A 109,619-nucleotide genomic window follows, 5' to 3' on the forward strand; every position below is an offset into this window, starting at 1 on the left:
AGAAATCAGTACTAAAACAGATCCGTGGCTGCTCGGTTTTCAAGAACGCTCTTTTCTGTTGTCCTAGCAAAACATGGATTCAGACATAGCAAAAGTAATTAGCTTCTACCCTGTTCTAAACAAACTCCTTGAAGAGTGCACTTACCTCTACTTCCTTTCCTTCCCTTCTCTTCTCTCTTCAACCAACTTTTCACCTTTCATCCCATGAAACTATTCCAGCAAACCCTCAGTGACCTCCTACTCGCCAAATCCAGTTAAGTCTCTTTAGTTAGAAAGATCATAAACCAGGGGCGTCTGGTGGCTCAGTTGTTAAGTGTCTGCCTCAGCTCGGGGCCTGATCCCAGGATCCTGGGATCGAGCCCCACATCGGGCTCCCTGCTCCACTGGGAGCCTGCTTCTTCCTCTCCCCCTCCCCCTGCCTATGTTCTCTCTCTTGCCGGCCGGCTCTCTCTCCATCAAATAAATAAATAAAATCTTTAAAAAAAAATCATAAACCAGCACTTGCTAACCTACACTTAAGAAGAAATTATTGGGAGGGTGCGTGCGACTCTTGATTTCGGCGTTGTAGGTTTGAGCCCCATGTTGGGTGTGGAGAACACTTAAAAATCTTTAACACCATTTACTGGAAGGCTATCACAGCCTCTAAAATTAAAAGAAGAAGTGTAGAAAGCAAGAGCTAATCAACAGTCTCATCAGGGATTGATGCTGATATGAAATGTATACCATCCCTTGTCACTTGGCTCTTGTTTCCAAGCCCCAGGTGGGAGAGCCCAGTTGGCTGAGTTTGGGTGACGTGCCTACCCCACCAGCAGAAGGCCCTGACAGCCTCGCCTGAGCTGCACATAGTGGGAGAGGGGTCATGAGTAAGAGGAGATTGGGGTACTATTACCAAAGGAGGGAGAAAGAGGCAGGGTGGCCCACCACCGTTTCCATTCTCCTTGATTTTTTTATGGCTTCGACATCAGGTATAGCTCCTGTCTCAAGGAAAGGCTCTCCTGCTCAATCCTACTTTCCTTCCCACCTCACCATTTTTTCTCAGTCGTTTTTTTTTTTTTTTTTTCCTTCTTCAATATTAGCCTGGCCTCTGTTCTTGGCTTTCTTTTCTTGTCATTTCAGAGAGTTTTCCACCTACTCATCACTTGAAGGACCACCTGCATGCTTCTGACTCCATAATCTGTATCTTTACAGACACAATATAGTCAACAGCCAGTACCCCTTGGACATCCCACCGTCATCTCATGGGTCCCCTTCACCATCTTCTGCCTTCTTCTATTTTCATGAATGGCATCATAGTCCACTCACTCAGGCATCTAAGCCAGAGACTGTGCTGCCGCTCTCACGCTCCCCAAATCCATGCAGTCACCAAATTCCGCAAGCTGGGCTTCCTAATGTCACTCAAATGCCTCCTCTCCTTTACACCCCCCTGCTGCTGCCGTGGCTGAGGCTCGCTCCATCTTATCTAAATGACAGTCTCCTACCTGGAGTCCCTGCTTTCCATCTTACACCATCACAACCCATCTCCCACATGGCTATTGGAGAGATGTTTCTGAAAAAACAAATACAACTGAGTTTATCTCCCTTCAATACCTTCTGCTGTCTACCAGATAAAGTCCCAAACTCTCTTGTATGGGACAAAAGCCCTTCCTAATCTGGCTCCTCCCTACTTTTCCAGATTTATCTCTACTCAGTCCATCCCAGACCATAAACACTAGTTTAGCTATTTCCATGAACTTTGTTCACGTTGTACCCTCTCCCTGGAATAGCCTTCCTTAGTGGTTCTTATAATAAATACTTTTAAGACTTAGCTCGGCTCAAAGTTGCCTCCTATATAAAGCCCTTCCCTAGTCACACCTCTGTCTCCTGGCAAGTAGAACTGGCCACCCCTTCCTTAGGCTCACACTTTGGCCTACCACTTATTTACCTACCAGTCTCTCCCATCGACGCCGTAGCTCCTGAACTACAAAGACTGGACTTGATACGCACCTGCCACAGTATCCATAACTTAAAATGCTCAGGAAAGGACTATGAACAGTCCCTGACTTACAATGGTGTGACTCGACAGTTTTTGACTTTCTGACGGTGCAGAAGTGATAGGCATTCAATAAGAAACCGTACTTTGAATGTTGAATCTGGATCTTTCTGGGGCTAGCAATGCGTGGTGCGATCCTCTCCCATGATGCAGTGCAGCAGCCGCTCCTGGCCAGCCCCGTGATCAGAAGGGTGAACCACCAACACACTGACAACCAACCACTCTGTCCCATATAGCCATTCTGTTTCACTTTCAGTACGGTGTTCAATCAATTACATGAGATCTTCCACACTTTATTATCAAGTAGGTTTCATGCTAGATGATTTTGCCCAACTGTGGGGTAATTCTGAGCACGTTTAAGGTAGGCTAGGCTGAGTACAATGTTCTGTAGATTATATGTCTTAAATGTCTTTTCCCCACTTATGCTGGGTTTCTTGGGACCTAACCCCATTGTAAGTTGAGGATGATGGGTATGGAAATGAACTTCTAGCTAGAGGCGGTGAAGAAAACCTACATACTCACTTGAGGAACCCAGGGAGAACAGAATCACCAACACATTTTAGTTAGAATCAGCTAGGCCAATCTAGAGATGCCGTGTGTGTCAGTGACTCTTTCAAGTGTAGTTGCACAGAATTGCCTTGGAGTTTTTAGAAAACATGGATGGCTAGACCCTAATCAAGACCCATTATATTAGAATCTTTAGGGGTGGGACCCAGACATGGGTGGTTTTTAAAGGCTCCTCAGAGATTATAGTGTGCAGCCGATCTGAGACACACTGGTGCACAGTACTCCTGAAATGACTACAGCCAGACTACAGGAGAAAGAGGAGTAGAATGCCCAGGTGACCAAGGGCTACCCACCAAGGAAAGCATGTCATCACTGGTCTCTGACCTGGGCACCGGTTTGTAATCAACGAGGAGAAATGCTTTCAAGAGCAACATCATATGGTACCACTTGAATATTTTATGACCCAGCTCTAAGGAAGTTTGTTGAAAGTGAACACATGTAAAAAGCTATAAACAGTGATGAACTTTCCTTCTCCTCATGGAAAATGTTGCAGGAGAGAACTTGTAAGCTATTTAGTTCACTGACAAGGACAAAAAAGGAAATGTGAAGCCCACCCTGTTTTAGGATTCTTTTGGTTGTGAGTAACAGACGCAAAGGAAAAAGGGACTTACTAGCTCGAGCAACTCTAAAATTCAAGATGGTTTCAGACATCACTGGATCCAAGAGAGAAACAGGTCACAAGAGCATTTCTTTGTTTCTCCATCTCTCAGTTCCACCTTTCTCTATGTTGGTTTCACTTTCAGGCAAAGTCATTCATGTGACATCAAAAATGGCCCCTGGCAGCTACAGGGTCATACCATCCTTGCATGCGGCTGGCAGTCTAGTGAACCACCGGGTACCTCCTTTCGGATGGCAAATCCCAGAGAGGACTCCATCCCTGAACCTGTGGCTAGGGGATACTCTCATGTGTAGGGCCAGAGGGCCATGGTCAGTCTCATCAGAACCATAGATTAAGAATGGGAGGAGGCACAGTTCTCCAGTGAAATGCTGAATAGTGAAAAATGAGTCTATTTTGTTTGGCTCAACCGGTACAGAATTTTGTATTATCCTGCGATGGTTATTGTTTTTGGGTTATATACTTTTGGCTAAGAAGGAAAAAGAAGCATTACAAGAATAATGGGTGACTCACACAAGCAAAGGGAAAGGTGAGTAGGACTCTAAAGTGATCAGGAACCAGGGATAATCTAAGGATCCAGTAAAGAAGCTCACAGTCTGTTTCGACTGATGGGTATCCAACCACCTGCAGCTGCCCCTGAAGATTCAAGTTCTACTGAGACAGAAACGCAATTGGCCCAGCTGTGGGGAGGAGAGGGTAGGTTGGTAGAATGGTGCTTGATAGTCCCATTCCAACAAGAATCGAAAGAATGGGGGTGGGACAGTTTTCCAAATCATAAGCAGGATGCTGCTGCTCAGAGGGGAAAAGGATGCTTGGTAGTAAAAACCCAAAGCTAATGGATATAAAGTTTGTTATGCAAGATGCATAGTTCGAGAGATCCACTGTTCAGTATGGTACCTACAGTTACCGATACTGTACTGTACACTTAAAAATCTGTGAAGAGAATAGATCTCACGTCGAGTGTTCTTGCCACACACACCCAGATACCAGCTGTCCTCCCAAACCTCAGAGGCCAGAGTAAGGATCAGATAAAGATAAAGCCACCTTTCTGCAATCTTGTTACTTGTATCAACCAAAAATATCAAATGTGTTTAAAGCAAAATTTTCTAGTCTGGATCCGAAATCCAAAACATTTCATAACAACTACAGAAGAAGAAATGAAACGGCCCCCTTGACACTTGATGTACACAACTCTACCCCGGCAGCTACTGCAGACTCTACTGAGTTTCCAAATGCACGTTCTGGACAGGGAAAGGTATAGTCTTTTCCAGTATCAATCACCTAGGGATTGTACACTGCCGGCAAACTTGAGTGTCCTTCAGAATCAACTGGAAGTCTTATTAAAATACAGATTGGTAGACCCTCAGGTCCAGAGTCTTTGATTCAGAAGGTCTAATGTGCAACCGAAGTATTTGCATTTCTAGCACATTCCCAGATGCCGCTGCTATTTCTGGTCCAGGAGCCAGACTTTGTAAACCACTGCAATAGGTTGACTCAGCTTCCACTGTTCCATGGTACTGTTCTCTCAAAGTCAGCAACGTCCCCTTCACAATTCTGTGCTCTTTTCTCCATCTCTGTTTTCCCAGCCTTTTTTTGCTACATTTTAAACATTTTCTTTTTTAACCTTCTACTCCTATTTGAGTCTGTAAAGTCCTTTCCCACTATTGTTGTCTTCTTTCACTGACTCTCCTGTCCCTTAACTGATGTGCACACAACTTTTATTAGCACATGACTTTTCACCCATAGAAAGCGTGCACCTCCTCCAGACTCGGAATACAGAATGTGAACTCTGAAGCCATTTTTTAAATTCTAACAGCAGAGCTTGCATTGCTAACACAGAAGCCAGATCCTGGGAACATGATTTGAACCCTCTATTCAACAGTGAAGTCGGCTGCCACCTTCTTTTTTTATCTTTCTCGTCCATCTTTCCTTCCTTCCTTGCCATCAGAATAAAAGATACAGTTGTTTCTGTTTTTTTTTTTTTTAATCAAACAGTAGAAAGAAAATGGCAATACTCTGCCCCCCCTTTCCCCACTCTGGGCACCCTGTCCTGCTCCCCGGAAGCAAGCTCACTGGAGTGCAAGGTGTGCACTGCATAACTCTAGCAGGTGTATTCACAACACAGATATTGTTTATTTTCTTGCTGGTGGCAGTTTTTTTTGTTTTTGCTTTTACAAAATCAGAATATTCCATTCACTTCCTAACAGGCTTATGTGTCTTGAAAAGGGGAGCTTTCATTTAATTTCCCTGAAGGTGACCCTGAGTACTTTCAATTCTTTCTGCTGTTTCATCTGACGTTGGCTTCCATATTTCTAAATAATATGTTTACTTCAATTTCTTTTATCTCAGCTTTAGAGGTCATGTCATTTAGGTGTCTGTTGACTCTTTTATATAGGAGATGAGTGCTTAGCGATCTTATAACTTCCCCTACCTCCTCTATTTCCCATCCTTTCAAAGTAATATGTCACGATTTTGGCTAAAACGATAGTATTGATATTATTATGACTCTTGTAAATATTATTCAATGATGAGCCAAGTTGCAATTATGACTATGTTTCCTTCCTTTCTTGTTTTTTTTTTCTTTTCTTTCCCCTGGTATTTTTTTTAACTGTTCATTTTCCATCACCCTTATTTCTATTTCCTGCTTAAAAGTCTGTTGAAGAACAGCCTGAGACTACTCAGTGGTCATTCCTACCCATCTGGTAGTGTGGGCAGTGGGAGCCGCAGACCAGTCTTGCCCGGCAGCCTGACCGCTCCAGGTTTCGGCAGGGAACAGCTAGGTAGGCACAGAGGGCCCCGGCTCAGCTGCACACCGGCCTCTGACCTCAGGCAGAGTGGCGGTAAACTTGGGACCTGCAGCAGTCCACTTACGTGCACTTCCTCCCTGGCCGCAGTCTTTTCGGCAGCAATGTGATTTTCAAGCTCTTCTCAATCTCTTCAGGATCTCTGTAGCAGCAGGGACCGGGCGTGATGTATGCACAGAACTTCCAGGGCCAGCATCCACCACATCAGACTCGCTGAGGGAGCCCCTTGTAGGTGCAACGGATGGCCACATCCACACAGCGCAGAGGAGAGTCTGTGTTTCATGGAGCAATGGAGACAAGTTATCAGAAGACGTTTCTCTGAGAGGCTGGTGGTCAGCCCTGGGATCACTGTCCACCAGAAGGAGTGATTCCCAGGAAGGGACCCGGATCTAGCTGGGGAGGGTCCCAGGAGGGAAGCGGCCAGCAACAGGAGTGGCTCCCATGGCAGCAGCACACTTCAGCCCAGCTGGCCGGCCAGGATTCCAAGAGGATGCGTACATGACATCAGCCAGGTTTTCAATGGAAACAATGACCAGAGCTGCCAGCAGAAGCTTCTCCCAGGTCCTCTTCAGATGTATGATGTAGCTATCACTTTTCCCTCCATAGATGAACCGTTCCATTTGGGAGTCAAGGTCGGTGTTACGTAAGCTGTACTGCCACAAGGGATTTGAGGACATCTCCTTCTTTTGCAGGACAGCAAGACCGCCAGACATCGTAAGAGTTTCTCTTTAAGTTATGACAGCAACTCAGACCACCACCAGATGGACCTCTTTCTGTAGCAAGGAAAGGCTTGTTTTTCCTGGTATTAAAGATGGTCTTTCTTTTTAAAATGTTTGGTTTTATATCTATCCAGCTGGATTTTTTTGCATCGTCAAATGTTCATCAATATTATTCTCCACAACTCTAACATATTAATAGATTTCACTTTTGTTTTTGGAAAGCTCTTTCCCTAAACTTCTACTCTTATTTTTATCTACTGGTAGGTTTCAGGGTAAAGTGATAAGCTGGCAAACCAAACTTTTTGTTCTTGGACCCGTGAATGGCAACAGAGAGGCTTTCTCTGGGACCATTTAATTTCTCAAAAGAAGAATACTCCAACCTCTAGCGTGGGTGGCATGGGTTTAGCTGATGGGAATTTCAAGAAGTGGGCTGGGGGGGAAATTGGGGGTGAGGAGTCACTGTAAAGACTTTTATTTCATCGTCCTCCTGTCAGCGCTGCGCTTCACCTCCAGTTTGCGAAGTACCTTAGCCCTCCAGTTCCAAGCCTCTCCTCCTTAAGTCAGTGACCTTCTATCCGCACAACCACATCCACCTTGTAGGTTTATAACTGTATTCCTTTGTTTCATTTCAAGAGGTGTTCTGGAAAAGAGATGAGTACATGGGGTCAGCTCACTGCGCTTAAGACGATTTTTCTCAATCTCATTTAACTCGGCAATTAGACCTGTGCAAGGATCTAATTTTCTTAAAGCCATTTCTTCTTCACACTGCCCTCCTTGTTCCTGAGTTACATTTCCTTCTTGCTGAAGTATACCCTTCGGAGTTTAAGGTGTAAATGAAAAAAATTCCATTTCTGTCAATTTCTTTAACCATGTGACAGTTTATTAGAAGGGGAACATCCTTGTAATCACTTCCCAAATCAAGAAACAGCATTTTGTCAGCCACACCAGAAGCCTGTTGCGCCCCATCCCAATCACGAGCCACTCCCTCTCCCAAAAGTAATCACTACCTTGACTTTAATAACTTTTTGGTATTTAAGTGTATCCCCCTAGATATTATAATTTAGTCTTGCTCTTTCTTTAGTTGGGTGCCTTTTAAGTCTCCTTTAATCTAATGGTTCTCCCCATTTCTTTCTTTTTCCTACAATGTATCTATTAAAGAACTCAGGGGTCTGACTTGTACAGGTCTTCTGTCTGGATTTTGCAGATTGCACACCAAGGTGTATTTCAACATGCTTTTTTGTCTTTTGTTTCCTACAAACTGGCAGTTAGATCCAGACACTTGATCAGACTCCAGTTTAATCCCTTTGGTAAGACTATACGTTATTATGAATTTACGTATTTAAACATATTTAATGTGTTATAGTTCATTCTAGTTATTACCCTTACTGAAACTCAAATTATCCCATCTTTGGCCAAAGGGAGCCACCTGAGGTTGGCTTCTGGGTCCACTGAACATGACCCTAGAAGGCTTTGATGGTTCCTCTGCTGTCTAGTATGACAAGATATATCATGTTCATTCTATGCAGTTCCCGCCCTAGATCTAGAATCATCCATCCCTCCAAGAAGCCCTTGTTTCTTTTAGTGAGACATGGTATTTCAAGACCACAGTCCAGGCGATAAGAACAATGACTGTTACTGAACAGAACCAGAAAACCAGACAATAGATAGATGAGTTCAGGCTAATGGTAATCACTCATTTTATGCAACATTACACATACATCCTCAAAATACGAAAATTATCACCATTATACTGAAAAGTTTAAAATTTTTTGCCTATGTTCTCCTCATGCTCCCCAAAATATAGTAATTTTGTATCAGTATTTCGGAGTAGAAATCCATCTCAGATGATACTCTCTTTTAACCCTGTATTAGATGTCTGTTTATGGACTCTCAGCTCCGAATCTTCACTTGCTCCGCAATAATGCTCTGTAAATACTTCACGCCAGCTGGTCAGATGTTAGGTTCGGTTAGTAGAAGGCACTGGAGGGCCATGGGGGGAGGAAGAGGCTTCCCTTTCTGGTTTTCATGTGCTTACCTCCCTGGGCTCCTGCAGAGGCCACGGTTCCTTTTAGTACCGCCCGGTGGCCAACAAGCACGCAGCGGCTTCCCAGGCCGCTTTCCCCACCACACCGTTTCTCGGGTGGCTTCAGAGTGGCGAGCTGCTGGCAAAGCACCTTCCTGTGAGCGGTTTCTGTGGATATTTTGCAGTGAATTCTGAGATTGGGCACCTGAGATAAGCCCCCTGTGGATAGCTTCCTCACACACTCCACAGCGAGGATTTCTAACAAGTCCCACTGAGGCCACACTTCAGTGGGCTTCTACGTCCAACAGTGAGCCACAGTCATGTCCTCTCCAACAAGGTCCAGACCTCAGCCCCGGGGTGGGTGTGGGGGTGAGGCGGGGTGAGGAGCTCCTCCTTGGCCACTCCATTGCAGTGCTGGGAGCAGTGGCTGTTCCCCAGCTCTATGTTCCTATGTGGTAGGAGTTCTCTTTGCCTCTTACTCGCCAACTTCACTTCACTCCAATTCCACCGACAATACTCTATAGCAAACGTTCTCCATTCAAATTATTCTGTGGCTTCTCTCACGTGCCTATACCCTGACTGAAACACGCCCTCATTTAGTCTTAGTGCTACACGTAAAGATTTAATGCTCACCACTGTCCTTCTGTCATTGTCTGTTTGTACTTGAAAGTCGGTTTTGTTGGATACAATGTCCTTGGTTCTCATCTTCTTTCTTTGAATAAAATGCTTCACCATTTTCTTCTTGTGTGAGGTGTTAATGTTGAAGTCCTATGATAATCCAGTTTTCTGTCTCTCATAAATGTTGGCCTAGGGGCGCCTGGGTGGCTCAGTCGGTTCAGCGTCTGCTTTCGGCTCAGGTCATGATCTCAGGGTCCTGGGATTGAACGTTGCATCAGGCTCCTTGCTCAGCGGGGAACCTACTTCTCCCTCTCCCTCTGCATGCTGCTCCCCCTGCTTGTTCTGTCAAATAAATAAATAAAACCTTTAAAAAAAAATGTTGGCCTAAATGACCAAAATGTGAAGTTCAGTAATTTTTACTAGAATACACCTTGTTATTCACTGTTTTCAGAGTATGCTCTTTCAATATGAGGTTTTAAAAATATACGTGAATATACATATGAATATATATTATGGTACATATGTGAATATATACAAATACAAAAATATGTTTGTATTTCAGGAAAAGTTCCCTTAAATGATGTGTTGTATTTGTTCTGTTAACTGCCTTCCATGTTCTTTATCAGGGCTTCTTTATCCATACATCAGATCTTCTTTGCCAATCTTCAATGTCCATCATTTCTGTAAAATCATTTCTTTCTCTAAATTTCTTTTGGACTTAAAAAAATCTCAATTTCAAAGTCTAGTTCTCTTTGGACACTATCTGTTGTGTTTGTTTACACCTGTGTTCCTCCTAGTTTTCTTTTCAGATATCTTTTTTTTTTTAATTTCTAATTCTTCCCCAAGTTCTATTACTTCATTTCTGAGTTCTTCTTACTCTGATTTATTTTGCTCTTTCACTTATCATTTTAACGTCTTTACAATTTTTTTAAATGATTTTTATTATGTTAGTCACCATACAGTACATCCCCGGTTTCCAATATAAATATCGATGATTCATTAGTTGCATATAATACCCAGTGTAACGTCTTTACAATTTTGATCCAATTTTTTTGGCACTGACACTGCATGTTTTGCATTTGTGGTTTGACTTCCTCCTCTTATATTTTGGGGTTTGTGGTGTTATACGTCAGTTAGTTCTGCTGTAAATGTTTCATGCATTTTTGGTTTCACTATCTAGTCAGTTTCTTTGTAGGGATCCATGCAGATTCAAAATTCACGTGCTATCATCTTTCCAGAATCCATTTATATTTTTGAGTCATAAATACTTCTCTTTCTACATCCCTGAGACTTCGGTCCTTAGCTGAATGTGATGGAAAGGGGCTGGGGTTATCAGTATGTTATGTGGATTGGCATAGTGCATTACATCACATCTTCATTCTTGAGTGATTGTTTACTTGGTTATAACGTTCTAGGTTGTAATTTCTCCTCAGTAATATATATATTCATTCTACTCTCTTCAGCACCTATTTTTACTTTTGAAAACTTGGCTTCCAAGCTAAATATTTCTTTGTCAGTAGTTTATGTTTTGATTACTATTAAGATTGTTTAACTTTTCTCTTTGCTTAAATTCACCATGATGTATATGTTATTTTTCAAGACTTGGTGTTCTTTCAATCTAAAGAGTAACCTTTATACGCTTTAGACTTAGAATAATAAAACCATTATTGCTTTGAATTTTGCCTCTCTTCTCTCTTTTGGGATGCCTATTCGATGTCCTGTTGAATGTTCTCATATTATGTAGAACCCCTGAATTTGATTTACATAGGCAAAATTTTTTTTTGTTCAAGCCAGTCAGAATTGTTTTTTTTATATCACTGAAACAGAAACATTCTTACTCTCCTCAAAAGGCAGAAAAGAAACCAAAAAAGAGGTGATTCCTGAAGTAATCACCTGTAACCAGATATCCTTGAAACCTAAACTACTCCTGAACTTTTTTAGTTATGCAAGTCAATAAATTCACTTACTTTTTTCTGTCTTAAATCAGTTACAAGCCAAATGCAACCAGGAGTCCTGATTACTATAAATGTCTACTATGTGGGTGGCACTGTGCCAGGTGCTACATAATTCATAATATTCAACACAAAGCCCATGCCTGTAATAACTGCAATATTTCACGCTCATTCCATCTCATCTTCATTTCTTCCTGCTTCTCCTGCCACCTCACTCCCAGAAACCTCCAAACTTGGAATGCTTATTTGTTTAAATGTTACAACTTCCTTGCAATTTTTAAAACCAGATTTGTTAAAGGAAACCTTGCTAGCTACCTCGTTCCCTTATTTGGATTCTTATTATACTCATATCGTCTTAAATAGGTCTTCAAGTGTTTCACGAGATGTCCTTCCCTTTAATCATATGAGCTACTGAACTTCTTAAGGGCAAAAGTCACACCTTTTACTATTCTGTTTCCCAGAGCAAAGTCCAGAATGATTCTGGGCATCACTATTAACAAGTGTAACCACAGTATTTAGCCCCTGAAGGTCTTCAGTATAGAACCGCCATACAAAAACATACTCCTATCGTTTCATCAACTCTATGACATACGGAAGTATATTAAAATATAAGTATATAAGGCACTATATATAGTTCAGAAGAAGGGGAAATCATGTCGGAGCATTCAGAGAAGGTTCCAAAGCCCTGGGATAGGAACAGGTCTTGCCTTAACAGAAAATAAAGGAGCGGACACCATAGGCTGAGACGATGACATGAGGAAAGGCAGTTTTGCTAGAATCTACAGCAGTGTAAAGTAAGATTTTAGCGACACAGGTTAGCTCCGGGATAAGGACAGAGTCTTGATCTTAAATCAACGTAATCCCCATAACCCCTCTTCCCTTCTCTTACACTGAAAATCCCTGCAGCTGAGCCATGCTATCTTGATGTATGGCTCAGTGTAGTTTGGTTATTAATTTCTTACCCCCTTAAGGGGATAGGTCTTGTGTCACTCTCTTGCGTATATATGGCCAAGGACTAATTAACTGGAATGAATGCAGGCGAAAATAAACCACAAGCCCTGTGCCTGGAGACCCAAACAGTCGCGGCTCGGTAACAGAAACCTGGGACCCGGGACCTCTCCCGGAAATCCTTCCTCCATCCGCAATTTCTCCCAGGGGATGGTGTGGGGAAGCCACGGGCCTCAGACTTCATTAAGGCCGTGAGAAGCGGCGGGGGAGGGGGCAGCTTGGGCCCAACACACGATAAGCCAGAGACTCCCAGCATCCGAGAACTCGGACGCCGGCCGCCCGCGCCGCAGCACGCAACCCCTTTTCCACGCCCTCCCTCCCCCGCTCCGCCCCGCCCCGCGGCCGGCGACGCCGGGGAGAGGCGGGGTTTCCGCTTCCGGTGGCGGATTGTTGACGCCTGCGGCTGCTGCGGTGGCCACCGGGCCGTTGGGGAGGGGCTAGTGGGGGAGGGAGACGGCGCAGTGACAGGACCGCCGAGGGTGCTGCTGAGGCGACGATGGCAGAGGGGCCGGAGGAAGCCCGAGGCCGCCCTCCTGGGCAGGACGACGGCGGAGGGGACCCCGAGCCCGTCCCTTCCCTGAGAGGCCCTCCTGCCGCTGCTGCCCCACGCCCCCGGGACGGGCCGCAGGCCGAACCCCAGGCCCCGGGCCGGCCCCCAGCCCCGGGCCTCGCGCCCGCCGCGGCCACGGCCGAGGAGTCGGAGCCGCCGCGCGAGCCCGGGAAGCGCGGGCAGGCGGTCCCCGGCTCCAGTGCGGGGCTGCAGGAGCCGGCAGGCCGCGAGGCCCCCGAGGCTGCCGCGCCGCGAGAGAGGCCAGTGCGGCTGAGCGCCCGCGAGTATTCCCGGCAGGTGCACGAGTGGCTGTGGCAGTCCTACTGCGGCTACCTCACCTGGCACAGCGGCCTGGCCGCCTTCCCCGCCTACTGCAGCCCCCAGCCGCCCCCGCCGAGCTACCCGTCGGGCGGGGGTGCCACCGCCCCCCAGGCCGCGGCGCCGCCGCCCCTCCAGCTGGGCTATTACAACCCCTTCTACTTCCTGAGCGCCGCGGCCGCCGGGCCTGACCCTGGAGCGGCTACCGGCGTCACCCCCGCTGCTCCGGTCGCGGGCCTGGGAGCCCGGACTCCGCACGGGCAAGGATCCGTCCGGGCAACCCCAGTGACCAGGGTGGGATCCGGCGCCCCTTCGCGAACCCCGAGCGAGACCGGGCGGCAGGCAGGTGAGAAGGGCCACGGAGGTGAGGTGGGGCGGAGCGAAAGGGTCTTGGGGAGCTCGCGGGCGGGTAGAGCAGACACGCTTTCTACTTCTGTAACCGCTGCTGCTGCTCAGATTGGTATTTCTCTGCGTTCTTCAGCTATCGTTTGCCTAGGCCTTAAATTCCCAAAGTGTGCAGCGAGGCTGTACGCTTTCTTTTTCTTTTAGACCTGGCCCTCCGAACTGATTCCCTTACTCCTGGGACTAGTCGTCTCCGCGTGTAAGGAAATCTTTGCTCATCAGACTGTCCTCTTGATCTCCATGCTGTGGAGAGATCCAGAGCATCATTCTCAGACGGCAAACCCACTTAGACGGCTGGGGGGGGGGGGGGCGTGCCGGTAGTGCTGGGAATAACCCAGACGTGGATTTATTGTGTATGATAGGATATATGATGATATATAATAGTATCTATAATATGTAATTGATACGATAATTATACATTACCTATATATTAAGAACAATGAAACCGACGGATATAAAAGATTTACATGAATGCAGAAGGAGTTATGAACCTTTGGGCCCTATCTGAATGTTCTTTGTATATTGTCTGTTTACTTCTGTATGGTAATTAGAATATTTTGTACTAGTTAAACTTTTTAGTTTATTAGTTGGACTTTCTGTTTACTTTGTTCAGCCACATATGAGACAAGAACTAGTTTTCCTGAATTTGATCCCATTCAGAACTTAAGATGTCAGATTGATAATCATTGGATTTATTACATAGAAAAGCAAGACAAACTAAGTGAAGAGGGGGTAAAATGAGGAACACAGGTATTTACTTTGTGCTAGTAATTGTCTCTACCTAACTTTGGTTTTTACTGAAAAATGTTTAATTTTGTGTCATAGGCTTGTGATTGCCAGGATACGCTTTTGAGTCCCTAGGGAAATGTATTGGGTGCCTTAAATAATTTAATATCTGTGAAATCATTTTTTAAACCGTAAGGGGCTGAAAGCAAACTTTAAAGTGTTCAGTAGAGTGGAGTAGTGTTGTGTTTAAATAGCATGTACTATCGATGGAGTCAATACCAGTAATTGTTGCAAGGTTTTAACTTCTCTTTTTATTAGCAAGTTATACCTTGACTTTGTGTTCTCCATTTATTACCTAGCTTGGGTTCCAACGCCTATGGGAAATGAGTAGTTTTCCTAACTTTTTCTTTTTTTTTTTAATTTACAGGCAGAGAGTATGTTATTCCATCCTTGGCCCACAGATTTATGGCAGAGATGGTGGATTTCTTTATTCTCTTCTTTATAAAAGCAACCATTGTCTTAAGCATTATGCACCTCAGTGGAATAAAGTAAGTTAGCGCTATTTGCAGAAAGGTTTTAATGTCTACTGTATAGAGATCTTGTTTTCTGAAGTTCTGTTCCTGCCTGCAAATGACTGTATGGACAGTCAGTGTGCCAGTGTTATGATTTCTCCTATAGGGAGTTCCTATAAGAAGCTTTGTCGTATTTTTTTTCTTGGTTTTAAGAAATAACTACAAAAAAGAGAAAAACAATAAGTTCTGAAAGGTCTGTGGGAATCTCGCCTATCAAAAGAGATAAATGTTTGACTTTTTTTGATTCATCCATTTTATTAGGCTAGGCATTCATTTCCCTCTTACTGTCCTGTTCAGAGTAAAAACAAAAACAAAGAGCTTTGGGTGGGTGAACTGTTGGTAATCAGTTAGACATCATTTCCAAATGGGATTGCTTATTACTATGAGGCAAGTCCCAAGTGAACTGCAAAGTGAGCCATTTACTTGAATAATCCTCCTTTCATATTAATAATTATATAGCAGTTGTCACTTGCTAAGCCCTTTCTATATGCTAAGCACTGAGCTCACTTCATATGGATTCTTTAATCTTACCACCAGTCTGAGATATAGAGGTTAATACCTCCTTTTTATAGATTGAAGTTTGGGTTTGCAAGAGGTTAAGCCCAGAATTTATAATTACAAAGGTAGTAAAGTGTCAGTGTCAAGATACAAACACTGGTGAAATTTCCATTTCACCAGGAACGCAAATGTTCCTGTGATTCCTCCCTGTCTCTCTTTCTCTCCCACCCCCTGCACAGCCAACCGGGTACTAGCTCCTTTCTTTTCAGGCTCCTGAATAGCCTTCAACTCAGACCAGTGCCCCTTTTACTGTTTCATCATCACTGCTTCTCCCTAGTCCAGTGATTGTTATCTCTCGTCTGGATCATAGCCAAAGTCTTCTAACTGGTGTCTCAGTCTCCCATCTCCTGTTCTATCTCAATCCAGTCTCTTATGTAAAACCAAAAAAATCATAAATTCTGATTCTGCCCCTTTCCCACCTTTAAACTCTTCACTGATTTCTTACTGCCATCAGGATAAAATCTTGTCTTCATATCATTTAACAGATGCTCTTATTTCTTAATTGCTGTGACCCTCCATACTTAGTATTTGAGCCATTCCATACTGCTTACAGCCTCCATCACAGCCTCATTCCAAGGCTTTCTCTCTTGCCAGTCTCTCCCTCCTGAAACCCCCTTCTTAGTCTGGCTAACTTCTCTTCATCCACCAGATCTCAGCTCAAATGTCATTTCTGGGAAGCTTTCACTCCCTACATTAAATGTACCTGGTATGCGTTTCCCTGTGGTTCTCTGTCATCACCCTCATCCCACGTTATTATTACTTATTTGTTGTTATGCTTTGTCTAGTAGTTAAGAGTCTCCAGCAGAGATCAGGTTGAATCCCTGGGGCTAATACAGTGCCTGCTCACAATATTCTTATTTGTTGAACAAGCTAATGAATGTTTTGTGAAACGAAATGGGCGGAAACCTAAAGATTAGTTTAGAATTTCAGTTAATGTTTGTGACTTACATTAATGGAAAAAATATCAATGCAATTGCTCTGGTAACTAATACTTTATAACCCGAAACTATTGTTTTGTGTAGGGATATCTCTAAGTTTGCTATGCATTATATAATAGAAGAAATAGATGAAGATACATCAATGGAAGACTTGCAGAAAATGATGATTGTGGCTCTTATATACAGATTGTTAGTTTGTTTCTATGAGGTAAGCTACTGACTCAGCAAATATTCACATTTAACAATCTGATTTTAGATGATCAGCCCAACACAAAAAGTAATGGAAATTTATAATAATTCATGTTTTTCTCAAATGTCTGTTTTTAAATTTTTTCCAAATATTCTTTAACATAGTATTCTTCAAGTTAAGAAATAGAACTTTCTGAGTAGAGGCATTTTACAATTCCTTTGTAACATATTTCAGTCTTGTGGTCCAAAAATATACTTGTAAGTTGGTTGTGGAACTTGGAATATATTTTCCGTAGAAACAACTTGCTAAAAGAAAAAAGTGGGTCACAGAGAAGTATCACAACAGATGACTTGTGGTATTCAGGGTCTAAGAGAACTGCAGAGAAGCCTTACGGCATTAATCTCCGAGTATTCTGTGAGATTCTTTCAACTTGAAAATTTTAAAATATGAATAACATGGCAAAAAAACTTACCTTTAAAATTGGTAGAGTTGAGCTAGTACATTAATTTTAAACTCTCCTCCTTTTCTTAGATAATTTGCATTTGGGGAGCAGGTGGAGCGACCCCGGGGAAGTTCCTGCTCGGCCTTCGAGTGGTGACGTGCGACACATCAGTGCTCATTGCTCCAAGTCGGGTTTTAGTGATTCCTTCCTCAAATGTTAGCATTACCACGTAAGTTCTTTTCTTGGCTTAATTTACTGCGTACTTTTGAAAATAATAAATTTTACGTGTAGAATTCAATATTATTCATAAGTTATACCATTTGATATAGTATTTTTAGGATGTTGGTATTTTTTTCTTCATGGCATGTAATGGACTTACCTTTGTTAAGTTTAAAACTGAAGAGTCTGAGTATTTCAATTGTATAATTGCAGACCTCTCTTCAGTATACAGTTTCATGGAATAAAAGTCACGGTGAGAGGGTTTGGGTGGTGGTGCTGTCTGTGTCCGTGCTCTATACCCAGTTCGATTATTCTCTAAATCGGTGGTTATCGGGCCAGTTACTAATCTGCCTTGAGCCTCAAGCTTCCATTTGGTAATAATACGTGTCGTCATCCCACGCCGAATGGGCTGTGAGAGTTCGGACAGCCACGCATGCACCCAGCTCCGGCTCTTAAACGATCTGCTAGAGCTTGTAACGCTGGTGGGACTCAGGGCTAGCTGTTGGTGTCTGGCTCTGTGGGGAGGTACAAATAGTGATAATGCGAGTTGTAGAGACTTCAGTAGGTGGCAGTCAGTTGAGCAAAACAAGATACTGGCTGGAATTGCTGCCAGAAATGATACAGAGCGGGATTGTTATATAAAGAAATATGAGAGATTCTGGAAACCTGGAATTTGCGGATATCCTCAGATTTCCTTACAGTTTTGTAATTATAATCCTGGTTGCTATTTTTAATGAGAGTCAATAATGGCTGTTTATTGAGGACCTCTTCTATAACAGGCCTTGTTTAAAAGAATACTTATTAACTAATAAGATAGGTACCATCGGTACCATTATCCCCTTTTTACAGATTTGGAGCATGAGTGAGTGGTTGAAACTGGATCAGAAACCAACTAGTCTGCATTCAGGGCTACGCTCAGGCACAGTGCTTTTTCTAGAGCCCTTCCGTGTACGGAGAGGCAGAAATCTAACACTGGTAGGATAATTTTCCGGTCTGAGCTGTGGTTGGGAGCTTTTTAAAGCTTTCTTTAATCACAGCATCCCACAAAGAAAGAATACACACTAATTTAAACTGTTAGAGCCTCACAGAAAGTAGAAAAGGGGACTGCAGTAAGCATATTAGTGTAGAAGGTACAAAACACACCAGCGACTACACATTTGTATAGTATACTATTTGTACACTTACATTATATTTATGCTATAGTATACTTACATTTGAAAGTATACTTTACTTACAAAAGGTAAGAAAAAGGAACAGTTATTCTTCTAGCAAAATATCCAAGAAAATACTGTAAACCTTTAGTTCACATTCTAAGAAATACTCATTAGTGCTTTTCATGTGGAAGTTCTGAGGTCTTACTCTTATGTTGATGATGTCTTTAGAGCAAGCCCCGGTAGTTTGATCAGAATATAATGCTACTTGAAAGTAACTCAGATACCGAAGGTAAAAACTTTCAATACTTTGTATGTTTTAAATATATATTTTGAACTTGGTGGGTGGTAGGATAGTATTAATCTCTAAGTGGTTGGTATATAATTTATCTGGTATTTTTTGCCTTAATTTTTTAGGTCTACTATACGAGCTTTGATCAAGAATTTTTCTATTGCTTCTTTTTTCCCTGCTTTCATCACACTGCTGTTTTTTCAGCATAATCGAACAGCCTATGACATTGTAGCAGGAACCATTGTGGTAAAGAGAAATGGGGTCAGATGATGCCCCCAAAAGCCCTGAATTCCATACTCTCTGGAATAACGACAAGACTAAATTATGTATCAAGGCCATCAGTGTCCCTGGGTTACACTAATTGATGATTTAGAAATTAAAGCAGTCGCTCCAGTGTGATGCAGGTGACTATTCTGAAAGTATTGATTTTACTTGAATGCCAAAGAACTTTTCCAGAAGAAAAACCTGTTAAATTCAAGTGTTAAAAATTTTTAGATTGAAAAGAAGGAAAGTGGTTTTATAATCAACAACGGACAAGATATACTTTCGTAAGATCTAAGGCTTTAGAATTTGCTGAAAGCATTTTCAGCTGTGAAATCTCCAGATGACACTTTAAAAATTTTTATTTTGGTTTATCCCAAAATGATGGAAAAAGTCCAGTTGTGTTTTGTAAACACATTAACTCATCTTTTAGTTAACACTTCTTGGGGAAATTGTTTTTGGGGAGAGGGAGTGGGGACACAAATTTGGGAATCCACTTGTCTCCCATGCTAGGAGGAAGTGAGTTAGCTGCAAGAGAAAGGGGCAGACGGGGCAGGCCTAGCAGTTCCCTCACCTGAAGTTTCCAAATCCAGTACTGCAGTGTATCGTGGGAATGATGTCACTTTACAAGTATTGTTACCGTTTGAACATGTATTTGGGGGCAAGTTTTGCATGATGATGAAAAAGTATTAAGTCCTATTGTTATATTATCACTGATCATTTTTAAAGAAAAGGTAAGTTAGCGATTGCTGTTTAACGGGGGGGCGGGGGGAGGGACCTAAATTTTCACCGTAAATTTAAGTTGAAATTCATGTGCAAGTGTTTTTAGTGCCCTAAATCAAACTCTATGTGGGGGAAAGGACTTCATTGAACTGTTGCATATTTACTGTAAAACAAGATTCCCAGTATGTGTGCGGCATGAAGACAGTGTCTGGAGTGCACCTTGTTTTTGACCGGGTAGTCACATACTAGCTAGTGTCCTTTTACATTTTATATACGTCCATGACTTTTGAAACATCAGGGGGTTAAACAATCTTAGTATTTCATGATAAAATACTAGTAGCCTGTGAAATATTAGCAGTTTTCCCATTATGAACTGTTCTCTCTAAAACAAGGACAAGTACCATTTCCAGACATTTTTCTAAGTTTTTTGGGCCTGCCAGGGATGATGTTTTGCGGGAATTGTTAAGTAAAATAACACATTATGTATCGCCATTTTAATTTATTCTTCTACTGAAGCACAGCTTAATGTTTGCTTTTGTTCAGTGGCCCAGCTAGCAGCGCTGAGATCTACCTGAAGAGCTTTATTTCTTAGGCAGTTTTTCCCACATTGTTTTCCCCAAAACACTAAACTGTCTTGGACACTTCATAATTAGATTGCTTAAGAGATCAATCTGGACTTGATTTTTGGTCGTAAATAGCAAATGCAAGACATGTCTATTATCACTATCAGTTTTTAAAGTGGGTTTTTCTTTGACTTTAAAACTGAAAATATTCACATTTGATGTCTATAGAAACCTTAACAGTGTCTTTATTAATACCTTTTTATTGTAAAATTTCATAAACCATGTTCTTCAAAATAATTTTATATTAAATCCAACATCACAGAAAGCCTATTAAGTGTGTCACGGTACTCACCAGATCATTCACCTGAAGCCCCGGGAAGATACTCGGCCCTTCACAGTAGACAGACCCATCAGGAAATGTTGCACGAACTTACCACTCAGTGCTGGCACGTGAGCATCAGTGGACACGCTGTTTTTGCCACCGATGGGGAATTCAAGTTGCCGTGTCCAGCCGCGTAGCTCTGGAGTGTATCTTTAATGTAGAATTTCCTCTCAGATAATTGGAAGGTTCACCATCGAGGCTATTTTTATTTAGATAGCCAAACAAAAGCAAATAAGTAGCCCAGTTTAATTTCTTAAACTCTCAGACATTTGCTGTATGGGAGTTACTCAGAATCGTATCTGTATGTAGGTTCATTTTGATCCATCTTAGGGTCCAAGTTATAGAGCCCTATAAAATAAATAGAAGTATTATTACTACTTTGCCTTTACAACAAAATGCAAGTGTGTTTGTATTTTGAATTCGGCACTTAGGAAAAGAGATTTTGATTCCCAAATCACTGAGGAGAAAATGACAAAACAATGGGGAAGAATGAAGAGTCATGTTTTTTTCTCTTAGGGTTGTAAGGGGTGGAGCCTCCATCTTTTCAAGAACACTTTTCTATTTAGTATATTTCATTTATAGAAATGCTGATTTTCTGTGTCAAAGTATAATTTGCATGCTGAAGCTCTAGCCTAAAAAGGCAAAAAGAAAGTTGTTTTCATAGTACAAACATTATTCATCACTTTTACAAGATAAGTAATAAGGAAACAAAAATTAGAAGTCAAGCCGAGTAAGAACACTGTTGCCGTGAATGTACCACAGAACAGGCAGTTAGCGTGGGCATCGAGAAAATCTCGGTACCCAGGACTGCAAGCGGCTGGCTCGAGCGGCCGCTGCACCTGGAGAAAAGCCTGATGTTCTACCGTCCGTGCCGGGCTTAGGGAAGTAGACGGGAGGAAGGCAAGCCTTGATTTTTAGACTAAACTGTGACTATAAAACTAAAGCCGACACGTTTCTGGATAGTAACCCTTTTACAGTATTGCCCAACGGCTGCTTGTGTCGCACTGGTTCAGAAGTCACTCGTTCCCACCTAAATACTTACCTTCCAGTTTTACCCAGATATTTAGGATTGGAAAAAGATACATTATATTTGAGGGCCCTTTATCTAAATTATAACAGTCTTTAGTGTTTATTGCTTCAAATGAGAAATGTTTTAACTCGGCTTTAAAAGGACTTGTTCCCTTAAGTGACTTATGTGGGTGTCTTACTTATGCATCAGTATTTCCAGCGAAAGGAAAGGAGAAAGGAGTTGAAACCACGTGCTACTTGGGAGTGGTGGGCTTTTTCAGAGAGATATGGGGTCCTATAAATATTTTCATTCCACACTTAGCCCTACTAAAACAGGCTATTGTTTCTTTTGGAGAATATGCCCAAATAACAGCAGTATTCCTAAAAATCTGACAAGTACCATTTCAGTTACTTGCCATTCCCTATCCCCTATACCAAAGGCCAAAATCTTGACAGTATGTGCTTGCCTGGGTGAAGTTCCTCATTCCAAACTATGTATGTATATATCCTCGCAGTTCAGTAGGGCTTGACCCACAAACAGTATCTGATGGCCTGCCTATAAATAAAATTCAGCATTCTATTTTTAATAATTTGTATGCCACCAATTTGTATTCTTTGTCTCAATAAATACTTGATCACCAATGCTTTTGTTTTTTGACTGTTAATTTGAAATTTGCTCTAGAATCTCCTGCTTAAGGGAACCCTTGCTTCCAAATACAGTTTTCTAGCCTTCCCTACCTTGAGGAGAATGGCAGTCAACCAAAGTGCTTTCGGAAATAGAGGTCTACCCCCCCCCAAAAAAAGTCTACCTTTTGGGGTATATTCTTTAAGCAAGTCACTCAGAAGTTACCCGTAGATGACTATGCTTAATGTTAAACTAAGCCTGTCCTTAAAGTGGTTAACCATCCCAACTATTATGCAAGATACTAAGGACCCATGTTACACATGGGAAACCAGAAGTTCAAAGTCTCATAACTGGTAAGTGACTGAGCTGGCAATTTAAACCTAGTTCTGATCTTACAAGCATTTCCTGTTCTAACACATCTAGAGGAGGAGGACAGGATACAAAACAGGTTCCTCAAGAAGAATACAGATAGTAAACTTAAAAGAAGCTAAACAGTGGCCTAGTCTGAGTTCTACAATGTGCCGTTCTGAGCCCAGGCGCAAACTACACGTTTCTTGAACTATGAACTACAGTGGACTTTTAAGGTAAGCTTGTAAGAGTTGCCCCATGGTATTAGTAAATTCAGTTGGCGTGTGTCGCTAGACCCAATACACTCATTTTCTCAATTTTACTAACCTGACATACCAAATGTCAGTTTCCATTAAACACACAGGCTAACCTTTATAAAATGTTCATTGAGTTTCAAACTTTAAATTAGGCCCAGGAAACCAATGAAGTCATGGAGAGGAAAAGGACGGCATAGGAAGTAGTCAGTAATTCTGTGACCACACTTAGGGTGGTGAGCACTGAGTAATGTACAGAATTGTTGAATCACACTGTACACCTGAAACTATTATAACATGGTAGGTCATCAATACTTGAATAAAGAGACTTCTAAAATTAGGATTTTATTATTTGAAATTAAAGTGTTAAACTAATTTACAGCCTGGTTACAAACTGTTAAAATTAGTCCAGCACTTTAATTTCAAATAATAAAATTCTAATTACATGAACAATTTCAGGAGAGAATTTCTAGCAAGTATTAATAAGCAGCTAGCTTGAGGACATTTTTCAGTTGTCCGTACTTTTTAATACCCAAGTCATAAATTACTCAAAACAGCCTAGCACCTAAAGTGGCATCCTCATGCCTGGGCCTCAGGCATTCAGTCTTACAGCGTGAGAAGTGGGCTTTTTTTCTGTGATACTTCCCCTTCTTCCACAAACTGCCCTCAATTTTCACTTGTATAGGGAATGCATAAGCTAGGCGTGCCCGAGACAGCTATTACAGCCACAGAGAGTGGCTGAGAAGTATGTCTGCGGCCAGAGCCAGTCCGGGAAGGAGATCCCTCTGCCGGGCCCGAGCAGGGAGGGGCAGGGTTATGCTTGGAGCTGTGCTCATCAGTGTCGCTCATCAATGTCGTCTGGAGCCACCATGCGCAGCCTGGGAATGACAGCAGTGGAGATGGAAAATGCAAGTCCCAAGTCCTGAATACAGCTCTGTAACTACAGCTTTGGTGCCAGATTTCATTTTTAAGCCACCTTAAGTATGATTTTCAGGCACTTGTTTTAAAGAATACTAAATAAATATTTCTAGCACATTTCTTATGAAAATCTTTCCCAGAGTAGAAAGCCTAATATTCCGATTCATGTGGGCCCAGGGAATGGCTAATAATGAAGGAACCTGCCATTTAGTTAGGCATTAACATCTCAGCATCAAAACCAGGTTTCCAGTATTCTTAATCATTTGCCCCCAAACAGGCCTGTGTCAGATGTGTATTATTAATAAAATGAGAATTATAAAACGTGTCTCCCCAAACCACCATCTGATAATGGCCTAAGATGTTTTCAATGCGCAAAATATCTGTTCAAAATTGGAAACACATAGAAAAGAGCTCATAAACATTTAAAGTTCTGAATTTGGACATCAACCAGAAGTTCAGCAAAATAAAGTCCGCACAAAATAACTGTGTGCTCAAATTAAGTATAAAATTAGCAAATGCTGTCCCAACAGGTCTTTTATGGATCACAGAAGAGATCTAATTAGAAGAAAAAAAAATTGGTAAAATAATCCAAAAGAATCGCATACAAAAGGAACTGCAGGCTGCTTCGGGAATGTGCCTCCGAGACTCCACCAATAAACACTGTCTAGTCGCCTCTCAAGGAAGATACAGATACAAGCAGACACGGTTACGTGTGTTTATTTTCAACTTTTAAAAAGGTATGTCAATTTATACGCAAAGTAGGCGTGATTCCTAGCACCAGACAAAAAGCAGGGTACCTTCTATATGTTTTACGTTCAGACACTTCCCCCTTCACTTAGGAGTTTGTCCAAATCACTTAAATGTATTCTTTGGAATTTCTCTGACCATGGCGAACCTTTACAAAAAAGGTTCCCTTCCATTAACACTGGTACCTTCATTATAAGTTAACACTAGAACAAAAAATATTTCATAATTTTTTATTGATGGCATTTATCCCATGGTTTAACATGTTAATTATACTGTAATAAACATGGCTTTAATATTAAACTTTTCCTTATTATCCAAAGTCACCACAGTCCATTTCAGTAAATATAAAAATATATGCTTAATACTTTGTACAATACTGGTTTTTGGTCCAAACAAAACTGGATCAGAAAAGCCAATAAATTCACTTTAAGAATCCCCAATTTTTTTTTAAAGATTTCCAAATGGATTTAGGCAACTTTGAATAATGGGATTTACATAATAAAATCTGAGACAAGACTAAACAAAGAACAAATTTTCTAACACAAAATTAAAATTTCAAGTTCACAGATTTATGTTATGCCAAAAAAGTACAGAAACAAAATTGTATTTACACAAGTTTCATAATAAAATAATGAAAAAGGCAAGACAGGTGATAGGAGAATGAAAATATAGAAATAGCATATAATTATTAAATGGAGAACGCACTAGACCTAATAAGTCCTTAGCATGGACCATTCTTTAATCAGGCTTCCTCTATCAGAAAATTTTAGTGCACAATACACCCAACTCACTCACTTCACACATACACCAGCACAAACTCAGCATAGAAATCATTCACTTCCACATTCTCTAATCTATACAGAATTCCTCCGATATAATTACAATTTCAACGCGTTCCATAAACGCATTTCAGCGCACAGAGCGGTGCAGACACAGAGGTTCTTCTATACAAAGCCGTCCGCTGAGCGGGCTCTGTCCCTGGGTTCAGCCAGCCTACGCCAAATCAGGGAATAATGTGCTGGATCCTATTTTTGCTGAAGAATCAGTCACCAATCTAGCTATTATTTTTTTTTCTTTTTTAAAGGGAGTGGGAGAGGTGAGGGCAGGGCTTCTGTAAAGAAAAAGGAGGAAAGTCCCCAACTTAAGGAAGTCCTTAGGCAGATCTGACTTCAGGAACCCCACGCACAGTACGGTCCAGAATGTGAGAAGCAGGGCGCCCGCCGTCGCGCACGTGTGGGGTGTGACGCACCGCACCTTTATTTCCTGCGCCGAACAGCAGTCTTGATCTTGCGACCAGACACTGAAGTTCCAGAAGAGGAGAACATATTTTTCCCGTTTGACCTGTGAAAGATAAAGACTGCATCATGTGACAAGAGGCTCAGGGGCAGTTTCAGAACCATCACCATCCTACACGCGACCAGACCCGAGGCGGAGGCACTCTTGAACACACTTTCCGTCCTCCCGCGCACACACTCGCACACACACTCATGCACACGCACACCTGCGGCGGCACCAGGGCTGCGATCCCGCAGAACTGCCACGCGGTCGGCCGATGCTGGAACACACGCGCGACCTTCCCCGGCTCCACCGCACACCTGGACGCTCTTACACACTCGGGCACGCGCACGCCCCCACCCCGTGCGAGGCTCGTCTCAACAAGCTGCCTTACCCCACTGTAAACGCCGCTGAAGGCTGGTTGAACGGGAAGCCCCCGGAGCCGGAAGGCTGGGCTGAGGCCGCAGGGGTGCTAGGATTCGCACCGAACGTGAACACGCCTGACGGATTGTTGTTCGTGAAGTTGAAATTGGTGGTGCTGCTGCTGCCGAACTGGAAAACTGAACCTGTGACAGAGCAGAACTTCGGTTAAGGTCAAAATGATCGTTTTTCTAGTAATGACTCTGGCCTTTATGTACAAAAACACGGGGAGGATTAAGCTCTCTTACAATCACTTAATATAAAGGAAGTTAAAATGAAGTATTTTCTCCACTGACACACACAACATACTTACAACACCCTTGGACAAGTGACCCAACTTACCCATGACCAAGGAGAAAAGGGTAGAAGAGACTTCTGGTTAAAGATAGTAGAATCAACACACACATTTAGCACTAACTTCTTAAAAAATTATGTTAAAATAATAGTAAAGGGATTTTTACAAAGATGGGGGGAGAGGAGACAACAGCAACAAAATGGAGACGCTGGAGGCTGACTGGAACCAGGTACTAAGCTAGCAGCAGGGAGAGCACAGACGCAGTTTCATTTACACTAAACATACCCAAAGGCTTGGGTGCCAGGGGCCTCTGGAAGGGAGAGTGAAGGTGTGACTATAAAAAAAAAAAAAGAAGAAGGATGGGAGAATATCTGTGTAAGAAGCAGGCAGCCAGATCACTCCCTCCCCAATACCAAACAAGATGATAATTCTACTCTACCCCAACAGAACAGAACTTCAGTCTCTGGAGGGGTCCCTGGACACAAAGGCAAGGACATCCTATCAAAACTAGAAGGATTAAAAGTAAGTTGATGTAATGAGTACGGAGAGCTGCAGCCTTCCTCCCAGATTCAGCTCCCAGAGCACGGGCAGTCTGGAGCATGCGAACCCTCCAGGCAGGAGACTGGGAATAACCTCTGGGGAATCGGACTGTCTAGAAGGAAAGACCTACTGACACTAACATCCAGGTCTTCCCATGTAAGCAGGCTCGTCAGATAAACCTACAGTGAGGTTCAAGATCTACGAGCCTGTCGACGCACAAAGAGTTGCCAAGTGGTACTTAGGGGTCCCACACTCATGAAATTATGAGTTGAACAGGAAAAGATATTTGCAAACCATATATCTGATAAAGAGTGGATATCCAAAATATATAAATAACTTCTACAACTTGATAGTCAAAAAAATAATAATAACCTGATTTAAAAATGGATGAAGGACTTGAAGAGACATTCCCCAAAGATGACACAAACAGCCAACAGACACATGAAAAGATGCTCAACATCACTCATCATCAGGGACATGCAAATCAGAACCACAGTGAGGTTCCGCCCACACCTGTTAGAAGGTCTAAAATCAAAAAGACGAGGTGGCAGGTGTTCGCGAGCATGTGACGAAAAGGAACCCTGTTGGTGGGAATGCAAACTGGTGCAACCACTGTGGAGAACAGGATGGAGGTGCCTCAAAAATATTAAAAACAGAAACCACCCTCTGATCCAGCAATCCCATTCTGCGTATTTCTCCAAAAGATTTGAAATCAGGATCTCGAAGAGATATCTGAACTCTCGAGTTCACTGCAGCATTATTTACAACAGCCAAGATGTGGACACGACCTAAATGCCCACTGATGGACGAACAAATGAAATAATGTATATTACACACACTGGAATACTACTCTACCTTTAAAAAAATATGCAAAAACACGAATGAATCTGGGGGACATTGTGCTAAATGCAATAAGCCAGTCACAGAAGGACAAGTACTACATGATTTCTCTTAAATGAGGAATCTACACAAGTACTACATGATTTCTCTTAAATGAGGAATCTACAATAGCCAAACCACAGCAGACAGAGGAGGTGTGAAGTGTAGTTACGCAAGATGAGGGAGTGCTAGCAGTCAGCAGCACAACAGCGCACTTGTTAACTTGTAGTTAACGAGACTGTATTATACACTTACAATCTGCTAAAAGGATGGATCTCATGTTAATTATTCTTACTACAATTCAAAAAAACAATTGTGAGTAGATAGCCAAGAAGCACCAGACATTGAGGAAAGTATTTCGTAAGAAACACCAAGACCCAAACAATAATAGAGAAAAGCAATTTGTAGAAAACGGACTGAACAATAGCTTAAAGGGAAAACAAAACAACCCACACCTCACCATTAATATCCTCAAGAGATCAACAGGTAACAATTCTGAAACAAGAACAGAAGGATATGAAAAGGACACATCCACAGAACAAAAAAGAACACTTGAAATTAGCAAAAGTAAAATCTTGACCAAAGGGGAAGTAAAAGATAAATGGAAGAAATCTTCCCAGAAAAGGACAGAGAGGACAAAAAGGAAAAAAGAACAGAAGTTAAAGAGAGAGGCACAAAAATCTTCAAAGAAGTTAATTCCAGAAAGTTCCTAAGAATGGTCGTTCACGAAAGGACACACTAAATTCCTCACACTGCCAATGAGTAAGAATGGATCCAGATCAAGGAACACCCTCCTGGTAAGTCAGAACACTGGAGGCAAAAGAAAAGATCCAGTGAGATTCCAGAAAGAAGAAACGGGTCCAAAAGAAAAGATCAAGAGCTCCCTTCAGCAGCACATATATAAAAGAAAGATCAAGAAAGACTTCCAGAGCAACTCTGAGAGAGCCAGAGACTAGAGCATGGAGAAATGCTTTTCAAAAATACGAAAATTATTTCCAATCTAAATCTATATTCAACTGAAATCTTACCAAACACAGGCACAGAATGAAGATAACTTTCAGAAATGTAAGGTCTCAAAATTTTTTTCCCTGAGGACTTAAGAAATCACTGGAAGATCTGCTCCATCAAAACAAAGGAATAAGAAAGAACGAGACACTGACATCATCCAGGAAAGAGAAGCAGCGAAGGGCAATCTCCAAGAGAATGATAAAAAGAGATACCAAGACCACAGTTAAACAGCAGGCCTAGAAAGCCTGGTGGAAGAAACAGGTTAGAAGATTCTGTGAAAAATTTCCTTCAGATCCTAAATAACAGCAGCCAATGTATTTGAAAATATTGAGAAGCAATCTATATGAATGGGAGAGGAGCTGAAATTATAACTAATGACAAGTACAGAGAAATTATTAACACAGAGAGGGATCATTGGTGTTGGAGAAAACAAAATTCTGTACAGAAAAGAAAAGCACAGGACACCACAGAGCACCTGCGTACTCGAAACACTGAACTAAATAAGCACCCAGCAGCCACTCGCGGGGGAGGAAACGGTCCTGTGTGGAAGAGAGCTACGCCGCAATTCCACCTGCTGAGAAGAATCAATAAATCCTGATTAAAATGGTTAACATATGTCCCAGCAGAAATTCTCCTACCTGTACTAATTGACAAAGTACTAATATCCAGAATACGTAAAAAAATTCCTGCAAATCAGTAAGCAAAAGTGAAATCACCAAACCAACAAAATGGCCAAAAAAAAATCCTTTCAGAAACAATTCACAGAAAATGAAATCCAGGAGAATGCAAATACGAGAATCCTCACACAATGTAGCAGGATGCGAATGGGCACAATCCGTCAAGACAAGCTTGCATTATTTTCTGAAGTATAAGACACGCACGCACACCTTTTCATCTGGTACACCCCCTCCCAGGTACACGCCCTAGAAGAACCCCCACGTGTGCCCCAAGGCACATATACAAGAATGAGCAGAGGTGCGTCTCCTGATTGGTAAAAATAACTCAAACACATTCCTCAACAGTATACGGACGAAGTGTAGTATGTTCACAAACTGATTTACGCTACAGCAGCGAAAACGAACAAACCACATGTGATCACAGCATGGATGAACTTCACAAGGAAGAGTGAAAGACGCAAGAATCAAGAGACTGAATACAGTCAGATTCTATTTATATAGAGTTAAAAAATAAAGCAAAATGGTATTTTGTAGAGATTCACATATCGTCAGTTAACTTTAAATAAAACCCAGGCAAGGCGTCACCATAAGAGCCAGGACACGTTAGAACAAGGAAAGAGAGGTTTGTGAACAAACAAGGAGACAGGAGGGGCTGCTGGTGGTGGGCGAGCCCAGCATCTGCTTCAACACACACACACACACACACACACACACACACACACGGGAACGTTCGTTTAAAATATCCAAGTCAAGTATCATCAAACAAAGTGTCGCGGCGCCTGGGCGGGTCTGTCCCACCAGAGACCTGGAGCGGGGGCAGAGTAACCGCCGGAAGTAAACCCAGTCACAAGGAGGATTAGAAAATGCGGCTGGAACCTAGGCCAGAGTGCTCCAAAATTCAGATGGGGAGAAACGGGACTAACTGATGCCGCAGCTCAATCCAAGAGTGAGTAAAAACCACCTTCTAATCGCACACTTTCCATGCCTTACAGAGCTGCACTGGATGAAAGTTGGCAATGTTGTTTCTAGGCAAGTCCGAACATACACTTTTCTATGGTGCCAAGTACAAGAGACATTTAAAGAAATAAGACAGGGACTCCTGGGTGGCTCAGTTAAGCATCTGCCTTCGGCTCAGGTCATGATCTCGGGGTCCTGGGCTCGAGCCCCGCATAGGGCTCCCTGCTCAGTGGGGAGCCTGCTTCTCCCTCTCCCTCTGCTGCTCCCCTGGTTGTGCGCGCTCTCTCTCTCTCAAATAAATAAAATATTTCTTTAAAATAACGAAATAAAATACAAAATAAAGAAATAGGACAGAGGCATGGTTTCAAAACTCAGACACCATTCTATTTGAAGACATGCAGACCCTAAGTATAGACACAAGCCGCACTCACCGGAACTAGGAGCTGCTGCAGAGCCGAACGCAGACTGACTGGGCTGCTGTCCAAACACAGGAGGCTGGCTGCTGCTCGACACGGTCCCAAAAGTAGGTGGTGCGGGCTGAGTACCAGCAGAAAACAATGCTGCTGACGAGGACAGAGCTCCAAAGCCTGGGGGATTCGGCTGGCTGGCACCCTGACTCTGTCCAAACGTCGGGGTTTGGTTAACACCAAATGCTGGACTGGCAGAGGGTGCGGAAGGCCCTGTGCCAAATACGAAGGAGGATCCTGGAGGCCCAGAGAAACACGGATGTCACCTAACCGCCACCGTAAGATAACCCTCAAGAAACATTCATAAACCCAGGAGCAAACTCCAAGCTTGCTGAACTAATCTTGCTGAACAAATCCCATCACGACAAGTTCTGAATAATAATTAAGAATACAATTCCCTCCATTATTTAGTGAAACCACACAGAATCCACATCAACAAAACGGTCTATTAGCAAGAGTCCCCACCTTCGCAGCCACATTTTTTCAGGTAGAGGGACCGATCTAAGACGACAAGCGATCTCTCGGCAGATTATCTGACACACAGCAGAGACCAGCTAATGTTGTCATCCCGCATATGCTTTGTCCTGGGGACGCCTGTCTAATGAAATAGGCCCCAGTTTCTGGTTACTTCACAACCGAACACTTCAAAAAGGACACTTGGAAAAACTGAAGATGACATTGAGACTAGAAAAATTCCTCCCAAGAGTTAATTATATTAAAGTGAACACAAAATAGACGTGGTTCCAGGCCGTGAACGGTTACGACAGCCTGGGTGAAGCCGGCCTAGCGGATAACCCGCTCCGCTCACAGCCGAGAGAGGACAGCCCCTCAGCCCATCCGCTGCAGCATGGCCAGTGCTCTCCCGTCACTGTACCTGCAGAGCTGGCCGTGGTCGTGGCTCCAAAGCTGAAAGCGGAAGTCGCGGTGCTGCTGCTGCTGGCTCCCGGCCCAAAGACGAACGGGGTGACAGCCGCGCCCGCACTCGACGTGGTCGCTGGCTTGCTCTCTTGCGAGAACAGCAACGGCTGGGAGGCGCCCGATTCGGTGGAGGTCCCGAAGGCAGAGCTGCTCACAGGGATGGTGGCCTGTCCAAACACAAAGGCGGTCACGGGCGCGCTGGCGGCGGGAGCGGAGCTGCCGAAAACGGCCCCCGCGGCGGCCGGGGCGCTGGCCGTGGGAGCGCTGCTCTTCAGGAAGCTGAACACCGGCTTGGCCGCCGCGGCATCTGCAGACGGGAAGGGCGGGACACACACAAGCTGAGAACAGGGCGCCACAGAGCACGGTCTCCTACCCCGCAGGCCAGCCGTTCCCTACAACCAGCCTCATCAAGGTTCTTGATAGAAATTCACCAAATGGATGCGTTCTATTAAATTCTGATGTAAGCAAATAGGTCCGTCTTTCCTTTTAGGGCTTTTGGACTGCGCCTCAATCCGACAAACTTCCAGCATTCAGATTAGTAAGAATAAAAAATATCCCTCAATCTCCCACGTTGACCTGGAGGCTGTGTCTGCATAACTGTTCAGACAGTGGGGGACAGCCGCACTCTCGATTCTGCAGATGTTAGCAAGACCCTAATTTACCCGACTGCATCCTCCGCTGGCCAGCGCGTCCTTCACTCACTCGTTCATAGTAAATCTCCAAACACGTGTGCATCTGTTCCCTACGGTTGCTGCTCCCGCACTGTTCTTACTGTGGCCTCACAGTGCGGTCTGATTATTAGTACGGCGAACCTGTGTACCCGCCCTTCTCTCCAAAATTTCTTGTCCACTTCCCCTTCCAGGTGAATTTTAAAATGAGCTTAGCTTATCACACTCCACAAAAACTCCTCTCAAAACGGAAACGAAGGCTTCCAGCTCTGAGGGTCAGTCACAGGAGAGAAGGTCCGGGACTGGAGTACAGTCTGCGGTACCGTCCTGGCACCGTGTGGGGACAGAAGGAGCGACCCGGGCCGCACACAGCTGTGCGACTGCTGTGATGCACCCCCGAAACTCCTGTGACGGGTGTGTCAGCCACACAAAAAACTGAGACAACGCTGCAGGCTCTGGGAGGGAGAATGCTCTCACCCAAGAACAGGTATGAAACCGGTCATTTGTCCAGCTACTTACTGCTGATTTAGAGAAAACCACTGGTGTTTATACAGTGAGCCGGAAACCGCCCACCTTCCTGAAGACATTTGTGTTTTTTAAGTGTCCCAATGATGTCTCCGTTCCAATGCTGTCTCTAGACAAGGCTGCTCACAACATGGTACGGGCGTTAGTGTGATTTACAGAAAGTGGAGCACATTGGCTCACTTTCAAGTTGGTTAATGGGAGGTTAAGAGTGTCTGTTTCCACAGAAAAGAGCGTAATGATACCATGATTACATCTGACTAGACCCAATCTTATTTTTATTCCTTTCCAAATCGTATATAATTTAGTATTTACTTTCTTCTTGGAGGGTGTTTTGAATGTCCCAGACGGACAACGGACCAAAAAACGTCCATTGAATTCCATTCTTTTTTTTTTTTTTTTCAGGTTAATTTTTCACTTCGTATTTCCAATGTATTATTCAGAAGTGTTCATGGGTGTTCTGTTTTTTGCCTGTCTAAAAACATCTCTATTTTGCCCTTCCGTTTGACCAAATCCGGCTGGATATAAAATTGTAGGATTGAGACCATTTCCACTTCGAGGACACCGCTCTACTGTTTCCAGCACATGATGTTACAAATTCAAAGTCAGATGGCAAACAGTTTTCCTCTCTCCGAAAGCATTCAGGATTTTGGCTTTGGTGTCCTAAAATCTCACTGATCTTTGCCATTGAGTGGGCCACATTTTCATTTTTAAGGCCAGGGTCTTTCTCTGCACGCAGGAAATGTTCTTCTGTCACGCTTTGAGATTTCACCCGTCCTGTTCTCATCTGCTAAGTGCTCCTGCAATGGCACTTCTGAGCCAGCTGGACTCAGTCTCTCTGCAATTCTGCACTGGGCTCTGGGAAATCCCAGTTCACGAATCTATCATCTATGTTTTTTCTGCTGCTCAGCCCACAGAATGATTTTATTTCACCAACCACGTTTTTAAGTTTTAAAAATGCTCTTTCATTTTTCCTTCAGGGTATTAGTTGTCATAATCGCCTCTCTGTTTCAGGGACTAATTATATTTGTTCTCTATGCTCCTTAAATGCCTCATGACTGATTAGTTCTATTTGTGAATGAAGGCCATAAAGACTGAGTTAGAAAGTATTTCACGAGCTTACGAAGGCAGGCCTGTTTTCCTGAATAGTACGCCAACTCCGAATGTAAAAGCTGAAAGAGAAAGGGAGAAGCACGGGCAGATGTGCAACCCTGTGGGCTGGCCATCAGAGCGGCAGTTCCCAAAATCACATCTGTAGATAACTCATCACCTCATGGGCGTTTGGAGCAGTGAAAACTGAAAACTGAAAAACCTATGGTCCCTTTCCAGAGAGTTGTTACTGGTCTCTCTCAACTATGTTCAGTGTGAACCATTCCCTGACTTGCTGCATTTGTCCAGAGATCAGAGACGCCTTGAAAAAATAAATAAATAAATAAATAAATAAATAAATAAATAAATAACAACAACAACAACAACAACAACAGAAGTTTCCTACTTACCTGCCGTAGTACTGGTTGGAGTTCCAAACGTGAACGTGGCCTTTGTCGGCTGTTCCGCTTCCTTCTCGGCCGGTTTTGCCATACTGAAACTGAAGGTGGACTTCGAAGAACTCTCATCTTTGGTTTGCTCTGAATTTCCAAAGGAAAACACTGATTGACACTTTGGCTCTTCACTGTCAGCTTTCTTCCCAAACACCAGAGAAGTAGAAGTCACCGGCTCCTGCTGCTTCTCTTCTGTCCTTCCCAACACAAACAATGAGGCAGATGGCAGGGGGGCGGGTTCTATCCCGCCAAAAGTGAACCCTCCTTTGGCGGCAGGCATTTCTTCCTTTTTTGCTTCTGTCGTCTTACATGTAAAAGGAGCCACTGAAACACTCTTGGTTTCTACGGCTCCAAAGCTGAAGCTGCTCTTGTTCCCGGAGGTCACTGCGGTGTTAGCAGCAGCTGGCGTGGGGTTGAGGACGCCTGTACCAAAGCTGAAGCCCGCAGATGAAGATTTAGGCAGTTCCTCTTTCTTTTCTGGCTGCCCAAGATTAGACACCCCAAACTGAAATGGAGCTAAGGAAGCTGTATTACTTAAACCCGAAGGAAGTCCAAACTTAAAATCGTTACCATTCTTACTGTCTTTTTTAGCTTCTTCAGGTCTAGACTCAGACGAAACCCCAAATTTAAAATCTCCTATTGGTTTAGGAAACTTAAAGCCTTCACTCATGGAGTTTGGAGACTCAGACTCTGAAGACACTCCTATTTTGAAGCCTCCCTGATCTCCAAACTTAAAATTTCCAGTGCTTGTTAAAGTCTGAGAAGGCCCAGAAGAGGATGATGGGATACCAAATTTGAAGGATGAGGCTGCTGGGTTCGAAGACGAGGAAGATGTGCTAAAGCCTTCAAAATAGAAAAGACACCACACAAAGACACTGAATTAATGTTATCTTCTCAAACAAAATGCACCCCTGAAAAACAAAGAGACGAAGGAATAACTCGGGAGGGGCGGTGTCTGGGTGGCTCAGTTGGTTAGGCATCGCCTTCGGCTCAGGGCATGTTCTCAAGAGTTCTGGGATTGAGTCCCGCATCAGGCTCTCTGCTCAGGGGGGAGCCTGCTGCTCCCTCTCCCTCTGCTCCTCCCCCTGCTTGTGCTCTCTCACTCTCTATCAAATAAATAAATAAAATCCTTAAAAAAAAAAAAAAGGAATAACTCTGGAAAGGCCTACTGTGAAGAGTATTAGCAACGGCAGTGACACGAGGCAGCACCCAATGTTCGCCATGAGAACTCCATCTCATCCTCCCAACTACACTTGACATGCCATTTCTCGTCTGTGACACTGGCAGAGATCAAACCAACCTGATAAAGCAGTGTTGGTGAGGAGTCTAGAAGTAACGGACACTTTATACATGACAGGTAGACATGTAAATTAGCACACAATTTGTGGAAGGCAACTGTCAGTATTTACTAAAAGTTATAAATGCAGTGTCCTTTGACCCAGCAATTCTACAGCTAAGTCTTTATTTTTTTAATTTTTCTTTAAAGAAAGGCAGACAGCCACCTGCAGCGCCTCATCTGGATGGGTCCCCTACGTTCTCCCACAAACGGCCTTGAGAGCTTATTTGGAGGTTCTAGCCCGGAAGCACAGCTACTACTCCACCCTTGACTGGAGAAGGGTCCTCCTCTATCTGGGAAGGTTGTTCTCTTTGACCAGAGTACACAGCTTTAGGAGGGACATACATGGAGCTGTGAGGGAGGAAGGGGACACCCGCCTGGCCAGCCAGATCAGGGGAATCCACCCTGGTGATCAATGGGGTGAGAGATGTCGCAGCCAGATCGCCCTCACATCCTAAGTCTTTATATTAGTTTTTTTCCCTAAGTCTTTATCTTAAAGATAAACTCACAGACATGAAAAATGCCATATGCAACCCCAGGCAGCTGTGAATGAAGAACAGAGATGTGTCCAAGCTAATCCACGGTAAAATCAAGCAGGCAGAAAGGCAGTATGATACACAACACTTCCTAACAAAATAGAGGGAAACAAGAATACAGAGAATAAGAGTATAATTGCATATCATGTGCATAAAGAACTCTGGAAGAGTTCTAAGAAAGACTAACCACAGTTATTACCTTTGCTGGGGGAGGAAGGATGAAAAATGAACCAATGGGGACAAGAAAAAGACTTTTCACTATGAATCCTGTCATAATTAGAGTTTGAAATCTTGTGAATAAACTCGTTATCAATCCAACATTAAAAAAACAACAACTTTAGCATCAAAGAACCAGAAGAACTGCATGAGCAGAAGCAGTACTTAGAAAGACAAACAGTACAATGTTGACAAGATCAAAGTCTTGGTTTCCTAATGCTCTTCCGTGGCTGAGTACACTAGAAAGAACAGGAATCACCGGTGCGCTGCGACACCTACCCGTTGTGTCGCCTACCCCCATACAGAGGCAAATGACAGCCACGCTTTAAAAGCCCTCTTCTCTTCAAATTTCCCCCCTTTAATGATGACCCATTCCTTTCTCTCCCTAAGAAACTTAACTGAAAAACTATCCGAATCTCAGGAGCAAGCTGTATCCCACATGGCCCGTAAATACCTTAAGTGGTACTGGACCGAAAGCTAAGACTGGGGGGCTAAACACGATACCTGTCATCACCTCTGCCTCAAAGGCACAGATGTGAAGGTACGGTGACCACAGCACAACGGGGAGAGAGCACGGGGAGAGGACCACAAGGTGAACAGCTACACAACAACCCCAAGTGCGCCGGAAAGTAGTGATCTTCCCAAACACCCAAATGCAGTGTCTGGGGTTTTATTTATTTGTTTATCTATTTGACACAGAGAGAGAGAGAGCACGAGCGAGTGGGGGGGAGGGGAAGAAAGAGAGAGAATCTCATGCAGACTGCACACTGAGCGTGGGGCCCAACACAGCGCTTGATCTCACAACCCTGAGCGAAGCCAAGAGTCAGCCGCTCAACAGACTGAGCCTCCCAGGCGCCCCCCAAATGCAGTGTTTTTCAATCCAGCTGTGTCCCTTTAGCCATGTAATTCAGTGGGTCGCAACAGCATTTTTCTTCTAAAATGAAAAAGAACGGAAATAGGGTAACTTAAACATACTGGAGAGTGAGTACTGGCTCGTGACGCCTCTCACTCACTCACACAGACACATACCCTGTGCGTGCGATGGGTCACCGTGTAAAGTTCACTGATGGGTTTCCAGCCAAAAAAGTCTGAAAGCCACTAGTCCCAGACATGGTTACAAGCTGATAAAGCTTGGCATTCTTTCTTTAAATACCCTCACGGTCTCACCTTTGAGGCCTCCTCCCTTACCGATTAAAATCTTTCTCACCTCTCCATTTCTTCAGATCTAAAATTTCTGCTCTTTCCCAGCTTTAGCGACCTTCTGACTGAACTGCACCTCATATGAAATACCAAGTCAAGTCATAAAGGGCTACGAAGACTTGAAAAATTTGGCCTCTAGTGACAGTTTAGCATAAACTGCTTTTAAAGGTTCTTCCTTTGGATTTACGAAACAAAATTATTAAGAGGGTTCTTTTTCTGGGACATTCTCTGGGAAACCAAAGCCCGCGTCTAGATTACGTACAATAAGAGTCTCAGGGCATAAACTCCCAGTCACATAAGAGTCAGGAAATTCATCTAAATGCCAAAGGTTTGTTAAGAGAAACAAGTATCTGCAACTCTCTCAGACTCCACACAACTTTACCAGCTGCAGAAAAAACACCTCACTGCTGATGCGGAAATCACCCATCTTTACAGCAACTCAGATGGGAGCTGAAAGTGTCCAGAACGGTATCTCATTTTATATGCATTTTCAATAGAGAATGAACAATTTTAAAACTGAAGCTGTTTGCAAATATTTCACCTTAAAAAGGCAGTACAAGGAGGCGCAGCACCAATGCCTTACCTTTAAACTCAGATTTTGTGCCTGGCTTTGCACTTTCGCACGCCACACATTTGGTAGCATCTGCTTTATTCTGTACCAGGCACACCTCACAGTCCCAGCTGCCCTCGGGTTTCTTGAACTTGTCTAACCCCAGGCAGCTTCCAGAAGACAGAGAGGTGGGGACACTGCTGCTACTTGAAGCAGGTACCGAACTTCCTAAAAAACAGTGAGGAAACACAAATTCTAATTCACATGTCAGTATCTTAAGGCACCACTAAGTCTAAACGTTCAATTAGTATTTCCTATTAAGACAGATAAAGTGCCAGAAATATAAGTTTTACACTGTTAAAAACAGTATAGACATCTCAGATTTCTTTTAATCTTACAAACAAGCAGCTCACACTCACCTTGCCTAGTGATGAGCTCTCTCTTAACCCGAAGTTTGAATAATCATGGTTTAAAAAAAAAAAAAACACATGCTCAGAAGTCAGAGACTAAAAGACTAAAATGTCCTTAAGAATCTTTATCAAATCTCTTCAAACAGCACAGCATTTTAAAGTCTAAGGTATAAACTGTAGGCAATATCCTAACACATCAAATACACAGCCACAGACTACATTCCCTGCAAGGTTTCAAAGCCTAGGTCTCTACCTTTGAAACGATCATTTTTGCACAGACGTTCATGGCGTGGGTTAGAACCTAGCTATTTAACAGACATTTATTAAGTACCATAATATATACCACGGTTCTAAGGACGTAAAGAGGAATGAAATACTGCTTAACTTCTCAAAGTGCTAACGGTCTAAAAAGGGGCACAGTAGCACCATCGTCAAGATGGAAAGTGATAAATGAAAAAAGAAGGAAGAGCTGACGAAGGGGCAGGAGCAGAACGGATTCACAGAGGTGCCATTTCAACGTTCAGGCAGAACTGGCAAGTCTGGGGGGAGCGGAGGGGGCACGGGAAGGATGGCTCCGCAAAGCCATCAAGAAGCAAGTGTGTGACCAGTGGAGCCATTCGTTCCAGCCTCTCCACCTGCTGTCCACCCAGTGTCTGTTCTACTGTTAGGTTCTCCTCCATCTTGCCAAGAAAACCGCTCCCCGAGGTTCCATCTTCAGTCCAGCGTCCTTCTCACAAGTCTCATCACCAACAGAACAGCTTCCTGAGCTGTACCTGCAGCCCGCAGCTCCGTCGTCTCCTTCTCAGCTCTAGTGCCTCAGCTCTGGTGCCCCAGCTGTTCAGCGTGGCTACATGGGTCCTCCTCTCCGTTTCTCCTATAGGTTTCGTTCCCTTTTTCTGAACCGACTACTGCGACCCTATTTCAGGTGGCCCTCAGCTCTTGCTTCAGTAACAGTCTTCTTACTGAGACCTCCACTCTTGTTCCCCGAAGTCCAATCTTCTAAGAAGCAACCAGTGCCACGTAGTTTGGGCTGTCCTCTCTGGTTTCTCCTTTAAAAGATTAACTGTTCCAAAGTTTCATTCCTGCCACTCCCTGAAGTTAACAGAGCTCAGTTTTAGGCCATCATCTCTATTCCCACCAACTCCCTCACTTTACATCACCTCTACTCCCAATGCCTTATTTGAAAACTATTGCCTGATGACTACCAAATCGGTATTTCCAGCCCAGAGTGCCCATTAGAGGATACCCAAAGGCCTCGCATAAATATGTCAACTTCCCAGCTTCAAACCCACAGGGCTTCAACTGTACATTATTCTACGTCCTGATTTGACTCCGTTAGTATCCATCGCCATTACCTTTGCCCAGACGTACTACTGATACGACTTCCTCATCTGTCCTCTGGTCTCCCTCCAACTTTCGTTGTCTTCAAATCTACCCTCCAAAAAGCCACCAAGAAAATTGTCAAACATACAAATTGAACTGTGCAACTAACTCCTCTGCTTAAAATGATGGTTCATCATTTACAGGATGAAGTCAGGTTTCTTTAATAAACCTACGAGCTTCCTTTATTTGTGGCTAACAATTTACTTCCTACCTCAGAATTAATTTTGGTTTCTTATATGATCAAAGACTTGTTTTTTCTTTTTTTTTTTTAAGGGGAGGAGGATGCTAGATGGAAAAAGAAAGTTATTTCAGAATGAAGATTCTAAAATCTTATCCTTGTGGAGATGTCCAGTAAGAATTAGAAATATGGCTCAAGCCTTGTGTTCAGACACAGGGTACAGGCTAACAAATCAAGAACCTTCCGCTGCAGACCTAAAACCTACATGTCCACGAATAATGCAATAAAAATGGAAGTATAATTCCCAGGGTATTCCCAAAAGGTTTTATTTAGTACCCATGTTATCATATATCTATACCAAATAATTCTACAATATTATTACAAGAACAGCAGAGTCATTTCAGTTGCGAATCTCAGTTAACTTTTTCAAATTTGAACAGAGAAAGGAAAAACTCAAACCAATGACTCCATTTTTCTGCCAGGTTAGAATTTTGTCATTAATGACCCCGTAACTTATTATCATTGCGGCATCTCTGGCAGAGAGCGTACAGGGGCAGGCATCGCCATTCATACTCAGCCACAGCCTTTTCAGGAAGCAACCTGTCTACCCCTCACTGAAACCGTCTCTGCAAATGACCACTTGCCATCCTCCCTTGTAAGAGGAAGAGATGAAGTGGTATTTAACAGTTTGGGACAGACTGTCCCTTCTAAGAGCCTTCAGCATCTGTAGTAGTCAGTTTGGAAAATGATCGTGAAGAGCAAGAAGTTTCTGATAAAGATCTGCGTAAAGAAAGAAGTACAAGTATATACTGGGCTGGCTAACGCGCTGCCTCAGGTAACAGGCAGATCCAGCCCCAGTCAAGTCACTTCACCTCAAGACAGCTTAGAAAAACTAAGATGTACGAGGAAGCGCTCATCCTGCCACATTACATTGAGGTGGTTCTTAGCAGACAATAAATTTAAACATCCTACTAAAATAATGAACAAAATTTTCCCAAAGAGCCATACACATACCTGGTTTCTCAGACACACAGGACACACATTTACTGTCTTCTCCATTATTAAAAACACAGCATACGGGACACTCCCAAGATCCCACGGGCCTTTTAAATTGATCTGCAAACCCTAAGGCGGCGGTGGTCACAGTGCAGGTGGCAGAGGAAGCAGCCGTGGTCACAGCACTCTCTGAAGCCGTGGGCAACGTAAGGACTCGCTTAACCCCAGTCCCAGGCTTCGGTGTTTCACAGGCCACGCATTTTATCGCCTCGGGTTTATTCTGCACTAAGCAGGTATCACAATCCCAAGTGCCCACTGCTGGCTTAAATTTGTCTCCGAAACCTGTCCCTGATGCAGGAAGAGTTGATTTGTCACTTTTACTTGGTGTTCCAATTCCAGTTTGTTTAGCAGTCTCTTTTGGCGGCAATTTTGTTGCTTGACAGGCTATGCACTTGCTGTCTGTAATTTTGTTCTGGAGTAGACAAGTATCACACTGCCACGATGGTCCGGCTTTTAAACTTTCACCAAACCCGATGCCACTAGAAGAAAAGCTACTTATTGCTGGTCTTGTATAAACGACTGGGCTTGTGGTAGTAGGCTGAGCAGCAAGAGAATCCGCCTTTGGTGATGTGAAACCTATATTGAGGGAAAGAGGAGAGGGGAGTGTGAGGAGAAAAAAAAAGGCAAGGGAAGCTTTCTAATCAGAACATGAACTGAAATGCTATTACTGGGAGAACACATATTTATATACATTTATGCAGTTACTAAAATCCAATGTGGACTACTTAAAAATAGAATTGTTTTTTACCTAAGCAATATTTACCAATCACAAATTAAGTGACACTTTGGTCCTCATTAAAATTCTACAAAAGATGTTTTGTTTATAGTATTATCACCTTCCTCTAAGAATTTCTATTTACTATAATTCAACCAACATCTAATGTGAGGCCTTAATTTGTAGTGTTTACCGACATACACCGTCATCCATGTTTTGCTACACTCCGCCTCATCGCAACACCAATGTACAGTATATTCATAGCCTTCTTCCCTCAACTGTTTTTACTTCCAGGTGTTCCCTTGGCTAATGTCTTCAACATCTATAATCTTTGAATCTTGTCCAGTTATAATCCACTACTGTGGTATCCTCTACTTTCAGTAAAAACCAGCAGAGCCGTGTAGCTATGCATATTGGACAGATGTCCCTCCAAAGTACAGTGGAGTTGTAAGGACTGGTTTTAATTATACTAAGCTCATACAGAACTTTAAAATGGTAATGGCTCAAAGAGAAATAGGATGACAAATTCCAACAGAGATGAACCAAACCATCTGGTAAGGCCTAGAAATACAAAAAGGAAGACCCAGTCTACCCTAGCAGAACCTCAGCTCATGCTACTCAAAGACATGCCCATAGAACATTACCAAACCCTAATTCAAACAAATTGCTTCAAATAGTTCTCCAATATAATCACAGAACCTTCCACATTGTAAGTACACCTTTTCTGTAACCACTAAAGACGTACTTAGACAATCAAGGTATTCACACAGAACCATGGAGTAACAGGAGTTGAAAAAAGTCTTCGTACTACCAAAACTGCTGTTACTGAATTCAATCGATTCACTCCAACTTTATTCATGGGAATGGCCTTCCAATCCTTTACTCTGGACCAATTAACCTTTGTTTGACATATACTAACAAACTCAGTGACCTGTTTTTCCAGCTTTTAAAACACCAAAGGAAAAGAAAATTGGAGGGTGAGAAGATACAGAAGACTGTTATTTAGAGATTTTCTAGTGCTACAATTAATACAACCTCGAACTAGTTTTAGCAAAAAGGCAAAAGCCACATACTTCAGTTACTTCCAGTGGTCTAAAATGTACTGTCTTGTTAATGATTAATTTGTGTCACTAGGTTTGGTGCAATTTTAACAGTAACCATCTTAAGGTGTTATAGAGTTCTTTTCCTTCCGCTTTCTCAGGTTTTCCTAATTTCCCTCAAAAGAACATAGGACTCCTCCAAATTCTTGCTACTTAAAGCAAACTGAAAGGAAGGAGGGCTGGGCATCATGAATGCAGAGTATTACTTATATGAAGATCGACTGTAGGAATGCGATGCCCCTCTACTACTCAGTTACTTCTAGCCCAGGCCCGCTGGAGCTCTGCCCCAACTGTGCCAAATCATCTAAGTTACTGGGACTCCTGGAGACAGTATACTCATCTCTAAAATGAGAAAGCCAGACCAAAGAAACCTAATCCTCCTAAATCTTGTTGTAGAAGCCAACGTTATCTGGAAATTCTTATTCAATTAGACATGAACATGTCTACCTGCTCGATAAATCTAAATTTTCTCTGAGTAACCACATCACCTTATAAACACTTTTACATTCCTACAGCAGGCATCACAATCGGAGCTGTAGCTGTCCTCGGATTTTCAAACTGAAAACTTAAACTCCTATCTGAGGACTTCTAGTCACTGCCTTCAAGTTATTTCTATGAACTCTCAAATCTTGTTTCAAGTGAGCACTGTCCCTTATATATACCTATGTTAGAATCAGCAAATGCTTTCTTTCTTTCTTTGCCCAGAAAGAACTGGGCAATGATCTGAGAACAAGGCAGTTCAACATTTTCACCAGAGAAAGTATGTCCAAGTATATCATCAGATTTACTTTTTTCCCCCCCATATTGGCCTACCTCTTCTAAAAGGCAATTCATTTCCTCCTTCTACACTTCCCTTTTTCTCCCGCTATACTTGCCTCTTAAGAGATTTCATATTAGGACAGTCCTTGAATTCTAAAGAAGGAAGAGTTTCTAAGATATTTACTCCAAAAGAATTACATCTGACTACGTTACTTTCAAATCAATCTCCTATCAAACTAGCCATAATTTTTTAAAAAACGAAAGTATACCAGTATACAGGTGACATAAAAACAGGACCACAAATTCGTAATTAAGATTTTAGAGTATTTTCAAAGGCAGCTATTATCTTACCGGGGCTTTTGAGAACATCTAGGACACTTCCTTCTTTCAGGGTTTTTGCAGGTCTAAAAGGGCCCTCACAATCTTCATCTGGCTTCTTCTTACAGCTTGTACTATTCACTGCAGTGATATCTTGAGCTGAAATTTTTTTAATTATAAAAGATATTATGCCAAGAAAAAGCACTGGATCGAGTTAAATGTATTAAAAAGATCTTTCAACGCCAATTTGGACCAACTTCTAAAATATCATGAAAACGTCACTGTAATTCAAAGATAATGAACAAATTTACTTAAAAGTACAGGGTTAACCATTATAAGACAGTAGAAATACTATGTACTATACACTACACATTTTTCTTCTCCAAAAGGACAAAAAATATAAACTATAATTGTTACCCAGTGAATTAACTGGTAATCAAATCCAATCAAACATTGGAGAGGAGATGGCAACGGGAGCAAGCTCATAAACTGCGTGAAATAGGTTTCTGATTACATAACAATTTACAATACTGATCAAAAAAAACCTTAACAATAAATTCCCAACTGAGCCAGTTATTTCATTTCTAGAAATTCATCCTATGATTGAAAGTATCCTTCAGTTTTCAGGGCACCTGGGCGGCTCAGTTGGTTAAGCATCTGCCTTTGGCCCAGGTCATGATCCTGGGGTCTTGGGATCAAGCCCTGCATCGGGCTCCCTGCTCAGCGAGGAGCCTGCTTCTCCCTCTGCCTCTTCCCTCTGCTCATGCTTGCTCGCTTGCTCTCTCAAATAAATAAATAAAATCTTAAAAAAAAAAAGCAAGCAAGCATCGCTCAGATTTCACACTGGAAAGCTGGGTGACAGGTGCCCACTAAGGGACCAACAACATCAGTCACCGAATGCCGGCAGGGTGCCACGCTGTGCGGACACAAAAATCACCTTAAATGCACACTTACAGGGGAAGACTGTAAAGTCCAGAAGATTCTGAGTGATACATCAAAAGAATAGTGGTGGCTGCTAGTGAGGAGTGACTTTTATTTATTGCTTCTTTTTGTTTCCTAAACTTTCCAAAATAAACATACCCTTATACTTAAAATAAGAAATCTTTATTTTCAGTGATAATGGTTTTGTGGTTCTATTTCTAAGGGAGAAAGTTTTACAGATGAAGTATGTGTGGGATTGTTTCAATACAACCTAATAGGTGTGTTTCTGTGCATGAGAGGGGAAGGAGGGATGAAAAAAAGAGAAACGAGATTGGTCATCAAATGCTAAGCGCTAAAGCTGGGTAAAAGAGTACGTGGGAATTCAGTCTACTACTTCTGAAAATGTTTGAAATTTTCCATAATAAAATATAAATAACCAGGTTTTTCTTAAGTGTTTGCCAATTTAAAAGGAGTGGGTCAAATGGTTTCAAAAAGTCCTACCTATGCCCAGCTCATGTCATAAACAAGAATTAACCCAAAATGGATCAATGATCTAAACGTGAGAACTAAAACCATAAAACTCGTAAAAGAAACCGAGGAGGTATATTTTCATGACCATGGATTTGGAAATGAATTCTTAGATATGACATCAAAAGCATAAGCAAAAAAAAAAAAAAAAAAACCTGAACACTACCACATTAAAAACCTTTGTGAATCTAAGGACATTATCAAAAAAGCAAAAAGACAATCTACTGAATGGGAGAAATTATTTGCAAATCATATATCTGATAAGGATCTAGTATCCAGACTATATAAAAATGCTTTTATCTCAGCAACAGAAAGATAAACCAACTTAAAAATGGGCCAAGGACTTGAATAGGCATTTCTCCCAAGAAGATAAAGGACCAAGAAGCACATGAAAATATGCTTGACACCATTAGTCATTAGAGAAATGCAAATCAAAAACCACAATGGTAACATCACTTCATACCCACTAGGATGGCTATAAACAAAAAATGAGAAATAAGCACGGTGAGAATGTGGAGAAATTAGAATCTTCATACACTGCTAGTGGGAGTGTAAAAGGAGTCAGGCTGAGAACAACAGTTTTGTGGTTCCTCAAAAAATTACACATAGAACTACTATTTAGTTCTAGGTATTCATTTCTAGGTATATATCCCAGAGCACTGAAACTAGTATTCAAACAAATACATGTATATGAATATTCATACCAGCACTATGCACAAAGCCAAAAGCTGCAAACAGCCCAAATGTCCGTCAATGGATGAACAGAAAAACTATGGTATATCCATACAACGGAATCTCACTCAGCCATCAAAGGAGTGGAGTACTGGGACACCTAGCTGGCTCACTCAGTAGAGCATAGTGACTCTTAAACTCAAGGTCAAGAGTTGAAGCCCCACGTTGGGCATGGAGCCTCCTTAAAATAAAAAGCAGGGGCGCCTGGGTGGCGCAGTCGTTAAGCGTCTGCCTTCGGCTCAGGGCGTGATCCCGGCGTTCTGGGATCGAGCCCCACATCAGGCTCCTCTGCTAGGAGCCTGCTTCTTCCTCTCCCACGCCCCCTGCTTGTGTTCCCTCTCTCGCTGGCTGTCTCTGTCAAATAAATAAATAAATAAATAAATAAATAAATAAATAAATAAATAAATAAATAAAAGCAAATAAATAAATAGTAAATTTTTAAAAATAAATAAAGAAAAAAAGGGAGTAAAGTACTGATACATACTGTAACATGCATGAACCTTGAAAACAGTAAGTAAAAGAAGCTAGACACAAAAAGTCATACTGTAGGATTCCAGAATAGGTATACGCACAGAAACAAAACACCGACTGGTGGTTGCCAGGACGGGGGGGGGGGGGGGGGGGTGCGGAAGGACTGTTTAGCAGGTACACGTCTCCTCTGCAGGAGGGGGGATAAAACTGTTTCGGAACTAGACAGACTGCAGTGGCTACACTGCACATGAGAGTACTAAACACCATTGAATTTGTTCCCTTTAAAAGGATTCATTTTGCCTTACATCAATTTCATCTCAGTAACAAAAATATACAAGAAACAAAACACTGTGCCTATCTTATAATAACTGTGTCAAAACAAAACAAAACATACGCAGGCGCCTAGGGGGCTCAGTCAGTTAAGCATCTGCCTTCAGCTCAGGCATGATCTCAGGGTCCTGGGATCAAGGCTCCCATCAGGCTCCCTGCTCAGTGGGGAACCTGCTTCTCCCTCTCCTCCCTGCTTGTGCTCTCTATCTCTGTCTCTCTCTCTCTCCCCCTCAAATAAATAAACAAAACCTTAAAAAAAAAAAAAGGCAAAATAAAACATATGCTTGTAGCACTTCGTCATAGCCTATTCTCCTTTAGAATCGAAACTGACAAGCTTTTAGTAACTTGAGGTAAATTTTAAAGATACCCTGCAGTGTACTCAAGTTGACAGAATAAGAAGATAATGGAAAAAATAGCTCCTGCCACAAAGTAATTAATCATAACTTACACATTTTCCATCAGCTTCTTAATGACAGAAGTCATGAGGATGATTCTCAAAATTCTATGTATGCCACTCCTTAAAAATGCCTTAAAAATCTGGATAAGTTCCCCAGATGTGATGAAACACAAAAGTTGTTTTAACAAATTAGTGCTCATCCAGTTACCCTTAGTAATGCATTAGTAAAAACTGGGAAGGATTTTCATGCCTTTCCTCATAACCAGGCATGAAAATGGTAATTTGCAGTAGTTTATTCCTCTATGAATTCATAGTAACATTAAAGAAAAAAATCTTGTGGTAAAAAGTACACCTGAAATGTGCTTGTTACTTCTTTCTCTTACACAAGCCTGTTTTAATCAATAAAAAACAGAACTGCAAACATACGAAATTCCTATTTTGTGCCATTCTCATAATCTACACTCTTATCTTTGGGATCAACCATAGCGTTCAGCTTCTATGTCCTAGCTCTTTGGTTTTTGTTGTTGTTTTTTACTCTATCCTTTGAGGGAGGATCTACATTGTTTGTTTGTTTTTAATTCCAAAACTGTGAGATTAAAAAAAAAAAAACTGAGAAAATCAAATAAACACTTCTGGATAGGGCAAAAGAACTGATATCTCAGTCTATAAAACCCCACTCCCACCCACACCCTCCCCCACTTAATGGACACTGCTGTCAATCCATGACACCCAGCTCACCCCATTTAAAATCAGTGTCTTCCTACTACATTCAGATTAAAATCCAATTCTTTAGTGTAACATTCTGGAATTTTTAGAATTTTAAGCTACTTTTTAACTTCATGATAAATTACCTACAGATTTCAAAGAATATCATGCTTTTTTTCTCTAGTTCCTGCACCCTTGCATTTGTTGTTTATCGCTTGGATAAACAAGAGCCCTTGCTCCTGTTCAAAAATTTTTGACCTGAGTAACTTAGCCCAGATGATTCTCCACTTCCTAAACAGCAAACACATGAAAGAAAACCACCACTATCACAACAAAATGCTAGGATTTAATTATCTGATGACTCATTTCCTTTGCTCAACACCCATTCCTTGAGTTCAGAAATTATGTATCACTATAGGCAGCGGCCAGCATAACTTCACCTCAATAACAATGTAGACAACCCTTCAACTTATGAGATTTCATTTATATTAAAATGTCACTTTTAATTAAACGAAGACAACGGATCTATGTGCTGCCATGACTATCACTGTCACAATCAAACTGTAACATATCCATTTAGTGAGCTAAGTACTTCTGAGAACAGAGACTAAAAATATTGTCAAGGGTTGCTATTAGCTCCTGTTTGCTTTTTAGAGCTAATTTCCTTCTAATAAAAGCATTTATAAGATTTCCTACAGATTAAAAGAATCTGAAATACTAATCTAATGTAATGCAACTATTTTTATATAAAAACTTGTAAGAAATTTTTACTTACCTGAACTACTACTTGTAATTGGTTCTGAAATACTACTAGAGCCAGAAAGTTCTGCTGTTTTTGCAACAGGCACACTGAATGTAAATCCAATCTGTAAAGAAAAAAACGTATCCTTTAAGAGTCTATTTAAATGAGTATCAAATAGCTTTTTCTTATTCCAAGTCAAAAAAAAAAAAAACACACTGAATTTCATGTATTCCAGGTTTTCGTATTTTACAATCTCTAAAACTGAGATGCTTCTTAGAATGAATGGTATGTTCTATCGAACAGCATTTTACATTTCTTAGGCATTTTTTTTTTCATTCAAAGCACTATATAAAATAATTACTTGCTCCTAAAGCTCATTTCTGGATTTCTAAATACCATTTTCTAATAAATAAAAAGTATGAGACTTTATGGACAATGGACAGGTTTCAGGCATGCAGCAGACAAATTATAAAATTATCTGGAACATCCAGCTGTGACAGAAAACAAGAGCACAGTGAAGAAGAGAAGCAACATGTAAAAACGATGTGCATGCCAAAGATGCATGGGGCAACTTGAACATTAAACTTATTATTCTCCCCAAAATATTTATGAAAAAGAAACAAATATATATTCTGAGGCACAAAAACCCAAAACTTCTCCAGATTAAAGGCAATTCAAGAAACATGTTAACCAAATGCAATGCAATTTAGTTGGTCAGGTCTTGATCTTAATTGGATATAGGTCCAAGAGAAACAAAATTGTTATTAAAGGACAGCCTAGGGGAATGGGGAAATCTGAATATGGCCTATGTTATTATTATATCATGTTAAATTTCATGGATATGATAACATACTGCAGGTATGCAGAGGAATGTCCTTTTCTTAGGGGACATATGGAAAAGCTGTAAGGGTATCAAGAGGTTTGTATCTTAACTTTCAAATGGTCATGAGAAAATATATATGCTTATATGTATATATAGGTAGTGGAAAATAAACAGGTGCTCACGCATTCAAGTTTTCTGTACACTGAAATTCTTTTAAGTTGAAAGAAAAACAATGGTACTTCTTACCACCAACGGCATCTTGGTTTTGATAAAAAAATAAATACGAACTATCCCTTGCTAGCTACTTACAGATGATGGAGGTAGTACATCTGCCTCAGTAGATTTTACAATTGGAGATGAAAATCGAAACATGGGGCTGCCAGTGCTGTTCGGAGAGGTCATTTGTACCTGGTTTTCCAAATTATTAAAATACAAAAGCATTTTAGAGAAAGCAACTGATAATAAAATAGACTTAACTTAAGCAAATTAATTATTTCAAAGAAGTCAAACACAATTTCCTTTTAGATTTAAAAATCAATTATTTAACCAATTTAAAAATTGTTAAGGGGTGCCTGGATGGCTCAGTCAGTAGAGCATGCGTCTCTTGATCTTGAGGTTGTGAGTTCCATCCCCATGTTGGGCGTAGAGACTACTTAAAAATAAGATCTTTAAAAAATAAAATAAAATAAAATAAAAATAAAAATAAATTGTTAAAATTTCTGAAAAATAAATTAACTGCTATAAAATCTGGCTTCTCCTTGGGAGGGGAGTATACTCTATCTCAGAGGTGAGTATCTGTCTAAAGGAGAAAAATACCATCCATCTACAAGAATATGCTATAAAAACAAACAAACAAAAAAGAATATGTTCAGAAAAAGTAAAAGCCAAGGCGAAAAGCGTAAATCATTTCGGGAGCAGTTAATCCTACCTGAGAAATAAAAACAATAACCCCATTCTTACCCAAAAAAAGCATCGTAATTGGAAACAGTGTTCGGAAACAAGCTTACAATCATCAGTCTCTAAGGCACAGCATCAGAATTAAAGAGCGCTCCATTATAATGTATCCCTTTATAATGGACATTTAAAAAGCAAAACACCGTCTCCATTTTTCTCTTCTTATTCTGAGTTATTAATTTCCATAATGGGAACTTATCATTGCAACAGAATATTAGATTTTTTAAAATAAAGAACAAAAATCACCTCTATTTGTACAATGGTTCTGTACCTTGTTTGTTAATGATTGCGAAGGACTAATGGGTGATGGAGAGGATGTTGTGATCACAGAGGAACTAAAATTGAAGGTAGGTAGTGAAGAACTGGTGATGGGTAGAGAGATTTTCGGCAATACTGGTACTTCCATTTCCTAAAACACAACATGTTTCATAATGAGAGATTACATCTTTCATATCCTTATTCTATCCCTACTTATTTTCAGGAAGAACTGCTACAGCTACAGGCAAACTGAGAATAGGGCAAAGGTAGCACCATACTATGATAACAGTGTGGGCTCCTGAATCAAAAGAATTGAAAAGATCTGAATCCCAGCTGTGCCACAAACACATGGTGGCTTTGTGAACCTAACTGCCCTCAGTACCAATTTCCTGATGGCTGAAAATGAGAAACAAACAAACAAAAAACCAAAAAAAACAAACCATAGATGTAGTATTATTAATAGAACACAAAGTTATATATGGGCTGGGCATATAAAACAAGCACTTAATAAACATCAGTCCTGGTGAGTTTGGTGAAATGCCTTCGTTTTTTTACTCCGATATAGCAAAGATCAGCGCAAGTCTCAAACAACCCAGGTCAAGGGCAAACAAAGAGTTCTGCTTCTGCTTATGGTGGAATAGCTCATTATCTGACCAATGACCTGACTGATAACAATTGTAAACTCCGAACAGAATAGAAAGAAACAACCATCTGAAAACACTGGAGGGCAAGCAGAAGCAAGCAGAAACTGCAGAGATAAAAAAAGCCTGGAAGAAGAGAGGGGCACTGAGTTTCCTGTACTCTGAGAATTGGTGCCACTGCACAGATGAAATTCTGAGAGAAAACAGCAATTCTGTTCATAGAGGAATCACAGGACAGACTAAGTGACCATAGCAGCTAGAAAACGAGGGGAAATGCAGAAATGAGGGGCATATAAATCTGCATGTAAGCTGTCCAAATCTCTAGCAGATGTGTAGGCTGCTTGTGTACAAGGCAGACACCAAGCAGCCAATTTAGACTGCAGAGTTCCAGCTGCCACCCACCACAGGTGGGAGAGAGTGTGGCTTGAGGTGAGCTCCCTGCCGGCTAAAACGGAGTATTTCAAATGGATGTCGTTTATGGTACATCAATCACACCTCTGTAAAGTCAAGCCTTCTCCCCAAAGGAAAAATAAAGATGCTTTCAGATAAAAGAAAACTAAGACAATCTGTTGCCGTAAAACCTGCTCTACAAGTTCTTCAGGGTGAAGAGACCTGATACCAAATGGAACTCATGTTTCTGGAAGAAATGAACAATATGTGAGCGAACACAAAAAACTTTAATACTCTTTAATTTCTTAAAAATACACACAACTGTATAAAGCGAAAATAATACGCTGTGAGTTTATAGCCTAATTGTAATACAAATGACAAGTATAATCTAAAATACCAAGGAAGAGGGGAGGTGAATCAAACTATAAAGCTGAAGATTCTTAAATTTTATAGGAAGAGGTACAAGATGAACACAAAGTAGAATGTGAAAGTTAAGGACACGTATCATAATCCCAAGAGGAACCGCTAAGTAACATGAAGAGTAAAGAGCAAAGTAATTAAAATGTAATTCTAACAAATAACCAAAAGAAGACAGCTTTCAAAAGGAACAAAAGAAATAAAAAACAAATGGGAAAACTAGAAAAATGGGAGACCTAATCCAAACATATAAATAATTAATTATAAATATTCCAATTAAAAAGCAAAAAATAGATAAAATGCAAGACTCACCCATATATCGTCTATAAGAAACTCATTTAAAAAATACAGGTTAAAAGCGAATGGATGGGAAAGGATACAACCTGCAATTCGTAAGCCTAAGAAGGCTTATTCTACTGACAGAGTGGCTGACTACAGTAATACTAGATACAGCAGATTCTCAAGACAAAGAGTATTTCCAAAGATTTTTTTTTTAAAGAACATTTAGTAAACTAAGGAGCCATAATGTGTAAGGCATATCCTTTAATGAGGGCTTCAAAATATGTAAAGCAAAAACTGACATAAGGGGAAAAGACAAGTTTACAAAATGAAAGTGGACAATTTTAACTCCTATCTCTCAATAATTTAATAGACTAAACAGACACACTCCACACTCTAAAAAAACATTCAGCAAGGACAAAGAAGATCTAAGAAATACTACTGTCATCTGACACCATATATGTAAAAAACACTCTACCCGAAAACCGTAAAATACAGGCTTCAAGATCAGGCAGACCATATGCTGGGCTATAAAACAAGTCTCAATACATTTCAAAACATTAATATCACAACTAAACACAGTTATAAATAATCCACGGATCATATAAGAAATCAAAAAGGAAATCAGAAAGATACATAAAAACACTACTATAAATCTTCTAGAAGAAAACATAGAATTACTTTGCAGCCTGTGGATGGACAAAGGTTTCTTAGGGAAGAAAGAACAGTAAAAATAATTGAAAACAAATGGGGCACCTGGCTGGCTCAGTGGGAAGAGCATGGGACTCTTGATCTCAGGGTTGTGAGTCTGAACCCCGCATTGGAGGCAGTGATTACTTAAAAATAAAATCTTTAAAAAATAAAATAATTTTTTAAAAAAGATAAATTCAGACTTCATAAAATTTAGAACATCTGATCAAAAGATACAGTTAAAAATGAATATGCAAGCCAGACTGAGAGAAAATACTTATTAGACCTTAGTATCTGACAAAGTACTTGGATCCAAAATTTATAAAGAACTCCTACAACTCAGTAAGAAAACCCAATTTTTAAAAGGGCAAAAGACCTGAAGATACCTCAAAAAAGGAGGAAATAAGCACACAGCCCAGAAGCACATAAATAAGAACACAACATTATCGTGTCAGGGAAATGCAAATTAAAATTACAATGAAACAGCACCACAGACAAAGCAGAATGGATAAAATTAAAAAGATGACAACTATTAATAAGGATGAAGAGTGAAAAAAGTGCTCACACACTTGATGAGAGTGTGAAATATTATATTCATTTTGGAAAATAGTTTGGCAGTTTCCTTTAAAGTTAAACACATATGGGGGGGCGCTGGCTGGCTCAGTCAAAAAAGCATGCAACTCCTAATCTTGGGGTTGTGAGTTCGAGCTCCACGATGGGCACAGAGATTAAATAAATAAATAAATAAATAAATAAATAAATAAATAAATAAATAAATAAATCTTTAAAAAAGAAAAAGTTAAACACATATCATACAACCTAGCTCCTCCACTTTTACGCTATTTACCCCAAGAGAAATAAACACATGTCTACAAAGTGCTACAAAAGAATGTTCATAGCAGCTTTATTCATAGTAGCCAGGCACAAAAGAACACAACATACTGGACAACTGGATTGATACAAAGTTCCAGAACAAGCAACAACAATATAGGACAAAAAAAATGAGAATAGTGATTGCCTCTGGAGTAGTAGCTGATGAGTAATGACTGGGAAGGAGCACGAGTCAACTTTCTGGAGCAAGAGAAAAATATCTGACACTTTGAAAAGGGTCTGGGTTACACAGGTGTAACCATTTTTAAAATTCATTAAATGGTACACCTAAGAATTTTACATTTTACTACATGGAAATTTTCACTGAATTAAAAAACAACAAATATTTGACTGTAGTTTGTGCTATGTATGCTGAAGTATTTGGGGGTGAAGTATATTGATGTCTTCAACTTACTTTGAAATGCACCCAAAAGGGAAGGTGTACACTTGATAAAGCAAATATAACAAAGTATTAGAATCTAAGTGCTAGATACATGTGTGTTCACTGCACAATTCTTTCAGTATTTCAATACAGGTTTGAAACTTACCCTAATCAAAACTGGGGGAGGGGAGAGAAAGCAAACAAAGATGCATTTGGCTCTTTCCATAGGGAAGTTTCATTTGATCTCAATCCTTAGTCTCACCTTCTTCCCTTTAAACCCTTACAACACCTCGGCACATCAACTGAATAACCTGTATCTTACTTATGCCAACTCATTAAACCACAGACTTGGCCATACCGGTTCTTTATATCACTGACCTTGAAGCAATTCTAAATTTGATTCCTATTCACCAAAATTTTGACTTAGTTGATTAGAAGTGGGTCCCAAAAATCTACGAGACAGTTAAAAATTATAAATGGATGCTTCCAGGTACTTCAAGTTGAACACAACAATCACTAAATATGTGACTTACTATATATTACCTTTGTAATAACTTTACATGGGTTACCTCACATGAGGAAGATACTACTGTTACAGGTAAGGAAGCTAAGGCAGGAAGATATATGGTCTAAGATCATACAGCCATTAAATGGCAAACATCCCACAGACACAAGCTCCGTCTATTTATTCTTCTTATCCCCACTTTACAGATAAGCTGATGTACAAGGAATTAATTTGACCAACATCACTCACAGCTAGTAAGTAGCAGGCCTGTACCTGACATGACAATATCAAGCAATTAAATCTCCTCAACTCAGTCGTATTTTATACACACAGACACACAAACACTCATCTGTTCTGGTATCAATAAGCTTTTTCATTATAAACTGGTATCACAGTAGAGGCAAAATGCCAAATGTTTAGTGACTAACACACAATCCTTAAATATTTTGAGATCTAAGAAATGAGAGCTAAACTTTCATAATGCAAATTGGGTTATTTACAATATGAAGTTGTTAACCTGAATGTTTTAAGTGAATCAAAATATACCAATCCCTGCTACATACCAACAGTACCTCAAATTAGCATAATTTGTTTACACTCCAATAAAAATAAAATTTCTTCCATTTGGCCTATCCCAAAAGTCCATTAAAATACCCACAAAAATGAATATTCCATCCTTTATCAAAAGTTCCTATTAACTATAACTGAATTAAGAACCAGTGGTCTAAACATATTTGTTATGTGAAACAAAAACAGCAATGAATACAAAATAAGTAAGAAAAAGCATCTACCCAAAACCTCTTTTACCTAGATTAAAAAAACACAGGGTAGGCAGAAATTTGGGGCAGCCACCCATTGCTACCTCTTTCCTCAGAAACCTGGCGACTCTTAACTCCAGTGTGGATTAGAACTAGGGACAGGAGTTGGGTGAGGCATCCTGGGATGCAAAATTGGCAGTTGGCAGTTGGCCGGAATGAAGAGGGGGTCCAGAGAAGGGAGGAGGTGATAAAGAGGGTTAGACCTTCATAAAGCTCCTCACAGTATACCAAGTAACAAGAACAAAAGTAAGTCAATAAATTTTCACCTCCCTCCCAATGTCTTGATACAGCAAAGTCCCATAAACACGTATCTGTAAGACAGCCAAAACCGAGCTACAGATAGCAAGCTGAACTTCAGCTAAAGAGCTCAGGAATATATTCTTTAAAGTTGAAACTGAAGGGAAATAAGCAAAATTCACAAATCTGTTATCTGGCAAACACCAAAACCAAGATGTTCTCCTCATGCAGGGATAAACTTTAAAAAGCCAGAGACACAAATTTTACTGAGAAATGTAACAGCTCATCTAGAGAACAGGCTATATAATGAGCTATATTACTCAGATACTAATTTCCTTATGTATACAAAGCAAGACAACCCATTTCTTAAACGTCATTTAATCAAGTCTACATGAAGAGATTCAATAAAAGAAAATCGGTTTGCTAAGAAAACTACAAATATTTTTATCCTGTGTCATTAGTGGCATTCAAGACTTTTTCTTTGAAGATAGTAGAATACATGAATACATTCCTTCCCTTCACAACACTCCAGCAGGAGAGCAACACGTAGAACCTCAAGACCAGTCCCGGAGCCGAGACCCCAGCACAATGCCACGTACCACCAGACAGGGGAGGGGACAGAAAGTCCAAGCTGCCAAGGAAGTCACGGTTCTGGTGCCTTCAGAGAGGCACAACTACAAAACTGCTCAACAGGAAAACGGGAGATGAAGGAAATGAAAACGAAAGACTGCCTACTCTAAATAAACCTGGAAAGCATACCAATAGACAGAAAGGAAGCAATACTAACTCGTACAATAATTTCAACCAAAACATGGCTTTAGAGTCAACAGAAACCTATAGAAGATCTCCTATTTAAAAATCTAAAAATTCCTGGGGCGCCTGGGTGGCACAGCGGTTAAGCGCCTGCCTTCGGCTCAGGGCGTGATCCCGGCGTTATGGGATCGAGCCCCACATCAGGCTCCTCCGCTATGAGCCTGCTTCTTCCTCTCCCACTCCCCCTGCTTGTGTTCCCTCTCTCGCTGGCTGTCTCTATCTCTGTCGAATAAATAAATAAAATCTTTAAAAAAAAAAAAAAAATCTAAAAATTCCTAAAAAAAAACTCACGAGTCAATGAAGAAGTTACAAATGAAATATTAATTAGAAAAAAACAAAAATGAAAGCATTATGTATCAGAACTTAAATGACCCAGTTAGGCTGAAATTCACTTGTAAAAAGATTGAAAGAAGGCCTGCATTCAACTCAAAGTAGTTAGAAAATAAATAAAAAGTTAATTTAACCAATCTTCAATTAGTCCTTATCTTATTCAAACTTTCATTTTCAGAATATATACAAAAATCTTTCAAAAAAAAAAATCTTCCCAATGAAAGAAATAATCCAATAAGAAATGGATAAAGGAAGAGAAACCCCAAATGACCAAGAAATTCACAAGAACAGGGCTCCCTCCCTTGTAAATAGGAAATGCAAAATAAAACTCTAATGGCATAACACTTCACACACATCACCTTGGCAAAAACTTAAAAAAAAAAATCCAAAAAATCAAATACCCATAAGGAAAAAGAAAAAGCACACCCACCAACTGTGACGTGGAAGGAAGTATTTAAACTACCTCAGGAGCAACAGGGCAACATCTAATACGTTTGGAGATGTGTATGATCCCCTAGAACCCAGCAAGGCCATCATCCTAGAGAGAAAGCCTAGAGAACACACTGTCTGTGTGCCGAAGCAGAAGTGCATGAACAGTCACTGCAGCACGTACTAGAAATCAACCCACATGCACCCTGCAGAACAGGGCGATAAAGTTTCAGACTGGACAAATCTGTAACAGGGAAATTATACAACTTGAATTATCTTTCACAACATTGATAAATTTCACAAATAATAGGACAAAAATGGCAAGTGAAAAGAGCGCAGTGTTAATCCATTTATGAAACAGGCAAAGCCTAATGATACAATAATATTCCAAAGGTCAAATAATTTCAATTTTAATTCTCTTATTTGAAAAAAAAAAAAGGCTTTTTAGTGGCACCCATGGAATTTAGGGTCCTAGGTTAGGTTTTCTGTGTCATCACAGTGAAGGGAGTATTGAACACACGTACGTGCACGCGCACTCACACTGGGAAGGGACTGCTCTAATGGCAGACTAGTCATTCTTGTGCTGGGTCTCCCCCAAGCCCCATCCCTCGGCCCTCAGGGTCTCCCCTCACCACCACCACACCACAGTTTTCCATGAACTTCAAGAATATAAAGGATAGAACCCTACCTCCTCCTCTGGAGGTTTAGATGCAACAAAGCGCGTTCTCTCTCGTCTCATCTTGCCGCCTCCACTACCTACTCCAGAAGATAAACCATTGGCTGCAGACATACTGAAATTTGGGTAAGAAAAGCCACTAGGCAAAGAAAAAGAAAATTAAAACAAATGATATATTACTCTGGTCCATAACTTGTTAACTAACTGAACACCTAAAAATTAGAACTGCTAACAAGAAAAGAAATATACAGCTGAATGTGATTTTAAAAGCTGACAGATTTGTGTGCATTTTGTTTAACCTTCTTAATCTTCAAAAAAAATACATAAATAAAACACAGACCTTACAAATGAAATATAAAGAAGCTTTAGCTATAAAGACGACATTACCTTTCTCGTTGTTCTCTAGTTTGTCCTGGTGTCACAGGTTTTTCATATCCAGTCTAGAACAAAACGAGCACACCAAATTTACATGCCTGCTTCTTCGTTTTAACTTTCTTAATACCTCCCTTCTGTCCGTCCATTTTAATATTTGAAATCAGGAATTTGATGGGTTTTTAGTTAGTGAATCCTAAAATTTAAGACCCGTACCCTGCTTTCTGAATGGCAACTGAATTACAGCATGATTATACATGTAAAAGATCACTGAGCACACTGCCCGACAAAAAGGTAGTAAGCACACAAATATACTTACAAACCACAAAAATACTTTTACTCATCTCTCATGATGGCCTATTAAATGTGTAAGCAAATTAATAAGGATATTCTCTCTGAAATGATTCTCTGCAATTTAAGTTCCTCCATTAAAAGGATATCATGGCCCTTTGGAGAAATAGCAAAATACAGGACAGGGACGAGAAACTTACAGGATGAGCCTGTATTTTTTTTTTAATATTTTTTATTTGTCTGACAGAGACAGTAAGAGAGCAGAGGGAGGGGCAGAGGGCAAGAATCTCAAGCAGACTCCCCCCCCCCGATTGCAGAGCCCTACTAACGGCTCACTCCCACGACCCTGAGATCATGACTTGAGCTGAAACCAAGAGTTGGATGCTTAACCAACTGAACCACTCAGACACCTGAGCCTTGATTCTTTTATATCAAAAAGCAACTAAGTGTTCAAACACTGAAGGGAAATACAAAGAGGACACAGGAGCCAGTTCAAAGGCCAAATGGGACAATATGAACATCAAAATAAATAATGCCAATAAAGAATTATAATCTATAGAATATGAGAAATAAAGCTGACTTAAAAAACACAGACATAGGGGCGCCTGGGTGGCACAGCGGTTAAGCATCTGCCTTCGGCTCAAGGCATGATCCCGGCGTTATGGGATCGAGCCCCACATCAGGCTCCTCCGCTAGGAGCCTGCTTCTTCCTCTCCCATTTCCCCTGCTTGTGTTCCCTCTCTCGCTGGCTTTCTCTATCTCTGTCAAATAAATAAATAAAATCTTTAAAAAAAAAAAAAAAACGCAGACATAGATAGGTACATAAATGAGAAGAAAACTCTTCCTCCAGGAGGATGTCAATTAATAAATGTAGAAAGAATGGTGGAGTTAGAAAACCACCTTTTGGTAATCTACAAACAATAGATTTAGGTAAAAATTACAATAATGCTAACAACTAAAAGGATATTTATCCTCTCAAAGTTATCTACCCACAAGATACTTATTAACTACAACAGATAAAAAAAAATTACTAGTAACTTTAAACTGGAGAAATCTTACTAACATCACCTTAATAATCACACTGCTACTAATGAGATGAATTGATAGCATGTGCTTCTCGACATGACAATCTGAGAAGAGCTCAGCATCTATTCTTTGATATTATTACCAAAAGTACGCAAGTTGGGGGCCCCTGGGTAGCCCAGCTGGTTAAGCACCCAACTCTTGATTTCAGCTCAGGTCAGGATCTCAGGGTCATTGAGATCAAGCCCCAGGTCAGACTCTGCACTCAGTGCATTGTCTGCTTAAGATTCTCTCCCTCTCTCCTGCCCCGCCCCCGTGCTTGCACACACTCTAAAATAAAAAATAAAAAAATAAAAAGGATAACTGGAATCTAATTATAAGTAAACATTAGACATTCTCAAATTGCAGGACATTCTACATAGTAACTTGTACTTTAGAAATATCGGTTATGTAATACAAAAACAAACAAAAAACCCTAAGGAACTGTTCTAGATTAAAGGAGATGAATAGATATGAAAACTAAATGCAGGGGTGCCTGGGTGGCTCAGTGGGTTAGGCGTCTGCCTTTGTCTCAGGTCATAATCCCAGAGTCCTGGGATCAAGCCCCATGTCGGGCTCTCTGCTGATCTGGGAGTCTGCTTGTCCCTCTCCCTCTGCCCTGCTTGTGTACTCTCTCTCTCTCTCTCTCTCAGTCTCTCTGTCTCTCAAATAAATAAAATCTTTAAAAAAAAGAAAGGAAGAAAACTAAATGGATACATAATCTTGAATTTTTTTCTTCCAGGACAACTGACAACATCTAAATAAAATTTGTACATTAGATAACAGTATTGTACAATATTAAGTTTCTGGTTTTGATAATTATTCTGCATTTATTACATTAAGGGAATTCCCCATCTGTAAGAAATACACAGTAAAGTTAGTAAACTGTGAAGTCCTATAATTGTTCTTACAAAGTCTTTTAAGTCCAAAATTATATTCAAAATATTTTTTAAATTTTAATAAAGCGAATATGATAGTGTTCATGACTGGTGAATCAAGGAGTAATGGGTAAAGACTGTACTATTCTCTCAACTTTAGTTTGAAATTTTTAAATAACTTAGGTTATGAAGATCAAATGAGATTAAATATAAGTAAAGGCATAAAGAGTAAGATACTATGTAAATACATTAAATACAAAAAATATACTTTAGCTAAATAGCACAAGAAAACAAACAAACCCAAACATGGGACATTTTAAGACAACTGGCCTGGTCTCCCCACAAACCAATTTTTGCCTAGCAATTCCGCTCTTAGGTACAAACCCCAGAAAAATGACAACATATGATGACAAAATACCTGTACACAAACATTCACAGTATTATTAGTTACAGTCAAAATATAAAAATAACCCAAATGTCCCTCAGCTGATGAAAGGATAAAATCTAGTATATCCAAACAATGAAATAATATTCAGCCACATAAAAAGGAATAAAGTTCTGATATATACATGGATGAACCTTGGAAACATTATGCTGAGTGAAATAAGTGAGTCACAAAGGACCACATATTTTAAAACTCCATTTATATGAAATGTCCAGACTAAGCAAATCCAGAGAGACAGATCAGTGGTTGCTTAGGGCTGGAGAGGAAGGAGTGGGGAGTGACTACTAACAGGTATAAGATTTTGGGAGGGTGGGGACAATGGTGAGGACAATGTTCTAAAACTGACTGCGGTGATGACTGAACAACTCTGAATATACTAAAAACCACTGCACCACTGTACTTTTCAAACAGGTGAATGTATCTCAATAAAACAGTTATTTTACAGCAAAAACAATGTATTGAGGGTCAAGGCTTGAGATCTAGAAAGACAAAAAAACCAAAGCAATGCATGAGATCTGCTTGGATTTTGATTCAAAAAAGCAACTATAAACAACACTGGAGTGTGGTCTAGATATTATAGAATATTAAGTAGGAATGAACATTAATCTCTTCAGATGTGATAATAAAGAAGAAAGTACTTAGAAAATGCACCTCAAAGTACTTAGGGATGAACAGATATGTTATGTGACATTTTGTTTTCAAATAGTTCAATAACAATACAAACAAAACAGAGATAAAGCAATACTGGCAAAATTATTTAATCTAAACCATGGTATATACTAATGTTACTAGTAAATACTAATTTAGGATTTGATCAAGGTGCTAGCCATTTGAAAGGCATACCAATTTGTAATCACTAACACAAACTTTATGCATTATCTAGTTGCTAGACTGCAATGGTAGAGTACTTGTATCTTACTTATTCTTACTCATTTTAATCAGTATTCAAAGACGAGTGAAAATAAACACATACTCACACTGTGCTTTTTATCTATTCTTTGATTTGTCTTCCTTAATTCACCAGACGGGGTCAGAGATGGTTTAAAATAAACAGTTCGATTTGCTGCTATGGAAACTGGCTTTGGGGTCATCAGTCTCTGAACAGGGGGATACTGAGAGTCCACCTTATAGGTAATCAGAAATTAAAGACAAACCTTTATTTTCATATATGTATAAGTGACACAATCTAAAAATTATTTGGCAATAGCTAATGTCACCTAGAGACTATGAATACTTCTTAGAGAAACACCCAGAGAATGCAAACAAATACTGAAAGGAAAAACTGATAGTAAGAGAACTAAAGGTATATATATTTATAAACTTATACATAAAATTCCAAATGGTTTCACACTTTTCACATATATGTGCACATGCACAAAACAGAAACTATATTCAAAACTGTTCTACAAATCTAAGCTTTTACAGGTTGAATTTTGAATACAGAAACTAAAACTGATTTTGCCACATTTTCCCCAAATTACTTTTTAGATATCCTTCAACTGGAAATAAGATTATTTTTAAACTAGCTATGAAAATAATTGCCAAAAAAAAAAAAGAGCAAACCTCTCTCCAAGTTAATTTTCCTCTATTGTTATTTAAAAACTAAAGCAAAAGACTTAACGGAGTAAAACTCTGTTAAGAATTTCAAATCCTGAAATAAACTGGCATTATTATCTAAGCACACAAGTGTCGTGTCAACAGTCTTTTGCAACAAGGAAACACAGTAAAAGTCCTTTTGGTGTAAGATGACTATAAAGCCAAGAACTTCTACTCTGTCCAAAGACTGTAATACTGTGAATACAGTCCTTTCACTCTGCAGCAGCTGTGGACAACATTGGTTTCCAAGGCAAAGCCTCAGTATATTAGCTCTTCCCTAAATCCTCATCACAACTGTGATCTTATAACTCAATGAGAGTCTATTTTGTAGACTGTTCTGATAACATCTGTGAAACATGAACCACAATATTGTATTCTGGCCTTTATATATCCTAGCACCCATTAATAAAATTCTACTGATACTATACTCAACCCTTTAATAAAACTTTAATCAATGAGAACTTGTATTATGGTACAATTTTTTACATTTACTTCTTTCTAAACAATCTGATATAAAACAGGAGTTTGAGAAAAGCAACTAATGCCATAAATTCATCCCATCACAGTGGTTAATAAATGATTCCTTCTTGCCTGATTACAAATATCTAGGTAATTCTAAAAATTGTAAAGCAACACTATCTGCCCCAAACCTCTCAATTTTAGCCTTTTCTGCAGAATTTCAGTGAAAATAATTATAATTTACCAGTATCGCATATACAGTTCCCATAATTAAGTCAGAAAATTAGGATCATTTCAGTCAGTTACTTCTGGGGGGAAACTGGTGTTGCAATGAAGGCTTTCACAAGTAAGGATCTGGGAATGCTTCCCGGAAGGATACTCAACTAGCTACAAGCATAACTAACAAAAAATACCTCTTTAACCCTATCAAGCACTTTATTTTTCCCACAGCAACCTCCAAAGCTAATTTCAGCCAAATAGAACACACTAAGAAGGGTTATCAAGATACTATAATAGTTATATTTTGTATTAGTTCCCATACCTTGGAACAGTATTTTGGCTGACTAATGAAAGATCCAGCAATCTGAAATTCTATTACACACAACAGATTTGACATGTTTGTTAATGAGGAAACTTTACAAAGATAACTATGTTCAGTGCGGGTTTTAGTCACTGAACTTCTATGATTACTAAACACTGCAAGCACTGTTCACTCCTACTTCTATTTATTGGAAAGTAAGAGTTACTCATAGACTACCGAGATGCTGAAGGTAGAAACACCAAATAACCAAAAAATGTTGACTAAGCATTTACTGCACATACTGCACTGTGCTAAGGCAGGCCATCACAAGAAGCTACAATGTCCAAGTCAAACATTATCTTATCTTTCAAACATGTTCCCTAATGACTATCAAATTCAATTTGTATATTTTACTAACTTAAAAATAAATATAACAAAACTATTGAAACTTTAAGTAAATAAATGCAAAAAAAAAGTTTTACCCTTTCCCTTTTGGCCTGAAAGTCTGCAGTGGTATCTATTCCACTTCTATCCAGAGGCTGAAAAAGTAAAAATACTATTTAGAATAGACTGGAAATTTTGAAGAATAGGACTTTCATCACCAATATATACAAATATATCTCTAAAAAATGGTTTAAAAGTCAACTTACAGAATTCAGGGGAGAAGAAACAATAGATGGAATTCTTTTTGCATCCTGTTAATATTGAAACAGTAACAAAATTAAGATTTTTCACAAAACTCAAATTTTGCCACACACCTGCATTTAATTGTGATTCTAAAAATTTACCGCTAGAGGGCTTGACATCTTCTCTAAAGACTGCAATATTCGCCGAGCTGTTGAACTCGTCACACCATAGGACTGTGCATTGAGCTGCTTAGCTTTCATCTGTCTTCTGACTGGTGCCTATAAAAAACAAACACTGTATTATTTTTTTGGACCGTGAACTCTAAAGCACATATTTGAGGAAATAAAAATATTTACAAAACAGAATGGATATCCAAAGAGAAATAGGATTAATGTGGTAAGAGCAATTTACTTCTTAATGACTTAATGTCATTAAGCATTAAGTTCAACTTTTTTTCTTTATACCTTTACTAAAAAGCCAATTACTTTTACAATCAGAAACAAGTAAGACAGCATGCACCTTGCTACAGATCTGCAGCTATGTTAAATGGGAAAAGTGAGATCACTGGTATAAAATTTTAGCATTACCTTGAGCCATTTATCCCTGATATTTAAATCAAAGAACATTTCTTGTTGAATCACTATGCCATCACTATGTTGTATACCTAAAACTAATATAACACTGTGTGTTCAACTGTAATTCAATAAAAAATACATAAATAAATCAAAGAACTAAGTTAACAAGAACTACATTAAAACATTATTCTCGGTATTAGTTAATTAAATTCCAAGATAACTAAATGAGCCTATAGTCTCTATTGTAAAGGAAATTTAAATTTTTACACTTAACTCACTTCTCAAATTTTGATATAAGAAAAATTTAAACACTCAGGCTATTTCTTCATGACCTTTAACTTTCTTAAAATTGGAGTTAAGAAAAACCTCTTATAAAGAACAGATAAGTACCCTTTAATATGTAAGCAATGTTTACAAATTCCAATTAAAACACTTTCTTTTCTCAAGAATGCATTACAACAATCCAATAACCAAGTGACTACCACAAAACAATTCAGCAATGCTTGATATAAAGATATTATCACAATCTAAACACAACTCAGTTTCTACAAATAGCTCATAATATCTGAGAAACTGAACCATAATAACTACTTGATAAATAATGTTTCTCTGATACCAAACATTGATGATATTTGCAGAGTAGCTGCAATATTCTCCATTGGTTTTATTAAGAACTTGATGCCCATTAAGGATTGCTGATCAGGGCAGAAAATTCAGCAAACATGAGGCAACATTAAAATCCTCTAGGAAAATATGACAGTCTGTCCTGTCACCGGATTCTACTGGCCACTGGCTGCTCAGGGCCTCGATTCACTAATCAATAAAATGGAACTGAATTAGAGAATCTTTAATATATCTCCCATCTCTAACACTCTAGGAAAGGAGTAATGGATTCATCCCAAATGCCAATGATAAACATTTGGAAGCCTGTGCTGAGAAGGATTTTAAGGGTATGTCACGACTTAGCATTAAAAAGTATAAGATTCAATGTAAGAGGGGCGCCTGGGTGGCACAGCGGTTAAGCGTCTGCCTTTGGCTCAGGGCGTGATCCCGGCGTTATGGGATCGAGCCCCCCATCAGGCTCCTCCGCTATGAGCCTGCTTCTTCCTCTCCCACTCCGCCTGCTTGTGTTCCCTCTCTCACTGGCTGTCTCTCTCTGTCAAATAAATAAATAAAATCTTTAAAAAAAAAAAAGATTCAATGTAAAAAAAAAAAGAAGAAATAGCAAGAATATACACTGACTTGGACTATTCTATGAATCATAGGCTTGCATCATCTTATATCCTACTAACACACTTAACTATTATTTTAACTTTTAAAAAAATTTTAAGGGAATAACATGATCCAGTTTAAGCTCTGGAAAAAGCTCCCTGTGTAACTCCAATATCCAGTTAACACTTCCTGAAATAACAAAATATTGCCCTTCATGAACACTTTCAGAAATAAAACTCCTAATTACTGTTGACTATATACATGAAATCATCCTCTAATCAGGAAAGCAAGAAACTAAAGACAAGATAAAATCTTAAAATATACTTGTTTCTATGCCATTGCTATGTTTGTTACGGACTGTCATCTTCACACAGACTCCCCTCACCAAAAGCCTACATACTCTGAATATAATTACTACTCCAACTTTAAAATGTCAAAATCTGTAAAAGTAAGCACAATAATATAAACAAAACAATTTTTATGAGCTTCAAAAAACTCTTAAGGTAAAACACAGAATGGTGGAATTTACCTTGAATTTATTTTTTTAAAAAGTTATCAATTTCCACTTGTTCTTTGCTAATACATATGTAAATACAACTGATTTTCTATATTGACCTTGTATCCTGTGATCATGCTAAACTCACTTGTAAATTCTGATTACTTTTTTTTCCCTTAGGCTTTTCTACGTAGATAAGTACATTGTCCAAGCCTTGCATTTCTTTCTTCTTGCATTGGCTAGGACCTGCAGTACAGCATTAAACAGTAGCAGCGCTAGCAGACATCCTTGTTCTCTTCTGGACCTGAGAAGAGTATTCAGTCTTTCACCATTATTAGTATGATGCCAGCTAAAGATTTTCAATAGATACCATTTATCGGGTTGAGGAGATCCCCATTTATTCCCTGGGCTACAGAAAATTATCATGAATGGACACTGAATTTTGTCAAATGTGTTTTATGCATTTATGGAGATGTTCGTATGGTTTTTATTCTTTAGTTTGTTTACGTGGTAGATCACATTAACTTTCAAATGTTGAGCCAACCTTGCATTCCTGGGATAAACCCTACTTGTTCATTAAATAATATCCTTTTTATATATGGTAGATTCAATTTGCAAACATTTGTAGAGAAGGTTTGGGTCTGTAATTCATTAGAAATATTGGTCTGTGGCTTTTGTATAATGCCTTTGTCTGGTTTCAGTATCAGGGTAATGTTTGCCTCATAAATATGATGGGAAGGTACCTTCCTATTATATGGAGAAGTTTGTGTAGAACTGGTATTCTTTCTTTCTTAAATGTCTAGTAGAATTCACCAAGGAAGTTATCTGAGCCTGAAGTTTTCTTTGCTGGAAGGTATTTTAACTACATATTCAATTTATTGAACAGACTATTTGGGCTACTCTATCTTAACTTAATATCAAATAACATGAAATACTTAGGTATAAATCCAACAAAATATGTGCAAGTTCTGTGTGATGAATACTACAAAACACTGATAAAAGAAATTTCAAAAAAAAACAAACAAATGGAAGCCATGCTGTGTTCAATGATTGGGAGATTCAAGTTTATTAAGATGTATATTCTCCCTAAATTCATCTTTAGACTCAATGCCAGTAGATTGTAGAAACTGGTAATGTGATTCTAAAGTTATGAAAAAGTGAAAGATCTAGGAAAGCCAAAATAAGCTTGTAAAAGAACAAAGTTGGAGGACTCATATTAGTGATTTCAAGATTACTGTAAAGCTACAGTAATCAAGAGAGTTTAAAGTTGGCCAGAGGATACATAGAAAATAACAAAATCAAGAAACAGAGCCACATATATGGTCAAGTGATTTTCAAACAAAGATGCAAAGGCAAAGCAATGTAGAATGTATAACTTTTTCAGCAAATGGCACCGGACTGAAAAATTGGACATCCTTTATGTTAAAAAAAAAAAAAAAGAATCTTGATCTCTACCTCATGACATGACACATACCATAGACAAAAATTAACAAAACAGATCAGAAGCCTAACATTAAAACCTAAAACTATAACGCCTCTAGAAAACACAGAAGAAAATCTGTGATGCTAGCTTAGGCAAACATGTCTTACATACTACACCAAAAGCATGAGCCACATAAGAAAAAAAAAATTATATATATATATACATATATATACTGAATGCCATCAAAAGTAAAAAACTTCTCTTCAAAAGACTTAAGCCAGGGCATGGAAGAAGAGGTTTGCATAACATATATCTAATAAAAGACTTAATTAAGGAATAACATACTCTCAAAACTCATTAATAAGAAAACAACCCTATTAAAATTGGGCAAGGGGAGCCTGGGTAACTCAGCTGGTTGAGGGTCTGACTCTTGATGTTGGCTCAGGGTCATAAGATCGAGCCCCACACTGGGCTCCCGGCTCAGCTGGGAGTCTGCTTGAAAGTCTCTCCCTCTGCCCCTCGCCCCTTTCACGTGCGTGTGCACTCTCTCTAAAGATAAACTAACAAATCTTTAAAACAAAAAATGGGCAAAAGATTTGAACAGATGTTTCACCAAAGATGATACATTTATGGCAAATAAGCACACAAAATGACACTTGGTTTCATACATAAAAACCATAGTAATGTGGAGTTACCACTACATGCCTATCAGAATGGTTAAAATTTAAAAAAAAACAAAAAACAAAGAACTGATGACAAGTGCTGCCCAGAACATTCACTGCTGAGGATGCAAAGTGGTACCAGCCATTCTGGAAAACAGTTTGGCAATTTATTATAAAGTTTAATGTATACTTAACCATTAAGACCCAGCAGCCAACTTCTAGGTATTTACCCAAGAGAAATGAAAATTAACGTTCACACAAAATGTTCACAACCACTTTAATCATAACTGCCCCAAATCAACAACAACCCAACTGTCCTGTCACTACTGAATGGATAAATTACACCTCAGCAATAAAAGTAACTACTGACATAGGCAAAAATATATATTAAATCTCAGATACATCATGCCTTATAAGTAGAACGAGCCATATTCAAAAGGCTAGAAACTATTATTGATTAAAATTAAATGATGTTCTGGAAACATCGAAACTACAGGGAAAGAAAACAGATCAGTGGTTGCCCCAGAGTGGAAAGCAGAAAGAGGAGTCAACTACAGAGGGGCATAAGGTAACATTTGGGATGCTGGAAATGTTTATTCAATATTTTGCAGAGTGGGTACACAATTGTATGTATTGTTAAAATTCAATTACTCTAATAAGTTTTACTATACATAATTTACACCTCAATTTTTTTAAAAGGAATATTAACTTCTACATTAATTCCTAAAGCACAGACGCATAAAACACACTCACAAACATAATGAATAAATATTCATTTAGGTCTAAAATAATGTTCAAGTAGTCCCTAAATGAAAAGAATGTTTTAATGCATAGTTCCATCACTTTACCAAAAAATAACCAAACCACAACTCCACTTGAGGTCCATTAGTTACTTGTCAATTATTATTATTATTATTATTACTACTACTACTACTACTATAGAAAATTCTCAGTCCTTCTATTCAAACCAACCTGATACGGTGTGTCTCGTAGTTTAGGCTGTCTTACAGCAGCTGCTGCCCCACCATACATTGTTTTTCCAGGATAAAAAGGAGAATCTCCAAGTTGACTTGTTTTAAGGATTGAAGAATTCCCAAGTGACTGCACAGAAACACAACAATAAATTATGACCAATAAACACTCAAAATCGAATGTGATTATATCAAATCCTAGTAGTACTCACAGGGGAAAGTGTTCCAAAGGCAGACAAGTTGAATGCTGGTTTTTTTGAGCTGGTGGCAGTGTGCTGTGAGAGAGAAGGAGTACGTTCAGCCTCTGGGGACCACAGAGGTGGCACTGAAGAGTTCTTTGTAACAGCTATATCTGAAACAAAAGTATGCAATGCATAGTAAGAGCACTAATTACAAGAAAAGGGAAATTACAAGTCAGAAAAAACTCATCCCATGAAATTTAACTTCACTACCAAATGCCAAGAATACCTTTATCAGAAGCTCTTGAAGAAAAACCACTGGTAGTTGAGATGTTATCATCATCATGCTGAGAGGTAGAATCTTTAATTTCCTTTACAAGGGAAAATCCAGAACTGCCAATTGGGAATGCCGAGGATGTAGAGGGCTGACAGTGTAATGCAGGAGATTCCAACATGGAGAAGTTCATATGGCTCCGATGAAGAGAAGGCCTTGTTAATACATCTGGGTAATTTGAAGAAGTACTAGTTGTTGAGGGTTCTTTAAAAAAACAAACAAACATTATGAATATACAGCTTAGAAAAAGCAATATCACAACAAAATGGTGTTTAAAAAACATACTATATAATAAATATAGCTTCGATTCAAGTCACTGAAGCCTCCCACAATAAGCCCAATTTAGTTATTCTTTAGCCAAACAAGGTTTCATCTAACTGCAATGAATTTACTTAACCTAGTATCAAACCATGTTTCAGGGTTCTCATACGACTTCTGAAAGTGCATGGTCCTTTATTTTCCTTGAATTGATATTATAAAACTTGCTCGTAAAAAATAAAATCAAAAAAGCTATATAAGAAAGTCATAAAACAAAAAGGATGTCTGGTTCCTCCAGAAATAACCACTATTAAATTTGTATATCCTCCCAGATATTTTATATGCATACATAAATGTTTTCTGTAATTATATCATCACATCATGCAACCAGGTCTAGGACTGGTTTTTCCATTTACCAATATAATTAATTGTCTCTATATACAAAGCATTCCCTTTAAAGACCACATTGTATTTTATCGTCATTGACTATATTATGTGATTATTTTCCCAATGCTCAAACATGTATGCTCTGATATCTGCATACTTTTCAGAGTATTCTTTTGGATTAATCCATGGTTCTCTAAGAATATAACAGAAACATGAAGAGAAATTATTAAACAAATACTTTTAAGCTACCCACAAGAATATCTGATTCTGTAAGCCTAAGTTGAGCCCCTAAAGCTGCTTAAGTATCCAAGGTATGAGATTCAGTGTGATAAACAATTATATGTGGAACTGCTCTGTCAGACTGGATCAGAGTGTGTGCTCATTTTTGCTTATGAGACATACTGTGATCTTGTCAAGTTATACTCCCACAAACAGCAAATGACAATGTACACGTCCACTATCCTAACACTGGATATTAACCTTTTCTGATTTCTGTCAATCTCCTATGTCAAATGGCATCATTATTTTACTTGCATTTACTTAAATGAGAGGGATACTGAGCATCCTTCCCTATATTCATTGGTCATTTATATTTCTTCTATTAATTGCTTACTGATATAGTCCCTCTTACTATGAAGATCAGTGAAATCTAATTTTTGGTAAGATACTGTGATATGATCTGAAATACTACAACTAATTTTTCACCATTGGTTGAACCTATTCATTTTAATGAGGTCTTTCGTAGCACAGAAAATAACTTGTACCTTGTTTACAAAGACTTCTACCGTTCCAAAACTGTAAGAAATTAAAAATTTTACTCATTTTTTTGGTACTGTACTGTTACTTTTATTTCAATATAATGTTGAATCTTGAGTCCATCTGGAATCAGTTATGATGTAGTAGTGAAAGAATGATTCAGCTTTTGTTTTCCAAATGGTTAGCCTGTTCAAATTCTAAAATAGCCTTCTTAAACAAGCTATCTCTTAATCACTGATTGAGAAACCAGAACTACCACAATACTAAATTCCAAAAGGCTTTTCACTCCTTCGCCCGGTGATATATCTGTACCAGCATGATAATGTTTCACCTACTCTAACTTTAGAACACATTTAGTAACTGTAAAAGTTACTCCAACATACCCCCACATTCCCCTTATTCTTTTTCAGAATCTCTCTATTCATCTTCAGGTATATTTTCAATAACTTTAAAATGATTTATCAAGTTTACAAAAGACTGACAGGCTGGAATAACTGGGCCTCCAGACTAGCCCTTCTATAATGTAAATAATTATTATACTGGACAAAATATGAGACAGCTTTCAGACAATATAAAATAGCACTCAAAAACAGGAAAACTCAAAGTAAATAGAAAACTCAAAAAGTGAGCCCTATCACTATCCTGCTCTCTACCTGGGTACATTTTTGGACCTGGAAGAGAAAACTGGAGGCCAAGCAGAACATGGCAGGCAGAAATCAAATTAAGGGCAGTGGACAGTAGAAAACTGGTTAGGGTGGGGCCTTCAGAAGTCCAAATGGGAGTGTCCAGACTATCCATGCACAGAGTAAGACCATCTAAGGCTTACCAAATACCAGCTGCTATAGAGTTGAGAAAACAGACACAGTACTAGGGGACAAGCAGTGCTAAGGACATAGAAGCTACAGTGTTGCCAGAACTTATCCCATGAAAGCACCTCCTTAAATTCATGGCAATCAGCTGAGATGTTGGAAACACTTCCCCATGAAACTAGGGATGATGTCCTAGAACAAGACCTACAGTAGACTCATCCTAAAAAGCCAAAGGGGAAACAGTTTGGAGGCTAAGTTCTACCACGTTAAACACCTTGGACCTTCCACAGATACACATTAACAAAACATAAAACTGAGTTTACAAAGTTCAAAATGATCACTTAATAATCAATACTCACACAATAATCAATACTCCTCAGGGGAAGATAACAGTATCCAGAATCTTTACATATATTATTCAAAATGACAATATTTAGGCAGAAACTATTTGATATATATAAGAAAAATGCCATCAATAGTGGGGGGAAAAGCAGTCAATAGGAACTGGACATAAGATAGCCAATTTAACCTTCACAAAGGCTTTAAAACAAGTATTTTAAGGGCACCTGGGTGGCACAGTCAGCTGAGCACCTGACTCTTAGTTTCAGCTCAGGTTGTGATCTCAGGGTTGTGAGATCCAGCCCCATGTTGGGCTCTGTGCTCAGCAGGGAGTCCGCTTGAAATTCTCTCTCCCTCTCCCTCTGCCCCTCCCACTTGTGCTCTCTAAATAAATAATCTTTAAAAAATAACAATGAGTATTTTAAGTATGTTCAAAGTTCCTAAAAGATTCATTAAAATTATTTGATCTGGATTACACTAAAGTTAAAAGATTTTATTTTTTTTAACTATTTGAGAGAGGAAGGGAGGGAAGGACGGAGAAGGGAAGGGGGAAAAGGGGCAGAGGGAAAAGCAGACTCCCTGCTGAGCAGGGAATCCAATGTGGGGCTCGATCCCAGGATCCTGGGATCATGACCTGAGCTGAAGGCAGACACTTAACCGACTGAGCCCCCCAGATGCCCCCAGTTAAAAGATTTTAAAAAGGTAGTACTATCATGCCCAGCATTGTTTTACTACTGACTTTTCCCTTTGTTCAGGTCTCCTTAATGTCCCTCAGCAGAATTTATAAGAATTTCTTCTTCTAGAGTACCATATACTTCTTAAGTTTATTATTATACAGTTTTGTTGTTTGTTATTATAAGTGGGATCCTTTCTTCCTTCATACTTTTTACTGGTTACTGCTTAGGTAAGAGTTATTGGGTATTTTTCCTATTATTAACTTTGTGATTAATTTCTACAATTCTCTTATTCCAACAAGTTTTGCTTTGTTTTTTTAATCAAGTTGCTTAGGTTTCTCTGGGTATTACTGGCAAGCAAGGATCATTTTGCCTCCTTCTTCCCAATACTTACACATATACACACATCCTCTATAGTTACATCTTTAATATCTAGAAATAGTGATGATGGGCTTCCATCTTACATCTGATTTTAACAGGAATGTTTCTTAATGTTTCACCATTACATGTGATTCTGGCCTTTGGATGACAAACATGTTATAGAAGTGGTAGTCTCCAATTTCTAAATGAAATAAAGAAGAATGGGCTTTAAGTTTTAGCAAATGCCTATTAAGTATCTACCAGAAAGAAAAAAATTAAAAGATCTTCTCACCTATAAATATGCTAAATTATATTAGTAATTCCCTCATGATGAATGATTCCTTACTCTTCCCAGTGAGTAAGAAGATTCTACTTCTCGGGCGCCTGGGTGGCTCAGTCGTTAAGCATCTGCCTTCGGCCCAGGGCATGATCCCAGAGTCCTGGGATCAAGTCCCACATCAGGCTCCTCCGCTGGGAGCCTGCTTCTTCCTCTCCCACTCCCCCTGCTTGTGTTCCCTCTCTCGCTGGCTGGCTGTCTCTGCCTCTGTCAAATAAATAAATAAAATCCTAAAAAAAAAAAAAAAGATTCTACTTTTCTTTAAGGTGCTGCTGGACTGTATCTGCTACTCTGTAATTTTCTTCCCAAAAGTATGTCTTCAAAAATACTTAACAGCATAAGCAATACAAAACAATTCCGTGTTAGTTTCAAAGTACTATTATGCAAAAAATAAGATGCAGATAAAAACACTTAACTAGGACTAGAAGGAGATATCAACTTAATAAAAGCCATATATGAAAACTCATAGCTAACATCAAACCCAGTGGTGAAAGAGATTTTCCTCTAAAATCAGGATCTGCTCTACCCACTTCTATTTAACTCAGTTTAACTCTGTACTGGAAGTTCTAGCCAGAGTAGTAAAGGCAAGCAGAAGAAAGATATCCAAATTAGAAAGGAAGTAGTAAAATATCCCTAATTCACAAATGATATAGATTATACGTAGAAACTTCTAAATATTACACACACATACACACACACACAAACACTGCTGGAATAAACAAATTCAGCAAAGTAGCAGATGTACAAAACCAATACATAAAAATGAGTTGTGTTTCTATACACTAACAATGCACATTCTGAAAAGTAAAATAAGAAAACAATTCCAGGGGTGCCTGGGTGGCTCAGTTGGTTAAGCTTTGCCTTCAGCTGAGGTCATGATCCTGGAGTCCTGGGATCAAGCCCCGCATCAGACTCCCTGATCAGTAAGGAATGTGCGTCTCCCTCTGCCCCTCACCCTACTCTCGGTCTCTCTCGCTCTCTCAAATAAATAAATAAAACATTAAAAAAAAGAAAAGAAAAGAAAAGAAAAGAAAACAATTCCATTAACAACAGCATCGGAGAGAATAAAACACTTAAAAATTAACCAAGGGGGGGCGCCTGGGTGGCTCAGTCAGTTAACTGTCTGCCTTCAGCTCAAGTCATGATCCCAGGGTCCTGGGATCGAGCCCCACATTGGGCTCCTTAGTCAGCAGGGAGCCTGCTTCTCCCTCTCCCTCTGCTGCTCCCCCTGCTTGTGCTCTCTAGTTCTGTCAAATAAATAAAGAAAATCTTAAAAAAAGAAATTAACCAGAGGTGAAAGACTTGAACAATGAAAACTATGAAACATTGCTGAAAGAAATTTAAGACATAAATGGAGACATCCACGTTCTTACATCGAAGGAACTAATACTGCTAACATGTCAATACTACCCAAAGCAATCTGCAGATTCAATATAATGCCTTTCAAAAACCCAATGACATTTTTCTCAAAAATGGAAAAATACATCCTAAAATTCTTATGGAACCTTAAGAGACCCTTAAAAGCCAAAATAATCTTGAAAAGGAACAGTAAAGTTGGCAGTCTCACGCACTTTCTGATTTCAAAACTTATCACAAAACAGTAATCAAAATAGTGTGGTACTGGCATATAGACAGACATATAGACCAACAGAACAGAATAGACAGCCCAGAAATAACCCCTTACATATATGGTCAAATGATCTTCCACAAAGGTGCCAAGACTACTCTAATGGAGAAAGGACAGTCTCTTCAACAAATGGTTTTGGGAAAACTGGATAGCCATGCAAAGGAATGGAAATGGACCTTTCTCTTACATCATATACAAAAATTAACTAAAAATGGACTGAAGAACTAAAAGCAAGATCCAGAACTATAAAACTAGAAGAAATCAGAAGGGAAAAGCTTCATGACATTGATCTTGACAATGATTTCCTAGATATAACAGGCAACAAAAGAAAAAGAGATATATGGGACTATATTAAAAATAGTGCACTAGGGGCACCAGAGTGGTTCAGTTGGTTAAGTGTCTGCCTTCGGCTCAGGTCATGATTCCAGTGTCCTGGGATCAACCCCTGCATCAGGCTCTCTGCTCAGCAGGGAGCCTGCTTCTCCCTCTATCTCTGCCTGCGCTCTGCCTACTTGTGCTCTCTGTCAAATGAATAAAATCTTAAAAAAAAAAAACAACTGCACTAAAACACATAATCAACAGAGTAAAAAGGCAACTTACAGAATAGTAGAAGATATCTGCAAATCATACATATGATAAGAGGTTATCCAGAATATATAAGCATGAACTCCTGCAACAACAACAACAAAAAATCAAATAACCTGATTAAAACTTGGGCAAGAGGGGCGCATGGGTGGCCCAGCTGGTTGGGCATCCGACTCTTGGTTTCGGCTCAGGTCATGATCTCAGGGTCATGAGAGTGAGCCCAGCATCAGGCACTGTGCTGAGTCTGCTTGACATTCTCTCTCCTTTTCCCTTTCCTCCCTCCCTCCCCAAATAAGTAAATAAAATCTTAAAAAAACTTCAAAGAACCTGAACAGATGTTTCTCCAAAGATGATATACAAATGGCCAAGAAGCATAAGAAAAGATGCCCAGCATTACCAATCATCAGAGAAATGCAAATCAAACCACAATGAGATCCACTCACATCCATTAAGACAGCTACTATCAGAAATACAGAAAATAAACGTTGGCAAGAACGCGGAGAAAATAGAACCCTTTTGCACTAGTGGTAGGAAGCGTAAAATGACGCAGCCGCTATGGAAAACAGTAGCGCCGTTCTTCAGAAAAAATTAAAAACATCATTACCATATGACCCAGCAATTCCACTTCTGGGTATATACCTAAAAAACCTAAAAGCAGGGTCTCAAAGAGATTAATACAATCATGTTCTGAACAGTATGATTCACAGTAAAGGCTGAAGCAACCTAAGTATCCACTGACAAATGAATAAATGTGGTATAAACAGAATATTAGTCAGCCTTAAAAAGGAAATATATTCTGATACATGGCATAACGTGGATGAACCTTGAAGACATTAGGATAAGTGAAATAAGCCAGTCAACAAAAGGACAAAAAACTGTAGGATTCTACTCAGATCAGGTACTTAGAGTAGTCAAAGTCACAGAGAGTAGAATGGTGTTTGCCAGGGCCTGGAAGGAAGAGGGAATGAGGAGTTAATATTTAATGGGTACAGAGTTTCAGTTTTACAGGATGAAGAAAGCTGAAGTGGATGGTGGTGATGGTGACACAACAATATGAATGTAGTTAATGCCACTGAACTGTATGTACACTTAAAAATGGCTAAAATGGTAAATATTGTTATATTCTACAATTAACAAATAATTTTTAAAAATAGTAATTATTTTTAAAGTAAGGTGTACCAAGAACAGCCATAAAGAATTTTTTTTTTTTTTAAAGATTGTATTTATTTATTTGACAGAGAGAGACAGCCAGCGAGAGAGGGAACACAAGCAGGGGGAGTGGGAGAGGAAGAAGCAGGCTCACAGTGGAGGAGCCCGATGTGGGGCTCGATCCCATAACGCCGGGATCACGCCCTGAGCCGAAGGCAGACGCTCAACCGCTGTGCCACCCAGGCGCCCCTAAAGAATTCTTTTTTTTAAAAAAAATCGCTATTCAGGGCACCTTGGTGGCTCAGTTGGTTAAGCAACTGCCTTCAGCTCTGGTTCGAACCCTGCATCAGGCTCCCTGCTCATAGGAGAGCCTGCTTCTCCCTCTCCCTCTCCCTCTGCTGGTTCCCCTGCTTGTGCTCTTTCACACACTCTCTCTCTTTCTCTGTCAAATAAATACATAAAATCTTAAAAAAAAAAAAAACTATTCATGAAAAAACATATTTTAAAAATCCAATAGAACATTTAAATTGTTTTATATGCAGTAATTTTTTTTTTAAGATTTTATGTATTTATTTGACAGAGAGAGAGACAGCCAGAGAGAGAGGAACACAAGCGGGGGGGGGTGGGAGAGGAAGAAGCAGGCTCACAGCGGAGCAGGGAGCCCAATGAGGGGCTCGATCCCAGGACTCTGGGATCATGCCCTGAGCCCAAGGCAGACGCTTAACAACTCAGCCACCCAGGCGCCCCTATATGTAGTAATTTCTTATCAAGCTCACTCAAGTTAAGACAGAGACAGGCCAAAGTTTGAAAATCTACTGGTATTGACAGTTAAACCTATAGGCATTTAAACATTATATTATTTCAATTTTTATGCAGTCAGGACACACATACATAAAGGCTGAAATGTTTCTTAGGTTATTTAGTATTCTAATTTTGTAGTATATTATATCATAAAACTGTTTTTTACTTATTTCATTCTCTCATCCCCGCATCAGTCTATCCTACAGGATAAAAGCAAGGGGACAATTTTCTAGCTATTGGCAGACATCTACTAAATCTAGTTTACACAGAAACTATAAAGGAAAAAGGAATTTACTATGACCTACTTCTACTTGAAGGTATGATGCTAACAGCAATGCTACTTTTTAATACTTACAGAGCTTCTTCACCCCCAAAACCAAGCCCAATAAATAACACAGTTTGGGATAATAAGACTAAACAAGGCCAAGTCATCTACAGATGTGTATCAGCCACAAATGCTCAGTTTCTCAGAGTATACCTGGAATCACATGGTATCAATTAGACAAAGCAGTCTACAACTTTCATCTACTGTTGACTAGTGTACTAGATATGCCATTGTGCGATCTTTCAGAGGCCTGAAAGACTGACTCAATGAAACATGTACATTATTTCAGATTCCACTAACCTAGCAAAAGAAATCCAGACACCCAAAGGCTCACCATCATTAAGACAGTCAACACAATGAAGTACACAGGCAGAAAGCTGCAGAGAACAGATTTTCAACAGGCCACAGATCCTGTAACTGCTCTTACTGCCCTGTACTATTTGAAGAATGCACAATACCCTCCAGCTCCAGTTACTATTAATATAAAAGTTACACTGGTAAAATTAATTTTGAGTAAACAACATTCAGGACTGCTTTAAACTTCCAATTATTTTAAGCTTTCAATAATTTGACACCACTTAAGAGCAGAGAGGTCTAAGCTGTTTTTTGAGAATGCACGGTCAAATTTAAATGTAATGTTTCAGAGTCAACAAACAGTTCTTTACCTAGTAAGATCTATATTCATCACACTGGGGGAGTTATCAGTGGTACTTTAAATCACACATTATGTGATTACAACTACTGAATAATGCAATACTGTGAGAAAAGAATTTTCTGGAGCTAACAAAGGACTGGGGCAGGTGGGTGGCTCAGTTGGTTAAGCATCTGCCTTTGGCTCAGGTCATGATCCACAGCCCCTCATCAGGCTCCCTGCTCAGCAGGGGACCTGCTTTTCCCTCTCCCTCTGCCCCTTCCCACCGCTTGTGCTCTCTCTCAAATAAACACATAAAATCTTTAAAAAAAAAAAAAACATAGGAGCTGGATTCAGATCTAAGATAAGAACGAGGCGGGTAATGCTATCAAGTTCCTGAAATTAGTATCAAGAAGCGCCTCACAATTTGCTTCTACATAATTAGAGGAGTTAGGGTGGGAAAGTAGGTGAGTAAGTGTGGGAACAGAGAAAACATCAGCCATAATACCTTGTCTTTGAAGCCAGGTAATGGGTACATGGGGGTTTCACTGCACTATCCTCCTTACTTGTGCAGTCTGAAATCTTCCATAGTAATTATAGAAGCTAACTCACAAACCTATGTATACTATACATGTAACAGAAAAGCTATCATATAAACTTAGTAACATAATGAATAAAATCCAAGTTAGAACTGACCTTGGCAAACCACTAAATTAATTCCATTATTTTAATGAAAATACAAACACACACAAAAAAGAACTTTATAGATACAGATATAAATAGATAAAGATATAAAATGAGAAACACTCCCTTTATCTCGCACCTGACCTAAATTAATTCTTCAAGTTAGTTAATCCTCAAAAGCATGTTCATTAAGATGGAAACGAGTGTCAGTCACTGTGGATATAGGCTGGGGAATACCGGAAGTCTCTAATGAAAAGAGAAGCCAGGGTCCTCTTCAACGCCCAGGGAAAAAAATGACATGGAGGCAGCATAGACCTACTAGATAAAGCCTCAAGGCGGTTGTTGGTAATGTATTTGAAAGAAATCTGTCCCAAGTATAGATATTAAAACTTCCTAAGTTATTCTAATAAAAAATAAGCAAACATTTAAAGACTAAGCCAAATTGAGTATTACTAAGAAAACTTAGGTAGGCCATTTGTATACACGGAGAATCATTCTTCCAGGCCCATCTCACTCTCACTAGGTTTCACGATAAGCAAATCAGGCAGGAAAAGACGTTACTATGTCCACCAAAATTAACAGGCCATACACCCACATCAATTATTCAGGCAAGACAAGAATTCAACACCTCGTTAGAAAACTTTTATAATTATACATAAGCTAAAACATGTAATGAAATGTATATATATATGCATATATATATATATATATACACACACACACACACACACAGAAAAAAGAATATGGAGAGATAAACTGGACTTCATCAAAATTAAAAACTTCTGTGCTTCAAAGGACACAATCAAGAGTAAAAAAGACAATCCACAGAAGGGGGAAAATATCTGCAAACCCTACAACGGTAAGGAACTTATATCTAGAATATATAAAGACCTCTTCCAATTCAACAATAGAAAGACAAATAACCCAATTAAAAATGCAAAAAGGAGATGTGAATAGCCATTTCTCCAAAGATATACAAACAACCAATGGGCATATGGTAAGATGCTCAGTATTATCAGTCATCATGGAAATGCAAATCAAAACCATAAGATACCACTTCAACCCACTAGAAGAGCTATAATAAAAAAATTAAAGGGATGCCTGGCTGGGTCAGTCAGAGGAACATGCAGCTCTTGGTCTCAGGGTCATGAGTTCAAGCCCCATACTGGCTGCAGAGATTACAAAAAAAAAAAAAAAACCTTTAAAAAAAACATTTAAAAATGGAAAATAAGTATTGGTGAGGGTGTAAAGAAATTGTAATCTTCATACACCGTGGGTGGAAAGGCAAGATGGTACAGCCACTTTGGAAAACAATTATTCCTCAAAATGTTAAAATTGCCATGTGACCTAGCAATTCTACTCCTAGGTATACACACAAGAAAAAACACAGCCACACAAAACCTTGCACATGAATATTCACGGCGGCAGTATTCATAATGTTCAAGGAGTGGAAAAACTCAAAGGTCCATTAACTAATGAATGGATAAATAAAATGTAGTTTTATCCATACCGTGGAATATTGCCTGGCAATAAAAAGAAATGAAGTTCTGATGCATGCCACGACACAGATGAACCTTGAAAACATTATGCTAAGTGACATAAGGCAGTCACAAAGGATCACATATTCTTTGACTCCATTTATATGAAATGTCCAGTTGAGGCAAATCCACAGAGAGACAAAGACAAATCAGTGGTTGCCTGGGATGGGGAGTGACTACTGATGGGTCTAGGATTTGGGGGGGTGATAGGGATGATGATGAAAACGTCCTAAAACTGACTGTGGGGATGGTTGAAAAACTCTGTGAATATATTTAAAACCACTAAATTGAAAACTTTCTCTTTTTAAATTTTGGAGTATAAGTTCTCACACAACATTACATTAGTTTCAGGTGTACAGCATAGTGATGCAAGAAGTTTATACATATGCGATGCTCACAAGTGCAGCTCCCATCGTCATCGTACAACTCTATTACAGTATCATTGACTATAGTCCCTATGCTGTGCCTTCCATCCCCGTGACTTATTTACTCCATAACTAGAAGCCTGTATCTCCCACCCACCTTTACTTATTTGCCCACCTCCTTACCCCCTCCCCTCTGACAACCATCAGTTTGTTTGTTCTCTGTATTTGTAATTCTGATTCTGCTTCCTGTTTGTTCATTTTTTTTTTAGATTCCACATGACTGAAATCATATGCTTTTGTCTTTCTCATTTCTCTGATTTATTTAGCTTAGCTTAATACCCTCTAGGTCCATCCATGTTGTTGCAAATGACATGATCTCATTTTTTTTTATGGTCAAGTACTATTCCAGTGTGTGTGTGTGTGTGTGTGTGTGTGTGTGTGTGTGTGTATTCCACATCTTGCTCACCCATTCGTCTATTGATGGACACTGCGATTGCTTCCATATCTTGGCTGTTATAAACAATGCTGTAATAAACATAGCAGTGCATTTATCTTTTTAGATTACTGTTTTCTTTTCCTTTAAATACCAGTAGTGGAATTATTGGATATGGTAATGCTGTTTTTAATTTTCTGAGGAAACTCCACCTCCACAATGTTTTCCACGGTGGCTGTACCAATTTACATTCCCACCAACAGTGTACGAGGGTTCCTTTTTCTCCAAATTCTTGCCAACACATGTTATTCGTCTTTTTTATTTTAGCCATTCTGACAGGTTTAAGGCGATATCTCATAGTGGTTTTGATCTGCATTTCTCTGATGATGAGTGATGTTGAGCATCTTTTCGTATGTCTGTTGGCTATCTTTATGTCTTCTTTGGAAAAATGTCTACCCAGGTCCTATGTCCATTTTTTTTTTTTTAAGGATTTTATTTATTTATTTGACAGAGATAGAGACAGCTAGCGAGATAGGGAACACAAGCAGGGGGAGTGGGAGAGGAAGAAGCAGGCTCACAGCGGAGGAGCCTGACGTGGGGCTCGACCCCAGAGCACTGGGATCACGCCCTGAGCCGAAGGCAGACGCTTAACCGCTGCGCCACCCAGGCGCCCCCCTATGTCCATTTTTTAACTGGAATGTTTGGAGCTTTTTGGTGTTGAGTTGTAGAAGTTCTTTATATATTTTGGACATTAACCGCTTATTAGATATACCATTTGCAAATATCTTCTCCCATTCAAGTAGGTTACCTTTTAATTTTGTTAATGATTTTACTCGCTGTGCAAAGGCCTTTTATTCTGATGTAGTCCCAACAGTTTATTTTTGCTTTTGTTTCCCCTGCCTTAGGAGACATGCCTAGAAAAATGCTGCTATGGCCAATGTGAGAGAAATCACTGCCTATGCTCTCTTCTAGGATTTTTATGGTTGTATATCTCACATTTAGATCTTTAATCCATTTTGAGTTTATTTTTGTGTATGGTGTTAGAAAGTGGTCCGATTTCATTCTTTTACATTGAACTGTACACTTTAAATGGGTATGTGAAATAGATCTCAAAAAATCTGTAAAAACTATATACGGTGAAATGACAGAGTAATATTTCCAAATATGCTATATTCATGGGTTATACTTAAGCTACTGAATACTTGTAAACCCCATCGAAATGCTCTAGGAGGATCCAAAAAATGCTCAAGCCACTAAACTGCAGGATCACTTAATTCTAAAACTAATGAAATGACAGGAGCCAACTGTGGTTATACTACACCTAAATTCTAGTTTTGGGGGAGGCATTATCACAGTTTCATTGTAACAGTTAACACTTACACGGTGCTCCCTTAGTGCCAGGACTATTAGAAGGGCTTCACACCTACTCATCTCAAAACAATTTATGAGGATACTGAGAAGATAAGATGCTCTTGTCCAAAAAGCCACATGACCGCTGATGGTCTTTAAGTTCAAACCCAAGTCTAACCCCAGAGCTTGCATTCTTAGCTGATACATCCTCTCTTACTAAACAAAAAGCTGATAAATAACTCACCCTCCTTCTACATGGTTCACGTACTACCCCATTAGATGTACTGTAACCAGGTAATATAAAGAGATTTATGAAAACCTATCACACATGACAAAATATTCACATTCTCTGTACCTTCTGTATTACTGACTGTTGGCTCAGGAGTGATTCTCCCATCATGAATATTAGAGCTCTCCTCATCGGCATATACCAGATGATCGTCTTCTCTATTTTCTGGCCACTGCGGTACCTCTCTTCTGTCTGTTGAGCAGCTGCATACATCTTCATTCTTGTTGAAGTATCTTTGTAGCCATCCTGGCACAATATTCTTAACAGATTCTGTAACCCTGCTAAGAATGCCCTGTTGGAGGAAGAATACATAAGGCAGTTTTAGAAATTTATCTTTTCAAATATGTACCTAATTAAAGAAAGCCATATCAAGCAAAACATGACTACTTCCAACAAAGTTTCCTAAAGTTCAGTTATTTGAGTTGATGTTGACATGATGGTATTTTACAAATTCTATAGACATTACGAAATTCCTACTTTTTTTCTTTCTTACATATGCATACATCCATGAGTCAATAACTGCCCTATCTGGCCTTATATTCTAACTCTTAAACAACAGACCATCAAATAAACCAGATTACTTTTTAGATTGAGTAATAAAATAATGCACTAAAATATTATAATCCTAGAGAGAAGGCATCTATTTTGAGTCAAGCATTTTAAAAGAAGTAACACTTCCTTTCCAAACAGGGCCCGGCAGAATGGCTCCTGCAAAGAAGGGTGGCAAGAAGGACCGTTCTGCCATCAACAAGGTAGTGACCAGAGAAAACACTACCCACATTCACAAGCGCGTCAATGGAGTCGGTTTGAGGAAGCGTGCCCCTCAGGCACTCAAAGAGATCCGGAAATTTGCCATAAAGGAGATAGGAACTGCAGATGTGCACATCGACACCAGGCTCAACAAAGCTGTCTGGGCCAAAGGAATAAGGATTGTTCCATACCATATTCATGTGCCGTTGTCCAGAAAATGTAATGAGGATGAAGTTTCACCAAACAAGCTCTATTTGTTGGTTACCTACGTACCTGTTACCACTTTCAAAAATCTAGTTAATGTGGATGAGAACTAATCACTGATTGTCAAATAAAGGTACAAAGCTGCAAAAAAAAAAAGCAACGTAAATGATACCTTCAATGGCTTCCTCAATTATTTTATTGTACATTAAGAAAGAAAAAGAAATTGGACAAATAAAAATGATTTTAAGACATATAACAATTAATCCAACATAATAAGCTCAATAAATAACCTAAGATTTTTTTAATGGGAAAATTTCGTTACATCAAATGTTGTCTGAAGATCTGAGGAATTAATTTTATTACAACTATTAAAGGGGAAAAATGTGGTACAACTATCAGTACTGTTAACATTTACTGTAGTTTTGCTATGTGCCAGGCACTGTTCTAAGTACTTTACACATATTAAATTGAATCCTCCCAATAATTTTATGAAGCTGATATTAATAATGTCACTTTACGGATGAAGAGAGACAATGAAGTTTTAAGTAACTTGCCGAAGGTACAAACACAACTACTATGGCTTATCGAGGGATAAAGTAAGGGATGGGCTTCGGGACTGGTAGGACCTAGGATAAAGTTTGAGTACATCCCTGAACTTTGATTTACTCTACGTAAAACAACAATAACACCCACTCTGACCTGAGAGAGAATTATAATGAAGATCAAATGAAATAAGGTGAAAGCATTTCACAATTTCCAAAATATAACAGAAACATACTGATAATTAAATTACTGGTAATTTTAATGAGAAAAAAAAAACTAACAAACAAACTGGGGTGAGATAACCAAGTTTAGGCAATGATTTCCTTCATAAAGTAGCAGTAGTTGGATTTCAGAGAAAGAATCACAGGAGGGATAAACATGAATTGGCAGGTACAAAAAAACAATAGTTAAAAATCAAGGCAGAATATATAAACCTACTCCAAAAGCTAACCTAAGACAAAAAAGCCTCAAAATATCCTGTCAACAGAAAAGATGGAACACACTTCTGATCCTGGCACTTGAACAGTATTTACTCTACTATTTGAAAGGTGTAGGTAACAACTGGGAAATATGTAATTATTCTTCCCCCTATTCTCCAAACAGAAATTTTGAACCAAACTACAATGATATAAGCTCTCCAGCAACATAGGAAGCCAGCAGCCGTATAAAAAAGACTCTCTACTGAAAAGCACACATTCACTGTTCCCCTTCTCAATGCTAATGTTACACAGTATTAGTTCCTTTGGAAAAAAAAGATAATATATGACTACACCCACGATATAGTATTTATAAAAACATACATATGATATTTATTATTTTACTTATTATTTATACTTAAATATTTATTTACCCCCTCCCTATATATTTCAAAAGATTGCAAAGTGCTTACAAAATATAGTATTATTTAAGCAAAACTTGAAAAAGAGACACATACTTGATATGAAGCAGTAAGTTAGCTAAACCACGATAGCAAGAATTTAATGTAAAATAAGGTTTTTTGTGAATTTCTAAGGTGTTAGGCTACTAAAAGCATCAGAGATTCCCTGTGGTCCCTACTTACTTAAGGGTGCAAGTCCCGGGCACCTGGGTGGCTCAGGTCATGATCCCAGGGTCCTGGGATTGAGCCCCATATTGGGGGAGGGGGGTTGCTCAGCAGGGAATCTGCTTCTCCCTCTCCCTTTGCCCCCCCCCACTTGTCACTCTCTCTCAAATGAATAAATAATCCTTAGGGACACCTGGGTGGTTCAGTTGGTTAAGCATCTGCCTTTGGCTCAGGTCATGATCCCAGGGTCCTGAGATCAAAACCCTCACTGGGCTTCCTGCTCGGAGGAGAGCCTGCTTCTCCCTCTGCCCCTCCCCGCCCCCGCTTGTGCTTGCGCACGCGCGCGCGCTCTCTCTCTCTCTCTCTCTCTCTCTCGCTCGCTCTCTCTCTCTGATAAATAAACCTTAAAAGGGGGGGGGGGAAGTACAGAACAACTTAAAATTAACACAATACTTTACCAAAGGCCACTTATGGGGCAGCATTAGGTATTGTGCAGAATAATCAGTAAACAAAATTGAACAGTCAAAATGGATAAAATAAAGCTCACTCACTAAAGTTCACGAACTTTGCTTGGATCCTTCTCTTTTCTAAACTAAAATTTAACCAATGTATCTGATCATGGCCCACAGCTGCTCTAGTACAAGAAAAGTACAGTGAGAGAAGAGTTACTGGTAGCACAAGAAAGGGCAGCACGAAGATCCTGACAGTAAAAAGAGACACAGGTGATAAAACTGACCTGGAACCATTATAAAAACCAACATCCCTAACTGCATGATACCTCTGTAGGGTAAATGACCCTAAGGCAACCACAAAAATTAAGCTCAGTGGACTCTCATGTAATGGTTTCCAAAGTGTGGTCCCTTTACTGGTAATGTCAGCAACCCCTCAAGCCCTCTCCCCGCCCTACTAAATTCAGAAAAAGCAGGGCTCACCTGTTTTAACAGACCTTCCCAAGTGATTCCTCTGTATGCTAAAGTTTGAGAATGAACATTCTAGTTAAAGAGATTAGGAAATTAGATGCATTTCAGGAAATTACAATACATTTTAGGGAAAAGGTCCCTCTGTAGGAGAGAAATAAAAATTATGTATACTTAAGTCTTAATAGTTATCTGGAAAACACATACATGTGGAACACTAGTCAGACAGTAATTAAAATATATCGTAAAATACTCTAAAATTAATCAGAAAAACAAATCTTAGAGTGGACTGTGCTGAATATAATGCAGCTTATAGAAACATTTTCCCACTGATCCCCAAACTTTAGCCACGGTTTTTACCTGTACTATTATTAATGGTTTTCTATCCATTAATTTCTCTCAATAAATTTAGTTCTTCCTAAAAATCACAGATTTGATGCTGTGTTGGTCTTCACTTGCTCTTCCCTCACTCCATCCTTGACGGGTCATCCCACCAAATTGGGTTCTGGTAGGACTGGCCCATAAAATACTAGGAGATACTAGAGATTATGGAAAGGAGGAAAGAGCAGTCATTCTCGTGCTTCCCCTCTGATCAAGGGCCCCACCTCTAAAACTACTGCTCCAGCCAGGTGGCCCTTCCTCCACTCCAGCTACACCATTTCTTCTTTATCCTTCCAGTCCTAGGAAGAGTAGCAGCTTCCCACTACTGCTAATTTCTGGGCATCTTGCTATCCAGTATTTACTCCTTTAACCACCAGCGTATCTCTATGTAGACTCTTTCTTAAAGATAATTTCAGTTGGGCCATCTGGAGTGAACTGTTTCTTGTAGGGTCCTTAACTGATAAAGCAGTGCTACTTGTTAATTTTTTTTCTCCTAATGAACATGAAAATTAAAGAGTCAGTCCATGTAGCTTTATCAACAAAGGAACACACGTACAACACTTGGGGAAGCATTCATATTACCCAAAAGTTACATCCAATCTTTATCTCTGTAAAATATTTTAGAATCTTGTCTAACTTACAAAGGTAGACACAGACATTGTTTTGTTCATTCAATTCATTCAATCGATACTTACTGATCACACACTACGTGTCAGGCAAGGAACAGTGGGGAGACAGCAGAAACAAGTTCCTGCTCTCTGGGAGCAAACACACCAGTAAATAGAATATGAACACGTAATATGGTGATTCAATGCTATGAACAAAAATAAAGCAGCGGAGCAAAATGGGTATTTTATATAAGCAAAGACCTAGCCATGCAAATTTCTAGTGAACTATTATAGACTGAGGGAACAAAAAGTGTAAAGTCTTAAATATAGGACTGTCCTTGGCACATGCTGTCTAAGGTTCTGGTAACCCAATAAATACAAAATCTAATAAGCCTTAAATAACTATTTGAATCTTTTACAATTCCTCTTTAATCATATATGTGTGCATGTGTATGTGTGTGAACCTATGTGTGATCCTCTGTTCTGTAGCTTATATACCTATCTAGTCACTATAAAAGGACTAAAACAGGGGATCTCAAATTAAAGTCTTCAAATCAGCAGCACTGGTGTCACCTTTAAGCAAGTGAGAAATGCAAATGTGTTTTAACAAGCTCTTGAGGTGATTGATTCTCGTGCAAATTAAAGTTTGAGAACCAGTGTACTAAAATCATCTAAAATTCAGGGACCTGTTTCCCAATTAAGGCCATGGTAAACATAATTGTCGTACAAGTTTCACTATGATATAAAGTTTTTACCTAAAAGATCACCCTATTTCTATGACTATCTTATTACCGAATATGTCATACCATTATATTAATTTTGTAAATACCTACTTTATAATATCAACTCTGAAAATCAAACCAGCAATAAACATAAAAGCCTATTTTTGAAACTATTTCCAGTGTAAAAGACTTATTTAACACACTTCATTATATTAAATAACCAACTACCAGATGTTAGAATTTTTAAAAACTGTTAGGGAAACTAGAAATCTGATTATGCACAGAACTGGGTAAACTATAAAAAGATAAGGGACTTTGTCTACCAAAGAGACTTGGAGAGGTACTTCCCTGCCTAGCAATTTTTTTTTAAGAGTTTTTAGGTACCAACAGATACTTCAGCCACTAAACGGGAAAATGAGAGTGAAGAAAGTAGAAAAGGGGAAAAGTAGTTTTCTTATGGAAGAAAAAGCTCCTCTGATGGCTATTACTAAAGGTCTACATTTTCTGGAGTTCTTAAGAGAAATGTTTCAGGTCTTTATGGGAATGAGGCAAATCAGCTTCCTACATGGACCTGAAGAAAAACCACTTTATGATATTAAGTGGAAAAAAACCAAACAAACCAACCTTGACAAGGAAAGAGAGGTACACGGAGTAAAGGTCTACTAAGGGTGTGAATATTTAAGTCCTACTTTACCAGATTAACTTCTCTACTTTCAGAGGCTTCAGTGGTAAGCAAAACTGCCACCATTATAACTTGATGTCAGTTTTCCACAGAAAACCTTCTCTGATCCTCCAAGTCTGGGACAGTCACCCCCTTATATGCACCACTAGTGCCCTGTACTCTCTCCACGATGGCCATCTGTCAAGCAGGACAGTAAGTAGTCTGTCCGCTGGCTCCACTGGGGCAGCATCTCTGAGGGCAGGCACGCTCTGTACGGCGCACAGGTGAGCTGATGCACTGTTTTAATCTACTACAACTGCAATAAAAGAAAAAGAACCCTTTCCACAACTGCACTGCTCAACCAATCTCTTATGCCCACGTAAGAACATTCTGTGCAAACTGCTACAAACGACTTCAGCAAATCTAGAATTCAAAATTAATACATTTTCTTGGTGTAATAGTTTCACCTTAAGAAAATATAATTTTTGGGGGCGCCTGGGTGGCACAGCGGTTAAGGGTCTGCCTTCGGCTCAGGGCGTGATCCCGGTGTTATGGGATCGAGCCCCACATCAGGCTCCTCTGCTATGAGCCTGCTTCTTCCTCTCCCACTCCCCCTGCTTGTGTTCCCTCTCTCGCTGGCTGTCTCTATCTCTGTCGAATAAATAAATAAAATCTTAAAAAAAAAAAAAAAGAAAAGAAAATATAATTTTTGTTCCCATACTAATAGCCCTTCCTCCAAAAAAACAACTTGTGAAAGCTATCCAAGAGTATGGGAAAACTGAACCATTCTCTGGAATGACAAATAACACAAAGCCAACCAAAAGGTAACCAAAGAAAGTAAAATGATGAGCTTAGAAAAATCAACAAAACAAATGGGGCATTAAAATTTTTTAAATACTCCTTATAACCCTAAAGAAAAGTCTACCCTAGGTAATCATAAATAATGAACTTAATTTCAAAGATTAAGAGTGAATCTTTAAATGTGGACTGAGTTTTTTCTTTCCAAGAACTAAGGGTTCTTCATTTGGCAAAACATGGCAAAAAAAAAAAAAATGTCAAAAATACCACTGATATTTACAATAAATAATCTGGGGGCCGGAAGCAAACCCAATTCAACACTAAATACACATGAAGCACATTCGATGTGTAAGACACCGTGACTATATGAGCTTTTCAAATTTCTTTTAACCAGCGTTAAAGGATTAATGAAAGAGGGTGGAGATGGGGCAAGGCTCTTCCACAATCCTAACTCAGAACTTGTTTGTCATGAAAAAGACATTCTTTTCTTGTGTATCTTTTCACCAATTTGTAATCTCAGAATTACCAGAGACATCTTTCCTACATGGCCAACTCCTTACCGTGACTATATAGTCTTTCTTCTCCTTACATAAGGCTCTCTATTCCTATTAGTTTTTAGTTTTCTTGACTTCTGCTCAACTCTCTTTTTCTCCACATTATCCTCCGTTAAACAGTAGTATTCAGACTGTAAAATCTCCTTTCTCAAATAACTTCACTGGATCTCTAACTATAAATATCAAACATAATCTATCCTCAGTTCTTTTTTTGTTTTTAAGATTTTACTTATCTGAGAGAGAGAAAGAGAGCACGCGCATGCACGCGTCTACAGGAACCAGAGAACACAAGCGAGAGAGGGCCAGAGGGAGAGGGAGAAGAAGGCTCCCCACTGAGCGGGGAGTCCAATATGGGGCTTGATCCCAGGACCCTGAGATCATGAACTGAACCAAGGCAGATGCTTAACCGACTGAGCCACCAGACACCCCAATTCATCTTCTGTTTTGGTTTCTAACTGCTCTTTTGGCTGCCTTTATTTTGTTGAGATCTGTCACTTCCTTTTCTTCCAGGGTTCTGTGCACACTGTCCTTACCCACTGAACTCCCATGTCACTAGGCTCTCCTTTCCAAACTTTGAAAGTCTTACTTCACAGTTTCCCTAATCAGTTTTCCCCCTTGCTCCCTCCAAGCCCAAATGAGGAAGGGCTAAGAACCCAAGACTTCACATGAGACTTAAAGAATATCTAATGATAAAAACATCTTAAATGCTAAGTAGTAAAAATCTAGATGCCATCATAATCTTTCAGTTATTTCCAGTTTTATAATATATCTATTCTAACATTAATTTTAACAATGCATTTCTATTATAACTTTAACACACAGCTATTTCCACGAGCGAAAAAAGTAATGAAGTATTCAAATTCTAACGCAGTTATATTGAATCTGGTTTCAATAATCCGAATTTAACTTCCAAATCTAAGCTACTTTCTGTCGTATTTTACAACCTACAGATAGTCATTCAGCAGCCAAGGTTCTCCTATCCACAGTCCAAATCCTGCTAGCCACTTAAAATCCATACTTTTCATGTCTCTGCTCAACCTCAAGAGATGAAGCCACAAAAAACATGAGCACAAAAATTATGCTGGCTAAAAAAAATTCTAAGTTACAATTGGCCACAAATTTCAACCTCCTTCAAAACTCTGCCCTAATGCAGTAAGAGAAACACGACTGGCTTAGTCTCTTATTTTTAGTTATCCATATTATAGAGCTGGTATTAATAGATAATTAAAAGTAATCAAACAAGGACAAGAAAAGGAATCCCTAAATCCTTTCAAACTAGCCATTGAAGACCAAATAAAGCCCAAAGCAGTTTAACCCCCTAAAAGTTACCTACAAGATATTGTCATTTTTCTTAAATAATCTATTTGAAAACTGGATTTAAGAGTTTATTTTTTAAATCACACTATGAAGATCAGCAAAATCAAGCAAACTGAAACATTTATGGACAGGAAAGGCACTCTACCATCCTGTTTCTGACAGTAAACACAGTAAATTGTGTCTTGTGGCAAGACTTTAAATCAGGCTACCTAACACAGAAGAACCTTAAAAATATATTACAACCAGGACAAGTTAAGTAGCTACAAAGAAAACATCTCTAAAAACACGAGTTCATTACATCTTAATAATACTCCGTGCCTAACAAAAATGGTTTTAATTAATGACCTCAGACCAAAGTCTTCATTTTACTTCAAACTAATATACACCGGCCTCATCACGGAACTTTCTGGGATATGGAGACAATCCCTGGGCTCTGTTGTCATTTATTTTATTAGAAACATTGGTACATGAATTGATAAAATACGACATGCAAGGGCCTCTCATCACAAACAAAAAAAACGACTATGCATTAAACAACTTAATACTTGGATTTATTCTCCTCTGTACACTCAATGACTGACATTTCTATGAAGACAATGTGTTCGAAAATAAGTACTTAAGAGGGTAACAGTTTAACGTCTGGCCTCGTCACCGGGTAAACAAGGCCCTAAATCCAATATAGGCCTATAAAAGATTGAACTTGGGTACGTAAAGGGAAAAATCTCTAAGAGGCAGCAAAATTCAGAGACAAACATGTATATCAAAAGGCTGTACTTAGAGCACCTGGGTGGCTCAGTTGGTTAAGCAACTGCCTTCGGCTCAGGTTGTGATCCCAGAGTCCTGGAATCCAGTCCCACATCAAGTCCCATATCGGGCTCCCTCTGCTCTATGGGGAGCCTGCTTCTTGAGCTCTCTGCCTGCCACTCCCCCTGCTTGTGCTCTGTCAAATACATAAAATCTTTAAAAAAACAAACAAAAGGTTGTATTTAATAGCAACAATTTCATATGAGTCCTTATTACACATATGCCAGGTCCTGTTATAAGAGATTTACTTGTCTCATTTAACCCTCACGACAATTTCCATTATACAGACACATAAATTAAGCAGAGAGAATTTAAATAACTTCTTTAAGTCCTGGCAGAACAGAACTCAAACCCAGATGCTCTAATTCCATTATATGTACATTTTTTCCCTACCAGCTATTTCCAATTCTATTTCCACTGATAGTATTTAACATCTAAAATAAAGCAAATAGGGCTGCCTGGGTGGATCAGTCGGCTGAGTACCTGACTCTTGGTTTCGGCTCAGGTCCTGATCTCAGCACCGTGAGATTGAGCCACGAGTAGGCTCCATGAACAGCGCGGAGTCTGCTTGAGATTCTCTCTCCCTCTCCCTCTGCCCCTCCCGCTCGTGCTCACTTGCTCTGTCTCTCTCTAAAGCAAATAAAGATATCAAAGTAAAGGCAAAACTACTTGGTGACTTCTGGAATGACTTAAGTATTCTATGTCTAAATACCATTCCTTTTCAAAACTGAGAATACTTCTTCCCCATCAGATCCCAAGTGGGACATATTGGGAGAAAGTATCATATAAAAACTACCAAAGGAAAAAAATCCTAAACTACCACATAAACCAGGGTTAGGCAAACCATGATCTGTGGGCCAAATTCAGCCCTCACCTGTTTTTACACATGCCTCAGGCTAAGAAAGATTCTTAAACTTTTAAAGGGTTGTAAAAACAAAACAAAGAACTTGGGGGCAACAAAGCCTAAAATATTTACTATCTGGCCCTTTATAAAAAAAAGTTTGCGGACTCCTGATCTAAGCTACTCAATATAGGGGTTCCCTCCTTTTTCTAAAATAGCTAAATGCAAAAACCAACTTGGTGTAAAACAAACTACATCCAGGCAGATAAAACGAGTGGATACCCTCAGCTCCAAACCAGAAGACAAAAACCTCTTAAACACACCCCCCAAAAAAGGGGGCAAAAATAAGTAATTCCCTCTCACCAGGAGGTGGCAGTAGACTCTTTCCAAGGCAAGGTTTCGGTTTGCCCATGGGCTCAAGTTTTTTGTGGTGGCTATTAAGAAAAGCTTCATAGCCACAGCTGACTTCCTGGGCCTGACAATCTGCACAAGAAGTGGGAAAGGAAGCTGAAGGGGTGGCAAAAACAAAACTAACCACATCATCTTTAGCGACCTGTTCACTCCCAACTAGAAAAATGATACCATTTCCTAAAGGCATCTGGGCTGAGTTAGAGTAGTACAGAAGGCAAGTGAAAATGATCGACTTACAATATTCGGGGCTGTTCTTCATTTTTGCTTCTACAATTCTCTAAGTTACTACCTTTCAGTTAGTTGAGTAAGACAATGGATTTCTGTCTCCAAACTTCAAACAAGATGGCATTTTAAAGATCAGAAGTTAAAAGGAAAAAATGTAATCTTTAGAGGTATCTCAGCAGAGCTAAACCAGAAGTCAAAACAGGAAATTACAAATCAGTAGAACGCATGCAAAAGTTGCAGGTACTGCATGACTGCACAAGCTAATTGGCCTGACAGGCAATGGCAAACATCCATGAAATAACAGTGCCAGACCTCTCATTCTTATTCCAACCCTCTACTACACAACCAAAAACTTCATTTTTGCCCAGAAACCCTTAGACACTTAATCAAATAACATTAGTATAAAACATGCCATGTCATGAAGCTCCTTGCTATTCATGATGACTCAGCAGCTGCTGCAAAACACAGAGGTGACAGCATAAGACAGTAGGCAGCAAGCAGGTAGTCTACAAGTCCACAAAAGTTCCAGCAAGGACTACAGACAGCCTTTATTTTAAGATTTTAAAAACTGAACATTTTTTGGTATACTCCTGGATACTTTGGTAGTTTCTGCCAATATTAAGTAACACTGGCAGTGTTGATCAAGAAATCCCAAACATCTTTAATCACAATCCAAAAGCTAAAATGTATTTTCTTCTTCAGTTAAATGGCTAGGACAAGAAGCTAAAAGTATTTTAGATAGGGAGAAATGATAAATTAGCAAACTCTAAAACAAAACTAAACAGCCTAAAATCATATCAGCTCAAAGACAACTTGGATCATAGGTATTATGATGTTAAGGCATCATCTCCCCAAAATTAGATTTCTATGTAAGTACATTTAAAAATAAGCTGTCATTGTAACTTCTGCCACCTGGAATATATTATCTCCTTTCTAAACTCTGTCTAGACCATCCAATATATGTATTTAAAACATTCCACTTTTTATATAGTAACTTTCTTTTAAGAAGATCTAAGAAAGCACTCAGACATTTATTCTTCAGGAGAAACAGAAAGCATGTGTGTCTAACTTCCATTCTACAAAAGGATTAGGTTAAACGGCCAGGCGTGTGACCTGAATTCTAATCTTAAACTTGCCTGCATTACCCCTGGTTCCTCACAAAGAAATCTGAAAAACCAATCACTTTCTGTGTGTATCTGGGGAAAAACTAGTGGGAGGTAAAAGTAATGTCAAAACTTCTAACCATTAGTAGAGAGCTACTTAATACTGTAAATCACCATTTTTACTATTTAAAAAAAAAATCCCCCAAATTTTTACTTTAAAAGTTTCATTTTTTAATGATACAATTTAACACCATCACCAAACATGCTATTCAAAAGCCATCATCATCCAGAATAAAGCAATCTAGGAATTCTACCTTTAACAGGATGCAACAAGTTAACAGACCTTTTTGCTATACTTTTGTTTTTTAACAAGTTTAAGACACACACTTACCTGTACCTTAGTCTCGCTGAGAAGTTTTGTGACTTTTATTAAAATAAATTTTTAACAGTTTCCTATTCAATTCCCATAACAAATAAAGAGTTTTTTAAAAATCGGATTTTCTCAAAATCCAATGTCTCATAGAATAAACTTCTATTCATAATTTCAAACACCCATGAGTGCACAAGGTGGTTAATTATAAGACCACCAACATCCCTGGGTGTCAAAAGTACCTAAACTTCTAGAATACGCCCCGTAATGTTAAAATATTTCGCGCATGAGATCAGAACTGGAGTCCCGGTCAACTGTGCATAACAGCCAATTCTAGCCTCCAAAATAAAATGGTGGGGGGGGGGGGAGGACAGAAGAAGGAAGGGAAGAGTCTCGCAGCGCAGAAAAGACGTAAGGGTGGAGAGGGACTTTCAAAATGCCCCAAGGCCTAGGTAACTATAACCCGGTTATGGGGGGGAGAAATCTAAGCAGATGCTCTCAGATCGAAGGACACCGGCAAGGGAGACGCGGAATTAAAAGGATGAAACAAAGTTATTCCACTTTCTGTGTAACAGCGCCCCATCCCCAACCCCGGGTGCCTCGGAAGCAGACTGCCTGGGACAGCCCCCTCCCCACACAAACTGAAACGCGGGAGACTAGAAAACAGCAAGCGTACGAACCTCCAGCCACATCTCCTCCTTTCTCCTTCGAGAGGACGTGAGTAATACCCTCAAACCCCCCAGTCCCCGCCAAAAACGAAAGAAATGCGCGCATCGAAGGCCTAGAACTTCCGTTCCCGCCCTACGCCTGTCTGGGGAAGCCCCTGACCCAGAAGGAATGGGGGGAGGCGGCCCGAACCACACGTGTGTGCCGCAAAGATGGGCCTATCTCAGCCCACTTCCCGTCGCCACCCCAGCGGCCTGAGATCCCGCCGCCTAGCTCGGGCCTTTCCTCAGGCCCTACCGTCCGCTCCACGTGGAGCGCCAGGGCCCCTCACCGCCTCTTCCCTCCCGCCGAGTTCCCGACCCGCTGAGACACCACCGCGTCGGGGTCCCGTACCTGGTGCTGTTGTCGCCCCTGCTGGTAAGGCTTAATTGGCCCCTGGTGGCAACGCCGCGTCCGGATCTTGCCGCCACCGCCCCCTCCTATTCCTCCGGCTCCCGAGGCCATGGCGGGGCCTCCGCTGCTTCCCGCTTCGAGGCGGGTAAGGGGGCGGGAGAGGCAGAGGTGGCGGCCTTAGAGCCCCCCCCGCCCGGCCCCAGCCCAAAAGTCCGCCTTCGCTGCCCACACACTGGAGCACAGGCACACCAGGAGCCGCGAGGTTTCGAGCAGGAGTGGAGAGAAAATGCGCGCTGGCAGCAGGGAAGGCGGTGGCGGCGACAGAGGCCGAGGAGCTGGCTCCGGTCCGGCAGCCTCCCGCGGACCCCCGCCTCTGTGTATGTCACGGTCTCTATGGAGATCCCCCGCAGAGGACAGAGCGAGCCGCTCCAGGCGCTACTTAGGCCTAACTCGACCGCCGGCTGATGGGGATTCTTCCGTCGCCCTAGCCGTAGCTGCCGCAGTTGAAGCCGCCGGCGCCGCCCGCCTACCCCTCCCCTCTGCGCACAGCGCCCGCCCCGCCGTCGTCGTCGTCCCTGCAGTCGCCGCCGCTATTGCGCCTATTGCCGCTGCTAAGGCCGCCGCCGCGGTCGCGAGCCAGAACGCCGTCACTCGTCAGCGCCCGACGCGCTTGCATCATCACACTGCGACCAAGTGATAGGCCAAGAGGAAGGGAGGGCCGGTCGAACCCGCGCTCTCGGCCGCGTGGCACGCTGGGAAGAGTAGTTCAGCGGAAGAACGCGAGTTCTCGGAAATCAGGACGCGGAAGGTGATCCGCGGATCCGCGCAGAGGCACAAAGCCGAGAGCTCCGTTCTTTTTACTGCACTTAGCTGTAAACTTAGACTTTGAAAGAGGCGTTCAACGTAAAAACAATAACCTCCTTTCACCCTACTTCACCATCGATTGGTAAAGCGGGCGGGTAGTAAAATCAAAAACAGGAGCTAATACCGAATAATTTTTTTAAATGATTGAAAAACAAAGTCCGAGACTTCACAGGCTGAAGCAGACTTAGAAAATGTATATAGTTTCATTAATGTCCATTAACATATAAGGGCTTTGCTATCAAACACGAAGGCTGGAATTCTGGTTCCACCACTCTGTAGCTTGACCTTGGACAAGTTAAAACTTCTTCCTCTCTAAAATGGGAACCTTAAAATCCACGGTATAGAGCTGTTGTGATCATTTCTGTAGAGTACTTAGTACCTGTCCTGGCATACAAGAAATACAATGGTTACAATTATTACCCACGCGGTAAGCTTACATTAGAGGAAAGTGGTAGGTTACCAGTAATAAAAGTATACATATATTTGCTCCGAATAGAAAGCATTATATTTAGGAAAGATCAAAGACTGAACCCACAAAGAATAAAGATTGTAGTAATTGACCGTTAGAAAGGGCTTGGTGGTCACATGGTCCAGACCTTCCATTCAACCAACAGGACAGGAGTTGAGAGAATGAAGGTGGCACCTTCAAGCCAGGCAAAGCCACGACTATAACCCAATTTTTCTTTAAGAGTAGAAACAAGTACCCAAATGAGTAGGGGGGGAAATCAACTAAAAAACACAAAGAACCCACATAGATTTAGTGTTCCATTTGAGAAAATTGATTTTAAAGCTTAATAACAGCTTTGGACTCAGACTTAACTTCAAATCTATCACTTACTAGCTGTGTAGCCTTGGGAAAGTTACTGGTCCTCTTTCTAAGCTTCAGTTTCCTCATCTGCAAATAGAATGAATATTTACCTCAACAGCGTGGTGGTTCTGATGAAAGCATTAATGTATGTATAGCTCATAATAATTGCTTAGAGAGAAAGCATGTAATATCCAGCTATCAGATACAAATTAACACTAAGATGTTCATACCATCTCCACCACCAAACTGTGCAATTCAAATCACTCTATATATCATGTAAGTCAAATTGTGAAACCAAACTCACAGTACCTTGGATTTTGTATGCCTTTCAGCACCTAAAGAAACATGCTGTATCATGCATAGGTTTATAGAGCTAATGGCTTTCAGTGGTACTTCTGACAATAATCACCAATACTGTAAAAAGTTGTCAAATATGACAGGCAAAATTAATCTACTTCCTCTTCTGCTTCCTGGTCCTCCTACCTCTGTGCCCCCCCTCCACCAGTAACTCCCTACTAGACCCCTCAGGTATACATACTCTTTCCCCTGAAGCACCTCATCCTTTTTAAATACAATTGTTTCTCTTTCACAGTTCTTAGCTGGGTGATTGACGAGCAGAGCAAAGTAGTTCCTAATAAGCTAACAATTGGGGAAGATCTGTACCTGAATCTTTCATTGGGCTGCATACAGACAAGATGGAACTGTAGCCTTATCTCATTTTTCCTCTTCACCCTACCAGACTCAGAATTTCCAGCACAGGAGAGTGACCTGGCTGGGACTCAAAAGTCACCCCTTTCTTGGTGGTTTGTTATTTGATGTGTGTGTGGGACAGCCTGCATATCCAAGCTTTGATAGGGACCCATGAAAGAGCCGTGCCAAAATAAGACGAAACTCCAGAATAGAAAATTGGTAGGAATTGGGGCGCCTGGGTGGCTCATTCGGTTAAGCGTCTGCATTCAGCTCAGGTCATGATCCCAGGGTCCTGGGATCAAGCCCCACATCAGGCTCCCTGGCCAGCGGGGAGTCTGCTTCTCTTTCTGCCCCTCTCTCATGCTCTCGCGCTCTCTCTTTCTCTCTCTCAAATGAAATAAATAAAATCTTTATTTAAAAAAAGAAAATTGGTAGAATTGAGGATGTATGGAAAAATCCACATCCCCCTTTAGCCTTGATCTCAATTATTTATCCCATTTTACAGTTATTTCTTTGAAGTAAAACAGTATTTGAGGGAAGAATAATACATTATTCCCACTTTCATGTTACTGAGTTATTTGAAATGTTACCAGGCTTAACAGCAGAGAAAAAATAGAAGGCAAGAAGAAATTCACATTCAAAACTTCCTACAGCCTAATTTTACCCTGAAATAGTATCAGCCTCACTGTGGGATGAAGTAACTTCTTGTGCATAGTTTGGGATTCAAAAATAACATTGTTTCTATGCTGAAATTCAGTTTGGAGTTACAAATCACCAAACCTAGAGTTCCTCATACATTTTTGGTACAGGACTCATTCTTCAGTTAGGAATTACTAGTAATACAATGGATTTTAATAAAGTTACTCTGATTATAAAATTTAAAGAATCTGCCTGCATTTAAATATACAAACCAATATTTCTCTAACAGATACTATATATAAATTGGAAAAAAGTATCAAATGACATGGAATAGTAATAGAGATTCTTGAAATCATTCCAGCCATATTAGGAATTAACAGGTTCTTGAGGAAGGGAATAATTATTATTTAGTACTTATAATTAGTCAATTCCAATAGATGATGAATTTAATCCCTAAAAGAACAATAAGATTCTGTAGTTCACAGAATTGGATGATAACACTTATAAATTCTGTGTTATGAACTAGCTATCTTTTTAATGCATTCTTTTCCTTATTACTAATTTCTATTCCCAACAATCTTTAGACCTTTACAAAATTGCAGTGGCTCTGAGAAGTGATCTTAAGTTTTGGGTTGTTTCACTGAGTGTATTTTAATAGAAACTCATTTCTCCCCTACTAGGTTTTAAACTCCATGAAGACAAGGATTTTTTTTTCCTCACTTCCATAACCTGAACACACAGTGTTGACACATAGCAGTCACTTTGCATGTACTACAGCTAATCTCTACCGATGTTGACTATTTCTGTTTTATTGGAATAAATAATACAGATGAATACAGCTTAACTGCTTTATATAATCTTTCTGAGCTTGCACATACTCATTTTCTATACTGCATAACAAATTATTTCTCAAATTCATTTATTTATTCAATGATAAAGCATTCAAGAGTGTCATGAACAAATCCCTATGATAATGTTATAGAGAGATTTTCGTGTAATCCTAACAATCCTTAGAGGAACTATTATCATTTTACAAATAAAGAAACTGGGCATTGAGGGGATAAAAAATATTTTTAAAAATTATTTTTTAAATAATGTCAGAGTCCATATTCGAATGATTTCTCCTTCTCCTAACTCCAAAGCCCATGCTCTTGCCCTCACTCTGTCATTTTTTAGCCAGTTTAGAAACCTGTCTACCACTTAAAACATTTTTCTTTGAAAAGATGATTTTCCACTTTAATGGAGAACACCATACCTTAGAAAACCCCCTCTCTCTCTCTGATGGCCTCTACACTGACTAAAATGTTTACTCGTTCTGTCTTACTGCATAGTGAGAATGGACATTTGCCAACTTTATGGTACGATAGCACTGGAAAGACCAGACTCAAATATCTGGCTTAGGATCACGTGGGAATGCAAGGACCTTCATCGTGGCATGGGGACATGAGGATATGCAGTAGGATGGGAGTGAAGAGTATATCAGCTGGGCCATTTGGGTGGAAGGGATATCGTACATCAGCCTTCCAAATTCAGAGAGAAGCCACATTAGCAAGATCAACAGAACTCAAAGAATATCATAAAAACAAAAGAATACCATGAAGGATAAGGAGAAAAACTACCAGCTGTTAGTTCAGACCAAGTGGCAGAACCTCACGCAAAACACAGGAATTCCTTCCCAATAACCAAGTTTTCAACAGAGATTATCCCAACTTCACTTTTCTGAAACCTGGACTCAGTTTTTTCAGCCAGAATGCTTGGTTATATTGGGAGAGATCTCAATTTATGAAAAGCCTGTTACTACTAGGGCCCCTGCCCCACCCCCCAAAAAACTTCTTTATCTTCCCCCCATACAATATGGTAACTGTCTGCCAATTATGAAAGAGCACATAGAGAGGCTGCTGACGCTGCTCTAAGAGATAAGAAATATCCACTTATTTCAAATGAAATACAATTTAGTCTAAGCCCAATCTGGATTGAAAAACAGCCTTTATATATTCTTCAAAAGTTAGTCAATTCTGGCCAAGGAAGTATTTAGAGATGACAATTATAAGAAGTTAGAAAATTATGTGTTTATTTTATCTTAACATAAAATGAATTATCCGTTGTGATGTCTATTGAAGCAATTTTTTTTAGAGTAGTTTTGGATAGATCTCTATGATCTTCTACACACATTTTCACGTGCTAATTATTACCAAGAATTTCATTATATAGAAGAATAAGGTGAAATTCGTTTCTTTTTTTTAATTCATCACACACTTCAGTCTCAGCTGGAGAAAATCCAAAGTGGAGCTGAGATTCTTGAAAGTTACTGGGTTTTTGACTGTTTGTATTTTAAGGAAGAAGGGCCGTAACATTGGGAAGATATGTAAAGACGCACCTCACTGTGCTCTCATTAGCTTACTGTGTTCTCTGTCTTTGAGGAATAAAGTAATACTTAAGACTAAATGAACTAATATCAAATTTTTATTAACTACATATACCACTTAATTCTAACATGTCATGTATGATTTTTCCTCTTCCTACTTACGTTGATGTATACTAGCCTTTGGCATATATGTGCTTACATATATTGTGTCATAGTTTAAGGCATATTTTAAAATTCTCAATTCTAAATAGAAATTCAGTTCTATTGGATGCAATTATAACCAAATCTGAGAAGACCAGTTCCATCCTAACAAGACAGTTAATGAATCAACTAGGATTAAACATTTTTGTCTAATATTCAAATATAAACTAGTGTAAGTATAAACAATTGAGACCAAGGCTAAAGGAAGATGTGGATAGTTAGAAACTATTTATAAACATAATCTAAATATTAAAAAACATTTATTGAGCACCTACTATATGGTGGTATATGTCAGTGTACCAAACAGTAAAACAATCTCTGTTCACATGGTCTTTACACTTCACCATTTTCCTGAGTTCTCTTGAAGTTTACTGCATTATGGTCTATTAACCACTAGAACTTGACACTAATAACTCACCTCCAAAATTCTACGTTCTAAATTCTAAACACATGCTACTAAATTCCTTCTATAAAACAAATCTACTAGTTTCATTTTTTAAAATATAATTAACCAGTTACATTAAAAAAACTGAACTCCGCATTAAGGTTGCCAGCTATGTACAACTATAATGTTTGCAAAACTCAATTGGCTTGCACTACACTTTTTCATTTTTCATTTTTTTAAAGCATTTGTAGAGAATGCTTGAATTTTTGAGTCATTATGACATTTCTTTTCAAGAACATTCTGTGAATTAACATGCTAACAACCCTAATGTACACATCGTCTCACCACCACCACAAGAAAGGCACAAACTACCCGGTTGAAATGTGTCTTTTGGCCCCTTGCTACTCATGGACTACCAGCACCAGTCCCCAGGAGCTTGTAAATGGTCTCTGCCCATCCCAGGCCTACTCAATCAGAATCTGCATTTTAACAAGATATCCAGGTGACTCATATGCACATGACATTTGAGAATTAACCATGCCACCGGAATTTATAAAGCACACCTGACACATTAAGGGCCTGAAACTAAACATTAGTTATGAAATATACTTTTGCATAGATATTTTTTTTTAAGATTTTATTTATTTATTCGACAGAGATAGAGACAGCCAGTGAGAGAGGGAACACAAGCAGGGGGAGTGGGAGAGGAAGAAGCAGGCTCCTAGCAGAAGAGCCTGATGTGGGGCTCGATCCCATAACGCTGGGATCACGCCCTGAGCCGAAGGCAGACGCTTAACCGCTGTGCCACCCAGGCGCCCCTTGCATAGATATTTAAAGAACATTTTGCTAATTCCCAAATATCCTTTTTTGTACAAGTTTTCTTTTTAGAGTTGACTCGTGAGAAACAAAAGACATGGATGTAGAATAAAACATCTCATAATCCAAGAAGCTAGGAGCCGAGAACAGAAATATCAGACTACTTCCTTAGAATGGCTAGGACTTTCCTCTTTCCAAGCACTCACAAAATCACTGTTAAGGTAGAAAGGCTAGCAGGAACAAACTCTAAGAGCAAATATTCACACTACTGGGTTGGCGTCCAATATCTAAAATGCAAGCCAAGAAGCCAGGCAACTTGGAGTAAAATGTATAGATTTCACCGTTCCTAAACTGTAACAGAAGTAACCACTTTCAACTTGACGACTCACAAAAACAATTAAGTAGATTGATCTCTTAATAGCTTGATCTCTTATATAAGTGCTATGAAGTCAATACAATATTCAGATGCAGCATTTTCTCCAAAAAATTACTTCTGGGGAAAAAAATTAATAATAATGGATCCTTCAGTCTAAAGATTTTCTGCAGCTGGTCATCAAAGTATTCTTCCCACACACACCTAGAGTTATTTCCTCCTATAATAAGGAAGGCATAAAATATGAAATACAAGAAATAAATCATTTTTAAAAGACTCACATACACCTTCCCTCCTGGAATCCAAACATAAATACATTTGCTCATTTCAACACCTGTCGATCAAAGCATCAAGGTAATGAGTTATCCAAAGATTCTATAAAGAGCAGGCTTAGGAATTCCCCTTCCTCATAAATCTACAACAACCAACAATTTAAGAGTTGATGAACCAGCGGCTTATAGAGCATGTAGACCTCTGCTCCTCTTATTTAACATTTGGTACGTTTCACCTTACTCCAAAGCAAGCAGAAACAAAATTAAACATTTTTTTCTTTTTATTTTCATCGGCTTCTTTTTCCAAAGGAAACTAGATACTAGCTTCTGAAATGAAGTTCTGGATTTAATACATCCTTATTCTCCATTATCATAGGTAGTAGAGTTGATTTAACAGACATAATGGTTAGGTAACAAGATGATTTTTAAGCCAATATATATATATAACCCGTGGCCTATGTCCTCAACATATCTCACCTTGTTTGGGTCCATTATATAGACAATAGACTATCGTGGGCTACCAAAAATGTGGTTCTTCAAATTCAAAAGCCAAAAAGAACTTTTCAAATATTCTCCAAAGCAAATGCGAGTGAAGTTATACTATTCTACATTCAGTATTAAGTAGGCAGTATTGCCAAACAAACAAAAGCTACTCCACAGACATTGAGCCAAGTCTATGTAGACACGCCACCCCCAGTGAGGGAAAACCACTTCTCACGTGAAGGTTTAAGTTCAGCACGTATACCATGCATTGAATTAAAACATCAAAGCAGACCATTGGTCTCCGCAGAGGCCCGAACCAAGCAACAAACAGCTTCCGTCAGCCACAATTAAATCGAAGCCATAACTTAGATGCTTTAAATTAGTAACAGTTACACCAGCTCTTTTTCACTTGCTTGCTCATAAAATCTTGCCCCCGCTGTGAATCAGCAGTGACTCATAAGCACTTCCTACAAGAAGCACCTGTTTTTAGGCCCATCCCTTGCAACCGAAGTGCTGAGATCAGTGATCTTAGCTTAATGCTTGCTAACATGGGAGTAGAATCCCTCGTCCCTCTGCTACTAGACAGTGCCGTGCACAGCTCCAGTAACTGCAAACAGGTAACGGTCTGCAGCTGGCTGGTAAGGAGACAAATCTAAAAGGGCACTCAGAGTTGACAAGATGGGGAAGGAAAAGCCATTTTTCTGTTTTCACTGTTGGCCATTGTGAATATGCCTCTCCCTTAACTCCTCATCCTATGGACTGGCCCTCTTGCAGCTAGGCTTCCTCGGGTACCAGCATCTTCCTTCTCTTAAGGTCTGGCTTGGGTTTACAAAGAAAAGGGAGCGGACTTTCCCCCTTCATTTGTTCCATCACTAACTTTAGAACTGGATCCTTTGAAAAGTATTAAAAACTGAGATGGAAAAAAGAAATGCAATAGTTCTTAGAAGCTATCTGCCCACATTTCAAGCTAAGGAAAAGAAAAGTCCAGTGGCTGTTTCCATGTTGCCCAAACAAGACAGATCAGATCGTTTGTTTAGATTTTTCAGCAACTTTCACTGAACACTTCCTATCCACGTGAGCAATATAGAAAAAGGGGGGATGTTTAAGGGAGCGCTATAAGAGAGAAGAGGGGGCGCTGAGAGGAGGAAGGGGAGAGCAAGTATTAAATTCTGACAAAGAGGCCCAACTGGCCATTTCTGAAAACTCGGTCGAAACTTCTGCCAGGTTCACAGTTGACCTGAACTCACCTTTGGTGTGTTCACTCTCCATAGGTCAGTCTTCTGAGTCCAGATTGGCTCCTTGTTGACCCAACTTCAAAAGCTATAAAAATAAACGAAGGAAAGATGACGGACACTTCCGCAGGAATCGGGCTGCAGAAGGGCAGAGTATCACTTACTAACGCCCTAAATAATGAAGGGCTAATGAATAATACAGTCCAAGAAAAGACCCTCCTTACGGCCACTTCATGGTTTCCTAACGTTTCATGTCCGGAGTACTGGGCACAAACTGGAGACGTGTTTATTGGTTGGATGAATGCATAGTCATAGGTTTTGCGATTTGTTATTCCCCTCAACAGCTTTTATGGTATGGAATTTTTTTTTCTGTGTGTTTCAAAAACACTTTAAAATGAAATTTATTAAAATAATCTTTTATTGCTAAACCACCTTTAATCTCCCTCTTTTCCTTTTATTTATTTTTTTAAAGATTTTTATTTATTTATTTGACAGAGAGAGAGACAGCCAGCGAGAGAGGGAACACAAGCAGGGGGAGTGGGAGAGGAAGAAGCAGGCTCATAGCGGAGGAGCCTGATGTGGGGCTCGATCCCATAACGCTGGGATCACGCCCTGAGCCGAAGCCAGATGCTTAACGACTGAGCCACCCAGGCGCCCCTCCCTCTTTTCCTTTTAAACACAATTTACTGCAGACCACGTACTAATTGCAGTGTCAAACAGAAAAAAATCACTTTTCCACAATCAGATGCAAATCGTGCTTCCTCTGAGGGGTTAAAACAAAATAGGAAGTGTGAACCAAAGGGACAAAGATATATACTTTAAACTTTGGAATACTATTCAACAAATATTTATTTTATCCCGGGCCATATGTTCTACAAGTAGGAACATGATGATGATTTATGTCCTGCTGTTTAGGGACAGGTACAAATGGTTATACTGTTACTTTATTTTTAAGCATTTTGAATATACACTTACGTGGATAAATTTCCTTTGGGAAATGTATATTACATAAATCGTTTTAAGTTTATGTTCTCCATTTTAAACACCTTGTCGGGCAGATAAAAGCTTCACATTGACCAGCATTGTCCCCACAAACCTTGCTCAGTGGGATTGTGATCAGGACATTCAACCAGGGGACCTGAGTACAATTTGAGGGTGCCATTGCTTTCTTTAGATGTAAATAAATTCTAAAAAGGTTAAAAGAAGGTACTGTAGGGGCACCTGGCTGGCTCAGTTGGTGGAGCATGTGACTCTTGATCTTAAGGGTGTGAGTTCAAGCCCCACGTTGGGTGCAGAGATTACTTAAAAATAAAATCTTAAAATAAAAAAAAAACGTATACTATAGGGATGCCTGGGTGGCTCAGTTGGTTAAGCTTCTGCCTTCAGCTCAAGTCATGATCCCAGGGTCTTGGGATCTAGTCCCACATCGGGCTCCTTGCTCACCAGGGAGCCTGACTCTCCCTCTCCCTCTGACCCTCCCCCTGCTTGAGCACTCAAATAAAAAATTAAAAATGTATAGTCTAGACAAAGATACATAGGCTGAAGTTTGCCACAGGACCAACAGTGTCCCCAAATAACTGCAATATCCAAGTAGGGTCTTTTGGAAGCAAGGAAGAGAGCGAGGAATAGGATTGAAAGTCTCCTACACCCATATTTAGTAACTAAGTGCATGAAATGATAGCACTCTCGAATACCCACTGTACGCACACACCTCGCCGGGTGCTTTCTGTGCATTATCATTCGTCCTTACAAGTCTTAAAGGGAGTAGTCTAAAAGAGAAGGGTTACGCAGTTCAAAGTCATGCATGCACCAGGAATGAGCTCTGAACACAGGTCTAACTGATTTCCAAATCTGTACCTTTTTCATTAAACCAGGAAGCATTCTAGAACTTCCGACAGGCAGGGCGGACGGAAGGAGTGAAGACTGGGATGTTTGGGAAAGCTGCTGAGCCCACTGACATCCTGCCTCTTCTCACAGAGGTATGTCCAGCTGCTTCTCAGCAAGGCCTTGGCAGGATCTCTGCCATAGATTGGGACTCTTCTAACCCGATCAGGGTACTTTGGCAGATGTCTTAGTGGGCCCCACACTCCTGTAGGTGAGTTCCCTTCTTTGCAGGGTTGCCAGAGAACATACAATTTGAATTTCAGATAAACAATGAATAATTGTTTAATATAAGTATGTCCCCAATACTGCAAATATTGTATGGGACAACTTATTAGCTAAATCTGGCCACCCTATTTCTTTGTCCTATTTCGAGATGTCTTAAATTAGAATCAGACATAGTGAATGTATGCTGGAGTGACTTACCCCACTATACATGATCTTCAGCTTGGAATGAAGATATCCTGGTTATGGACTGGATCTCAGAAACTCAACTGTGAGCACATCACACCCTCCCCCTCCAGCACACACACCTACTCCAAGCTGTTACATGGTTTATCACGGGATGCCACCATAATTCACTTGATTAGTAACATCGAGTGCAGCCGACTTGAATCTCGTGTCCACAACTCGGGGATATAAGATATGTAAATTTATACTTAATTCAACAGAATTTGTTTCAACCCCCCACCCCCAAAAAAACCCCAGTTCAGTCA

At 39.8% G+C, this 109,619-nt stretch overlaps 2 protein-coding genes and 2 pseudogenes across 4 annotated transcripts; 2 read left to right on the forward strand and 2 right to left on the reverse strand.

Annotated features, from left to right (window-relative positions):
- Nucleotides 1-5,904: 5,904 nt before the first annotated feature.
- LOC123801543 (small ribosomal subunit protein uS2B pseudogene) lies at nucleotides 5,905-7,157 on the reverse strand (annotated as a pseudogene).
- A 5,575-nt stretch (nucleotides 7,158-12,732) lies between these two features.
- FAM8A1 (family with sequence similarity 8 member A1) lies at nucleotides 12,733-22,273 on the forward strand. Its single transcript, XM_045811717.2, has 5 exons — nucleotides 12,733-13,550; nucleotides 14,760-14,880; nucleotides 16,485-16,608; nucleotides 17,122-17,261; nucleotides 18,820-22,273. Exons 1-5 carry the CDS (start codon nucleotides 12,833-12,835, stop codon nucleotides 18,962-18,964), a joined length of 1,248 nt encoding a protein of 415 aa, XP_045667673.2. The 5' UTR covers nucleotides 12,733-12,832; the 3' UTR covers nucleotides 18,965-22,273.
- Nucleotides 22,274-24,477: 2,204 nt separating this feature from the next.
- NUP153 (nucleoporin 153) lies at nucleotides 24,478-98,487 on the reverse strand. 3 transcript variants are annotated; one of them, XM_045811713.2, is made up of 22 exons: nucleotides 97,895-98,487; nucleotides 84,651-84,876; nucleotides 70,843-71,091; nucleotides 70,587-70,726; nucleotides 70,376-70,504; nucleotides 65,197-65,313; nucleotides 65,059-65,103; nucleotides 64,891-64,947; nucleotides 62,811-62,957; nucleotides 59,173-59,225; nucleotides 58,798-58,924; nucleotides 51,322-51,459; nucleotides 50,406-50,504; nucleotides 49,307-49,397; nucleotides 44,481-44,606; nucleotides 41,514-42,131; nucleotides 38,562-38,756; nucleotides 34,649-35,533; nucleotides 31,916-32,266; nucleotides 31,006-31,278; nucleotides 26,193-26,364; nucleotides 24,478-25,864 (listed from the first exon to the last, which is right to left on the reverse strand). In XM_045811713.2, the coding sequence occupies exons 1-22, from the start codon at nucleotides 98,003-98,005 to the stop codon at nucleotides 25,780-25,782; spliced, it is 4,434 nt and encodes a 1,477-aa protein (XP_045667669.2). In that variant the 5' UTR covers nucleotides 98,006-98,487; the 3' UTR covers nucleotides 24,478-25,779. The 3 variants fall into 3 exon arrangements, with proteins under 3 accessions (XP_045667669.2, XP_045667671.2, XP_045667672.2); XM_045811715.2 differs by lacking the exon at nucleotides 97,895-98,487 and adding an exon at nucleotides 97,516-97,837; XM_045811716.2 differs by lacking the exon at nucleotides 97,895-98,487 and adding an exon at nucleotides 96,857-97,187.
- Nucleotides 85,265-85,694, forward strand: LOC123801608 (large ribosomal subunit protein eL31 pseudogene; annotated as a pseudogene).
- Nucleotides 98,488-109,619: the final 11,132 nt, after the last annotated feature.

The sequence above is a fragment of the Ursus americanus genome, chromosome 32 (assembly GCF_024610735.1).
Source record: "Ursus americanus isolate L20-20 chromosome 32, mUrsAme1.1.p, whole genome shotgun sequence".
NCBI lineage: Eukaryota > Metazoa > Chordata > Mammalia > Carnivora > Ursidae > Ursus > Ursus americanus.

Coding starts and splice junctions, on each gene's coding strand:
- FAM8A1 (XM_045811717.2), top strand. CDS start 12,833: ATGGCAGAGGGGCCGGAGGAAGCCCGAGGCCGCCCTCCTGGGCAGGAC. Junction 14,881..16,484: donor ATGCACCTCAGTGGAATAAA/GTAAGTTAGCGC, acceptor TGTTTTGTGTAG/GGATATCTCTAAGTTTGCTA. Junction 17,262..18,819: donor TCAAATGTTAGCATTACCAC/GTAAGTTCTTTT, acceptor TTAATTTTTTAG/GTCTACTATACGAGCTTTGA.
- NUP153 (XM_045811713.2), bottom strand. CDS start 98,005: ATGGCCTCGGGAGCCGGAGGAATAGGAGGGGGCGGTGGCGGCAAGATC. Junction 65,314..70,375: donor TACGAGACACACCGTATCAG/GTTGGTTTGAAT, acceptor TGTTTTTTATAG/GCACCAGTCAGAAGACAGAT. Junction 42,132..44,480: donor AGATGTTCTCAAAAGCCCCG/GTAAGATAATAG, acceptor CCCTCAATATAG/GTTTCACATCACCAAAGGCG.